The sequence below is a fragment of the Oppia nitens genome, unplaced genomic scaffold (assembly GCF_028296485.1).
Source record: "Oppia nitens isolate AA-2021 unplaced genomic scaffold, nextdenovo-longstitch-racon4-pilon3 scaffold30_pilon_pilon_pilon, whole genome shotgun sequence".
In the NCBI taxonomy this organism is placed as follows: domain Eukaryota; kingdom Metazoa; phylum Arthropoda; class Arachnida; order Sarcoptiformes; family Oppiidae; genus Oppia; species Oppia nitens.
The window spans coordinates 909164-1053342 of NW_026533211.1; the positions used below are offsets into that span (position 1 = coordinate 909164).

The window sequence follows — 144179 nt, forward strand, 5'->3', positions numbered from 1 at the left end:
TATATATATATATATATACACAATATCTACAGTAAACCATACGTTCAATTTATTTTTAAAAAATGACCATGGTCATATAATTGTAGATAATATTAGTTAGTTTTTAGTGGTTAGGGGGCGGGGGTTACTAGTCATCAGTGTATTAAAAAGTGTAGATACAGATAGTGTATGCATTTTTAGGGGGGGGACAGTAGTATTCAGGGTTAGTACAGGTAATCAACAATTGTTAGTTTAAATATATATATCATATCCAATATCTACAGTAAACCATAGGTTTAATTTATAAAAATGATCAAGGTAATATAATTGTAGATAATATTAACATTATTGTAATTGATTGATTGATTTTTTTTATTAATTATAAAAATTAACTAGATAAGTCACAACTATACTATATCGATGATTCTATTTAATCTAGTTAATTTTTTTTATAATTTTTTAATCAAAAAATATATAATCAATTACAATAATGTTGAGTTGTTAATATTATCTACAATTATATGGCCATGGTCATTTTTTTATATTATAAATTGAACGTATGGTTTACTGTAGATATTGGATATATATGGATATAAACTAACAATTGATGATTACCTGTCTCTCTAACCCTGAATACTACTGTCCCCCCCCCTAAAAAATGCATACGCTATCTGTATCTACACTATTTTTTAATACACTGATGACTAGTAACCCACCCCCCCCCTAACCACTAAAAACTAATTGTTTTTTATACTGATCTGATTTAGGTCCAGGGTTTCTTTGACATACCAGTCGACAATCTCCGGGCATCGCCATTCCTCCTGCAGTACATCCAGGAACAGATACCCGACTATCGTAATGCCGTTATCGTTGCCAAAGATCCCGGTTCGGCCAAAAAGGCTACATCCTATGCCGAACGCTTACGGCTGGGTATAGCCGTACTCCATGGCGAACAAAAAGAATCGGAATCGGATCAAGTGGACGGCCGCTATTCGCCGCCACTACTCGAGGAAACATTCAAAACATTTGATATGGGTTTGGATCCGATGCCAGTACTGGCCGCCAAAAACAAGCCGCCGATGACCGTCGTAGGCGATGTTGGCGGCCGTATAGCCATTATGGTCGACGATATGATCGACGATGTCGAGACTTATGTTGCCGCTGCCGATGTCCTCAAGGACCGGGGTGCCTACAAGATCTATGTGTTGGCCACTCACGGCCTGCTGAGTCACGACGCTCCCCGGCTGATCGAGGAGTCGGCTATCAACGAAGTAGTGGTCACCAATACTGTACCGCACGAGATCCAGAAGATGCAGTGCAACAAAATCAAGACAATCGATATATCCGTTTTGTTGGCCGAAGCCATCCGACGTATACATAACAAAGAATCCATGTCCTATCTGTTCCGTAATGTTACACTAGAGGACTAGTAGTTAGGAGTAGTATTGGTAGCACTGGTAGTAGTATTAGTAGTGATTGTAGTGACTGTCCCTCACAGTGTCATAAATTTTGTTTGATTTTTTCAATCAATTTGATTGAATTGATTTTTGTATTTTTCACTACAATTATTATTATTATGTATTACAGAGTGTAGTAATTATTTAAGTATTTTGTTTTTACCGGTAGTTTACCGGTAATTAGTTTTTTAATTACCGCCTAATTATGTAATGTATTATTAATTAGTTTTTTTGTTGTTTAATTTGATTTATTGTGAAATATATTTTTCATATTTTTTAATACAAATTTTTTTTTATTTTCTATGTTCTGCTCTCTCTCTCTCTCTCTCTCTCTCTCTCTCTCTCTCTCTCTCTACTCTAGTATTGTGTAAAATTCGGGTATATTTTTATTATCATAATTACTATTAGTATTAGTTTTAATTATTATTATTATTTTTTTAAAATATTGATAACATATGATTAGTAAATGTGGTATAAATAATAATTCTGTATTGTTTTCTATTATAAAAATATTGGATTTTTTTATATATATATATATTTTATCAATTATTATATGATTTGATTGATTATATATTAATAATAATTTTTTAATAATTTGATTTATACCAAAAAAAAAATAAGTTTATTTATATTATCAATAAAATCTATGTGTTTGATATTGAATACTAATAATAAATTGTTTTTACGGTAATTATAATATTATAGTAGCTTTTAATTACTGATTTATAATCTTTTTTTAAAAAAAATAATAATAGTTTTTAAATTATTTTAAATATTGAGTAGAAATACATATAAAAAATAAATATCTTAATCTAACCTAAATTATCGGTAAATTGGTCATTAAAAAAAAATAAATAATTATTTTTTAATATATATATTATAGATTATAATACTAGAAATATATGATCGCAATCAACTTTGCGGACACTGGCCGGTCGTATTAATTGCCGATTAATCAGATCGATATCCGTAAAGTCCATATCGAGGGAACACTCGAGCGACAGGTGCTTAAGTCGGGGACAGTTGTTGTTATTGTTGTCGTTGGCCAATGATTTTACCGACAGTGGCTGATCGGTGTTAATCATATAAATACCTAACTGTAGTCTCTCTAACAGCGGGAACTGTTGGACACCCGACTCGAGCAGATTCTCAGCTATCGATTGCTGCGAACAATAGACCCGAACGGTTAGCGACCGGATTGCTGGACAATTGTCGGCCAAAGTTTTGAGCATATCATCAGTCAAAATGGTTGTCAAACTATACGATAAATCAATGGCCAGATGTCTTAGTTGGCGAAATTTGCCGATTTTCACGATCAGACTTTGGAGATCTGTTTGACTGTTCAGATATGGCGAATGTATTTCCAATGACTTGATATTATTGAGGCCACGGTTGCCGTCGGTAGTGGTGTTGATGTAGTAGCTATTGACCAATAATGTCATAATCTGGTCGATATCATCGTTGACCAGTTTAATGGCCCGTAAGCGCAACAACTTTTTGGTAACGGCTAACAACCGCGACTTGTAGTCCAAATATTTTTTGCGCCGCCTATCGGCTGATCGGCGCCTAATGTGCCAATAATATTGTGGCCAAACAGTACCCGCTATACCCAACCATTTATCCACAAATTGTTTGTCGATAATCAGTTCCCGTTGTCCGTTGTAAACCAATCGTTGCCATTGACGGCAAACACATTCCAAGCGCATACGGTCCGCGAGTGTCGGCAACTTAGCTAACAATAGACCCGTCAAGTCGTCGCCGAACCGATCGAACGAATCCTTATTTGTCTTCATCGTCGTCGTCGTCGTCATCGGCGGTAATCTACTGGTCATTGATGTCATTATTGTCTGTTTTTTAATTGTCGGTTACACTGTCTGTCTATCTATCGTTTCCGTTAGGCTTTCCGTAAGCTTTTATATATGCAATCAAATTGTTTAGTAATTTTTTTTCAATAGGATATCATATATTATAATATATTCAAAAAACTTACGGTAAATATATTTTTATGTAAATGTAATATAAAAAAGTCAATACAAAACTGTTTGTTTGTTTGTATTTTTTAGTTTTTTTACACAAACTGTAAAATGATATCATATTTTGTTTATTATTGGAGTTTAGGCGACATCTATATTGAATGGGAATATTCCACCTAAAAAATATTTATGGGAAAATTATTTTTAAGGAGGAAAATACAGGTGATATTACCTGTAAATACAATAATAATTATTTTTTAGTAAAACTCGTACGGTGTTAGCGGTAAATTGGTTTTTATAATTAAAAAAAAATTATATGATATATACCGTATATATAGCGCATATATATATCGCATATATATTGTAATGGTTGGATGGGTTGCTTAGGGTGTCCGGCGCTGATCTCGACGTTATCGGAACCAGTGTTGTCGGTCCTAGTGATTAGTAAGCGCCGACACCCATGTAGTTGAGGACATCTACGGCCACGATACGGATCTGGCGTTGAGCGGTGACGGCTATGATTAGCTAAATGTGTTGACGGCCAATGAACTGAGCGGTGCTGTGTTGGCCAATGTATAAAACGGTGCTGTGTTGGCCAATATGTTGAGCTAAAAGTGCGGTGCCAACAGTGCGGTGGTGATGTGGATGTGGACACAGTCCGGTCCAAAATCGTCCGTACAATATAAGTAATTACAATAGATTGACCTTATGCATTAGTTTATGAGCCAGTGTTGGATGTGGAGTCAACGGTGCAGTCAGTCAATGATACGACAGTCAATAAAATGGCATCAATGATACGGCATTCACTGGTATGGCAGTTAATGGCACGGCATCAAAGGTATGACAGTCAATGTGCTGTCATCAATGGTATAGCGGCAAACGGTACGGCAGTCAATGGTATAGCGGCCAACGGTACGACAATGAATGGTACGACAGTTAATGTGTTGACATCAATGGATCGGCAATCAGCGGTGCAGGAACTTATCGGCCAATGATGTTGTCCCAATAATCGCCAGTACTGCAATTAAGGCAAGAGAGCCCAGAAGTGAAATGAAGACAGAGTAGTTGATATTATGGGCCACAGGCCCAATCAATAGACTGTACTTAAGACAAAACTAAAGTTTTATTCAAAACACTTATAAAATAAAATAATACATTATGTGTTATACAGTACAATGTATAACAGTAGCAGATGTACAACCACTCTGTTTGAGAGTCAGATCACTTGTGTCGAGTCTTTCACTCGACTGAGAGTTTTGCAGTTTGAGCGCTGCATAAGCCACAGCCTTCTGCGTGCGCAAACAGCACAACTCTGCACTCACATTAGTTAACAACTTTTTCTAACACTACTACTATAATACTATTGGTTACCCTAAACTCAACCCATTTGTGCTCAACCGCACACTACCACCTAAAGGCAAATACCTATATGTATTTAGTAATAATACCCAAGTAGACATAGAAAATGATTAATTACTTAATGTTAAAATATAGGTAATAAAATAATTATAACACTTGTTTACCCCTGTATGTTTTGCCCAATGATTAAATAGTATTTTGTGAAACGCAAGTGCGTCACTAAAATAACTAACACTATATGTGTATGTAAACTGAACCTATATGTTTGTACTAAAGTATGTATAATGTTATTTATATGGGAATACTAAACCCACATTTTATAATAGTAAATATGCCGTTAATGTTATTTCTATGGGCATATTATTCGCATAGCTTATAATAGAGTTTACATGTGTATAATGTATTTTTATATGTGATAATAAAAATGCATTCATAACTATGTAGACAATTATTCATATATAATATTTTTTGTATGTTATTTATTATGTATTGGGTTAGTATGTAAAATTAAATAAATCATATTTCCGGCGAGCCGATTTTCAATTAAATTTAGTATATTGTTACTGATAATAAAAACTATAAATTTAGACTAATAAATCATTTTCGTCTAAATTGTAAAGCATTCAAAATTATGTCATTCTCTTATTGTAATAGTGCTACATATGTGATACTATAATTTTATAATTAATTTTTATCATATTCCCTGCGAGCCGATTTTTGATTAAATTTTATATGTTGTCATTTATAGTCTAAATTATAATTATAGATCATCAAAACATTTTCGTCTAAATTATAAATGACCTAAAATTAAATTTATATTTTGTATTACTATTGTAGTCAAATAGTTATGTCATATATTTACTTAATAGTTAGTGTGATTGAATGACGTTTTATATGTAAAGTAAATACACAGTAAATTTTATAATTAAATTTAATTAAATTCCCGGCGAGCCGATTTTTAATTAAATTTTATATGTTGTCATTTATAGTCTAAATTATTATTATAAATAATCAAAACATTTTCGTCTAAACTATAAATGACCTAAAATTAAATTTATATTTTGTATTACTATTGTATGGCAAATATATACGTCACATAAACTTAATTGGTATACTAAGTGTTATTATTAAATGACGTTTTATATTTGAAGTATCTAAATAGTAAATTTTATAATTAAATTTAATCATATACCCGGCGAGCCGATTTTTGATTAAATTTTATATGTTGTCATTTATAGTGTCAATTATAATTATAGATTATCAAATCATTTTCGTCTAACTTATAAATGACTTAAAATTCAATTTATAATTATTGTAATTATTAAACTGCAAATAGTTACGTTATGTATATCTGACCGCTATAATATATATATCGCATATATATATCTCATATATATATATATATCTCATATATATATATATATATCTCATATATATATATATATCTCATATATATATATATATATATATATCGGATATATATATATCTCATATATATATCTCATATATATATATATCGCATATATATATATAGATTAAAATTCTAGAAAATCATGATCGGTATCAACAACTTTGCGGGAGAAGGAGAGAGAGAAAGAGAGAAAGAGAGAGAGAGAAAGAGAGAGAGAGAGAGAGAGAGAGAGAGAGAGAGAGAGAGAGAGAGAGAGAGAGAGAGAGAGAGAGAGAGAGAGAGAGAGAAAGAGAGAGAGAGAGAGAGAGAGAGAGAGAGAGAGAGAGAGAGAGAGAGAGAGAGAGAGAGAGAGAGAGAGAGAGAGAGAGAGAGAGAGAGAGAGAGAGAGAGAGAGAGAGAGAGAGAGAGAGAGAGAGAGAGAGAGAGAGAGAGAGAGAGAGAGAGAGAGAGAGAGAGAGAGAGAGAGAGAGAGAGAGAGAGAGAGAGAGAGAGAGAGAAAGAGAGAGAGAGAGAGAGAGAGAGAAAGAGAGAGAAGAGAGAGAAAGAGAGAGAAAGAGAGAGAAAGAGAGAGAGAGAGAGAGAGAGAAAGAGAGAGAGAGAGAGAGAGAGAGAGAGAGAGAGAGAGAGAGAAAGAGAGAGAAAGAGAGAGAAAGAGAGAGAGAGAGAGAAGAGAGAGAAGAGAGAGAGAGAGAGAGAGAGAGAGAGAGAGAGAGAGAGAAAGAGAGAGAAAGAGAGAGAAAGAGAGAGAAAGAGAGAGAGAGAGAGAGAGAAGAGAGAGAGAGAGAGAGAGAGAGAAGAGAGAGAGAGAGAGAAAGAGAGAGAAAGAGAGAGAAGAGAGAGAGAGAGAGAGAGAGAGAGAGAGAGAGAGAGAGAGAGAAAGAGAGAGAAAGAGAGAGAAAGAGAGAGAGAGAGAGAGAGAGAGAGAGAGAGAAGAGAGAGAAGAGAGAGAGAGAGAGAGAGAGAAGAGAGAGAGAGAAGAGAGAGAAAGAGAGAGAAAGAGAGAGAAAGAGAGARAGAGAGAGAGAGAGAAGAGAGAGAAAGAGAGAGAAAGAGAGAGAAAGAGAGAGAAAGAGAGAGAAAGAGAGAGAAAGAGAGTATGGGTTTTATTGTTTAGGGGGGAGGGGGTATAACTACACCAAATATCAATGGCAGGAGATAAAGAAATATATATATTTTTTTTATTAATTTTTAAAAGTTTTTAGTCAATTAATTACATTCAAAAATTGTCATTTTGGTTAGGGCTTTGACAAGTTTGATGCCTTCAAACCAACAAAAAAAAACATCAAACGGTTCATTATATTGTGTTAACAGCTGGCGCTCAACACCTAATCAACAGCGACAGCATTGTATTATATCAACGACTCTACCGTTTCCGCAACAGTAGTAGTCGTTTAGCTTTCATAGCGAAAATTCGCATATTATTGTAACGCATGGATCTGCTACACGTGCATGTGCTAGCATGCGTGTCCAGGCGTAGGTAAGGGGACTTTTCGACTACCTGTCAGTTACTCTAACAACTTGGTCCACCAACTGCCGGATGACCACTGCGCTCGGGTGTGTGCGTAACGCTTATGCGTAGGCTAAACGGGAAGCGAGGGCTGACACCACGTGTCTTATCCTACAGCATTAGTCTACGGCTCCGGTTTCGGCTTTCATATCTTCTGAGGCTTCAGTCTATGGCTTCTGTCGGTGTCTTCACGATCGATGCACTCCTCACATGACTCAGACAGCAATCAATGGTTAAATAGTTTATTAACATAATATGAATAAATATAATACAAAATAGTTAAAAGTTATTAAATGATATAATAATATTAATTGATTAGATGAATGCTTCCGGTGCTGTCCTCATGAGTCAAGGCTTACCGATCGCTGACCTGATTTTAAGGCCTATTAAACAACCGCTCTCTTCAAAGTCTAACACACGACTGACTCTCAATGCAGACTCACTCAAACTTAACGCTTCAATCACATGACTCTTGATGTCAGCACCGGTACTATAATTAACATATAAAACGCTAAATAATTATAAAWCATTAATTGAATTGAAAGCTTAATAATAGTAATAATAATATATTTTCGGGAACGGGTCTACTTGTCGGCCATTTCATTCTTATAATTAATGTGCCCCCAGATGGCCACCGTTTAAACACACACACACACAAACACTACACTATATAAGTGGTCGATCGATCACTTTTTTCTCTCTCTCTCTCTGTCTTTTGCTGCCCCTTGACTTATACTTGAATTTTTCTGACCAGAGAAACAAAATAAAAACAATTTTTTTTAAAAATCTTTTAATTTTTTTTTGTAATTTTTAATTTTTTTAAMAAATAAATTTGTTTACCGAAATTTTTGGTTTGTGTCCACTCATTCCCCATCCCATCCACGGACWCATTRATAAAATCGTTTCATATTTTCATATATAAAAACGTGTACTTATTTTCGTATACATTACCGAACCCGAGTTGTTGGMCTCAATTCAATCTAAACGACSACAATTTCTGGGCCACAAATACATGCATCGTGAGTTCATCATCAGTTTTTCAGACGATTTTATTATGTGGCCATCATTGGTCTTCAAACAATAATCGGGTCCAAAAATGGCATTAAGCGTCTGCATTAAGCGTCGGACAAATTGCATTTTATCGGTAACCATGACCGATTAAGTCGATTTTCATTAAGCTACAATCTTTAGCGCCACCCTATCTATACTAACAAAAACTTATTATTTAAACAATTTAAACAAATTCATTGTTAATAAAAAATATTTTTATCCCACCTTTATATATATAAATTTAAATCCATATTTACTTCCTGAATGAGTATAGATTTTTAGAAGTTTTTTCTAAAACTAAAATTTCTAAAACTATTGTCGACCGTTAGATACCAGTGCTAGCGGTCTCCATATATATTAAAAGAGTCGAATTTATCGCCATCCCGGTCCTCTTCTGGTCAGACATCGTCGGCTTCTTCTCCATCGTTACTTCACTCGTCCTGTCGTTGTCGTCAGAGACCTCTCCCTATCGGGCGGTCGTCCAACCAATTTCCAGTCGTAGTTTCGGTTGCCAACACAATGAATACACTATACTATTCACTCATGAGGCTATATTTATTATAAACACAACTAAAACTCACAATTAAAAATACAACAATAAAGGTTATAGGTAATTTGATGGCAGCGGAACCGAGTTGTTACCGTACATCTAGAAACTGTTCTGCTCTTCTCACTCGCCCACCCTCTCTGGTTATACCCACCAACAGCTGAGTTGTGCGCACCAACTCAACCGTCAGTCCAATAACAGTATGGGTCGGAACTGTATGTCACATACCTTACCAAACATGTCTATAACTAACTAAACAGTGTACTGGTAGATAAACACGGTTACAATATATATATACTGAATATCACTATTATTATTATAACTACTACTACTGTATTATCTATCGTTTAATAAAATACCGTTTAATATTACCGAATAATATAGACGTTTATTTTGCGGTAATTATTGGCCACAATTGGCCGATATTTGGCGCAGTCGGTTAAATAACTTAACAGGCTTTTATAATAGTATAATACTTTCTATATAATGTGCTTTTGTTGAAATTGCTTTGATTTCTCATTCATATGTTGTTGTCGTTGATATCGTAACTGAAGTCTAATCAAGTGGTTCACACGTAACGGTTTTTTGTTTAAAATGGTAGTATATGTAAAATTTTTAATTGATTATTTCGTTGAATTTAATATTATATTATGGTTGTCTAGTTTAATATAATTTTAGATTTAAATAAAAAAAATAAATTATAAATATAAAAGTTACGATTTAGTATTACGCGTTACCTATAAACCAATAGTTAACAAAATAAACGATCGATAAGATATCGACAGGTATGTAGGATATCGTTGGGACTAATTGTAATTGAATAGTAATATATTATATATATATATATATATATAATATATTGCAGTGATCGGGTCTGTTGAGGTCTACTTGCATCGGTAGGATTGCCGTTCAATAGTCCATTTCCGGCCGACATTTTATTTTTATCACAGGCTTTTATAATAGTATAATACTGTCTATTAAAGTGTTTTTGTTGTATTAAATTGCTTTGATTTCTCATTCATATGTTGTTGTCGTTGATATCGTAAGTGAAGTCTAATCAAAAATAAAAATGATTGGTTCACACCTAAGGGTTATTGTTATAAAATGATAGTATAGCGGTTGAGAGAGAGAGAGAGAGAGAGAGAGATAGCGATTACATGAGATGACAATCGATGGACACAAGAATTAATTATAAAAAACAATTTATTCATTAAACGAAAAACAATGTACAGTATTATTGTGAGTAATGAAAATAAAAAAAATATCTCTCTCTCTCTCTCTCTCTCTCTCTCTCTCTCTATGTGATGAGTGAGTGAGTGGGAGGTAATAATTATTTTCCCTAAAGTACCCCWCCCCCTCCGAAGTGGCTTGGTCACGACTAAAAGTAACGAAAATTAGGGGTTAGTATTGATGCGAAAGCGACGTCCAGAACAAGTTGTCAATGGTTTAGATGCTGATGGAGTGATTTGATTGTCGGCATCTGGTGTGTTATGACTTGTCTGCTGTGTAGTAGGCTATTGTAAATTAAATTTATTGATTAATTAACACCACGGGATGGGTCACTCTAATGGGTCGTTCGGCCCGTTTGGTCGATCTTTCTCATATTTATAAAACGTAATGACATTTAGAGAGAGAGAGAGTGAGAGAGAGAAAGAGAGTAAGAGATTGTATGAGAGTTTCACACTATATATCACTTACACACTCTCACTCTTTCTATATCTTTTTCCCTCTCTCTCTCTCTCTCTCTCTCTCTCTATCTCTCTCTATCTCTCTCTATCTCTCTCTCTCTCTCTCTCTCTCTCTCTCTCTCTCTGAAAGTGAGACAGTGAGAGAGTGGGAGAGAGAGAGTGAGAGAATAAAAAATAAAAGAGAGAGTTAAGGCCATCTATCTGTAATTGTAAGGGAATATTCCCCCCAAACAATAGGATAATTAAATTACTATAATAAATAATATCAAAATCAAAAAGTTAATAGAAATTCAAAAATATTTAATTAATAATTAATAACTTTTTTTTTGGTATTTAAATAAAGATTTTTTTCTATACAACTAAAAATTTTTTTTAATTATCATCAAAAAAATGCAATACTGTATACAAATATTATTGTTTATTAGTATTTTATTTTTGTTTTTWAAAAAATTTATTTATAAAAAATTAATTATATTAACATAACTGTATAATTACTACATATGTTTTAATAATATTTATAGTAATAAAAAAATTGTTTTTTAATTAATATTAATACTACTAATTAATTCAATTATACAATAATATTAACGTATATGTTATGATAGTTATTAAAATTATTATTTTATTTTTTTTAAATACTAAAATACTTATAATACAATTATAATACAATGTATAAAAATAATACTTAATCTATGGTGTGCTGGTGACCCTGATCAATTAGTTATTTAGTCTAAAGTTAGCCTTGGTAATGCATAATTTTAATCATTTTATCAATCAATTTATATGCATAATTTATTCACTAACCCCTCCCCCCTGACCCACACCCCTACACAGTATACGGTTTTATTTCAATGTTATATATATATATTATTTTAATAATATTATTATTATTATTAGTATACATGAAATAGATGATTGTAACCAACTTTGCTGATAGTTGCGGGTCTAACTAATTGCCGATTATTAATTAGATGGACATCCGTGAAGTCCGAGCATATCCAGACACTCGAGCGACAGGTGCTTAAGTCGGGGACAGTTGTTGTTGTTGTCGGTGGTGGCCAATGATTTTACCGATAGTGGTTCCGCATCTATTATATACAATGCTAAAGACAGTCGCTCTAACCGCCGAAACTGTTTGATATCGTCGAGTAGTTTAGCGGCCGTCGATCGCTGGGGACAAAAGACCCGTAACCTAAGCGACCCGATATCTGGACAATTGTCGGCCAATATTCTAAGCACAGTCGACATTGTCAGATGGGCTGAACCGTAATATAGATCAATGGCCAGATGTCGGAGTCGACGAAATTCGGCAATTTTACCGATCAGACTGACCAGCAGTGGCTGACTGTTTAGATGCGGATAATTAATTTCCAATGAATAGATAGTACGGCCGCTGTTGCCGTTGCCGTTGTCGGTACTGTAGTTGTTGACCAATATTGACATAATCTGGTCGGCAATTATCTGATCGATATCTGATCGGTTGAATTTAATCGACCGAATCTGACACAACTTGTCCATCAGCGACAACAGTCGCGGTTTACAGTTGTCCGTAAATTTGTTGAGTCGCCGACCGACTGATGTTCGGGTAATAAACGAGTAGTCATTGCCCATCGCTTTGTCCACCAATTGTTTGTCGATAATCAGTTCCCGCTGACCGTTGTAAACCAATCGCGATGCCATTGACGGCAAACACATTCCAAGCGCATACGGTCAGCGAGTGTCGGCAACTTAGCTAACAATAGACCCGTCAAGTCGTCGCCGAACCGATCGAACGAATCCTTAGTCTTCTTCGTCTTCTTCATCGGCGGTAATCTACTGGCCATTATTGTCTATTTTTAATTGTCGGACACAACTGTCTGGTTGTCTGTCTGTCTATCAACTGGTCGTCCGAAATGATGGTATGCTTTATATATCAATATATATGATATCATATGATATATGCCATCAATAAAGTTATCAATGATTTTCAATATATCATATCATATATTAAACTTTTTTAACTTATTTTTCAATACAAAATCAAATACAATACTAACTGTTTGTTTGTTTTTATTTGTAATGTTATTATTATGTAATGATATTTATGTGTGTTTTGAGTGTTGAGGCCATCTATCAGATTGTAAGGGAATATTCCCCACAAAAATAAAAGTTTCATTTTTTGTTTAATTTAATAAATTACTAGTAAATGATATCATAAATCTAATAATAATAATTAATATAATTAAAAAATAATTTTTTAAAAATAACTGTTTTTTAGTTAATTTAATAATAATTATGACTAAAAAATGAAAATATAGTATTAGTTTTAATGATTTATTAAAATTGATTTTTGTTTTGTAAAATATATACTGTATTTAATAAAAACTTTTTATACCGGTATATAACTAACCAATTAGTATATGATTTGATTTACAATTGATTATATATTTTTTTAAAAAAATAAATAATTTTTTAATAGTTTTATAATTTTATAAAATAATATAAGTTTATTATTAATTAATAAATTATATGTTTAATAATAATTATTATAAATTTTAAAACTTTATTATAAAAAACTTATTTGAAAAAAAAATAATTTTAGATATTTATAGACAAATAATAATATTATTATAAAACAAGCCTTGGATTAGCTTTTAGTGACAATTGCCGGTCGTTTTAATTGCCGATTAATTAGGTCGACATCAGTAAAACTTATATTAGGGGTGGAGTCGAGCGACAGGTGCTTAAGTTGGGAACAGTTAGCCAACGATTTAACCGATAGTTGAATATGATTTGTATAAACCATTATATAGACAGCAAACTTGAGACTAACCAACTGAGGGAACAGTTGGACATCATTTAAATTATCGGAAATATTTGATCTGTAAAATGCATGAATACGTAGGCCTAGTGACCTGATATCGGGACACTGTTTGGCCACTTTTGGCAACAAATATGTGTACGGATTGACTTGAATATAGTATGAATCTATTGGACAATCAATGGCCAGATGTCTGAGCCGACCGAATCGGGTAATCTGTTTGAATAGTGACTGCATATTCGGTGATAACCAATCATGACATACGTGTACATCAAACGAGTAGATATTGTGGCCACTGTTGTTGTTGCCGTAGTTGTTGACCAATATTGACATAATTTGGTCAACAATTAGCGGATCGATAGCATCAGTGTTGAATTTAATGGCCCGACAGCGATGGCCACCACACTTGCCGGCCAATGATATCAGTCGTGTAAAGTCATAGTATTTGAATTGTTGCCGTCGTCGCCGMCGCCGATCGGGTGATATTCGGGACATTTTTTCCACCAATTGTTTGTCGATAATCAGTTCCCAGTGGTGGCCACTGTTGTAAACCAATCGTTGCCATTGACGGCAAACACATTCCAAGCGCATACGGTCCGCGAGTGTCGGCAACTGTCCTAACAATAGACCCGTCAAGTCGTCGCCGAACCGATCGAACGAATCCTTATTTGTCTTCATCGTCGTCATCGGCGGTAATCTACTGGTCATTGATGTCATTATTTTCGGACACAACTATCTGGTTGTCTGTCTGGTTGTATATCAGCTGGTCGTCCGAAATGATGGTATGCTTTATATATCAATATATATGAAATCATATGATATATGCCATCAATAAAGTTATCAATGATTTTCAATATATCATATCATATATTAAACTTTTTTAACTTATTTTTCAATACAAAATCAAATACAGTACTAACTGTTTGTTTGTTTTTATTTGTAATGTTATTACTGTATATGTAATGATATTTTAAGTGTGTTTTGAGTGTTGAGGCCATCTATACAATAGTAAAGGGAATATTCCCCACAAAAATAAAAGTTTTATTTTATTTTATTTTTATTTTTTTTTTTGAATTTAATAAATTACTAGTAAATTATAGCCTAAATCCTATAATAATAATAATAAGTTTTTAATATAAACTTTATATATATATAACCAATTAGTATATGATTTACAATTGATTATATATTTAAAAAAAAAATTAGTTTTTAATAGTTTTATAATTTATAAAATAATATAAGTTTATTATTAATTAATAAATTATATGTTTAATAATAATAATAATAATTATAAATTTTTAAAAAAATGTTATAAAAAACTTAATTAAAAATGTTATAAAAAACTTATTTAAAAAAAACAACATAATTCTAGATATTTATAGATAATAAATAATATTACTATAAAACAAGCCATGGATTAGCTTTTAGTGACAATTGCCGGTCGTTTTAATTGCCGATTAATTAGGTCGACATCAGTAAAGTTGATATTAGGTGTAGAGTCGAGCGACAGGTGCTTAAGTTGGGAACAGTTAGCCAACGATTTAACCGATAGTTGCAAATGATTTGTATAAATCGTTATACGTACGGAAAACTTGAGACTAACCAACCGATTGAACAGTTGGACATCATTTAGATTATCGGAAATATTTGATCCGTAAAATGCATGAATACGTAGGGCTAGTGACCTAATATCGGGACACTGTTTGGCCACTTTTGGCAACAAATATGTGTACGGATTGACTTGAATATAGTATGAATCTATTGGACAATCAATGGCCAGATGTCTGAGTCGACCGAATCGGGTAATCTGTCTGAACAGTGACAGTGGTTGCCAATTATGACATACGTGTACATCAAACGAGTAGATATTGTGGCCACTGTTAGTGTTGCCGTAGTTGTCGACCAATATTGACATAATTTGGTCAACAATTATCGGATTGATTGCATCAGTTTTGAATTTAATGGCCCGAAAGCGATGACCGTCACCACCACCACACTTGCCGGCCAACGATATCAGTCGTGTAAAATCATAGTATTTGGTTGGCCGGCGCTGATCGGCTGGTAATCGGGACATTTTGTCCACCAATTGTTTATCGATAACCAGTTCCCGGTGGCCACTGTTGTAAACCAATCGTTGCCATTGACGGCAAACACATTCCAAGCGCATACGGTCGGCGAGTGTCGGCAACTCAGCTAACAATAGACCCGTCAAGTCGTCGCCGAACCGATCGAACGAATCCTTATTCTTCTTCATCGGCGGTAATCTACTGGTCATTATTGTCTGTTTAATTGTCGGACACATCTGTCTGTCTGTCTGTCTGTCTATCAACTGGTCGTCCGAAATGATGGTATGCTTTATATATGATATCATATGATATATGCAATCAATAAAGTTATCAATGATTTTCAAATATATATATCATATTAATATTTATATCAAATGTTATTTTAACTTATTTTTCAATACAAAGTCAAAACTATTTATTTGTTTTTGTTTTTTTTGTTGTATTGCTATTATATAATAGAGTGGTTCACATATTAGGTTCCCACTTGAGGGAAGGGGGAGGGGGTTAGCTTAAGCGAACTTTTGCGAACGAGGGGGGGGGTGGAGGGGTATAGACTTTAAGAACGTTTTAGATACTATTTTATTTCTTGTAGTGGTGGTGTGGGAGGGAGGGGGTAGCGATTAAGGACTTGCGAACATAGGGGAGGGAGATAGGGGGTCTAGATTTCTTAAAAAGTGCGAACGTAATATTGGAACAGTCCCTTGCATAGTCACATATTACGTTCGCACTTGAGAGAGGGGGCAGGGGGTTAGCCAAAGCCAACTTATGCTCGAACAAGGGGGAGGAGAGGGGTATAGACTTTAAGAACGTTCGCGCATTTAGATACTATTTTATTTTTTGTGGTGGTGGTGGGGGAGGGGGGTAGCGGTTAAGTACATGCGAACGTAATTTTTTCAAATGACTACAATTGCAAATATAGGGGAGGGAGGGAGGGGTTTAGATTACTTAAAAAGTGCAAACGTAATATGTGAAGGCAGCCACTATTGCTATTTATGAGTGTTGAGGCCATCTATCCGATTGTATGGGAATATCGCCTCCCAATAGAAACTTTTTTAATAWAAAAAATAAAATAAATAAATTACTAGTAAAATGTTAGCCGAAATCTAATCTAATAATTATAATTAAAATATTTTTTTAAATTAATAATAATTATCACCAATAATCTAAATATAAGTATTAATTTTAATCATTTACTTAAAAATTTATTTATTTTGTGTTTTGTTTTCTAAAAATATATTATAATATTTTTATTACAAAAACTTTTATCTTTTTTTTGATAACCAATTAGTATTTGATTTACAATTGATTATATATTTTTAAAAATAAATAAATAGTTTTTAATAGTTTATAATTTTATAAAATAACAATAAGTTTATTATTAATTAATTAATTATGTGTTTAAGAAATAATAATAATTATAATTTTTTAAAAATGTTTTAATTATCATAACTTTTTTTAAAAAACATTATTTAAAACATTTTAGATATTTATAGAAAATAATATTACTATTTGTAATATTAATATTTGATTTACAATTGATTATATATTTTAAAAATAAAATTAGTTTTTAATAGTTTCTGATTTATAAAATAACAATAAGTTTATTATTAATTAATTATAATTATGAGTTTTAAAATAATAATAATAATTATTAAATTTTTAAAAATGTTTTAATTACCGTAACTTTTTTTTAAATAAAAAAAATAATTTTAGATTTTTTTTATAATAATATTATTTTTTATTATAAATAAGCCATGGATTAGCTTTTAGTGACAATTGCCGGTCGTTTTAATTGCCGATTAATTAGATGGACATCAGTAAAGCTTATATTAGGTGTGGAGTCGAGCGACAGGTGTTTAAGTTGGGAACAGTTAGCCAACGATTTAACCGATAGTTGTCTACAATTTATTATAAATCGTATTATAGACGGAAAACTTGAGACTAACCGACTGATGGAAACAGTTGGACATCATTTAAAATATCGGTAATAACAGAACTATCGTTTAAAAAATGCATGAATACGTAGCGCTAGTGATCTGATATCGGGACACTCTATGGCCAATGGACTCCCGATATTGTCCACAAAAGTCAGCTCAAAAAAGCACTAAAATTAGCGATTGTTAAGTCCCCAGGGGTTGGGGGGGCAGTTTGGTCAACAACGACTGTATACCGACACTATAGTTGACTATACATAGAGTTATATAATCGCTAACCACTGGGGGGGGCACAGTTGGTATTATATGGTTGTCCCCTGAGTTTTCATTTTCATTATTTTAAGTAAACAATACAATCAATTAATCAATCAATAAGTTTTTTATATATGATTTTGTTATACATGCATATCATAAACTATTTTATATAATACAAAATAATAACAAAATTTTTTTAAAAAAAATACATTTATGTTTATATATTGTAATTAATAGTAATATTAAATCAACAAAAAAAAAATAATTAATTAACTTATAATTTAATGACAAAAAAAACCAATTTTTTTGTTGTTGAATATTAAAGCAACGGATAAACTTTGGTAACAATTGCCGATCGTTTCAATTGCCGGTTAATTATGTCGACATCAATAAAGTCCATATTATGCGAACATTCGAGGGACAGGTACTCCAGTCGGGGACAGTTGACCAACGACCGGACCGATACTTTCCATCGGCCAGAAAATATATACAATGCTAAGTGTAGGCGCTCTAAGCGCCGGCCGAAACACTGGACATTTTGTATAATATTTTTGATATGTGATGCAGAAAAACAATAGACAGTTAGCGATAGTGATAGCAAATCGGGATAATTTATGGCCACTTTTGGCAAACAATCGACACATGAATTCACGGAAACATTTGCCAAATTATACGGACAACTAATGGTTAGATTAGTTAATCGTCGAAATCCTAATCTTTTATTATTATTAGGAGTATTAGTATTAAGTAGTTGTTGATGGGGTAGAGGTAGTGGACAATGGACACGATATAAGTGGTCATAATCGGCGGCGGCGGCTGCTGATTGGTTGCCGTTACCATTGTTGAACAATACGTCCATTAATTGGTCGACAGTTTTCTGGTCGATACCGTTGAGGATTAGTCTCAGGGATCGGATTTGCGAACATTTAGCCATTAATACCTTAAGCCATGTAAAGCCGTAGCCGTTATTATTTTGATGACGGCTATGACCACTGGCTATGATTGGTGTTGGTGTCAAACATCGGCAACAATTGCCACAATCGGCAGATAAACTATGGGTCCAATTGTAGGAAAATGTTGACAAACTTCGACACCAATTGTGACAAAATTTCGGTGAATTAGGGCACCAATTGTTTACCGATTTCTGATCGATAATCAGTTCCCGTTGACTTGTGAACACCAATCGATACCATTGACGGCAAACACATTCCCAGCGAAAACGGTCCGCAAGTGTCGGTAACTCAGCTAACAATAGACCCGTCAAGTCGTCGCCGAACCGATCGAACGAGTCCTTCGGGTATGTCTTCGGTGTTGTTGTTGTTGTTGTCATTAGTGTCTGTATTGTCTGAAACACACACAATATCTGGTCATTCAATGAGAAAACAAAAATTATTAAAAAAAATTTTATTAAATGAAAAAATTAATAATTTTTTTAATACTATTATAAAATTCAAATTGTATTATGTATTAGTATAGTATATAAATTAGTATCAATATGTTATGTCATTCAAAATACTAAATATATAACCTTTATATATATATATATATATATATATATTTTTATAATATATATAACACTTATAAATCTATTTTAATAAGTATTATAAGTTATCATGTTAAAAATAATATTAATCTAGCTTATACTAAAGTTTAAGTTTTACAAATATAACTATTTACATATAGATATACTTTAATCATTTAATATAATCATTTTATTATTTTATGCAACTATAAAATGTACAAGTTTAAAATCAAATGTTTTTTTTAAATTATATATTATTTATATAATTATTTTCTTAATATATATTACTATTGTTTTATATAAATTATATAAATATAGAAATATTATTATAATTGTTATATATTTTTTTAAAAAATTATATTATTTAAACACACATTTTAATCATTTCTTTAAATATATATATTTAATATATTAAATATAAATAAAAATAATATCATTGAATAAATTGTTTTATTTTTATGCAAAATGTATTTATGTTTATATATATATATATAAATTAAATTTTTTACATTTATTTATCAATTAATACTGTATATTAGTTAACAATTTAATTGATAAAAAATTTTTTAAATAAAAAAAATTAATTACAAAAATGTAGTTCAAGTTTGAATCCATGGATTAATTTTGGTGACACTGGCCGGCCGTTTTAATTGCCTATTAATTAGGTCGACATCAGTAAACTGAATATTATAGGTAGACTCTAGGGACAGGTGCTTAAGTAGTGGACAGTTGGCCAACGAGTTTACCGATACATTCGGTTCGTACGAATAGAGTAATATATGGCAAACAAAGTCCAGACTCGTTAATCGTCGGAAACACTGGACATCGCCGATAATATTCTGGATATTTGGTCCTAAAAAACATGATATGCTTAACGATAGCCTTTGAATGTTTGGACACTGTTTGGCCATTTTCGGTAATTGGTTGACACACGGATTAACTGCTATGTTTGCGGTACTATACGAACATTTAATGGCCAAATGTGTTAACTGTCGATGAAATCCCGATACTGTTGTTGTTGGTTGTTGTTGTAGTAGTGGTAGACCTACTGGACAATAGGTTAGCCACTGATGGACGACACTGTTGTCATTGTCATTGTTGTTGTTGAACAATACATCCATAATTTGGTCAACAATTACTTGTTGGTCGACATTACTAAACATTAGTTTAAGTGATCGGATTTGATTGGATTTGGTCATCAATACCGATAGCCAACTAAAACAATTGTTAGTATAAACTGGTCTTAAACTATGGGATAATACTGTCGGTGTCGGTGGTTGTGGTGGTTGTTGTGGTGGTAAACGTTGTCTACATTTGTCTATCAATTTCTGGTCGATAATCAGTTCCCGTTGACTGTTAAACACCAATCGTTTCCACTGTCGGGACACACATTCCCAGCGGAATCGGTCCTCGAGTGTCGGCAACTTAGCTAACAATAGACCCGACAAGTCGTCGCCGAACCGATCAAACGAGTCAGTCGGGTATGTCTTCGGTGTTGTTGTCATTATTGTCTGTATTGTCTGAAACACACACAAAATATCTGGTCATTCAATAAATAGATGTTTTTTTAGGCACAAAAAAAATCTTAAAATATTTATTTTATAGATTTATTAGTAGTATTAATACATACAGTATAATTCAATATATAGTATATATTACCTAACATACATAAGTAATGTCGTTTCAAAAGTACAAAAACTAGTTTTATTTTTAAACGGCAAATAGAATGACATTTATTTTAGTGTATTAAAATAACATAAAATTATCAATATTAGGTTGACTAAGTAGTTTTGGATTTTAAAAACTAAATATGTCAGAATTTTGTTTTAAGACCTTAGAATATAACTTATATTCTAAGTAATAATTAGCACTTTTGAAAATTTTAATCAATTTTTAAAAATTTTACTATACAATAGCTTCATGATAAGCATCGTTGCAATTTTTAGCGGGCGATATCAATGATTTTATTGAATAAAAAAGTTTCATTTTCAAATATTGATCTGATATCTCGTAAACAATTGTTTATAATTTATTATTGATAAAGAAAAATAATAATTTAAAACAACATAATTAAAATTTAACTATCTATTTTTAAACTTTTAAATGAAAATAATTTTTTTCAATGCTTTGTGCCATCCAAAAATAACGTTACTTTCTGTATAATAATAACGACATTACTTATGTATGTTAGGTAATATTATAGTATTATATAATATATACTAATAGTATAATAATACTATTTAATTAGTAATAAATATTATATTATAAGTCATTTTATAAGTAACTATTTAAATACTAAACTATTTTAAATTATTTTAAACATTATAAGTAATATTACTGTTTATATATAAATTAATATAATTTAATCATATATTTACAAAAAAAAAAATTAAAACTAATAAACATTTTATCCAAAGTTCAAAATAAAATGTTTTATTTATTTCTAAGCTTTTTTTTTAAAAAAAAATAATAAAAATATTAATTAATAATAACATTAGGTTTAAATTGTGTATTATTTCATATGTATGTGATTTAAATTACATAAAAACATTGAAACAAATATTTTTTTTTTTAAAATAAATAAAATAGTTTAATATTGTTTTTTTATCGTAGTTTGCATTTAAACTAATTGTTATTAATTACTATTATTAATTACTAACTAATTATAATCAAAGATAAATATAATTGAAAACTCATTTACATAATGTAATTTATGATGATAAGTCATCTAGTTAACTTTAACTAAACTATTAATTACCTAGCTAATACTAATGTTTTATACATTGTATATTACTAATGTATTTTTTTATAATTATAAAAAATACACTTTAATCACTGCATAATCATTAAACTATTATAATATTTATTTATTAGTAATGTATTAGTAATTAAAACATTTATTAATATTTCATCCAAAAATCTAAAAGTTTAAAACAAAAAAATAAATTTTTATTTTTCAATATCAATAGTTTTCCACAAAAAAAAACTTTTATAAACTTTATTATTATTATTATCTAATAATTTGTCAAAAAAAAAATTAAAAATTAATACATTTTTGTAATTGTATGCAGTTTTATAACATATAGTTTGTAATTAGTTGAGACATATTTTACTACAATTAATATAAATATTTTATTTATAATAATAATAATAAATCTTAATATTCAATATATCTAATCAATTATTATTATTATTATAGTTTACGAAAAAAAACTTAAAATTACAATATAATAGTAAAAAACTTTTTTTCCTAATTTTGTTGAAGTCATCTAAAAAAAATCAAAATCAATTCAAAACTACTATTAATTAATTAATTAATTTAAAAAAAAACACAAAACAAACAAATCATTTATAATCCTAATATCTGTTGCGGATCTACTTTGGTGACACTGGCCGGTCGTTTCAATTGTCGATTAACTTTGTCGACATCAGCGAAATCCATATCTTCGAGACACTCGAGCGACAAGTGTCGAAGTCCGGGACAGTTGGCCAACGATTGGACCGAAACTTGTTCGTCGCCGGTAGTCGTATAGAGGGCTAACTGTAGGTCAGCTAATCGGGGAAACAGTTGAACATCGCGTACAATATTGACAACATCTGACCGATCGAAACAATGTACGCGAATCGACAGTTGCCGTATATCTGGACACTTGTCGGCCATTTTCGGCAGGACATCGGCGCACGGATTGGACGATATGAACGGTGTAGTCGATCGGCAATCGATGACCAGACGTGTCAGACGTTGAAATTTACTGATCTGATGGATCAGTAGCCGCAGATCGGGCGGCAGTCGTGTCTGACAACACTGTATTTCCAATGAGTTGATTAGCCGACCCCTGTCGGCACTGTTGTTGACCACCAGATCCATAATACGGTCGACAATTGCCGGATCAATACCGTCGCACATGAGTTTTACCGATCGAATGTGGCAGCACTTTGTGGTCAATACGGCCAGTCGTTGAAAGTCGTAGAACTGGCGCCGAAGTCGCGATCGACGCGACCACTTGTCCACCAGTTCCCAGTCGACTACCAGTTCTCGTTGGCCGCTGAATACCGATCGGCGCCACAACCGGGACAGACATTCATAGCGGAAACGATCTTCGAGTGTCAGATAGGATAACAATAGCCGACACAAGTCGTCGCCGAACCGGTCGAACGAGTCATTAGACGGCGTCGACTGCGACGTCGGTGGCGGACATCTACTGGTGATTATTGATGTCTGTATATCGCACTGACTGGTCATCATCGTGTCTCAGATGGTGGTAGTAGTCATCCACACACACAAAAAAAAATGGTAAGCTTTGAAGTTTTGATTTTTAAAATTTTTTTTTTATATGATTTTTTTGTTGTTGGGTTGTATTATACATGTATTATACATATATATTKGACATGTATTATACATATGTATATCAATTAGTTAAACACAGTTAACACACACACACAAACATAAACTGTGATTTTTGTTATAATATTGTATTGAATATAATTATACATTATTGGAAATTTAAAAGTCAATATAACAAACTACTACAACAAAAATAAAAATATCAGTCAATATCAATAATACAGGGTATATAATCTAGGTTTTATATTATATTTATAAAATGTACATTTAACTAATATTTATTAAAGTAGTGGAAATTTTTTTTTAAAAACATTTATTATTTATCAATTTTTATATACATTTTATCAAATATATGTACAATATATAAATATATACATTTAAACTGTGTGTGTATGTATATGCATGTATGCGTATGTATGTAAGTGTGTATGTATGTATGTGTGCATGTATGTGTGCATGTATGTGTATGTGTGTGTGTATGTATGTGTGCATGTATGTGTATGTTTGTGTATGTGTGTGTGTATGTAAGTGTGTATGTATGTATGTGTATGTGTGCATGTATGTGTGCATGTATGTGTATGTTTGTGTATGTGTGTGTGTATGTATGTGTGTATGTATGTGTGCATGTATGTGTATGTGTGTGTGTWTGTGTGTGTGTGTGTGTGTGTGTGTGTATGTGTGTGTATGTGTGTGTATGTATGTGTGTGTATGTGTGTGTATGTGTGTGTATGTGTGTGTATGTGTGTATATGTGTATGTTTGTGTGTGTGTGTATGTATGTGTATGTATGTGTATGTTTGTGCATGTATATGTGTGTGTGTATGTATGTGTGTGTATTATACATTGTGTTGTTTAAGTTATCATATATATATTTATAATAGTTAATAATAATAATTATTAGTGATAACAGTTTATCAACTCCTGATAAAAACATATACAGTATATACACACAAACATATTTAATGTGTACACTAACCTCAATAAAATCAATATATATACACTGTATATAAAACTAGAAACTATAATACAGTATATGTATGATAACAACAAGTATTAGTATAATATATATATATATAAATGTAGTTTTATATGTATTAAAAATAATAATTTCAAAAAAAACAATTGTTATAAAATAAAATACAAAATTTTCAATTTAACTTTCAATATATTATTACTACAGTATTATTATTACACAAAAAATCAAGTCCCACTTTTTTGGTGATCAACTTTTAGGGTTTATTTGCTAATTGTTTGTTCAATTAGGTTTGATGTCCATCAAGTCTATGAAAATAAATGTTATTTGATTTGATTAGATAATCATAAAAATTATTAAACAATATTTTTAAGTTTAGTTAAACAAACCTAAAGTTTATTGTTAATTATTATTATTATTATTATTTCCATTTTAAACATATTTATTATTTTTATATTATATTTTGAATACTACTAATAATAATATGAAATAATTATATTGTTTTTATACAAAACTTTTTTTTATATCTATTTGTTGTTATTTTTTTATTTGTTTGGTTGTATTTATAACTATTTAATTAATTAATTAATTACCAGGATAATATAAAATTAACTCTATTATAAAACTCAATTGTGCTTGATACTACTATTATAGTTTTATAAAATAATAATTAAAAATAATATTAAAAATTCATTTTTTAAATTTTTTTTAATAATTAATTTGTAATATTAATATACTAAATAAAAACAAATATACAGTATATTCAATATATAATATATGTTTCATCATATAATTTATTTCATAATTAATTTATAGTTGTTGTTTCAAAACATTTTTTTAAACAAATATTTCCTAATTTAATAATTTTGTATAAATTTTTTTTAAATATATAATATTTTTCTAATAATTTATAAATTAACACATATCCTGTTATTTAATTTTTTTTAAAGTAAAAAAATTTTAGTAATAATATTTTAGATACAAACTAACATATTTTATATACATTTTATACATTTTTTTAATTATTAATATACATGTAATTTGAAATAAAAAAATATATATTAGAAAACAATTATTATAAATAAATAAAATTATTATTAAATAATATATATTATTTTATTTTTATATAAATTATAATTAAATGTAAATTTTAGTTTGAAAACAATGATTACTGACTGCACATAAAAAATAATAAAAATAAATACAAAACAAATTTTTTAATTGTAAATAATTTTATTTAATATATTTTAAATAACATTTATAAATATAAAAAATAAAATAAATTAACTATAAGATTTAATGTACATGTATTTTAAAGAAAATAGATATATTTTCATAGGTTTATACTGTATATAATTTTTTAAATAAAATCAATAAAATCAATGTCCATATGTTTTTTTTATGTTTGGCGGAAATCTATATATTTTTAAAAAAAATAAATAAGTTATAAAGTATATAAATTTATTACATAACAACAAAACATATTTATAATTAATTGGTAGACATTTTATTGTTAATTTGTAAATAAAAAATTAATAAAATAAAATAATTAGGCATAAAATATTAGACATAAAATTTTTTTTTGGTATATATATACCGGTATATACTGTATCTATAAGTTTAGTTATAAAGTTTTATTAAAAGTTTATAAAAATTAATACATTAAACAGTATATATATAAAAAATCACTAAAAATTATGAAAGATATTAATAATAATAATAGTATAATACAAGTGCACAACATTTGCGACATAAAGTTAAGACACTTTGCCATCAAATATCCGATACCTAAGACTACGACCCGATTGCCATTCAAACGTAATCAGTTGGACCTAACTGTCAGCGACGATGAACTAAACCGGTGGCTATACCGACAGTTTCCGACCAGTAATCTAGCGGACAATGACTACCGGCGACAGGTTCTCAGTGCCGAAATAGCTACCGCTTATTACTATCCGCTGTGCGAGGACAGGGACCGCTACTGTCATATGTTACAGTTTATGGTCTATTTTGTTATTATGGACGACAAAAACGATGAACCGGCCGGTCCGTTAGGTATCGAAAATTGGGATGAATGTTGCCGTGTTTGGTCTCAGGTACCGAAACTAGTGGCCAGTATAGGTGGTAACGGCAGCGATGGCAGTAACGGTGACCAAATCAGTAACAGCAGTAGTAGTATTGGTAGTCAAGTACCGGCGGTAGAGCCCTATGTTAGTCAAATAGAGCCGACATTTACCGATATTTATCGGTCATTCACTAGTCAACAGTGGCGTCGTTTTGTCGACAACTGGTTGGACTACGGGAGCGGTAATGTCGAACAAAATGCTTACAATGGCCGATGGTTTTCATCTGTGGATCAATTACTTAAAGTATGTAATGATTTTTACTCATAAGATATTTATTTTTTATTAAAAATAAATATATAGACTGAAACACACACACACACATACATACATACATACAGAGACAAAAACACATACATACAACCTACACATACCTACACATACATACAAATACATCCAAATACATCCAAATACATACAAATACATACAAATACATACAAATACATACAAACACATACATACACATACTTACACATACTTACACATACATACAAATATATACAAATACATTCAAATACATACAAATACATACAAACACATACATACACATACTTACACATACTTACACATACATACAAATATATACAAATACATTCAAATACATACAAATACATACAAACACATACATACACATACATACACATACATACACATACATACACATACATACACATACATACACATACATACATACATACACATATATACACACACATACACACACATACACACACATACACACACATACACACACATACACACACACACAGACACACACACGCATACATACACACACACACATATACATAGATACATACAGAGGCACACACATACTTACACATACCTACACATACTTACTATACTTAATAAAAAATATATATACTTAATATATTATTATTATTATTATTATTAGAATCGCCGCAAAACTGCTGGTGTAATACCGACGACAATAACCCTGGACTATGCCTACAAGTTTGAGCTACCGGAGCGCGACTGGTTGGACCCGCGTATGCAAACATTGATTCAATTGGCAACCGACCAGATTATATTAGTCAACGATTTGTTTTCGTTTGAAAAAGAGCTAATGGCCAACATTGGACAACTACCTGTTACTACTACTACGGGCACCGGTAGTGATGATGCTGATCGTCAGGTATTGCCGCAAATGGCCAACACTGTGGCCATAACTGCTGTCCAGCGTAACTGTCCTATAGTTGAAGCACAGACAGTCATTATCGATACTATTGAACAATTGGAGTCAGAAATCATAAAACTAGTTATCGATTGGGAAACCGGTGGCCGCCAGTCGTTACCGTTAAGTACCGGTGCCCGTCAGTTCATCAATGGCCTACTTTATATGGCCGGCGGTAACTATATGTTTAGTATTGGTTGCGATCGTTATAATAAATTCAAATAAATAATTTGCTGACATTTTTTTATAATAATTATTATTATTAGTTTAATGTATAAAATTGATATATAATTAAAAAATACACTGGAATTCTATAATTATATAATTAAATATTTAGTTATTTTTTTAAAAAAAATTATAATTTAATTATATAAGTAATAATTCAAATAAATTTGTATTATTAGTACAGTATTAGTATTATAAATATTATTATACAGTATTTCTACACTATTTCTAGTAAAAACAGGTATTAATATTATATATACTGTATATATTATTAAAATATGATAATGGGGCTGCTCACATATTACGTTCGCACTAGACCCCCTCACTTCCCAATGTTAGCAAATGTTCGCATGTAGTCATTTATTCAAAATATTATGTTCGCATGTACATGACCGCTACCCCCCCCTCCTCACCCACCCCACCCCACACTACAAGAAATAAAATATTATCTAAATGCAAACGTTCTTAAAGTCTCTACCCCATCCCCTCCCCCTTATTCACAAAAGTTCGCTTTGGATAACCCCCTCCCTCCCCTCAAGTGCGAACACATGTTTTAAAAATATACATGTACTTTTATAGGGTTAATGAAGTGTAATAATTTCAAAAATATAAACTATTTATTGAAAATAAATCAAAAACCAGTTAAGAATGCTATAAAAGCATTACCAGAAACAAACTTTGATGGCAAAAAATTATATGTTCTAATATAAATATAAACTTGTGCTATCAAATGATTCAGTACAACAAAATAAATTCAACTATAGGAATGTGGGGTATCAATAGATTCCAAATAACAAAATAAATTCAACAATAGTCATGTGGGGTATTTAAAAAATCAGTATGAGAAAATAAATTAACTATAGTCATGTGGGTATCAAATGATTCAGAAAAACAAATTAAATTAAATTATAGTCATGTGTCAAAATATAGATTTATAAAAAATAAACACACACTCACATACATACACACACATATATACACACACATATATACACATACAAACACACACACATACTCACACATACATACACACACACATACATACACACACACATACATACACACACACATACATAAACACATACACACACACATACATACACATACATACACACACACACACATACACATACATATACACACACTTATACATTACAGTAAACTTTTTCTAAAAAAAGTTTGTTTGATTATTATTAAATAGTATTATTTTATTTATACATATATTTTAATTTAATAAAATCTAAGATAAACTTTTAGGAAAACAATCATAACTACTGTACACACAAAAAATAATTAATAAATACAAAACAAAGTTTTGTTTGTAAATAGTTTTATTTTATATTTTATAAATAATTTTTTTTTAATAATAAAAAATATTTTTATATATAATATGAGACAAAAGTGCTTGGCACGGTTTTTTTTGTGTGCCTATAACATTAAAAGTAATAAAATTTTAAATAATACATATCTCAATTCGATATCTCAAAAAATATTTAAAATTGTAATATTGTACTGCAATTGTATTACAATATTGTAATATATGGTCCAAAAAATAAAAGTGCAAAAAATAATTTTGTTATGTTTAGTATTTTTTTTTTTGGTTAAAATATTAAATTAAAAAACATTTCTTCTATGATACAAATTTAGTAACAAATATCATTATTAAAATTTATTATCAAAATTATATAATTAGGTAAAATGTTTTTTATTTAATATTTTTTTAAAAACAAAAATCTAAAAATTCTAATTAAAAAATTGCAAATGGACTATTTAAATTATTCTGTATAAAGAGAACCAATAATAATAATAATAATAGTTGACTAATCTCATTCAAAAAATACCTTGACACTTTTATTTTTTTAGACTATATCTCTGCTAATAATGCTAATAAACATCCCATAGTACCAGAAAATTATATGTATTAAATTTATTTAAACTTTTAATTACTTTTTTTAAACAAAAAAAATAAGTTATTACACAAATAACCTTGTCAAGTATTTTTGTCGTTAATTTTTTTAATATATGAATCAGTGACCATCTGTTTATTAACGGAAATTATAATACAAAAAAAATTACAAAATTTATATAATCTGTATTTATTGCACAACATATTTTATAATTAATTTTTAGATATTTATTATTTTTTTCTGTTTGTAATAATTTTAATAATAACTAGTTTATCCCGCGAAACATGTATAGCAGTGCAATTTTTTTAAATTAATTTTTAAATATTAATCATAAGTAATTTGAATGACTAACTAATTTGTTTTATACAACAAACTACTTACAAATACACATAAATTTGTCTAAACTTTTAAGAAAATTGAGACATTTGTATTGTTGTGTGGCTGTTAGGGATCAGTCGTCTAGCGTGTGTCGGTATGAGACCAAAAACTAAATCGCTAACAACAACGATATCAATTGATCGGTCAAAAACTAATCAACTGATATAGTGATCACTTGAGAGGCACTTTATGTGTCAATCAAAGTGATATACAGATCTGCAGTAGTGGTAACCAGAGTGTAGGCCAGGGGATCGATCCGTAGTACTATTGATAACTTTTATCACTATTGGATGGCCAGTGAAGTGGTAGTCTGAAAGTGTTGATCGATCAGCCAATGATTGCGATGAAGGAATGGTAGATATGGTGATCGATCCGGTGATGTGTACTTAAGATAATAATTGAGACACACTTTCAGATATAATACTTTATTATAATCACAATTTATATGATAGTTAAAATAATGGTTTAAATGGTATGGATAGTGTGACTATCCGAGCACATGGATATGTGTAATGGAGTAATGGTAAGAGTGGCACTGAAGGCTGGTATGTACTGACTGGGCAGTATAGGTAACAGTGACTGACTGTAGTGAGAATCAAGTAGTAAGTGAGAGAGTAGACTATGAATACAGCAGTATTTATACTGTATTTGAGAACCGATAGGTGTATGTGTATAAAGAGTAGCTATTGGTTGGCTGTATATATGTGAGGTCAGTGATCGATCTACTGGTGCCATGAAGACAACCATTGAGCGATCACTTCTAGGAATAGGTAGGTATTGATCGATCAAATCGATCAACAATTCAAAAGAAAAGGATTAAAAGCATATAAATAGGTTTACATATAAAATCAAAATAAGTTAAAATCAAAAAGATTAAAATAATATAATTATATTAAAATTGAATATTGATTTCCTCAACAGTATATATATATATAATAATTTCAATAAAAATTGCATTTGAAAAAAAAAAATTTAGCACATGTAGCTAACCTCCCGGTGCCCTGTGAGTCACACAATATAGCAAAATGTAATTATACAGCTAATACCTACCTGTCACTAAAACCTGCCTGAGCTCAATAAAAATTTATTGATTTCCCATAGAAATAACATTACTTTCAACAAAAATTGAAAATATAACAATATTTTTTTTTGATTTGAATAAAATATGATTGTTGTGTAAAGGTGTCATATAATAAGAACTATTATCTTAATGTGTTATCTTGATAATAATAATTTTTACATTTAACTTTTACTGTACTGTATGTGCATATAAGTGCATATAACTTATATATAGTTTAGTTAAATATTTTATATAGTTAAGTTAAATATTTTATATAGTTTAGTTTAGTTAATTATTTTATATAGTTTAGTTAATTATTTTATATAGTTTAGTTAATAATTTTATATACAATAGTTTAACTATAGTAATATAATTAGGATATTAAAAAAAAAATAGTAAAAAATATATAATAAAAATTATGACAAATAATACTAATAATAATTGCGACAACATTTGCGACAATATTTGCGACATAAAGTTACGCCACTATTCGGTCAGATATCCGATACCTAAGCTGACCATCCGATTGCCGTTCAAACGTAATCCGTTGGACATTACGGTCGGCGGCGATGAACTACACGGATGGCTATACCGACAGTTCCCATCAAGCAATATATCAGTCGATAAATATCTGAAACAAGTTTCGACATCCAAACTGTGTACAGCCTATTACTATCCCCATTGTCTGGATAAGGACAGGTACTATCATATGTTACAGCATATGATCTACTATTTTATAATGGACGACAAAACTGATGAACCATCGGGTCCATTGAACAGCGATAATATAGACGAATGTCGCCGAGTTTGGTCACAAGTGGCCAAACTATTTGCCGACATAACTAACGGCGGCGACAGTGTCGGCGGTGGTGTCGGCGGCGGTGGCGGCAACTGTATGGAGCCATATGTTGAGGTAATAGAGCCGACATTTACGGATATCTATCGGTCATTAAATGGCCAACAGTGGTCACGTTTTGTCAATTCGTGGTTGGACTACGTGAACGGTAATGTTGAACAAAATGAGGTCAAAAATCAACGGTTCGCTTCTGTAGATCAATTGCTAATGGTTTGTAATGTTTAAGTATTAGATTACACATTACACATACACATACACATACACATACACATACACATACACATACACATACACATACACATACACATACACATACACATACACATACACATACACATACACATACACATACACATACAATACACATACACATACACATACACATACACATACACATATACACATACACATACACATACACATACACATACACATACACATACACATACACATACACATACACATACACATACACATACACATACACATACACATACACATACACATACACATACACATACACATACACATACACATACACATACACATACACATACACATACACATACACATACACATACACATACACATACACATACACATACACATACACATACACATACACATACACATACACATACACATACACATACACATACACATACACATACACATACACATACACATACACATACACATACACATACACATACACATACACATACACATACACATACACATACACATACACATACACATACACATACACATACACATACACATACACATACTTACATATACATACACACACACACACACACATTTACTATACTTAATAAAAAAATATATATACTTAATATATACTATTATTATTAGAATCGCCGCAAAACTGCTGGTGTAATACCAACTACACTAACCCTGGACTATGCCAACAAGTTTGAGCTACCGGAGCCCGACTATTTGGACCCGCGTATGCAAACATTGATTCAATTGGCGACCGACAACATTGTATTAGTCAACGATTTGTTTTCGTTTGAAAAAGAGATAATGGCCAACATTGGACAACAAACTCTAACTACGGGCACCGGTAGTTCAATAAGTGATGATGACATTCATACCGAGATATTGCCGCAAATGGCCAACACTGTGGCCATAACTGCTGTTAAACTAAACTGTTCGGTACTGGAGTCGCAGACAAACATTATCGGACGTATCGAACAATTGGAATCAGATATCATAAAACTAGTTATCGATTGGGAAACCGGTGGCCGACAGTCGTTACCGTTAAGTACCGGTGCCCGACAGTTCATCAATGGTATACTTTATATGGTTAGCGGTAACTGTCGGTTCAGTTTAGGCTGCGATCGTTATAATAGTTTTATGAACTAATAATCTTATTATTAAACATTATTATTAATATATAAATATAATTTTATTGTTTTAATGTTTTTTTTAAATTTAATTTAGTTTAATTTAGTTTAATTTAGTTTAATTTAGTTTAATTTAGTTTAATTTAGCTTAAATTAGTTTAAATTAGTTTAATTTAGTTTAATTTAGTTTAATTTAGTTTAATTTAGTTTAAGTAATAATAACTAACTGGATATACACACAGATAAAAATGTGTACATAAATTAAATTTAGTTTTAAATTTTTTTTTATTAATCATAAATGTTTTTCTAAATTAACTGTAAAATTAATATAAATTTATAAAAAATATTAGTTTTTTTTAAATTGAATTTTGTTTTGTTATTATTTGATAATTATATTGAATATTTATAAGAAAAAAACAATTTTATTTATCTATTTATTATTTTGTAAATTTTAAATTACTAATTAATAAATTAATTAATTAAAAATAATATATCGTGTAAAATATTTATGATTTTTATTTATATTACTGGTTAAATACTGTATATTTATTTAAAAAACTTACAAATACTATAATACGGTTTTAAAATTGATATAATAATTTTTATAGATATTTTAATTAAACAAATATTTTTTAAATCAATTTTAAATAATAAAAAAAAACATTGTACAAATTGTACATACATAAATATTTATTATTTATTAGAATATATTTAAATCAACAAAATAAAATTGTTATAATAAATAAAAATATATTTATATAAATTATTATTATTATTATTAAAAAGCATATATAAATTTTTAAAAAATAAATTTTACTATAATATTTAAATTAACAATTATTAATAGTAGATAGTATTATTATAAATATATTAAATTTTTTAAAAAAAATTTATAATTAATTAATATTATTATTTTTAATACAATTATCTGAATTAATCTTAAACAATTATAATTTGGGTATACAATTTAAATTTATAAATATGTTATAATAGATGCCTAGAAATTTTTTAAAAAAAAAATTATACTAATTAATTGAAAATTTATATATTATAAAAATTATATATAAAAATTAATTTTACCCCAAACATTTCCATTTGTTTAGGCAATGAAGTTACCATGGCCCATTGATTTGATTTAAAATCATATAATTCAACCGTATCAGTTATATGACCATCTAATATATTTTAATAATTTAAATATTATAAAAAAAAATAGTTAAATTTTTTTTTTTAATTTCCAGAATCATTTAACTTATATAATATTTATACAGTATAAAAAAATTATTATAATAATTATTGCTTAATAATATATTGACTTAAATTATTATTATTTATTTAAAAAAAAAAATTAAAGTACCTATAGTTCGTCCACCCAATGCATCAAATTTGTCATCAAATGCAATCAATTTAAAACCAGATCTGTCTAATAACATTGATGCTATTTTAAAATAATAATAATAATAATWATTATTATTATTTAAAAAAATATTTTTCTAAATCAATAATAATAATAATAACAACTCAACCAATTGGTGTCCATTGATTTGTTAGCGGATCATATGTTTCGCATGATTTCCAATCACTATTACCCGAACCGCCGCAAACATATATTTTATCCAAATATGATGCTGAACCAAAATATCCTCTATTTATATATATATATATAAATTACAAATAAATATTTAATTAGAATTAACAAGATTGATTTATAATAATTATTCTTGTTAATTACAATTATTTCATAAATTATTATATAAAACATTATTATATAAAATAAGTAGTTTTTTTTATATATAAAATGATTTGATAGTGATTTATAATACAGTTATTTTAAATTATGTTATTATAATAAATAAAATTTGATGACTTAACTTAACTATATAAATGTTTTTTTTTTGTTTATTAAGTTAAATCTATAATAAATTTATTATTATTTATAAAAATCGACATCCTAATTATATATATATATATATATATTAAAAAAAAAAATAATTACTAACCTAGTATATTTCATATTTCCCATTGGTTGCCATTGTTGTTTTACAGTATCATACCTTTCCATTGTATTTGTATATTCAGCCCCATTTTCACCCCCAATAGCATACATATAGCCTTCGTGTGCTACCAGTGCCAGACCACGCCTTTCCATTGACATAGCGGTTACAAAATGCCATTCATCGATAGCTTTAAAATAATATTCACACGATTTGAAAACAACATTTCCTATTTTTAAAATAATAATTTAACAGAAAATTACTATATAATTAAAATAATATTAAGATAATAGTATAGTATATCGAATATACTGTATAAATATAAATAATACATTATATATATAACAATATATTTATATATATAACAATATATTTATATATATAACAATATATTTATATATATAACAATTTATTTATATATATAACAATATATTTATATATATAACAATATATTTATATATATAACAATATATTTATGTATGTAACAATATATTTATATATATAACAATATATTTATATATACAACAATATATATATATATATATATATATATATATATATATCAATAATAATAATAATATTATTATTACCATTTTCTCCACCGCATACATAAATTGTATTATCAAGTACAGTTGCATCATGGTAGCTTTCAAAAAAAACAAAATTTTAAATAAATAATTTAATAAAAATATACTATATAATATATATATATTTAGTTTATAATTACAGGTATATATATATATATAATATTTATACTGTCGTATAATATTCATTGATGCTATAGATTTCCAGTTAGTTGTTTGTGTATCATATGTTTCAACGCTATTCAAAAATTTACCCTTTAATATAAAAAATAATTAAAAATATATTTATAACGAAATTATTATTATATAACAAAATATTTAAAAAAAATAAAATTAAAAAACCAGTAATTTTTGTCATAATTTTTTTTAAATTTAATACATACATTACTGCCGCCGATTGCATACAATTTTCTATTGTATGAAACCAGACTAAAGTCATCCCTCGGTGTGGACATGGATTGTATTGATTGCCAAACATTTTGATGTGTATTATATCTATAACAGTCCGAGTAATAAGTAGATCCATCGACACCACCGCATATATGGATATAACTGTCCGATAAGTCAATTGTCTGCTAATAAATAAATTTTGAAAATATAATAATATAATAATTAGTTTATATATAAAAATTTTTTTTAAATTAGTTAACTAAAAAAATTTATTTTATAGTTTGTTAGTTATAGATTTACATTATTTTGTTTACTATTATTATTATTAATAGGAGTTGTATTTATAAAATTAATACAATTTATAATGTTAATTAAAACAGCAATTAAAAATATTAAGTAATAATTGTTAAACATTTTTGTTTTGTTTTTTTGAATTTATTTTTTTAAACAATTAATCTAAAATCATTAAAATCTATGTTTTAACTATAATAAATTTTTTGCAATTTTTGCAAATTTTTTACAAATTATTTTTAGCTTATTTATATAAAAATATTTAAAAAATTATAATTTCAAAGTTTAAGTGTCAATTAAAGTATACTGATATGATTTATAAAAATTATTAAAATGTTGTTATATAAACATTATTTGATAAAAATTTTTTATTTCATAATAATTTTCATTATAATAATTAATTTTGTTGGTTATTAAATTTTTATTTTATTTTTTAATTTTTGAAAATTAAGATTTTGACTTTATTTACTTTATAGTTTAAGCTAAATAATATTTATTATTTTTGTTTAGAATAATTATTATTAAAAAAAATTAATATTTATCAATTTCAAAACAACTATTGCAATTATAAATGATTATAATTATCTTAATATATTAATAATATAATCTTAATTACTTAAAAATATATATATAGTCTAAGAAAAATTTGTAAAAATATTATTTAACTAACTTTATATTTGATATTTTATTAAATTGATAATATGAAAATTATTAGTATAAAATTAAAAATAAGTACACTATAGATAAATATATAAAATTAAATTAATATTTTTTTTAATAGTACAGTATAACAATGTACTGTACTATTATTACTGTATCAATATAATTAATAATAAATTAATTGATTTATTTTAAAAAATAGATTAATTGTATTTTTACTATCTATTAAAATGCTAGTATCATAAATATTATTTAACAAATTTAGTTTTAATAAATCACATAAAATGTTAATAATAATTATTATTTAATAATAAACTTTTTAAAAAACATATATTTTATTAAAAAATAGATATAATTACTGTCGTATTATATTCATCGATGCAATTGATTTCCATTGATTTGTTTGTTGATCATATGATTCAACACTATTGAAATGTTTACCCTATTTTATTTTATTTAATAAAAAAAATTAATTTTTTACAATTATTATTTTTTTATAAAAAAATAATAGTGTACCGTTAAATTGTGTTTTATTTCCCATTATGGAAAGTTTCAAAGTTTATTGGAAATAATGGCAGTTTTCTCTCATATGAAAAATATAGTTTTATTTTTAAATTGTATAATAATTTTTATGCTTAATTATTACCAGGGGGTGGTAAAAAATGCAAGTTTTTTACCATATAAAAAATATATAGTTTTTTACTTTGTATAATAATTTTTATGCTTAATTATTAGCATGGGTAGTAAAAATGCGAGTTTTTTTAACCATATGTAAATGATTTTTTTGTTTGAATTCCATATGGGAAATAAAACACAATTTTACGATACTATTGAACAATTAGAGTCAGAAATCCTAAAACTGGTTATCAATTGGGAAACCGGTGGCCACCACCACCAGTCGTTACCGTTAAGTCCCGGTGCCCGTCAGTTTATCAATGGTCTACTTTATATGGCCGGCGGTAACTATATGTTTAATATTGGTTGCGATCGTTATAATAAATTTAAGAAATAATTTTAGAAACAATTTTTTTTTATTAATTAATTAATTACAGAAATTAAAGTGTATTAATAAATATAACTATTATATATACAGTATATATATAATTAAATTTTTATTATAAGTTTAATGTATTAAAATTGATATATTATATATAATACACTGGAATTTGTAATTATAAATAATTAAATAATTAATTTTTTATTATAATAGTTAAATAATTATCAAACTAATGTAATTCTATTAATTTTTTTTTTGATAAGATTTTTTGTTTGAAAAATAAAAAATATTTAATTATATATTACTATTAGATTTTTCAAAATTTGTTTTTCAAAAAAAAAAAATATTTAAAAAAAATTAATTAACAACATTTTAATAACAAAAAAAAACATATTGTATGTACATTTTATTTTAATATACATGTAGTTTTATAGATGTATGTATCATAAGTGTAATAATTTCAAAAATTATTAAAAATAAATAAAATTATTATTATAAATAGTATTATTTTATTTATATACATATATTATAATTTAAAATATAATCTATGATAAACTTTTCAGGAAAACTTAATGATAACTAATGTACACACATATAAAAAAATTAATATATAATAAATACAAAACATAATTTTAGTATTTTTGAAATAGTTTTATTTAATAATAAATAAAAAAAAAGTAGATATAATTTCATCGATTTATAAAATGTAAGACAAAAGTGTCTGGCACGGGTTTTTTGTATGGCTATAACTTTAATATAGTAATAAAATAATACATTTTACATGTTAAAGCATTAGTACATTTGGTATATTACGGCTCCGGTAGGAGGATGGGTGCGGGGTCAGGGATGTTTGATATCTCTAAAAAATACTAAAATATTTAATATTGTAATACTTTATATATGGCCCTAAAATAAAAATGCCAAGGTAATTATGTTATGAGATCAATTATTATTATGTTGTTTATAAATATAATTTAAAAAGTCTAGGTGCAATTTTTAATTAAGATCTTGTTTTTTTAAAAAAAAAATATTAATAAAAAACATTTTTTCTATTATATAAATTTAGTAACAATTATTATTAAAATTTTACAAAATTATATATTACAGTATATTACAATAATTAGTGAAAATGTTTTTTATTTAATAATTAAAAAAAACTAAAGATCCTAATTAATAATAGCAAATAATTAAATTATTATTTATAAAAATAACCAATAATAGTAATATTAATCTCATTTAAAAAATATCTTGACACTTTTATTTTTTAGACCATATCTATGCTAATAAAATCCTAACATGATTCCATAGTACTTGAAAAAATTTAGTATTAAATTTATTGAAACTTTTAATTAATTTTTTTTAAAAAAAAAGTTATTACACAAATAACCGTGTCAAGTATTTTTGTTACTAATTTTTTTGTTGTTTAATATTAAAAAATCAGTGACCATCTGTTTATATAACGGAAAAAATAAGTTACAAAATATATATTTATTGCATAACAAACATATTATTAATTAATTTTTGTAGACATTTATTATTTTGTTTGTTTGTTTGTAATAATTTGTAATAATTTGTAATAATTTTTAATAATAATAATTAATTAGTAATTTTGTTACATTAACTTTTTCTACTGTACTTTATATACAGTGTATATAACTTTTATATATAATTTATTAATAGTTAAACAGTTATATATATATATAGTTTAACTATAGTAATATAATTAGGATATTAAAAAATAGTAAAAAATATATTATAAAAATTATGACAAATAATAATAATATAAATATAAATAATATAATACAAGTTTGCGACAACATTTGCGACATTAAGTTACGCCACTATCCGGTCAGATATCCGATACCTAAGCTGACCACCCGATTGCCGTTCAAACGTAATCCGCTGGACATTACTGTCGGCGGCGATGAACTAAACCGTTGGCTATACCGACAGTTCCCGACCAGTCATATATCAGTTAATAAATATATGAAACAAGTTTTTACAGCCAAACTGTGTACAGCCTATTACTATCCTAAATGTCTGGATAGGGACAGGTATTATCATATGTTACAGCATATGATCTACTATTATATAATGGACGACAAAACTGATGAACCGTCCGGTCCATTGAACAACAATAATATGGACGAATGTCGCCGAGTTTGGTCACAAGTGGCCAAACTATTTGCCGATATCAGTAGCGGCGGTGGTGGCGGCGAGGGAGACCGTATGGAGTCATATGTTCGGGAAATACAGCCAACATTTACGGACATTTATCGGTCATTCAATGGCCAACAGTGGTCGCGTTTTGTCGATACCTGGTTGGACTACGTGAACGGTAATATTGAACAAAATGAGGCCAAAAATCAACGGTTCGCTTCTCTGGATCAATTGCTAAAAGTTAGTATTAGATAACACATACACATATACATACACATACATACACATACACATACACATACACATACACATACACATACACATACACATACACATATACATACACATACACATACACATACACATATACATATACATATACATATACATATACATATACATATACATATACATATACATATACATATACATACACATACACATACACATATACATATACATATACATATACATATACATATACATATACATATACATATACATATACATATACATATACATATACATATACATATACATATACATATACATATACATATACATATACATATACATATACATATACATACACATACACATACACATACACATACACATACACATACACATACACATACACATACACATACACATACACATACACATACACATACACATACACATACATATACACATACACATACACATACACATACACATACACATACTGTACTTACTGTACTTAATATATATTATTATAATTATTAGAATCGCCGCAAAACTGCTGGTGTAATACCAACTACACTAACAAAACTGCTGGTGTAATACCAACTACACTAACCCTGGAGTATGCCTACAAGTTTGAACTACCGGAGCCCGACTGGTTGGACCCGCGTATGCAAACATTGATTCAATTGGCAACCGACCAGATTATATTAGTTAACGATTTGTTTTCGTTTGAAAAAGAGATAATGGCCAACATTGGACAACAATCTCTAACTACGGGCACCGGTAGCTCATTCATTCATAATGATTACAATAATGATAGCCATATATTGCCGCAAATGGCCAACACTGTGGCCATAACTGCTGTTAAACACAAGTGTTCAATACTAGAGTCGCAGACAAACATTATTAGACGTATTGAACAATTGGAGTCAGAAATCCTAAAACTAGTTATCGATTGGGAAACCGGTGGCCGACAGTCGTTACCGTTAAGTCCCGGTGCCCGACAGTTCATCAATGGTCTACTTTATATGGTTGGCGGTAACTGTCGGTACAGTTTAGGCTGCGATCGTTATAATAATTTTATGAACTAATAATCTTTAAAAATATAATTTTTTTAAATGTTTTTTTAATTTAATTTAATTTAAAGCAATAATACATACAAATACATAAAATTTATAAAAAAAAAATTAAAAATGTATAAACAAACTTAATTTTTTTTAAAAATAATATTTTTTTAAAATTGAATTTTGTTTTTTACTATTATTTGATAATTATATTAAAAAAAACTATTTTATTTATCAATTTATTTTGTAAATTTTATAAATTACTAATTACTAAACTAATTAATTATAAATAATATATCGTGTAAAATATATATATAAATATATTTATATTACGAGTTAAATTTATTAAAAAAAAAAATAGATTAATTGTATTTTTACTATCTATTAAAATGTTAGTATCATAAATATTATTTAACAAATTTAGTTTTAATAAATCACATAAAATGTTAATAATATTTATTATAAATAACTTTTGTTTTATTAACTATATCAAAAATACTAAATAATTAATTATATTTTATTATATTTATTTCGAAAATAATTTATATATTAAATTTTTTTTTTTTGAATAATCAAGTAAGATAAATGTGTATAATTGAAATAATAGTTTAAATTTTAATACATAAAATTAACTATTAATCAAAATTATAATTATATTACAATTGAAACAGTTTTCAAATTTCAACAATCAATTAATATTTTTATTATAATTCATTAAAAATAATATTTTATCAGATACAAGATTTTTTTTTTATGGTATACAAGTTATATTACTCAAAATTAAAAATATGCAATATTTTTTATGTTACAAATATGTTATAACAGATGCCTAGGATGCAAAATGTAAAATTATATTAATAAAATTATTTTGTTTTGATATAAAAATAAAAACTTTATATACCCCAAACATTTGTAACTTTTTTGGCAATGATTTAGTATATGACCATTGATTTGATTTATAATCATATATTTCAACCGTATCCGTTAGTTGACCATCTACATAAAAAAATATTTTTTTTTTTAAAAAAATTGTTGTATTATATAATTGTGAAAAATAGTTTTTTTTAAAAAAAATCTATAAACGTTTTTACCTAACTAAATTCAACTAATTATTTAATTAGTTTATAATTATAATTTTTAATATCATTTATACTAATTAAAAATTAAATAGATACTCAGTATATAATATATATATATATATATATATATATATATATATGTTAGTTATAATTAATTGTTAATTAAATATTTATTTTAACTTAAAATAATAAAACTTATATATATATACCTATATATGTTATTAATAAAATAATTATTATAATTTAAAATAAAAACCTGTTGTTTGTCCACCCAATGCATACAATTTATCATCAAATGCTATCAATTTAAAATCATTTCTATCCAATTGCATGGATGCTATAAATATTATTTAATAAATAATTAACAAATAATTAATAAAAATAATATTACTGTATAAACTTATCAATTAAATGATTTAAACAATAAAAATAAAATAAAAAACAATATGTTTCTTAAAAATAAACAAACCAATTGGTGTCCATTGATTTGTTAGCGGATCATATGTTTCGCATGATTTCCAATCACTAGTACCCGAACCGCCGCAAACATATATTTTATCCAAAAATGATGCTGAACCAAAATAGCCTCTTTTTATATTTTAACAAATAAAATTTTAACAAAATAAAATTTATTATTGTCAATTATTGACAATATATAAAAAAAAATAATTTTTAAACTAGATTTTATTGTAGTTTAATAATGTTTTTTATTTTGATTACTTATAATTTTTTTTTTGATTATATATTCTATAAATATATTATAGAAAATGTATAGATTATAAATTAAAATTTAATAGACTATTATTTCAATACTATTGTTACATATATCAAAACATATAACTGTATAATTTTTTATTTACTGTAATAAATTAAGCAAGATATATTTATATAAGTTTTTATATAAGATATACAGTCCATGCCAGTTAATAGTTTAAATTTGATAAAATATTATGTAATGAGTTAGCAAAGTACTGTATTTAAAACTTACCTAATATATTAACTAATTGTATACTAAGTTACCTTGCTTAGCGTGAATAGTTAACTGTACATGATATTACTAAAAAATTTAAACTTTTTTTTTTAATTAAAACACTATCTGTATATTAAAAATAAACTAACCTAGTATTAAAAATATTAAAAATCATATTAAATTATTAAAACTATGGTCTAGTTTACTTATTAATAATAGATTATAATTATAAATTTAATTCATAAACTGTTTTCATAATTATATTGAATTTTTTTCTACAGTAAATTGAGTAAATAAAAAAAGTTTTATACATATATATTTTTTTAATAATTTTAATTATATGTATGATTATAATTGAAAAAAATATATATGAAACTAACCTAGTATATTTCATATTAGCCATTGGTTGCCATTGTTGACTAACTGTATCATATCTTTCCATTGTATTTACATATTCACCAAATAAACCATTTTTACCTCCAATAGCATACATATAGCCTTCATGAGCTACCAGTGCCAGACCACGCCTTATCGTAGACATTGCGGTCGCAAAATGCCATTCATCGATAGCCTTATAATAATATTCACACGATTTTAAATCAGTATTACCTTTAAAAAAAAATATATATATATATATATAGAAAATTGTAAATTATATATATATATATATATTAAATATGCTATTTTTAAAAACTAATATAAACAATTATTATAATAATAATAATTTTTTTTAATAAATTAACATCATAGTATTAAATATAAAATTATATAATTACCATTGTCACCACCGCATACATAGATTGTATTATCAAGTACAGCTGCATCATGGTAACTTTTTTTTGCATATATATATATATATATATAAAAAAAATTTTAATAATAAACTTTTTAAAAAACAAATATTTTATTAAAAAAATAGATATAATTACTGTCGTATTATATTCATCGATGCAATTGATTTCCATTGATTTGTTTGTTGATCATATGATTCAACACTATTGAAATGTTTACCCTATTTTATTTTATTTAAAAAAATTAATTTTTTACAATTATTATTTTTTTATAAAAAAATAATAGTGTACCGTTAAATTGTGTTTTATTTCCCATTATGGAAAGTTTCAAAGTTTATTGGAAATAATGGCAGTTTTCTCTCATATAAAAAATATATAGTTTTTTACTTTGTATAATAATTTTTATGCTTAATTATTACCAAGGGGTGGTAAAAAATGCGAGTTTTTTACCATATAAAAAATATAGTTTTTTTTACTTTGTATAATAATTTTTATGCTTAATTATTACCAAGGGGTGGTAAAAATGCGAGTTTTTTACCATATAAAAAATATAGTTTTTTTTACTTTGTATAATAATTTTTATGCTTAATTATTACCAGGGGTGGTAAAAAATGCGAGTTTTTTACCATATAAAAAATATATAGTTTTTTACTTTGTATAATAATTTTTATGCTTAATTATTACCAGGGGGTGGTAAAAAATGCGAGTTTTTTACCATATAAAAAATATATAGTTTTTTACTTTGTATACTAATTTTTTATGCTTAATTATTACCAGGGATGGTAAAAAATGCGAGTTTTTTTCTCATATGAAAATGTTAGTTTACATTTAAAAAAAAATTCCATATGTGAAATAAAACACAATTTTACGGTAAGTAATATTTATAACATACATTATTACTGCCGCCGATTGCATATAATTTTGAATCAATTGAAACCAGACTAAAGTCATCCCTCGGTGTGGACATGGATTGTATTGATTGCCAAACATTTTGATGTGTATTATATCTATAACAGTCCGAGTAATAAGTAGATCCATCGACACCACCGCATATATGGATATAACTGTCCGATAAGTCAATTGATTGCTAATAAATTAATTTTTAAAAACAAATAATATAATAATTAGTTTATATATTAAAAAATTTTTTTTTATTAATTAACTAAAAAAAAATATTTTATAATTTTTGTTTGTTTGTTATAGATTTACATTATTTTGTTTACTATTATTATTATTATTATTATTAATAGGAGTTGTATTTATAAAATTAATACAATTTATAATGTAAATTAATACAGCAATTAAAAATATTAAGTAATAATTGTTAAACATTTTTGTTTTGTTTTTTTGAATTTATTTTTTTTTAAAAAACAACAAATAGTCTAAAATAATTAAAATCTATCTTTTAACAATAAGTATTTTTTAGATAATTTTTTTTAGCTTATTTATATAAAAATATTAAAAAAAAATTATAATTTCAAAGTTTAAGTGTTAATTAAAGTATACTGATATGATTTATAAAAACTATTAATGTTATTATTTGATAACAAATTTTTATTTCATAATAATTTTGAATTATAATAATTAATATTATGTTTGTTGTTACATTTAATTAATTTATTTTTTAATTGTTGATAATTAAATTATTTAACTTTATTTAATTTATAGGTTAAGCTAAATAATATTAATTATTTTTGTTTAAAAAATCATTATTTAAAAAAATAATATATTTATCAATTTCAAAACAACTATTGCAAATATAAATGATTAAAATTATAGATAATTATAATCTTAATTACTTAAAAATATATATATATATAATCTATCTTGGAAAATTTTGTAAAAAATGACAATTATTAGTATAAAATTAAAAATAAGTACACTATAGATAAATATATAAAAATAGATAAATATTTTTTTTTAATAGTACAGTATAACAATGTACTGTACTATTATTATCAATATAATTAATAATAAATTAATTGATTTATTAAAAAAATTATACAGTATATTAATTACAGTATATTTTTACTATTAAAATGTTAGTATCATAAATATTATTTTTTACAAATTTAGTTTAAATAAATCACATAAAATGTTAATAATAATTATAATACTTAATAACTATAATTTTATTAACTATATCAAAAATACTAAATAAATTTAGATTTTATTATATTTGTTTTAAAAATAATTTATATATTAAAAAAATTCAATTATTATTATAAATCTATATAATGTAAATAGTTGTTTTAATTTTTAAAAATAAATAATATTACAATTAGACAGTTTTGAATTTCAACAATCAATTAATATTTTATTATTATTATTATTATTCAATTAAAAAATAATATTTTATTAGATACAAGATTTTTGTTATGTATACAAATTATATATTCATTAAAATATATGCAATATATTTGTTGTTGTTTTTCACAAATATGTAATAACAGATGCCTGGTGAAATAAATTAAGTAATTTTTAACAAAAAATAATTATAATTAGTTATAATAAAAATATATTAATTTTATTATTATTATTATTATTATTTTAAAACAATTACCCCAAACATTTCTAATGGTTTTGGCAATGATGTTGTATATGACCATTGATTTGCTTTATAATCATATATTTCAACCGTATCTGTTTGTTGACCACCTATTATGATATAATATATATATATATATATTGTATAAAATTGTAGAAAATATTTTCAATAACAATGTTATACTAAAATGTTTGTATTATAAAATTAAAAAAAACTATTGATAGTACTTATAGTAATATTAGACTAAAATAATTTCATGACTAACTTTATATATTATATTTAAATAAATAAATATATAAAATAATTAATTATCATATAGTTAAAAAAAAATTTCAATAAAATATTTATTTTGTTGCTAATTTAAAATTTAAATATATTTATAATGATTGATTTAACTTAACTTAAATTAAATTAAATTAAAAAAATAACTAAATAAATATACCCATTGTTAGGCCACCCAATGCATACAATTTATCATCAAATGCAATCAATTTAAAATCACTTCTATCTAATAGCATGGATGCTATTAATATAATTAAATTTTTTTTAAAAAAAAATAACAATTAATATTACTGTATAATTATTAACAATAAAATAATTAAATTTTTCCAAAAAAAATTAAATAATTAAAATATTTTTTAAAAAAAAAAAATAATACCAATTTGTGTCCATTGATTTGTTAGCGGATCATATGTTTCGCATGATTTCCAATCACTAGTACCCCAACCGCCGCAAACATATATTTTATCCAAAAATGATGCTGAACCAAAATAGCCTCTATTTTTTTTAAAAAAACAATAAAATAATTTTATCAAAAAATAAATAAATAAATAAAATAAATTATACCAACAAAAAAAAATTTAAATTATATAAAACTATTAAACTAGAATCTAGTTTACTTTTTTTTAAAAAAATAATAGATTATAATTATAAATTTAATTTGATAAAATGTTTTCATAATTATATGCGAATTTATTTCTACAATAAATTGAGTAAAATAATAGTTTCTACATATATATATATTTTTTGTTAATTTTAATTATATGTATGTATAATTGGTAAATTATAACTAACCTAGTATATTTCATATTACTCATTGGTTGCCATTGTTGTTTAACTGTATCATACCTTTCCATTGTATTTGTATATTCATTCAAATTTTTACCCCCAATAGCATACATATAGCCTTCATGGGCTACCAGTGCCAGACCACGCCTTTCCATTGACATTGCGGTCGCAAAATGCCATTCATCGATAGCCTTATAATAATATTCACACGATTTGAAAACATTATTACCTAAAATTGTTAAACAGTTTAAAAAAAACAATTATTATAATAATTTTAATAGTATTTTAATATATATATATAAAATAATATAATATATAATTTTTAATTAATATAATAGTTATATACTGTGTAATATATACCTATATATATATATATATATATAAAGGTATATGTATATAAAGGTATATATATATAAAGGTATATGTATATAAATGTATATATATAAAGGTATATATATAAAGATATATATATATATATATCAGGGTTGCTAAAGGATGGGGGGTTAGGGTAGAGTATGTATATATATACAATGTAATTACCATTTTCACCACCGCATACATAAATTGTATTGTCAAGTACAGCTGCATCATGGTAACTAGATTATATATTAAATTGTACAAGATACATTTAATCAATAATAATTTTAATTATTATTTTATATATATATATATATTGATATACTGGCGTAATATATTCATCGATGCAATTGGTTTCCATTGATTTGTTTGCGTATCGTACGATTCAACGCTATTCAAATAATTACCCTTAAGTTATATATATATATATTTGAAATAAAAAACAGTTTATTAATGCTTATTGAATATTAATTAATTAATTATTTTTTATGTCACATACATTATAGCCGCCGATTGCAAACAATTTTTTATCGTAAGTAACTAAACTATAGTCATCCCTGGGTAGGGTCAGGGATGGCATGGACTGCCAGGTTGTGTGTGTATTATATCTATAACACTCTGAGTGATAGTTAGATCCATCCCAACCGCCGCATACATGTATATAACTATCGGAAAAGTCAATTGATTGCTATATTATCATAGAAACGAAAAAAAAAATATATTAAAATAATAATTAGTTTATATTATTAAAAAAAAATAATTTTTTTTTTAGTTAACTATAACAAAAATAATTTAAATGATTTTAACAAAAAATAAATAAATAAATAGATTTATACATTATTTTGTTGACTATTATTGTTAATAGGAGTTGTATTTATAAAGTTATTACAATTGATAATGTAAATAACAGCAGTCAAAAATATAAAGTAATAATTATTAAACATTTTGTGTGTTTAGTATTTATTTATTTTTTTTAGAAAAAAACAAACAAATAATCTAAAATTATTATAGTTTTTAATATAATTTTTTTGAACCTTATTTATATAAAAAAAATTTTTAAATTATAATTTCAAAGTTTAAGTATTAATTTAAGTGCTGATATGATTTTGAAAACTATTGATGTTTTTATATCTATGATATATGATATATTTGATTTATAATTATTATTTTATATTATTTATACTGTACTTAATAATTAATTGTAATCAATTTTGTTTGTTTTTTAATACTATAATTTTAATTTTTTTTAGATAATTAATTATTTTTTTGACCATATTTAACGTTCAAAGTTTAATCTAAATTAATTTTAATTTTTTTTATATCATAGAATAATCAATATTATTAAAAAAATAAATAATAATAAAATTTCTCAGAAATAATTATTTATCAGCTTTTAAAACTATTATTGCACTTATAAATGATATAATTATTAGATTATTTTACTAACATTTATATTTATATCTATAAGTTTTTTTTATATTGTATGAAATTGATAATTGTTATCTATATATTATTTTATACTATAAAATTAAAAAATAATAACATTTAGAAAATATATTGATAAATAAAATATGTAATATATATATATATATATATATATATATTAAAATAGTTAAATATAACATTATATACATTTTATTGTTGTAATTAATAAACTCATTTATTTAAAAAATAATATTTATATTAATTATATGTATACTGTCTAAAGTATACAATAATAATAATTATTATTATTATTATCTAGCTAATAGCTAATAATTAAAAATATAATTGTAGCAAAAATTTCAACTGTTTAAAAAATAAATAATTTTTTTTACTTAATATTATGATAATATTATTATAATTACTATTTCATTAATTGACTCATATTTCTAACTTGTGTAAATAGTTTTGTGTTTGGCTGTATATTAATTGTTTGCTCAAATTTAAAATTATAATTTTTAACATTTATTATTAATTTATATAAATTTTGAAAATAATTGACTAATTTATAACAATAATCATTAATATCTTTAAACATAATTAATGAAAATCCAAAATATAGGCCAAACAGTGAGGCTATAAAACAAAAATATTCTTCAAATGTAATTTTTATTGAATATTCATTGATAATAATGGGTTCATTTAATGGTTTAATTAAAATAGTATGGCCACCATAGCTATCTTTATCTATATAATTATTATATAATATTTGATAATAATTATATTCACATTGAAAAATTGGTTTACATTGTTGAATACAATTTGATTTAATATTATCATCATCAATTGTTTTTTTAATAAATTTCAAATTTTTACTACTATTATTATTATAATTATTTGTTAGCCATAATAAATAACCAGGATAACCATTTACATGGTTAATATAATAATTAATTTGGCATTCATGTTGACATTGTTGATTTGTTAATTCAATTGAACATGGCCAATTTGTTTTAATTTGATTATATGTCATACGTTTATATTGTAAAAAACTATAGTCCGACCATTTTATATTCAAATATACGGATGATTTTCTATAATAATCATAGATTTGTTCATGGCCATTGTTTGATTGAGATTGACCATGATGAATTGTTAATAAAAAATAATTATCATCAAATTTACTAATGTTTAATATATCAAATACGTATACATATGGCAAACGTATTAAATGTTTAATATGGTTATTATCGAAATTTGGTTTAAATGTCCAACAAACTGTTAGACAATTAATTGCCAAATTGTTAGACATATTGGTATAACAATCTAAATATCGTCTACGATGACTATTAGTATCCAAAATTAAACAATTAATAGTTTTATTTAATGATTGAATTGAATTGAATTGTTCACTGATTGTTAGATTATTGTTGAATAGGTTATAATCAAAATAATTTAAAGTTTTATTTGTTTCACGAATCAATCTAGCATTTTCATATTTGACTTTCAAATCGGATTTAATTAGATTAGTCTTATCCAAACACAACGTTAATGTCGGTATTTCTAAATTATCCACGAATTTTGTGTTTGTAGTCCTATCGTAACGAAAATATTGTTGCGTAATATTAATTGCTTGATATTGAAAACCAATTATACAAACGATAATTATCAAGATTTTAGTTATGTTGACTGTCATTGTCTTTAATTTATTATTATTATTATTCATTAAAATAATTTTTAAAACTAATTATTTATACTGTACTTAATTTTTTTGTAATTAATACAAAATGTAATTTATTAATAGTTATATTAGTTATCTACAGTATATTATTAATTATTATTATTAAACAATTAATATTACATAATTTAAATTTTAATAACTTATTATTATTATTAGTACTAATTTTTTAAAGAAAATTTTTTAACTAATTATTTATATTTAATTTAAAAAAAATTAAATACAATGTATTTAATTAGTTTGATTTAGTTGATTATTTTACTTAAGTATATTGAATTGAATTTATGATATATTCTAGTATTGTTAATACAGTTAGCACTTAAACATAATGATAAAAACAATTTTTTTGTTTTAATATAATATATTTAATATTACATATGATAATAATTAAAATAACAATTAAACAATGCAAAAAAATTAAATGAATCAAGGATCAATAATGTCAAACGTTTATATGTATTATATATAAATAAAAAAATTGTTCAAAATATTAGTTACTATTATATTATTTTATTATTTCAATAGCATTTTTATTAATTATATATTCAATAGCATAATAATTAACCTAGATATAGATTTATTTATTTTAATATAATAATGATATTATTATATTAAAATATTATATAATTAATATAATAAGTGATTCATTTAATAGTCTCCATAAAAACATAATTTGTTTTTTAATTATAATATCTATTTTGTTTTATTTTTGTTTTGAATATAATTTGAATATCAAATCCATAATCTATTAAAATAGTATTTAAACTACAGATATATTAAATATTATTATATGTTTCCTAATTAACTTACATTAATATTCAGTACATTAATAAATATATTTCAACCGTTATAATCATCAATGATTATAATATGTATCTAAATATGTTTGAAAAAAACAATGATTGGTGTGTTGGCTAAAATAAAATCAGAAAAATATTTGTTTACAAATATTTTTGATATTTTAAAAACAGTTTTTTAATTCAAAATCAAAAATTTAATTATCTCAAATATTAAAAAAATAAATAATCAAAAATGTAATTTTTAATAACAAATAATATAAATATATTATTATAATAATAAAATATTATATTATTTCTTTTTTTAATTATGTTTTATGTAAAAAATAGTTAGAATATAATTTAAAGTAATATAAAATGAGATGAAAATAATTATATATGGATTTATTTTATAAATTATACAAAAATATATACAAATTATTTTATATACAATTTTTACTATTAATATTATTAAATTAAAAAAAACATAAAACATTAATTGCTTAACAATTAATTAATTGATAATTTTTAAATACCATATGTATTTATTTACTTGAAATAATTACCTGAAAAAAATACATTAAAATATATTTACTGTGCATTTAGTGTGTGACGGGCATATATGAGTGTTTACCCGTCAATAGCCCGTAAAGTAGAACTTTACGAAGCAATATGCAATGCGGGTATGTTTGATAGGGAACTGTGACGTAATTTATGAATGGGTTACTATTAGAAGATTATTTAAGTATAACGGTATATTTGGAAGGCTTATTAATCACGTCACAGTGTATATGTATGGCCCATTCGGGGCTCTGGTCACTGGTAACTGCGCTATATATCGGTATTTAGTATCGGAAACCTTGTATCGGAACTCGGGATGACCTACTTTCACTTACTATTCAAATAAATGATACAACTGTATAAATGAGTCTTGAATCCCCTCCTAGACTAGCTATTGCTAGCCTGAGCTTAACTTTATTGATAAATATAATGAGATAGTCAATGATATACATGTATTGTTAATCACAGTATATAAATCATAATAATAATTAATTTAACATATTTACAATATTAATAATAAATTATAATTCTTTTTAAACATATAAACATAATATTAATAAATAGTAAATGAATACAATATTGAAGATAATGTCAAATATAATTAAATATAATATAATTTTAATAAATTTAAATGTGTTTTAATATCGCACATAACAAAATCGACTTTGTTATGTGCTATTGGTAACGGTAGGAGCGTTGTTAATATTTGTCCCGTTATAAGTGTTTTTTAATTTAATTATTATAAAAAATATTATCCATTTTTTATAGCTGTAATTGTTGAATAATTTTTTCAGTCAAAAAAATGCAATTTTATTATTATTATTATTATCAATTATTATATATATATTGTAGAATTAGTATCAATTAATAATAATTATTGTTTAGTTTGCAATTAAAAAGTAAATCTATTTATGCTTATTTGCTATTAATAATTGCATATTTATGCAATTAATATTTAGTTAATTGATTAATAAACAAATAATAAGTGTTTAATATGCAACTTATATTTTGATAACTGTTTAATAAGCATTATTGGCGCCGTTTGGCCGCCAATAAATGCTATGATAATCATAATTAACAAAATAACTAAATGTATAAATACTTAATAAAAGTTTTTAATATTCAATAAATATTTGAGTAATAAAGTATTAATTATTAATTAAATACTGTGATTTAATTTACTAACGGCCCGGAAGCCCGGAACAGGCCTACTGGCCTGAGTACGGCACCGGGCCGTTCTCCACTACTACCCCTAATGAACTCAACAACACTGCAATATATATATAAGTTATATAATAATTGAATTTTATAATATAATATACTAATAACTAAAACAATTAATATTTTAATTAACAACATTAATACATTAGTAAACATTTATATTTAAAAAAAAATTGAATATAAATAACTTTATTTTTTTAAATTGGATGCTTATTATGTATTGTATTATATAGAAATTATTAAAATATAAAATGTTAAAATTAAAATAATTAGTTTTTAATATATTTTCACAATTATTATCATTAATTTTCATTCATCAATCATTCATCATTGTACAGTAGAAAAAAAACAATAAAATAATTAAAATTAAAAATATAATATTTTCTAAATTAGTAATAATCATTAATAATGAATAGCAAAATATACAATAATATAATGTATATAAAAAAAATTATTTGCTGACTATACGGAAATAAGTGTCGTTTAATTTGATATTATACAAAAAATAGCAAAAAAATACATTATTTTTTTAATTATAAATAATTTATAAAAAAAACAATTTTATTTAATTAATATATATATTCATTACTCATTTGAATGTATAACTGTTTAAATGTATTAGACTTTGTAAACTACAATACAATACTATATATATATACAGTAATATATATATATATATATATATATATATATACAGTAAATATATAGTAAATATATATATATATATATACAGTAAATATATATATACAGTATATATATATATACAGTAAATATATATATATATATATATACAGACAATGACCACAACAACAACAACAAACACCCGAACCATTGATTACCCGAAAGACTCGATCGACCGGTTCGGCGACGATTTGTTGGGCCTATTGTTAGCACAGTTGCCGACATTGGCGGACCGTTTCCGCTATGAATGTGTTTGTCGTCAATGGCAACGATTGGTTTACAACAGTCAACGGGAACTGATTATCGACCGGAAACTCATAGACAAACTAAAGTATAATAAATTAATAAAATCGACAAAAATAATAACCGAACCGTTGGTGGTGTCCAATACTAACAACACTAATAACAAAACCAAATACATTAATAAACAGGAAATATATATCAAATACATTAAACGTATCAACAATTGGCTAATGGATAATGTGGTCGAAAATCTGTTACATTTGTTGGCCGCCAACGATAACAACAACAACAACAAAAAGTTGGCCAACATTTCATCGGTTATAGTCATCAATGATTATAATATGGATCCAAATTTGTTTGATAAGCTGATGGATGTGTTGGCTAAGATAAAAGCTGAGAAAAAAGTRTTTGACATAAGTGTCCGTCAAAATAGACAACCGATATTCAAAGTTGTCTATCCAACCGATTCGGTAGACGTATGTGATTGTGTCCAGTGATTGAACCGATTTGATTGAACGTAAATTTCCGATTGAAGTAGTAATAGTAATACTAGTAGTAGTAGTTATAATACAAGTAGTAGTAGTAGTAGTAGTAGTAGTAGTARTAGTAGTAGTAGTAATACTTGTAGTAGTAGTAGTGATACTTGTAGTAGTAGTAGTAATAATAATAATAATACAAGTAGTAGTAGTAGTAGTAGTAGTAGTAGTAGTAATACTTGTAGTAGTAGTAGTAGTAGTAATAATAATAATAATAATAATACTATTAATATTAAATACTACTAATAATAACTACTAGTAGTATTATTATTACTTCTACTACTACTACTAGTAGTAGTAGTAGTAGTAGTGTTGAGAAAAAAATGAGAAATTTCTATGAAAATTAACAATAAATTATACTTTTAATTGAATAAATGAAATAATAATTGTAATAATTTTTTTTATTATATTTAACTAATAATTTTTCTTAATAATAAATATATTAATCTTTGATTATAACTATAGTAATTATTTTTTTTAAAAAAAATATTACCTTTTAGTGTTTAACATAATAACATATTAATATAAACATAAAATATTATTTTATTAAATTAATAAAAGTTACAAATTACTAAACTTATAAAATAAATTATTAATAAAACAAAAAATTAGAAATATTAATAGTTTAGTTTACTTAACATTAAAATATATATGTTATTATTGTTAATTTTAAATATTTTATTTATAAACATATTTTATATTTTTTTAATAATTATGTGTTTTATAAAAATAATTATATACTAAACAACTATAACAAGCATATGAAATAAAGTTTGTAAATTAATCTAAAAAATATATTTTTTAAGATAAATTAAATATTTTAAAAATAATAAATAATAGTTTTATTGATTATTTTGTATTTTATTATTTGAAATTATAAGTATTTATAAAAGATAAATATTTAATTAAAACGACAATTTATTATTATATACTTTTAAAATCAATGAAATTTTTAAATAAACAATATTTATATACATTTATTGATTTAGTTATAATTAGTAATTATTTTTATCAATATAATATTATTGAAAAATATAAAATGCTTAAATAGTAAAATATTATCAAAAAATTTCTATTAAAACTGATTAAAATTATTTTTTTATATATAAGTATTTATGTAATTTAGATTAATTTTATTTAAGTTAACAATATTATTTTAGTTTTTAATAGTAATTATATTATATTATATTATTAGTTATTTATACAAAAATCAATAATGTTTAAAAATAAAATAAATAATATAAAGTTAATAATAATAATAGAATGTTTATTAATAATTGACAAAATTATAATAAAGATAAATTATAAATTAATTTTTATTAAAAAAACAATAATAAATATAATTTATAACTAAAGATAAATATTATTCAATAAAAAATTATCAGTTATATGAAATAATAATAATAATAATTTCATATTATTAATTAAGATCATATAAGCATCTGTTATATAATCAAATTATTACATGAACTTTAAATTTATAATTTTCATTTTACTATAAAACAGACTAACTTTATTGAATTTTATTAGTATTTTTAAAATTATCAATATACATTATTAACTATTTTTTTAAATATAATTATAAAAATAATGTCTAATAAGTATTTTATTTTATTTTTAATTGCAATTATTTTGTCATTTAATAGTATTTACTCACTAAATACAACTGAAACTAATAATAATGATTATAATGTAAATTATAAATAATTATTTTGTAAAAAAAATTATAAATTATTTTTTAAAAAATTTGTTTTAATTAGCAATCATTTGACTTATCGGATAGTTTTATCTATATATGCGGCGGACATAATGGGTCGGCCTATTTGTCTACATGTTTCAAATACAATATACATACAGGTGTTTGGGAAGCCATACAATCCCTGACCACTTCAATGGCTGACCTGAGTTTGATTTCATACGATTCAAAACTATATGCAATCGGCGGCCAAAATAATATTGTAATTATTGCTGAAAAATATACTAAATATAAAATATAAAATTAAAAATATATAAATTAAAATTTATTTTAATATAAATTGCTATTTTTTTAAAAAAATAATAAGATTGGAAATTTAAATACTGTTGAAACATATGATTTACAAACAAATCAATGGAAAACAATAGCACCGATGAATATAATACGACAGTATTTATTAATAAATTTTTATATAAATAAATCTTTATTGTCCAATTTTATTTAAAAAATATTTATTTTAATATTAAAAAAAATAGTTACCATGATGCAACTATAATACAAAATACAATTTATGTATGCGGTGGTGAAAATGGTAATTATAAATACTTTTAAAAAAATTATTACTTTTTAATTACAGTAAAATTTTAATTTTTATATTTTTTAATTTCTGATTTTTATATATATATATATATAAATTTAGGAAATTATTTCAAATCATGTGAATATTATTCACCAAATACTGATAAATGGCATTTTGCTAAACCAATGTCACAGGAAAGGTGTGGTCTGGCACTGGTAGCCTATGAAGGGTTTATCTATGCTATCGGCGGTCAAAATGGTAACGACAGTTACAATTCAATGGAAAGATATTACAATATAATACGCGCGCGTGAATCGACTCGGGTGAGCGGCTCTTGAGTCCGTCCGGGCTGTCCAACCAATCATTAACGTAGAGCAACTCGCGGGACGACCGCCGATGACCAGTTGGTTTTCGGACACCTTTTGGTCCGAAATTGAGCCCTTCAGGGCTCGGGCGCTACCCTACCGCTAGCACGCGTACGGTTGTAGTTGTTGATTAAGTTGACACAATTTAAAGTGAATTAACTATTTATAAGTTTTATTCAAGTGGTTATCTAAAACTAGTCTAATAATACATTAGTGAATATATGTGTAGAGTCTGAGACTCAACTAAAAACTAACACAAAATACTGAGAGAGTCCCAGTACTCTCAGAGTCAGACTCTTATATCTCTGATCTGTGAGTGTCAGTCCCTGAGTTGGGAACAGTAGGCTTTTATATAGGCTGGTAGGGTATACAGTATATACTATATGTGGGCTGTACTTAATAGCCAATAACATGCAACAATATAAGTAAAATATTCATTATACTGTACCCCACCACACCTTAATAAAAGCCCCCCGTTTAACAAAAGATAAAATTATATAAGATTAAATATTAACAATAAATTTCCGCTTTTAATTAATAGGGGAAACCCGAGATCCGGGAGAAAACCTATTGACAACAATAGCTGAAGCGGTCTCAGATTGCAATAATGTATAATTGGTATAAAAACTTCTATTGTCCCAAATTTGGGACACTAACTTAGTTAAATTAAAACCTATTCTAATTTTCGGACAAATTATATATTAATGCAAACACTTGTTTATACAATACAAGTGCTATTGTTGTCCCATAAAAATATATAGTTACATAAAATTTAAAATTAATTATAATATAAAATTATTGTTTAAATAATTATTCGTATTAAAATATTAAAAGGTTTTAAAATAATTAAAATATGTAATATATTATATATAATTTAATTAAATTGTATTTAAGTATACTAAGTATATTTCAGTTTATCGTTAATGTACATAACATTGACATTAAATCCAATAAAATGTTGATCATTGGTTTATCTCTTGAGACGCGTAGTATTGACAGTATAGTTGAATTAACAGATCCAATTGTTGATACCGATGATAACTATTTAAAGTGTCGTCGATTAGGTCAATGTTATCAATACCGGCAGTAGTTACTGTGCTTCTTAAAGTGATATTGTGTTGTTGCAATTGATACTATGATACCACCAATATTGTATTGTAGTACCAAAATATGTCAATGATAATACATTTTGTTGTTGTTATGATTGAGTTAGATGTTTTAAATAAACTTTTTTACAATTAAAATTATTATTACATTTTTGTGATTAAATAATTTTTATAATAATAAAGGATTATAATATTTTATAAAACAATTGTTCAGTAAAAAACAATATTTAATATAAATGTTAAAGTAAAAATATTTTAGAATATATTAAAAAGTATATAATTATTAATATTATAGAATAGATTTGTCTCAATTTAATTTTAGATAACATTATATAATAATATTTAAGACAATTTTCTATACTTTAAATAAATATTTATTATATATAGTTATAAAATAATTATGAATATTTGAGACATTAGTCTTAAATACTGATAGTTATGTCTCGATTTACTGTCTAAAATTTCAGACAAAAGTATATATAAATATTTAAGATAAAAAACATTTTTTAATTAAACTAAATTAGATAAAATTAATTATTATTTTATAACCTTATTTTTAAATTATTCAAATAATTTTCAAACATTAGTTCAAAAATATTAAATTATAATATTTTTTCCTTCGGATTGAAGAAAATGTCCAAAAAATAGTAAAAAATAATTATTTATATTAAATTACATTACATTTATAATTATTGCATCTTTTTCTTATGTATTTGTATGTAGTGTGTACATAATTTAAATATACTTAATAAAGATAAAATAATGGTTATATTAGATATTTAATTTAATTTTTGTTTTTTATATTATTTATTCTTATTTTTTTCAATTTTTTTTACTATTTTTGTTTACACTTAATTTATACACTTTTTGTTTTACTGTAATTAATTTCTTTAATTCAATAAATTTAATTTATTTATTTATACCATTTTTTTATTAATTTTATTTTAAATGTATCCTAATAATTATCAATTCAAAACGAAAAAAAGGATCACTAAATTCAGTGTAAATCATTTTGGCCATTAATGAGGACATAAATTTAATAATCATACTTAATTATTTTGAATCAACTAATTATTTAACCCATTATAAACATTTATTTATTTTATATTTAATTATTCAAAACAAGTCTCAATTTTATTCAAATTTTCTCATTCCTTAAATTAATTTCTTAATTTAAGTCTATTATATTTAACATTTATTTCAAACCTCAAATTATATTTTGAGTCTAATTTAATCTTCAATTATTTCATTCCTTAAATTATTTTCTAATTTAAGTCTAATTTTAAACATTTTATGCGCAACTGTTTATATTTCATATATTATATGTAAGTAATAGGTACCTTATTAATTTACATACTAATCACTAATTGAGACCGACCATTTTTTCAGGCCATTAAAATTTATTTTAAACAAAAACTTAAATATTTACTTCTAGGGCTTAATTTCATACAATAGGTACTTTAATGTAAATCTACAATTATTTAAAATATTTTTATAAATTTATTTCATACTTAATTAATCAATTATCAAATCAAAATTTTAACAAATATCGAACTTTACTTTTTTAAATCTTACAATTTAAAGTTTATATAATTTTACTTAAATACATAATTAATAGGTCATAAAATGTACTTGTTATTAACATTTTATTTATTTTAGTTTCCTGTATATTCAGACAATAATTATTTCATTCTCACTATTTTCAGACACTATATTCAGACACACTATTTTCATACATACTATTTTCAGACACTATTTTCATACAGACTATTTTCAGAGACACTATTATTAGACACATTATTTTCAGACACACTATTTTCATTAACTATAAATTAAGCAGAGATTATTGCTGAAAAAGAAGTTAAGCCGTCAATAAAATTATTATTTTTGTCAATAAATAAAAAGGGAACATAGACAACGGCATATGTAGAGACTAACTCTTACTAATTTACCTGATCTGCTGATGCAGATCCAGGTGACTGAAGAATAGCTCTTGTAGCTGATTTTATCGTAGTGCTTCGTTTGTGATAGCACGAACGGGCAAGATGACCAGGTTTGTGACAAAAATCACAAACAGGTCTACCTTCAACAGTTTGTCTATATTGATATCTGTAACTATCATAATTACGGTATTTATTCATAAACTGTTCAAACATTGAACATAATTTAGAAATATCATTTTGGGACTCAGTGCTATTAATTTGGGACTCATTTTGTTTTTGAAACTTATTTAGAGACTGTTCATTATGCTCAACACTATTTATAAATAGGTAATTATGAGATTGTCTTATCTGAGATAAGAATTCGGACTCTTCTATTGACTTAAGTTTACTTAATAAATCAATACAATCTTTGGGCTCAAATATAACTACTTTTTCTAACATTCCAGATCTCAGCCCTCGCATAATATGTGTCAGTTTTTCTTGTTCATCCATAAGGGGATTAAGTTTCTCACATAATCTAATTATATCATAATAATAGTTACTGACTGACTCATTGAGCTGTTGGTATCTGGTAATTAATTTTAATTGCTGAAATGATCTGTAATTTTTTGGACTAAAAGCGCTTTTAAGACCCTCATAAATGTCATCTAATGACAATTTATTTTCATATGTGGCATCTGTTTTAAGTTTAACAAAATTCCTATCCCCCCCCCCCCCCCCCCCCCCCCCCCCCCCCCCCCCCCCCCCCCCCCCCCCCCCCCCCCCCCCCCCCCCCCCCCCCCCCCCCCCCCCCCCCCCCCCCCCCCCCCCCCCCCCCCCCCCCCCCCCCCCCCCCCCCCCCCCCCCCCCCCCCCCCCCCCCCCCCCCCCCCCCCCCCCCCCCCCCCCCCCCCCCCCCCCCCCCCCCCCCCCCCCCCCCCCCCCCCCCCCCCCCCCCCCCCCCCCCCCCCCCCCCCCCCCCCCCCCCCCCCCCCCCCCCCCCCCCCCCCCCCCCCCCCCCCCCCCCCCCCCCCCCCCCCCCCCCCCCCCCCCCCCCCCCCCCCCCCCCCCCCCCCCCCCCCCCCCCCCCCCCCCCCCCCCCCCCCCCCCCCCCCCCCCCCCCCCCCCCCCCCCCCCCCCCCCCCCCCCCCCCCCCCCCCCCCCCCCCCCCCCCCCCCCCCCCCCCCCCCCCCCCCCCCCCCCCCCCCCCCCCCCCCCCCCCCCCCCCCCCCCCCCCCCCCCCCCCCCCCCCCCCCCCCCCCCCCCCCCCCCCCCCCCCCCCCCCCCCCCCCCCCCCCCCCCCCCCCCCCCCCCCCCCCCCCCCCCCCCCCCCCCCCCCCCCCCCCCCCCCCCCCCCCCCCCCCCCCCCCCCCCCCCCCCCCCCCCCCCCCCCCCCCCCCCCCCCCCCCCCCCCCCCCCCCCCCCCCCCCCCCCCCCCCCCCCCCCCCCCCCCCCCCCCCCCCCCCCCCCCCCCCCCCCCCCCCCCCCCCCCCCCCCCCCCCCCCCCCCCCCCCCCCCCCCCCCCCCCCCCCCCCCCCCCCCCCCCCCCCCCCCCCCCCCCCCCCCCCCCCCCCCCCCCCCCCCCCCCCCCCCCCCCCCCCCCCCCCCCCCCCCCCCCCCCCCCCCCCCCCCCCCCCCCCCCCCCCCCCCCCCCCCCCCCCCCCCCCCCCCCCCCCCCCCCCCCCCCCCCCCCCCCCCCCCCCCACACACACACACACACACACACTCTCAGCCATGCCTTTTAAGTGTACTGGGAGTCTCAACTTTTTCATATTATTGCTCCATTTATTACATTTAGCAATGTAAGTGTAATGATCAATCCAATCATCTATATCACCACTCCCATCAAAATTTTGAGGAGTTACTGAGCCGACTGTGATTATAGACTTAAATTCATGTTTGCCGTTACTTTCAAACATCTGGTTATTGTTAGTAAGGGTATTAGCTGCGTTAGTTACACAATCACATGTAATATTTGAAATAATTTTTGGGTTATTTTGAGTGTTACTTCCATGCAATGAGTTATTTGGGACATTATTAGTGCAATTATTTAGAGCATTAGTTTTGGAATTTGCTTGCAAAATGGGATTAGCAGTTATATTAGTTAAAGTGCAAATGTCATTTGAAATATTTTGGGTATTATTTATTACTTGTTCTAATGATATTACATTAGTATTTGTAAGCATTGGGTCATTAACAAGTGTTAAATTTGTTACATTAGTATAATCTAAGTTATTTTCAGTTTGAGTGTCATTTACAACACTTAGGTCTGTAATAGTTAAGTTACGGGCTTTTGAAGTATTTCGGGATCTGTTTTTACGCTTTTGCATTTTTATTGCTTTTGAAAGAGTTTTGTTGAAATGGGTTTGAAGTACAGTAATATATAGATTTAATTGCTTTTTGTGAATTAAGAAATATTTTATTGCTTTTTTACATGCTTATTTAACTCAACTGTACCATATGTGGGATTAACTATTAGGGACTAAAATTTGTAATACTTATTCAATTGTGATACTATTATAGAAATATTTTTTTTTTAAAAATCTAAATATAGTATTAAATAGAATATAGCATAAAAAAGGTTTAATATAGTTTTGTAATATTCAACTTATAGAGATTAAATTATTATTTGTTTCTAATTTTTAGGCCCAAATTATTCTTTAAAAAAATTGATTTCATTACTTGTAAGGATACTGTTATTTTTTACTTTTAAGACAATAGCATTCATTAATTAAATTAAGTATAGTTAGAGCAAAAATTAATATAAAGGAAATATAACACAAAACATCAATTTAATTAAACAAAATTATCAAAATATTCATTAAAATTTTGGGACATACCTTATTTAGACTTATGAGTTAAGTACTTTTGAAATCGTTACCTTTGCGACCTCCACCATATACAATATAATACGCGCGCGTGAATCGACTCGGGTGAGCGGCTCTTGAGTCCGTCCGGGCTGTCCAACCAATCATTAACGTAGAGCAACTCGCGGGACGACCGCCGATGACCAGTTGGTTTTCGGACACCTTTTGGTCCGAAATTGAGCCCTTCAGGGCTCGGGCGCTACCCTACCGCTAGCACGCGTACGGTTGTAGTTGTTGATTAAGTTGACACAATTTAAAGTGAATTAACTATTTATAAGTTTTATTCAAGTGGTTATCTAAAACTAGTCTAATAATACATTAGTGAATATATGTGTAGAGTCTGAGACTCAACTAAAAACTAACACAAAATACTGAGAGAGTCCCAGTACTCTCAGAGTCAGACTCTTATATCTCTGATCTGTGAGTGTCAGTCCCTGAGTTGGGAACAGTAGGCTTTTATATAGGCTGGTAGGGTATACAGTATATACTATATGTGGGCTGTACTTAATAGCCAATAACATGCAACAATATAAGTAAAATATTCATTATACTGTAATATAATACAAAAACACAACAATGGCAACCAATGGGTAATCTAAGATATTCAAGGTTAGTTAGTTTTATTATATACTAGTATATATATATATATATATATATAATAGCTTGAAAATATTTATAATAAAAATTTTTTAGTTAAATTTTATTTTTAAAAAATTAAAATATAATAGTCCTATAATTATAATGTATAATAATAAACATAAAAATTATATATATATTTAAAAATATTTATATAAACAATTTTTTTTAAATTCTAATTATTATTAATTTATTAAAAAATTATTAATTTGTTTGATCAAGATCATTTTTTGGTTCGGCCATATTTATGGGTAAAATATATGTTTGCGGCGGTTTGGGTAATAGTGATAGAAAATCATGCGAAACATACGATTCAAAAACAAATCAATGGACACAAATTGGTTTTTGTTATTTAAATTTGATATTTATTTATCAATTATTCAAATATTTATTAATTATTTAATTTATTTATCGTAAAAAAATTAATTTATAGCATCCATGCGATTGGATAGAGTTTATTTTAAATTGATTGCATTTGATGACAAATTATATGCATTGGGTGGCATAACAAATAGTATTTTAAATTTTATAATTTTAATTTTAAAAACAATTTTTAACATATATTATTTAATATATAATATTTTAATAATTTATAGATAAACATAAAACATATAATAATAATTTACATAATATTTATATTTTAAATTATAATCAATGCTAAATTAATATTGGAAAATTTCGATTATTATTTGGAAAAGTTTTTTTGATATAAAATTATTTTTTTTAAATTATTTATTTGTTTGACAATAACTATTGATAAATCAATGATATTTTTTTTAAAAAATATATTTATTTACAGATACTTCAACAAAAACGGTTGAAATATATGATTATGAATCAAATCAATGGTATTATACGACATCATTGCCGATAAATGTTTATGTATTTGGGGTAATAATTTTAAAATTTATTATTATAATATTATTATTATTTTAATTTTATTAATTATTTTAATTTTATTAATTATTTTAATTTTATTAATTATTTTAATTTTATTAATTATTTTAATTTTATTAATTATTTTAATTTTATTAATTATTTTAATTTTATTAATTATTTTAATTTTATTAATTATTTTAATTTTATTAATTATTTTAATTTTATTAATTATTTTAATTTTATTTATTTATTTTTTAGGCAACTGTTATAACTAAATCATAAAACTAATATTTTTAATGTACGAACAGTTATATATCTATAATAGTTATAATTGTTTTTTTTAAAAAAAGTTAATAAATTCAACATAAACTAAACCTTTAAATTGAAAAAATAATATATTTATTTCAAAATATTGAATTAATTCAATTTATAATACTGTATAATATACAAATATAATATTTAACAATAAATACAATATATATGATATATATTTACATTAAATAATTTGTACTGTATATTACTACGGCTTATAAAAATACTAAATATATAACTTTTATTTAGTAAAAAAAATTTGTTTAAAAACATATAATCTTAAAAAAATAATTAATTAATTTTTTGTTACTTACTTTAATTTATATAATAATATTATTTTTTTTATTATTAATAAATATATATAATATTCTTTAATTAATAAATTCTAAACTAAATAAAATAAAATTAAAATTTATTATTAATTAACAAAAAATAAATTCTCTCTCTCTCTCTCTCTCTCTCTCTCTCTCTCTCTCTCTCTCTCTCTCTCTCTCTCTCTCTCTCTCTCTGTTTGACTGTGGATTGTCATCCAATAGTAAGAAATACTAACAAAACAATTCAACGATTTTTTTTAAAATACTAGTTTTTTTATTACACTATAATATTACTGATTGTTGTTATAAATTTTATAATAACTAAATAAATAGTTTTATAAACTCTACTAAAAAAATTCAATGTAAATGTATATTTAATAACAAATTGTAATAATTTTTTTGGTATATGAATAAATACAGTTTGAAAAAATTTATTGTATATTTAATAAAATAATTAATTGATTAAATATCAATTAATTATTATATTAATGTTATTATAGAGTATTATTACTATTAATACTTTAGTATAATAATAATAAATGTCATTAAAAACAATGTATTTTTTGAATCAAAATTGTAATTATAGTCATAAAAAATTGTTTATTGAAATAATTAATTTATTTAGCATTTGAATAGTTTTAATCAACAACAAAAATTTAAGGCATTTATTATAGTATTTATCATATTATATGTTATACATTATAAAACTTTCCTATAATTTAATCAAAAAAAAATAATTTTAAATATTTTAATTAATTTTCCTAATAATCGGTTAGTTATATATATATTTTTAATAATACTATTTATAATTTACATATTAATAGGATTTTTATATCAAACTCTAGTATATAAATACAGTAAATGAATAACTAATATAAAGTACATAAAAATTTTGTATAAAAAAATACATTTGAATTGAATTTATTTTTTTCGTGGAGTTTAATAAAAACTTTTTTTTTAATTAAGTTATTATTAATAAAATTTATTACAACAGTCAGTATAATACACTTTAGTAGTGTATACTTGAAAACTAGTATTTAATCAAATAATTAAAAAAAAAATCATTGAATTATTTTTTTATTGTCTTATTTTGTTTGTTTGTTGGTTAGTATTGCTTACCATTTGAAGTGAGTGACAAACAATGACCACAACAACGATGACAACTATGAAAACATTACCACCGATGAGGAAGAAGATGAAGGACTCGTTTGATCGGTTCGGCGACGACTTGTCGGACATATTGTTAGCACAGTTGCCGACACTTGAGGACCGTTTCCGTTGTGAATGTGTTTGCCGTCAATGGCAACGATTGGTCTACAATAGTCATCGGCAGATGATTATCGACCAGAAATTCACCGATAAATTGGCCAAAAATAAAACAATGACAACACAAAGATTAGCGCAAGTGATGGCCAAATGTTCAAACATTTTGGCCATTAATATCATTAGCAATGGTTTCGATCACTGGAAAACTGTTGATCCCGTTATGGATGTGTTGGTCAACCACAACAACATCATCGACGGTAATATCCAATCATTTGAAGTTCATATACGTAAACGTTGGACACATTCAGAGCTGATGACATTCATCGGCCAATTAACCCAATTTCATCGACTCAGACATCTGGCCATCGATTGTCCGGCTATTGTACTGTTCAACAACAGAAGCCGAATATTGCCGATAGTGGCCAACAAGTGTCCCGTAATACGGTCGCTATGGATACGTATTATGTGTTTTGTTGAACAAGATTTCATGGATATTATAGACAGTGTCCGACTGTTCAGTCAGTTAGATAGCCTACACCTGAATGTCTATACAATGCTAACGGATGTGTTTTCATTGAAATCGTTGGCCACTAACTGTCCCCGACTTAAGTATCTGACAATTGAATACTTGACTGATATTGACTTCACTGATGTCGACCTAATTAATAAACAATTAAAACGACCGGCAATTATCACCAAAATTGGTCCAAACTATGAATAGTTTTGTTAACTAATAAACAATTTAATAACGGTTTTGAGACAATTGTCCACAAATTTGGATATGGATTTTAGTTTTTATTTTTTTTTTGTATCACTTTAATTATAAAAATTTTTCTGATTATTATTAAGTTAAAAATTTTAGTTTAAAATGTTATTATAGTGTATAATTGAACCGGTTTTTAATTATTATTATTATAAGTATTAAAAGTATTAATAATTTTGACAATTAATTAGTAAATTACTAACTGGGTAATTAAAAATTGTAATTTAAAAAACAATTAATGTAATACAAATAGATTTTATATTTTTAATTATATATATATTTTCATAAGATTAAATAAATTGTTGTTTTATATGATTAATAATTTTTTTTTGTTAATAATATACTTTATTAATTAAATAATTAAAGTATCGATAATAACTTTATTAATCTAATAGTTATCCTGGATACTTTAAACATTCCCAATAGCAATAGTTTAATATTATTTAAATCGATTATCTATTAATAAAATAACTTTAAAAACAAAATTAACATTAAATATTTATATATAAAAACTATAACTAAAATTAGTTATCGATTAATCACTTTTATTATTTAACATTTGTAATAAAAATATTTATTAATTAAAGCTGTTAACTATTATTATTATTATTATTATTTGTGCAATTAAATAAAGTACTTACTGTATTATATTAGTAAATAAATGTTTTACTATCATAAATGTGTTATTAAAACAAAATTTTTACTAAAAATTTTTTACATTATTTTATTATCTTTTTTTATATATATAAATATATAATAATTTTGTATATATTTTCTTTTTATATTTAGGAAACTGTTTTTATAAATAGTGAAAAAATAGTGAAAACTAAATAGTTATAACTAATAATAATAATTGTTATATTTAAGTTGTATCTTATATTATTTAAAAACATTTTTTTAAATAAAAACTGTTTTTCATTTATTCAATTATAAAATATTAAAAAATAAAAAAATAGATAATTAATATTTCTACAATTTTTTAAATAGAAAAATGTTTTTATAAATAGAAAAAAATTAGTGAAAACTCAATAGTTATAACTAATAATAATTTGTTATATTAAATGGTATCTAATATTATTTAAAAAACAATTTAAAAAAACGTATTTTATATATTCTATAAATAATTATTAAAAATTTAAAAAAAATAAAAAAAATATCTATTAATTAACTAGACTTTCAATACGTTCACAGGCTTTATGAATACTATCCGATTGAAGCATACGTTTCGATGCAATCGCTAATCTATCCAATAATTTCTTATCATTTAATAGTTTATCAATTGATTGGACTAATTGTTGGTCAGTAAACAAATACAGATCCAATCGTAGGCCATACCCGGTCTCCTGTAGTCTCTGTGCATTATCGAACTGATCGGCTGCTAATGGCATACAAATCATTGGTTTACCAAAACTAAACGTTTCGGTAACCGAATTGTTTCCGCCGTGTGTTATAACCAAATCGACTAACGGCAGGACATTTGTTTGCGGGACACTGGCCTCACCCCACATATTATCGGCCAATTCATACTCATTGGCCATAAGTCCTTTCGAAACGATATATTTATGCCGGGTTTTGGCCAGTATATCGACAAATCGTTTCATTAGTTGGACATCGACTGAACCCATTGAACCCATCGATAGATATATTAATTTTGATTTTGATTTATCCCGGTTTTCCAATTTGTCGGGTATTTTAAACTCTTTGGGATCAGTCCTGAGAAAGGCATCGATACGGCAAAAATTCTCGGGTATTGGTCTAATGTCTGTATAGTCCAGTTCCTCTGGATAGCCATAAATGTTCAGATACGGTGATCGGGGTATAATTTGATCCGAATTATTCACTGGTAGTCCTAATTCCCGGAGCCATTGATTGTATTTTTCCAATCCTTGTCCACCAAACAGTTGTTTACCCAATTGTCTCATTTCAGTCCAACTGTTTTTATCGCTATCGGCTGGAAATCCTATCAATATATTTATATATACATATATAACAGTATATTAAATGTAAAAAATAATTAAAACATATATTTTATTATTATTATTTATATTATTATTTATATTATTATTATTTATATTATTATTTATATTATTATTATTATTATTATTATTATTTTTATTATTATTTTTATTATTATTATTATTATTATTATTATTATTATTTTTTTTTTATTATTATAATTATTATTATAATTATTATTAATTTTATCATTTTTTTATTATTTTTATTATTATTTTTATTATTATTTTTATTATTATTTCTATTATTATTCTATTATTATTTCTATTATTATTTCTATTATTATTTCTATTATTATTATTAACAACTAAATAATAATTACCGGAAGCAAATGGTGGTGTCCTATCGTCGTCGATAGCAAACAGCGGATTACCGCTGAAAACACTGACCCACGGCTTACCCGAATGTACGAGTGCTGGTCGTCCCAGAAATTCATCCAAAATAATCAAATCAGGATCCACTTCCCGGACAACTTTGGCATACATTTTGTCCGATTTTCGGGCTTTTTCTAGTATAGTATCCAAAACTGGTATATTTAACATCATTTTCATTTTGTCCACTGACGACAATCCCGTCATTAGTCCCGATTTCAGTATCATTTGTGCCCCTTCTTCGCCCGGTTTTTTGTTTTCGCCGGTTTGTTGCGGGAATTGTTGTCCAGATTGTTGTCCGGATTGTTGTTGTGTCTGTTTATCGCCAATATCATCGATAATCACTTCATCGAAACCATACTGAGCTAACTGTCCCCTGAATGCCCGGTCGACGATAAATGTTAGCCGATGGCCACGTTTTTGTAGTACTTGAGCCAAACCGATACAAGCGTTTACATGACCCACGCCCTCCATAACCGACACTAAGATATTTAACTTTTTATTAGACATTATTTGTTTGTTTGTTGTTTTGTTGGTTAATAATTTAAAAACTTTTTTTTAATTTTAATATGAAATTAATGTGTTTTTCAATTCAAATGCACTTAAAACATATATTTAATAATAATTATTATATTTTTATCAACTTTTACACGACTTTTATAACAAAAAAAAATATTTATTAATCAAAATTTACGTCAAAAATAACTTTTATCATAAGTTATTTATATATTGAATATAAATAAATATTTTTTCACAAATATATATATAGTATTTACAATACGATTATAAATACTGTATTAAATAAAAAGTAATAGTTTTTATAAACAAATTTATATTTAAAAAAAAAGTTTTTTACTAAAAAAATAATGTCCTAATTATTATCACTTTTTTTTGTTTGAGATTAAATAAAAATTTTAAAAAAGAGACATTGGGGACAAAATTGTGATTAATTTTATCATTATTATTATCATTTTACACATATAGTTATATATACTGTATAATATCATTAGTGCATTAGGGACAAATTTTAGTTATCATATATATATATATATATATATACTGTATATATATTTTTATATACACAATAATAACTATATAAAGTAACAAAAATTTCAAGGACTAAAACTATGCAATTAGAAATCAAATATTTATTTATTATTATTTTTTTTGTATAGTTTAGTATATAATAAATTAGTAATAGCAAAATAATACAATATTATTAGATAATTTAATTTGCATGGTGCATTGTAACTAATTGTATCTTAATGTACTTAATTAAATATATTATTATTATTATTTTTAAAAAAATAGACACTTTATATAGCAAAACATTATTAAACATTTAAAATTTTTTAATTATTTTTCATATGATTTAAATTGATATACATTTTAATCATACATAAAATATTTTTTTTTAATTATCTTTATATTAATAATATTAATAATGATTTTTTTCTTTAAAAAAATAATGTATAATAAATAAATAGTAAATATTATTAATTTAAGTTATTAATTTATTTATTGTTATTTTTAATTGAAATGTTTAAAGTATTCAGGATCAATATTAATAAAATTGTAATATATAAACAATTATTTTAAATATTATAAATTTTACGTGAATACTATTTACTATTATCTACTTAAATATCATTAAGATTTAAAATAAATTGTTTGTAATATTAATTTAAAATTATTATAGTTATATTATAAATATCTATTATATAAAGTTAGTATAAAAACAATTTCTACTATAAAATACAAACTTAAATAAATAACTAAAAAAAAGTTTTTTGTTACTAAAATAAAAATTCTATAAAAACTAAAAAACTTATTTTCATGAAACTATTATTATAATAGTAAAAAATAGCATTGCAATAATATCTAAAAACTTATTTAATATTTTTTGATAATTTATAAAAAATTAATATTTTGTTTAAATTGAAATTAATTGATGTTATTTTTTAAACAATACTATTAGCCGTAATAATACTGTATTATTTGTAAATATTAGTTTATATAGCAATTTAGACAAATAATTTTTAAAGTAAAAACATATTATTAATTAACAACTTAACAAATATTATGGCACTAAAATATCTATTGAATTGTATTTTTTTTTATTTTTATTTATAAAGTGATATTTGTTGACTGAAATAGGAAAACAATTTTTTTTGTAATTATTTTTACAAAAATATTACTGTTTAAAAAACTATTATGACTATTATTGTAATATTATATACTAGCAATAAATTAATAATATAAAACACGACTATTATTTTACTAATAAAATATTATTTAACTAAAAAAAATTAATGATATTTTATTATAGCCAATAGCCAAATCAACACCAATAGCCAAATTAACACCGATTGCCAAATCAACACCGATAGCCAAATCACCACCAATACTCAAATCAACACTGACAGTCAAGTCAGCACGAATAGCCAAATCAACACCAATAGCCAAATTAACACCGATTGCCAAATCAACACCGATAGCCAAATCACCACCAATACTCAAATCAACACTGACAGTCAAGTCAGCACGAATAGCCAAATTAACACCGATTGCCAAATCAACACCGATAGTCAAATCAACACCGATAGCCAAATCAACACTGACAGTCAAGTCAGCACGAATAGCCAAATCAACACCAATAGCCAAATTAACACCGATTGCCAAATCAACACCGATAGTCAAATCAACACCAATACTCAAATCAACACTGACAGTCAAGTCAGCACGAATAGCCAAATCAACACCAATAGCCAAATTAACACCGATTGCCAAATCAACACCGATAGCCAAATCACCACCAATACTCAAATCAACACTGACAGTCAAGTCAGCACGAATAGCCAAATTAACACCGATTGCCAAATCAACACCGATAGTCAAATCAACACCGATAGCCAAATCAACACTGACAGTCAAGTCAGCACGAATAGCCAAATCAACACCAATAGCCAAATTAACACCGATTGCCAAATCAACACCGATAGTCAAATCAACACCAATACTCAAATCAACACTGACAGTCAAGTCAGCACGAATAGCCAAATCAACACCAATAGCCAAATTAACAGCGATTGCCAAATCAACACCGATAGCCAAATCACCACCAATACTCAAATCAACACTGAGAGTCAAGTCAGCACGAATAGCCAAATCAAGACCAATAGCCAAATTAACACCGATTGCCAAATCAACACCGATAGTCAAATCAACACCGATAGCCAAATCAACACTGACAGTCAAGTCAGCACGAATAGCCAAATCAAGACCAATAGCCAAATTAACACCGATTGCCAAATCAACACCGATAGTCAAATCAACACCGATAGCCAAATCAACACTGACAGTCAAGTCAGCACGAATAGCCAAATCAACACCAATAGCCAAATTAACACCGATTGCCAAATCAACACCGATAGCCAAATCACCACCAATACTCAAATCAACACTGACAGTCAAGTCAGCACGAATAGCCAAATCAACACCAATAGCCAAATTAACACCGATTGCCAAATCAACACCGATAGCCAAATCACCACCAATACTCAAATCAACACTGACAGTCAAGTCAGCACGAATAGCCAAATCAACACCAATAGCCAAATTAACACCGATTGCCAAATCAACACCGATAGCCAAATCACCACCAATACTCAAATCAACACTGACAGTCAAGTCAGCACGAATAGCCAAATCAAGACCAATAGCCAAATTAACACCGATTGCCAAATCAACACCGATAGTCAAATCAACACCGATAGCCAAATCAACACTGACAGTCAAGTCAGCACGAATAGCCAAATCAAGACCAATAGCCAAATTAACACCGATTGCCAAATCAACACCGATAGTCAAATCAACACCGATAGCCAAATCAACACTGACAGTCAAGTCAGCACGAATAGCCAAATCAACACCAATAGCCAAATTAACACCGATTGCCAAATCAACACCGATAGTCAAATCAACACCGATAGCCAAATCAACACTGACAGTCAAGTCAGCACGAATAGCCAAATCAACACCAATAGCCAAATTAACACCGATTGCCAAATCAACACCGATAGCCAAATCACCACCAATACTCAAATCAACACTGACAGTCAAGTCAGCACGAATAGCCAAATCAACACCAATAGCCAAATTAACACCGATTGCCAAATCAACACCGATAGCCAAATCAACACCGATAGCCAAATCAAGACCAATAGCCAAATTAACACCGATTGCCAAATCAACACCGATAGTCAAATCAACACCAATAGCCAAATTAACACCGATTGCCAAATCAACACCGATAACCAAATCAACACCGATAGCCAAATCAAGACCAATAGCCAAATTAACACCGATTGCCAAATCAACACCGATAGTCAAATCAAGACCAATAGCCAAATTAACACCGATTGCCAAATCAACACCGATAACCAAATCAACACCAATAGCCAAATTAACACCGATAGCCAAATCAAAACCAATAGCCAATCACATCAATAGCCAAATCAACACCAATATTCAAATCAACCCGGTTAGCCAAATCAAACTTGCCAATCATATCAGCCAAAAAATATATATTAAGCTCAATATGGCCATAAGCAACCGTAAGCAGCCGTAAGCAGCCATAGGCAGCATTTTACTTATTGCCCAAAAAATTTATTCAATTTAATATAAGTTTATTTTAATATATTAATTGTATATTACTTTGAAATTTTTAGTATAGAAAGAGGAGTGATTTAATAAACATTTCTTAATATAAATCACTATGTCTAAGAAAATATGAATTATTCAAAATTTTTAACATTTTTAAAATATTTTATCTGTATAACGGGATGTTTGTATCAAATGTATCGCTTAGGATCTGTCTATTATCGGTCAGAAACAGCTACTAACATTAACTATGAGTTTAACGATAGGAGAATATTGCCGGCGCTAACCGTTTGTTGGGATAAATTGAAATTATTGGCTAATGATTCTGGATTTCATAAACTAAACGATAAGTCGAATATTTCGGAGCAATTGAATCAACTTAGTTATAGAGATCAATTGGATTCGCTAATTAACGTAACTAATTTGATTAACTGTCATCATTATGTTTATTCAAATCAAGATATTGATATGAATCACTGCTCAAATATGTCGTCATATAAGTTGTCAATGGATTCGACTAAAGTTTGTCTTACAATGTTTGCTCAATGGAAAAACGAATCGGATGATCGATATACAAGTATTAATCTACAAGAAAATCTTATTGGTTTTGATAAAGATTTGTTGATTATGAATGTTAATACGTTGAACAACACAGAATTGGATATTCATTTACACAATCGTAGACAAGTGCCGTACGATTTGTCCACATTAACTAAACAGTTAGCATTTTACGCACATAATTACACGTACACTATTCAGATATTTCATAAGGTTATTACCTACGATTTGGCAATCCAAAATGACGGTCGATGTCAATGGCAAACGTATAATGAATGTCATAGAGAATGTATTATACGTAAAATGACGACCAGAGATAACAGATATCCGGAATCATTTTTATTTCCATACGATCTATTCAATTCTACTTTGAAAATGGATTCTGGTTTTCTAGTTGACGATTTAGTCTATTGTCGAAATATTTGCCCGAAAATGAATCTCTGTTTTCAAAATACTATCCAAACTATCAGCACAAAAGATTTTATAAATTCAGGACAAAATTCAATAATAAAATTACAGTATACCGACAGTCCAGACATCGTTTACACTATATCTTATCGGATGACATTCGAAGAATTTATTTGCTTATTTGTCGGACTATTGAGCACTTGGTTTGGATTCTCTGTTTTAATTTTTCCAAATTTAATGAAACAATTTGGTGAGATATTAATGAAATATTTTAAATTAATTTACAATGCACTTAATACACGTAAAACCAAACCAGAACCAAAAATCAATGTCAAAGTTATTAATACGCAAAATACATTTCTTCCTAACCAAACCAACGTCTAAAGTTAAGTATAGACCTAAATTTTTTTTAAAGAGAAAAATTAATAATAGTGCTAAAACTATTAATACTGTTATTTGAACTTTTTTAGATAGCTATTATAATTACTAGTTACAGTAAATAAAAATTAATTAAATCATATTTTTAAACTTATAACATGCAATCTTAAACACTAATTAAAAAAACTAATTATTAATAGTTTCAATATTTTTATATTACAACATGTTATTATATTAATATATATCAGCAGCCATTAAACATTAATTTTATTTTTTTTTGTAAAATAATTGTAAATTGTAATTGAAAATTAACAAACAATGGTTATAACTAAATTAAATAAACTAGTTTTATTATCAATTATTATTATTGTAATAATCATAGAGATTAATGCAAAGGATCCAGATAAAAAACGTAATTATATGATAAATATAATTATTATTTTAATTATTAACTATAATATTAATTATTACTTTTTTTTAAAAAAAAATTTAATCTTAGCATGTCCAAAAGGACAAAATTTAAATGATAAATGTGAACTACCTATAGGTTGTTGTGTTGGTAAATGTAAGGCAAAGTTTACTAAAACTTCAAGCAATCAAACTAAATCTCATGGATTAATATGTCAACTTGTTGAAAAAATTAAAAAAAATTAAAAAAAATCATTAATTTAATCAATTTTTTTTTAAATATACAGTACATGTATTAATTTATTTAACTTTTATAATAATTAATATATTTTTATTATTTAGTTTTTTAAAATTTCAGTACAATATAATATAATTTTTTTAAAATTATGTTTCAAATTTTTTTAAATTTTTCAATTGTAAAAATAAAATAAAATAAGTTATACTTTGCGTTGTATTATTAATAATTGTTGTTTACAAAGCCTAATAAAATATTGAATAAATTTATTTAAAATTATAAATATAATGTATTTTTTATAATATCAATTAAACGACACTTATTTCCGTATAGTCAGCAAATAATTATATATCAATATATATATAAAGTTAAATATATTTATATTATTATATATTTTGCTTTTCATTATTAATGATTATTAATTAAGAAAATATTATTTTAAAAAATTTAAAAACTTTTTTAGTTTTAATTATTTTATTATTTTCTACTGTACAATGATAAGGCAATTAATGATAATTATAGTGATATATATATATATACTATAAACTATTTATTTAATATTTTATTTAATATTTTAATAAACTTTATACAATACAAAACATAATAAGCATCTAAATTAATGAAAAAAATTATTTATAATAAATTAAAAAATTTTTAAAAAAAATATAAATGTTTACTAATGTATTAATGTTGTTAATTAAACAGTATATTTTTTTAGTTATGAGTTTAAAATTTAAGTTTATTAAAAAAATTATATAATAATAATATATTTAGTATAAAATAATAATATATTATAGATATATATCAATACAGTATTTATTATTATTATTATTATTTCAATACTATTTGTAAATTTTATTACAAAATAAAAAAAAAATCATTACCAGTAGTACAGTCTGTTACATAATATTCAGTACAATAATAATACAGTAATTATTTTATATATACATTATATATATACCTTTATATTTATATAATATATTTATCTATTAATTTGCTAACTAATAAATTAAAACTAAAACAAGTCTACTATTTTAAACTAAAATATTATTTTATGTCAGATAATACTATTTATTTACAAATGTTTTTTTTTTGTCTTTTAATAATAAAAACAATTGAATTATTATCTAAATAAATAAATATGACAATTAATTTATTATTAATTTAGTTTTATTAGCTAATTAACTAATTAAGTATTATTATTATTATTATTATATTTGAAATAGATTTATTGATAACTAATACAGTTATATGAATTAAATTTATTAATATATTTGAAATTATAAATAAACATAAAATTAATATAAATATTTAAAATTTAAGTGTTTTTTACAAATTATTAAATAAGACAATCAATTAGTATTTAATGATATTTTCATAATGATGATATATCACTATTATATTAAAATTTATTTATATATAAATAGTATTTATTAAATATATTTATTACAGTAACAATATATTAATATAAGTTAATTAGGAAACATATAATACTATTTAATATACCTGTACTTTAAATAGTATTTAATAGATTATGAACTTGACATTCAAAATATATTAATATATTTAAATATATATATATAAATAAAACAAAAATAATATTAATATAAAATATAATTATCATTTTATTTTTTTATAACTATTAACTGATTTAATATACTTGTAGTTTACAAAACAGATATTAATGATAAAAAATAATATATTTTTAAGGAGACTATTAAATGATTCACTTATTAAATATATAATAATAGTATATTATATTTAAACTAAATTTATATCTAGGTTAATTATTATGCTATCGAATATATAATTAATAAAATGTTTATATTGTTTGTATATATTTATTTGTATATATATATATATAAATTTATATAAATAAAATTATATATAATAAATCTATTAATTAGATAATCAATAAATAAAAACTACAATAAGTCTAGTATTTTAAACTAAAAGATTGTTTTTAATGTATAATCAAATAATACAATTGATTTACAAATGTTTGTTTTTTTGTGTTATAATTATAAAATCAATTATTATTTAAATAACTAAATATGACAATTAGTTTATTAATTTAGTTTCATTAGCTAATTAATTATTATTATTATTATATTTGAAATAGATTTATTGATAACAATAGTAAAGTTATATGAATTAAATATTTCTTGTTAATAAATTTAGTAATATATTTCAAACTATAAGTAAAAAAAATTAATATAAATATAATAATGAAATAAAAATGTTTTTTTTGGTGCAGATTTTACTTACTAACAAACAAAAAATATAGTTATAAATAATATAATATTTTATATTTATATTACAATCTTAAGCATTAAAAGCAAATAAATATTTTATAATATTATTTAATTTATTATTATTTTGAACTATTGTTAAAGTTATCGTTAACTTATTGCCAATAAACTGTGTCAATCACTATTTTGTAAATAATTTCATTGTAATAATGATATCATTGTATTTTTTTATTAGAAGTTAAGTATTTGAAGCACTTTAACATTACTTTTTTATTATTATTATTATAATAAACACTTATATACTTATGATATGATTAGTTTACTAAAACTCCTGAACAGAGTTGGTATCTGAATTCTATATGTCTGTCTGTCTGTCTGTCTGTCTGTCTGTCTGTCTGTCTGTCTGTCTGTCTGTTTGTTTGTTAATTGTATGGTCTGGCCATTGATGAACAATGGTAGCCATATAGACGGCCATTGGCTCAAGGTAATTTTTTATAAATATATTTATATACTTTATTAGGCTTCCGTACAAAATATATATATATAATAGGATGTTATACTCAGTTATACGCTGTCATTGGCGACAATTCATGTATGGCCGTTGTAATAATAATTAGGCATGGTTCACATATTACGTTCGCACTTGTGCGGTGGGGGATGTTAGCCAAAGCGAACTTCTACGAATGAGGGGGTGGGTAGACTACATAGGAGAGGGAAGGATCTAGATTTTTTAAAAAGTGCGAACGTAGTATGTGAACAGCCCCTGGCGTAGTTCACATATAACGTTCGCTCTTGAGGGAAAAGGAGGAGGGTCAAATTAAAAAAATTGAGATTTTAAAAAATATTAATATATTTATTATTAAATATTTAAATATTTTCATATCTCATTTTAGATTTTTATCCATTTTTTATACACTTAAGTAAAACTAATATTACTAAAAATTAATTAATAACATAAAGATGTTTTTTGCAATTAAATTAATTAAATAGTTTTTTTTAATAATTAATTTAGCAAAAAAAAAGTAGCATAAGCACTGTATAACGTTGTGTAAAATAATCAAATTAATAGCTAACTATTGAATAAAATTAATATAGTTTCAAAAAACTTGTTATAATAATAATACTACTACAAAAATGATTGGACATCAACAATCAACTAATGAGCATGGTGGTTTTGTTAGTATGATGAACATTGTCATAGTACTAACTGTATTAATAATACAAATTACAATCGATTTTAATGATCCTAGATTTAGTCGATCTGGTGCAGGTAATTAATAAATATAATATATATATATATATATATATATATATATAGTATTATTATTACTGTATATTTAATTGTAATTATAATAGTGTTTATATATATAGATTATTTATGGAATAAATTTATAGATACCATAAATGATAAAATAAATTAACATTTTTGAATTAAATTTTAACATAATTAAAAAATATATTATTATTATTCTATATTATTATTTATATATATATTTTTTAAAATTTTTGTTTCTATTGTCTGTTTGTTAATAATTAGGTTGTGAACCTAATTGTGACTAATCGGGCGAAAAAAAATGCAATTTATTTAATTGGGAAAAAGTAAAAGCAAAAAAAAGCAGCAGTAAATAAACTAATTTATTAAAAATTAAAAATTATTTATTAAAAAAAACTAATGGAAAATAAATAGTTTTTTTATCTAGTTATTAATTTCTAAAAATTAAATTTAAATAACTTATCCTAAAAATTATTATTTGTAAATTAAAAAAAAATATTTTATTAATAAAATTGCTTTTTTAAACAAATATTTCATGATGTTGTTTAATTTAATTATATAAATAAATGTTTTTTAATATCTAATTTTAACATAATGAGCTAATACTAGGCGGCCATTTATTGAAAAAAATACTAATATATAAATTTTTTTTAATTATTTCATATCCATTTTTATAACATTTTTTTAATAATTTAATTTTGCAAAAAAATAACATAAAGTAGTTAGGAGTAAAAAATAACATTTAAAAAAATTATTTAATGGTTTATTAGTTAGAAAATTTAGTTTTAATAAAAATATTAATATATTTATTATTTAATTATTTTCATATCTCATTTTATAGATTTTCATCCATTTTTATCCAATTAAATAAAACTAATATTATTAAAAAATTAATTAAAAAAATACAGATTTTTTTACAATTAAATTAATTAAATGGAGTTTTTTAAAATTTAATTTAGCAAAAAAATAGCATAAATACTATATAAATTTTTGTAAAATAAATTAATTGATAGTTAACTATTGAACTAATATAATAAAATTAATATAGTTTCAAAAAACTTATTGTTATAATAATAATAATACTACTACAAAAATGATTGGACAACAATCAACTAATGAGCATGGTGGTTTTGTTAGTATGATGACCATTGTCATTGTACTAACTGTATTAATAATACAAGTTGCAGATTGGGTTAATCCTAATTTTAGTGGTGCAGGTAATTAATAAATACAATATATATAAATATATAGTATTATTATTATTGTAAATTTAACTCTAATTATAATAGTTTATATATTTATAAGATAATGATTAAATAAATTATTTTTAAATTAAATTTAAAATTGTTGAAAAAACTATTAAAATATATAATAATTTTAAATTTATTGTTTATGTTAATAATTAGGATGTGAACATGATTGCTAATTGACTTATCTGGGAAAAAGTAAATGAAAAAAACCAACACTAAAAAAATCTTAACTCAAAATTATTAAAAAAAAAGTAAACTAATGGCAAATGAAACAAATAATTTTTTGTTATCTAATAATTAATTTTCTAAATTTCTAAAAATTAAATTTAAATAACTTATTTTAAAAATTATTATTTATAAAATAATGACATTTTATTAATAAAATTGGTTTAAAAAAAATTATTTTGTTGTTTAATTCAATTATAAAAATAAATGATTTTTATATCTAAATTTTAACTTGATGTGATAATACATTTATACTTTATACTAAATATATTCTACTGTATATATTAATGATATACTGTCAATAATCTATTAATATACTGTATAATACCCTACATGACTAAAGTTGATTTTATTTTGTAGTATTTAATCATGGGATAGACTACTTACTATTACTAAAGTTAAAAGTTTATTTTTTCAAACATTGATCTGATTTTATAAAGTTACAATTTAATATTTAATTTGTATATGGATTTAGTATGGAAATGCTTTCTAGCATTCTCAACTGGTTGTTAGCAATTAATAGCAAATTAATTTGATAAATATTGTTTTTTTTTTTTGATTGATATTGTTACTAGTATATATATATACAGTATAATTAAAAAAAACGATTTTAATTATCTTTGTTTTTTCCTTAAAAATAATAATGTTTAAAAAAAATTAACCCTGATAATATGTTCTATTCCTTAAATAACAAATTTTTTTACAATTAAAAAAATAATTACTAATATACTATATATCAATAATAGTGTTCATAATTATAGTATAAACAATATATTTTTTAACAAAGCTGTTTAAAATTAATTAATTTAAACTAATAGTATATTTCATGTATTTTTTAGTTAAAAGTGTTATAATTTAATTATTATCAAAAAAATAACTGTTAAAAATATTATATATATTGCTTATACATTGATTATATTATTGCATTTAGACATTACAATAGGTAATTATTGTATTGTTGTATTTAATCTAATATTTAAGTACAATAAGGTTATAATAAGTTTTTTTTTGAAATAATTTGCACTTAAACTTATGATATGATATTTTGTTTATTAATAATTTTTTCATATATATATATATATATAATAGCAATAACAATATATTTGTTGTACACTAGTTGTTGAACATAAATATTATTTTACTATAATAATAATTTATTTTTTAAAAAAATGTCTAATAAATTTAATTTATTGATTTTAATTATATCCATTAACTTATTTAATTGTTTTTATTTGCTAAATACATTAGCAATTAATATTAATAATGATTATAATAATGTAATGTATATTAATTTATATAAATTTTTTATTTATAAATTATTAATTTATATTTAATTTTTTTTGTTAGCAAACAATTGATGACTTATCGGGCGATAGTTTTATCTATATATGCGGCGGATATGATGGGACAACACGTTTGACTGTATGTTATAAATATGATAAGCAAACAAATGTTTGGCAACCAATACAATCCATGTCCACTAAACGCCAAGTGTTTAGTTTGATTTCAATTGATTCAAAATTGTATGCAATCGGCGGTTGGGATGTATGTATCAGCAAAAAAAATATAATTAAAAATATATAATTTTATTAAAAATATTAATAACTATTATTAAAATTATTAATAACTAGTATTAATTAATTATCAACAAAAAATAACTGTTAAAAATATTATAAATATATATATATTTTGCTTATACATTGATTATATTATTGCATTTAGACATTACAATAGGTAATCATTGTATTGTTGTATTTAATCTGATATTTAAGTACAATAAGGTTATAATAAGTTTTTTTTGAAATAATTTGCACTTAAACTTATGATATGATATTTTTTTATTAATAATTTTTTTCATATATATATATATAATAGCAATAATAATATATTTGTTGTACACTATATGTACAGTATAAAAATATTAATAACTATTATTGTATTTTTTTAATATATATATCAAAAAATAGGGTAATTATTTGAATAGTGTTGAAACATACGATACGCAAACAAATCAATGGAAACCAATAGCATCGATGAATCAATTACGCGGGTATTTGTTTAAAATTGATTAATTATTTTGAAATAAATTATATTTTTAAAATAAATTATTATAAATTATTTAATTTTTATTGTTTTTGAAATTTTTTTTTAAAAAGTTACAATGATGCAACTGTAATAGATAATACAATTTATATATGTGGTGGTCGAAATAGTAAGTTTATATATATTTTTTAATAATAAAATATTTTTAACTGTTTTTATTTTTTATTTAATTTACTAATTAATAAATTTCATATAACCTTATTATTAGTATTTGGAAATAAAAAAATATATATATATTTAACTTACTATATGTTACTATCAAATAATCTATTAATCAATTAATAATTTTTTTATATATATTAATTATTAGACAATATTTCCAAATCATGTGAATATTATTTACCAAATACTGATGAATGGTCTTTTACGACACCAATGATTGAGGAAAGGTATGGTCTGGCACTGGTATCACACGATGGGCTTATGTATGCTATCGGCGGTAAAAGTGGTAATGAAATTGTAGATACAATGGAAAGATTGGATACAACTACACAACAATGGCAACCAATGAAACATATGAGATATCCAAGGTTTGTTTTATTTAGTATTATATATATAATTATTGCTTAAAAATTATTTATTGTACTAGTAGTTTAAGTTGAAAAATTATTAAATTTAAGTTGATTAGAAATTTATTAAATCTAAGTTGAATAAAAAATAATTAAATCTAATTTGAATAAAAAATTAATAAATATAAGTTGAATAGAAATTAATTAAATCTAATTTAAATAATAATTTTATAATTAAACTTTTATTTGAAAAAAATTATTCAGTATATTGTTTTGTATTTTTTAATAATTAATAACTAATAATATTTATTACTATGTTGATTATAATTAATGTAATATATAGAAAATTTTTTAGCTTAATATATAATTTATATTTATTTATTTTTTTAAATCAATAAAATTATAGATATTTATTTGGTTCAGCATCATTTATGGGTAAAATATATGTTTGCGGGGGTGTAGGTTATAATGATTGGAAATCATGCGAAACATATGATCCCAAAACAAATAAATGGACAGTAATTGGTTGGTTGTTGTTAATTATTAAAATAATTTTTATTATTTTTTTTTTCTTGGATTAATATCTATTATTTATATACTAATTATTTATTTATTTATTTATTTATTTGAATCAATAGCACCAATGCTTTCAACTAGATATCAATTTAAATTGATTGCATTCAATGATAAATTATATGCATTGGGTGGCTATACAAATGGTATAATTTTAATTTATTTACTTTTATTTTAGCTAAAACTAAAATTGCTATAAAATTGTATTGTATTTTTAGTAACTTTTTAAGTATAATACTAAATAATTTAAAATTTAATAATAAGTTAAATATATATATTATAATGCATAACAATTGAGTATATTTTATTTATTATATAATATAATTTTTAATACATTTAATAATACCAAAAAAAACTATAAAATATATTATTATTTATTTTTTATGTTTATATGATTTATATCTAATCTATAATTTTTTGTATTATTATTTATTATATAGTTATTGACGGTGTAATAGATACGGTTGAAACATATGATTATAAATTAAATCAATGGTCGTATACAACATCATTGCCATTAAAAATGGCTGGATTTGGGGTAAAATTATTTTTTAATAATTTAAAAAAATATTAATTACAGTAATTTTTTATTTTTAGGCAACTGTTATATAAAAATTATTAAATTAAACAAAATTTTTTATAACTATTCATAGTTTGATAAAAATTAAATAAAAATAATAAATTATTTGTTTTTGTGTTTTGTTTTTATAAATAATATTTATAAATCACTTATAGTTATTAATTAGTTTAAATAGTTAATAAATTAGATTAGATTCAAATAATTATAATATTATAATAACAACTATTGTAATATCAATTAAATTTTTTTTGTTTTCATTTTGTTTGTTTTCAATTTGAATAATTAAAATAAATTATATTAATAAATATATATTTTTCAAGTAGAAAATAGCTATTTTAACTAGTGATACATTTTAATTAAATTTTTTTTTTAATTTATAATAATAATCATAAAAATAATAATTAAAGCGATCCGTAAGTATCAGCAAATGTATGCAAACAATAGGCCGATAACAAGTCGTCGCCGAACCGATGGATCGATGAAATATTTCGGTATTTTTTTAATTGTTGATTATTGTTGTTGTTGTTGTTCTCTTCAAAAATGTTTGTAAAACTATTAAATAAAATATTTTAGAAAAATAATTTTAAAAATATATTTAGTAATATTTTTGAAAAATAAATTAAATAAATATATTAAGTAATATTTTTTTTTAAAAAAAATACATACTTATTAAATTATTTTGATAATGATCTAGGTGCTCTTGGTAGTCTTGTGGTACGGGTAAAAAATTTTGCATTATCACGTTTTTCATTAATTACGAATATAGGTCCAATTAGTTTAATTGATAATTTTATAATATTACTTTTAAATTTATTTGTATATACTATATTTTGATGTTTATTTATATATTTAACATATAAATTTATTATACTATTGGCGCATAGTAAAAATGAGGCACCTAAATATAAACTAATTAAACTAGCTAGTTGGCAAAAAAAGTCCTCAAATGTATACTTATATAATGACACAAATATTGTTTCCGGTTCATTAGTATAATATAAATATAAATTAGTATTATTTGATTGAGATTTTTCATGAAAATTTGTAACAGAATAATGATAATCTATATAATCTATAATTTTTGAGCATTTATGGTCACAATAAAATTCAATAGTTTTATAATAGAAAATATTTGAAAATTTATTTACATCATAGCCGTCACTTGTAGTTAAATTGTTCCACAATATAAATGGTGGATAATTATTAAATTGTTGATAATATTTTTCAACAAAACATTTATTATAACATGATTGTTTTGTTGAATGTGATCCAAAATCATTTATAACGGTTTTACGTTTAATAACTAAATGATTTTCATTATATTTGTTTATTTCAAGATAAAATATTTTGACACTATGTTTACGTAGATATTTGTCTTTAGGATTAAAAAAATATAGAGATAATAAATTGCCTAGATTATCTTTATTAATTGAAATATTAATGCTTAAAAAATATAGTGGGAAATTATTTTTTTGAACATAATTATTAATATTTTCCCATTGAGTCATAAATATGGCACAAAAATCATTATAATCTATTGTATATTTAATTGAACTAATATTTTGACATTTTTTTATAAATGTTACCATTTTTATCATATAAACTACAATCTATTGAATTTTTATAGTTAATAAACGAATTCATTTGTTGTTCAAATGTTAAATTATTAAATTTTTTATAATTGAATTTATCGGATTTATTAGTAAAATATTTAAATTGTTGATCACTTTTAATAAGATAATGTTTAGGTAAACATAAAACAATTGATGGTAAAACAATTTTTGTTGTTATTTCATATTTAACTATTGAATTAAGTGTGTATGAAAAATAGGAAATACTTAACTTTAAACTTTGATAAATTAAACTAAAAAATAATATACTATAAAATATTAAATGTAAACAATTTAATTTCATTGTTATTATTTAAAAAAAATAATAATTTAAAATTGTTTTTTTTAATTTAAAATATATTGACTATTCTCATTAAAATAATAAAAAACATTTTTTATTTATTATATTATCTAATAGTATTTAGTAGTAGTTAAATATTTATTAATTTTATATTTCAAAACATTTTTTATGATAATAAACTATTTCATCTCTATCTAGTCTATCACCATGCTCAATACATTGTACATGACTTGGACAGCATCTGGTCTCTATACCATGACCTATACTTTTGCAATAATGTAGACCAGATTTACATTTATTATTATGACCATGGACAACTATAGATATTGTAAAAAATATATATAAAAAATTTTTTTTAATAAATAATAAAATAATCACAATTATTAGTAATTATAGTTTTTTTTTGTTAAAATACTATCTAATTATAGACACTGTATATATATATTGTGGTGTGTTGCCGTCTTTTCTGTCCCGCTTTAAGTCCCGAGACCTTAGTCGACACACACAACCCGAGATCTGTCCGACCGTAGATCTCGCCGAAGACCGTCCGATAATAGCCTTCGCTGAGGACCAACTTCGATTAGTCCTCAACAATATCACAGTCGACACAATGAAGTAATCCGTAATAATGGTACACACAGTATAATAGTTAAATGAATTGTTTATTTGATAATAATAAAATATAAGTATACAATAGTAAAATAAAGTTCATAACAATATACAATACATAACTGCACTGCCCGGAACTGCTGACCAATGCTTTGCAAGTCGATGCAAAGCAAAGGCAGTCCAGTCCAGGCAGAGCCTAAGCTCACTGTTAAGAGTTAACTGTTCGAAGCTCTAACTCTATAGCCCATTGTATTGAGCAGACTAGTCGAAGTCTCAGCTCAACACTTGAGTGACTTTACAATGAGAACTACATCAGTATTTATATGCTTTTGAATCAATAGGTCTTATTGTTTGCAGACGACACCAATGAGTGTCGTGTGCACACAAGCCTTACTATACAATATATAAGTTCCCCTCACTTAGACATTACTAAATAAATTCCCATTAATAACAAAGATATTATATTTACTAATTAATGTTCCCACTAATATTCCCTAATATTTCCGTTTAGTATTTAACCCTAATTATAATAGACTACTATTTTTAGACGGGATAATTCCCGGGTTTACTCTGGTAATTATCCCTTAATTTTATAACCTTAACTTTTAAATCCCGGAACTCCTGGTTTGTCCCGTTGGGACTAAAAACAGGAATCCCGTATACAACTCTATTGTATGTGGTGTCGGTACTCATCGATAGATGGCAGTACCGGCGCCACAATACATCTACATCTTTACATGACAATATTAATTATACAATAATAATAATAATAATAATAATAATAATAATAATAATAATAATAATAATAATAATAATAATAATAATAATAATAATAATAATAATAATAATAATAATAATAATAATAATAATAATAATAATAAATAATATTTATAATTTAGTATTACAATGTATTAATAATAATAATCAGTATTAATAATAATAATAATAATAATAATAATAATAATAATAATAATAATAATAATAATAATAATAATAATAATAATAATAATAATAATAATAATTTAAATTTAGTAACAATGTATTATAGTATTCAGTATTATGCAGTATATGACACACTACTTATTATTTGAAAACAAAAGTATTATTAATATACTAATAACAACAGTATTATATGTGGCAACTCTACTTAGTATTACTACAACAATATTAATTATATTCAGTATTAAAACAATAGTATTAAAACAATAGTATTAATATACAATTTGTATTATTTAGTTATTATTTATAATGTATATAAAATATATTTTTTAAAATGTATTTTAAAGCCGTTAAAAAGCCTATACAGTATTAATAACATTTAAGTGCAAATACTTTATCAGTATTTTAATAAGTTTTAATTATTTGCATATTTAGCAAAAATATATCAGTAAATAGTATTACTGATATAAGGCAATATCATAATTATATTTAATAAAAATCGTATTGTTTTTTATCTAAAAATATAATTTTATTTTTTAATATAAAATAATATTTTCCTATTTTATCTAAAAGTTAAGCAAGGATTTAGATTTTTTTTTTAATTAGAGTAGGGGTCTACAAAAGGTTACAACTATATACTAAATTAATTCAATTAAATAAACATATATTTTATATTATTATATAAATTTCTAATTAAAAAAAATATATTAGAAATTAATATTTATATTAATAAAAATAAGCTTACTAATTAGAGTTGTCAATAGTAGTACAGCAAACATTAACATCAATTTAAGCATTTTTTTTATTTTTTATAATAGTATATAACTATAATATGTTATATTATAAAATAATCTTTTAATTTTAATAATAATAGCTTTTACACTTGCTTTATATACATAAGTTTAGCTTAATAATTTTCTAATAATAGATAACTATGGGCTATTTATTAGTTTATTGTACTTAATTAGGTAATTAATATATTTTTTAATAAATTATCTATTATTAAGGTTATTTAACTTAATAATTTATTATCAAATTTTATTATTAGTATATATATGCATATAATTAATGTATTAAATGTCAATAGAAAAATTTGCTTATGTAATTATAATAAAAAAAATATTAATAAATTAAATTAGTATCAATGTACAAATAATAGATTTTATGTTTTTTATATCTAAATTATTAATTACTTATTTTTTGAAACATTAACATTTAATAAAAATTATATATTAGTTTTATTTTACTTTATTTATAGATATTATTTAATAATTTTAATGTTTTATAGTAAAAGTTTAATAATTTAAAATTAATATATATTTTAGTAATATTTTTTTTAAAAAATCTATATCACATTTTAGAAATTAATAATTAAAAACTAAAATAATTATAATAAATAATTTATAAAATAAATATCAATATATTTTGCTTATGTAAGCTAAATAAAAATATTTAACTAATATTTATTAGTTTTTATATTTTATATATGTATTTTATTATGTAAAATATTTTTTATTTGTTTGAGGTTAATGTTACTATTAATTATAAAAGTTTATATTAATATTGAAACAAAAAATTTATTATATATTTTACAAGATATTTAATTATTTGTATTGATTAATATACAGTATATTAAATTATTTGTAGATATGTTTATTATTCAATTTTTTTAATTAATATATTATTTAACTTAACTATTATTATTAACTATTAAAATAATTTTTATTTTTAGATTAATATCTATTATTTATAATTTATATACTAATTATTTATTTATTTGTATCAATAGCACCAATGATTTCAACTAGATATCAATTTAAATTGATTGCATTCAATAATAAATTATATGCATTGGGTGGCTATACAAATGGTATAATTTTATTTAATTAATTTTATTTAGCTAAAACTAAAATTGCTATAAAATTGTATTGTATTTTTAGTAACTTTTTAAGTATAATTTTAAATAATTTAAAATTTAATAATAAGTTATACAGTTCACGACAAAAATTTTGATTCAATTGTTAATTTTAATTTTATCGGTAATTCAAGAAAAATTTTATAAAATGATAATTAAATATAAGAAAAAAACTAATAACTAATAATAATAATTTAAAAAATAATATAAATAAAAATTAGATAATCTAATTAAATCTAAATGTCAATATTGTTATAAAATTAATAGTGACAAAAGTATTGATCCGGTAAAGTAAATCGGTAAATAGTGATCAATACTTGGTCGGCCCGCCGCTAGATAAAAGCACAGCTTTCATCCGGGTTGTCATTGATTCGATAAGACTCTGAAGAAGCGGTAATGGGATCTCATTCCAGGCACAAAGTACCGCTTCTTCCAGAAGTCTTACCGAATCAAATTGACGGCCTTCGCGGTAAACCCGACGGGCTAACCATCCCCAAAGGTTTTCAATTGGATTAAGGTCTGGACTTCTTGATGGCCACGGAAGAACATTGACCTCATTATCATCAAACCATTGTTTTGTTGATCCCGATCGGTGGACAGATGCGTTATCTTGCTGAAAGATCCATGGTTCTTCGGCAAGTGATGCTGCAATCGGGATCAAATGGTTGGCTAGGGTTTCTTGATAGGCGATTGAATTGATTCGACCTCTTTGGATAATAAGGTCGGTCTTACCATTAAAACCAAATGCCGCCCAAACCATCACTGACCCACCACCGAATTGGCGCTTCGAAAATATTGGCATATCTTTTGATAAATCATGCCAGTAATATCGAAGACCGTCGGGTCCGTCCAAATTAAATTTCTTTTCGTCAGAAAAGAGGACCCGACGCCAATCGGTAGTCCAGGTCACGTGATCCAACGCAAACCGCTTGCGCTCAGCTTTGTGGCTCTTAGTAAGCGGCGGTTTACTGGCCATCTTTTGCCAATTTAGCAATGGATCGGCCTTCAGTACCCGTTGGACAGTCCGCACGTGACAATCCAACTTCAAGTGATCCACTATACGCGGTGCCGTAAATTTTCTTGCCCGAACTAGCGATGTTATCCGCCGCCGCTTGTATTCGGTAAGCGCTCGCGGCCGCCCAGAACGCGGGGATGTTCCGTAGTGTTCTGGATCCCGAAGATATCGGTTTACAGTTGATGTCGAGCGTCCAATTTCTTCGGCAATTTGACGTCCTGACCAATTAGGGTTTACTTGCCGAAGGATCCTTAACTGTGCTTTTTCTTCGACGGTCAGCTCTGACTTGCGGCCCATTTCACAAAATAAATATTTAATAAACACGTGTTTGAAGTATTAATTATAAAATTGAATTATAAAATGGCGAAAAATATAATTTTGTTTATTTATTAATGAATATACTTACCGATTCAAAACTTTAGTCGCTTATCAAAATATAGGGATTAAAACTTTTATCGTTATATTAGCTTATTTTAATATTAATATTTTTTATTATTTATTATTTATATATTAATTAATCTATTTTATTATTTATAAAGTTTTGAACATTTTTTTTCATATCTTTACCGAAAAATCGGCAAATTAAGGTCGAATCAAAATTTTTGTCGTGAACTGTATATATACAGTATATTATAAGGACTAACAATAGGTATATATTTTAATTATTAAACAATATAATTTTTAACACATTTAATAACAACAAAAATAATATAGAATCTATTATTATTTATTTTTTATGTTTATATGTTTTATATCTAATCTATAATTTTTTTATTATTATTTATTATATACTAGTCCTCGCAAATATTAATGACGTATTTATAACAAAATTTTGATTTCATTTTACGAAAAAGTTAATTTTATTTAATCAATTATATAATCGCCATTCAATTCTATGACTTCTCTCCATTTGTCCGGCAAATCACCAATTCCTTTGGCTAACCACTCTTTTGGTTTTGAGGCGAAAAACTCTTCGACTGCCATTTTGACCTCTTCCCGATTTTCAAATTTTTTGCCATCAAGAAAGTGTTGCATTGATCTAAACAAATAGTAATCCGAGGGAGCAATATCTGGTGAATATGGTGGGTGATCAATGATATCCCATCCAAACTCCTTCAGCAAATCTTTGGTCACTTTTGCGGTGTGTGATGGGGCGTTGTCCTGGTGGAACTTTACACCCCAATGTCCAACCATAGATTTGCGTTTCTCTTTGAGTTTTTCCCGAAGTCTTGTCAATTGTTGACAATAAACATCCGCTGATATAGTGGCACCAATCTCTAACAATTCCCAGTGAATAATTCCGTCTTTATCCCACCAAACTGATAACATCACTTTTTGTTGCCGAAAATCTGGTCTTGGTGTCCCAACCGGTCGTTGTCCACTGCTTCTCCATTCAGATCTTTTATTAGCATTGACATAGTATATCAATTTTTCATCTCCGGTTACCATCCAACTAATAAATCCATCAGAATTCTGACGAGAAAGCAATTCTGTACATGTCTTCACGCGATTAGCTTTTTGTTGTGGAGTGAGATTATGTGGTACCCATTTTGATGTCACATATCTTTTGCCAATTGCGATCAAATGATTTCTTATAGTTGAGGCACTAACGTCCAACATTTCTGCCATCTCTTTACATGAAAACTTTGGATTTTGCTCAACTAATTCTTTCAATTCTTCGTCGTTTACTTTTGTCGGTTTTCCTGACCTTTCTTTGTCTTCCACATCCACCCCTTCTTCTGACCATCTTTTCCACCACTTCTGACAAGTCCTCACACTTACGGCTTCAGGATATACCTCATTAATTTTTTCGGCGGCCATCGTTGCGTTTGTTCTACGACGATATTCATATTCCATGGCATATCTTACTCTGAGGTCGTGTGATGTCAATCCGTGTAACTGATCCATATTAAGATATATCACAAAACTTGAATAACACAAATAATGACTAGTAATGTATGTATCAAAATGTCAACAAAACGATTTGTAAATAACACTTGGGGTCATTCAAAAACATAGTTACTTTTTTATTATTTATAAAGCGACTGTAATATTTGCGCCCATCGGTAGTTATTGATGGTATAATAGATTCGGTTGAAACATATGATTATAAATTAAATCAATGGTCGTATACGACATCATTGCCAATAAAAATGGCTGGATTTGGGGTAAAAAATTTATTAATAATTTAAAAAAAATTAATTGCACTATTTTTTTAATTTCTAGGCAGCTGTTATATAAAAATTATGAAATAAACAAAATGTATTTATAGTTGAATATTATTAAATTATTTTATTTAATAAAACTGGTAGTACAAAATTTATTTATAATTAAATATGTTTTGTAAATGTTTTAGTTATTTTCAAATAAATTTAATAAATATTTTTAAAATGTAAATAATTGTTTATTGATTTAATGTTTTTTATTCATTTAAAATACATTATTCTCAATTAATATTATCTATATATATATTAAAAAAAAAACTATTAAAATATTTATGTTGTTATTTTATATTATGTAATATTATTAAATATTAACAATTTTTAACAATTAATTAATTAATTACAGTACATTTTTTCTTAAACTCCCAAACTTGATCTGCTAAAATTTTTTGACCATCATGAAAACATCGGACATTATCTGGGCAACAACTTGCTTGAATATCATCATCCTCAATTTCTTTACAATAATGCTGATTAGATTTACATTTCTTGTGATTACCATGTACAACTATTCAAAAAAAAAAATAAATTACAAATAAATCTTTAATTACTTATTATTTAATTTTTAAAAAATTTTTTTAATAATAATAATTATTATTAATAATTGTAATAAAAATAATAATAAAAAATATCATTTTTTAATTGTTATTTACAATATAAAAAAACTTATATAAAAATAAATAATTTTTTTAAATAATATACTATTTTACCAGCTATCAATAAAATCATAATAACATTAAATAATAGATATTTTAAATATCTTATTTGCTTCTTGGTTAAAAAATATACTATTTAAATTACTAAATTTATAAATATATTAATTAGAATAAACTTACTAATTAGAGTTGTCAATAATAAAAAAACAAATAACATAATCTTGATCATTATTATTTATAAATGTAAATTAAATATTTTATTTTAATATAATTATAATTGTAAAAATAATATCTAAAACCAGCTTTATATACTATTACGTTTAATAAAAAAAATTCCTATATAATAATAGGTTATTTATTAGTATATTGTAATTTATTAGATAAATAATATATTTTTCTAAATCAATTTTTTATTATTAAACTTATTTAACTTAACAATGATTTAGTAGTTATTTATTATTTATCATAAAATTTTTTTATTTAGTAAATGTAATGAAATATTATTTATTAAATAATTTATTTATTAAATGTCAATAGAAAAATTTGCTTATATAATCATAAAAAAAAATATTTATAAAAAAATTAGTATCAATGTACAAATAATAGATTTTATGCTTTATAAATATTAAGTACATATTTGTTGAAACATTTACATTTAATATAAATTATAAATAAGTTTGATTTTATCATATATATATATATATATTTAATAATTTTAAACTAAAGATTATTATTGGATTATAAAATTTAAGTTTTATAATTTAAAATTAAGGTATTTTTTAGTAATATTTTTTTAATAAATCATCATTTAGAAATTATATAGTAAATTAATAAATATAATAATTGTAATAAATAATTTATGTAATAAAATGTCAAAAAAATATTTAGTTTATGTAATCTAAATAAAACCAGTTAAGAATGCTAGAAAGCATTTTCAGAAAAAAAAACTTGAATAACATTGAAAACTATTAGTTTTATAATTATAGCGGCTATATAATAACATAAAAATTTAAAAACTGGTCAAATATACATAATATAAATATTGTAATGTATGGTATCAAATGATTAAGTATGACAAAATAAAAAACTATAATCATGTGGGGTATCAAATGATGTAGTATAACAAAATAATAATCTATAATTATACATTTGCCGCTTATACTTATTCTTTTTGTTCCCGTAGATATCAAAATTTAATGCATATTTTTTATCCTTGTTTTTGATTCTTTCTTCAAATCTATATTTAAAAAAAATTCTTAAAATTTTTTATACTTTTGCCGCCATTTTTAAAAAAAATTATACTGATATATTATATTATATTTTTGATACTCTTTACAATTCTAAACGTTAAAATTTTTACCTAATTTTTTTTACTTTGGCCGCCATTTTCTTTATGTTCCCGAAGAGATATCAAAATTATAATGTATATTTTTTATTCTTGTTTTTGATGCTATATTCAAATCTATACTTAAAAAAAATTTTCTTAATTTTTTTTTTAATTTGGCCGCCATTTTGTCTATGTTCCCGAAGAGATATCAAAATCTTAATTAAACTTTTCAATACATTATTAGTAGTCCTCTAACCGAATCTGAAGTCAGAATTTCAAAATTCGCAAAATGAAATGCTACACACAGATAGACAGACTCAAAAAGCCATTATAGATTTCAGAATTTTTTCTTTTATCAATAATGTATTTCTAATATATATATTCTTTTATTTAATCATAATTTATTTTTGCATCATCTTTATTATTACGTTAACTTTATTATTTTGTAAACTTCAACATTATTTAATAACAGTATTTATAAGTTTGATTTATAGTAAGACAGCACTTTTAAGTAATATTATTTATTAAAATATTAAAAAAATTTCTGTTTGACCTAACCTAACCTAACCATACATTACCATACATTACCATACATTACCATACAATACCATTTTTTTACTTTAGCCGCCATTTTCTCTGTTCCCGAAGAGATATCAAAATTTTAATGCAACTTTTCAATACATTATTAGTAGTCCTCTAACCGAATCTGAAGTCAGAATTTCAAAATTCGCAAAATGAAATGCTACACACAGACAGACAGACTCAAAAAGCCATTATAGATTTCAGAAAACAAAACTTTTCAAGTTTTTTTTTGAATATTAAACTAATATAAAATAGTTTTTTTTATATAAATCCTAATAATGTACTAAATAAGTGCATTTTACTATTTTATAATATTTATTAAATGTCAATAGAAAAATTTGCATATGTAATCTAAATAAAAATTTATATATATATATATATAATAAATTAGTATCAATGTATAAATAATTAGTTAAATATTTGTTTAAATATTAACATTTAGTATAAATTATATTTTTTATATAAATTATATATTATTACATATAAATTAATAAGTTTTATATTGCTATATATATTATTTAATAATTTTAATCTAAAGATTTTATTGATTTATTTTTAAAATTAAAATAATTTTTCTAATATTTTTATTACTAAACCATATATACAAAAATAAAATGTTTTTCTTATGTTATCTAAATAAAAATTTATAGCAAATATAAGATATATTTTATTATAAATTAAACGTAAAAATGTAATAAATAAGAGCATTTTAATATTAGCAAAAACAAAATAATATTTATAAAATTTGTATCTATGTACTTTAATTATTTTTATTGATATATATTTATTTTTAACTAAATATTGATTTTTAATTATAAGTTACTAAATAAAAAATTATTTATAAAAATAACATTTATTATTAAATGTAATTATAATTAAAAAAACAATTAAAAACATATTAATCATATTGTTTTATTTTGTAAATAATTAATAAGCATAATTAAGTGTTAAATTTTATGAAAACATAAATACTAATATTATTTAATTAGTAAATTGATTTAAGTTTTGTTAACATTGGTTATTGTAAATTAAAAAAATAAAATTAATTTATACAATTTTGTAATAATATTTTTAAAATATGTTATAAAATAAATATTTAGAGTAGCTTATTTATATTAATTATTTTTACTAGTTAATTAATTAGATTAAAAAAAATAATTATAATATTCGTAACAGCTATTGTGATATAAATTATTTTGTTTTGTTTTTTGTTTGTAAATATTTAAATCAATTAAATAATACATAGTGATATGAAAATATTTTAAGTAAATAATATTTTTAAAAAAAATATTTACAATAATAATACTAATGTTAATAATTAAAACGGTCAGCAAGTATTGGCAAATGTATGGTAACAATAGGCCAATAACAAGTCGTCGCCGATATTTTTTATCGATAAAATCATTCGGTATTTTTTTGTAGATTATTGATGTAGTTGTTGTTGTTGTCGTCAAATTGTTTGCAAAACTATTAATAAAAATGTTTTTTGAAAAATAATTTTAATAAAATAAATATATATATTTAATAATATTTTTTAAAAAATACATACTTATTAAATTATTTTGATAATGATCTAGGTGCTCTTGGTAGTCTTGTGGTACTGGTAAAAAATTTTCCATTATCACGTTTTTCATTAATTACGAATATAGGTCCAATTAGTTTAATAGATAATTTTTTAATATTACGTTTATATTTATTTGAATATATTATATTTTGTTGTTTATTTACATATTTAACATATAAATTTATTAGACTATTGGCGCATAGTAAAAATGAGGTACCTAAATATAAACTAATTAAACTAGATTGCTGACAAAAATAGTCCTCAAACGTATGCTTAAATGATGACTCAAATATTGTTTCCGGCTCTCTATTGTAATACAAATATAAATTTGTTTCATTTGATTGTAGATTTAGATTAAAATCAGTCACTGAATAATGATAATCAATATAATCGATAATTTTTTCACATTTCGTATCGCAATCTAATTGAATAGTTTTATCGATAATTTTTGAAAAATTTTTCACATTACCAGTGATACTAAAATTATGCCATAGAACAAATGGAGGGTAATTTTTATATTTTTTATAATATTTTTCTACAAAACATTTATTATAGCATGATTGTTTTGTAAAATTAGATCCATATGTATTTATTATTGTTTTACGTTTTATAACTAAATTATGAGCATTAAAGCTATCAATATCAATATAATTTATTTTATCGATAGACTGAGCGATAATTTTATCATGGCGATCAAAAATATAATAATATAAATATTTAACTTGTTGTTTTTTAACTTTAGTTAAATTTATTTCTAAAAAATATATTGGATAATTATTTTTGACAATATAATTATTATCATTAATATTATTTTGCCATTGAGTTATAAATATGGCACAAAAATCAGTATCATCTATTGCATATTTTATTGAACTAATATTGTCACATTTTTTCAAAATATAACCTTTATTATTATATAAATTACAATCAATTAAATTTCTATAATTAATAAATGATGTCATTTGCTTATCAAAATTTAAATCATTGAATTTATCTAAATTAAAATTATTAACTGATTTATTTAAAAAATATTTAAATTTTTCATCACTTTTAATTAGATAATATTTGGGTAGACAAATCACTAATGACGGTAAATCTATCAATGTCGTAAAGTGATATTTAACTATTGTATTGATTGGATAAGTAAAATACGAACTACCTAATTTATAACTTTGATAAATTAAACTTGAAATTAATAGACTATAGGAGATCAAATGCAAACAATTTAGTTTCATTATTATTATTAAAAATTATATATTAATAGTTGATAATATAAATATTTATGTGTAATATGAATGTTAAATTTAAAATTCAATAATTTTACAATTCAATAATATATTAATTAATTAATTTCGGTACATTTATTAAAAAAGTCGGAAAGTTCATCTACAAATAATTTTTGACCTTCCTCAAAACATTCCCAATAACTTGGACAACAACTTGATTTAATTCCTCGACTTTCTAATCCTTTACAATATTTTTGATTTGATTTACATTTACTGCTACCATGAACAACTATGCATTTTTAATAATAAATAATATAAAAATTAATTAATATAATATTGACAAAAATAAAATCAGATATATAATAGATTATCATATAATAGATAATATATAATTATATAATAGATAAATCAAATTAATATTATATAATTTATATATATATATATATTAATACTGTATATACTAATATATGTCATAGTTATGCAAGATTTTATATTTATTTTGGGTGGAGGGGGGGGGTTTAGAGGAGTTTACAACTTTATATAAAATAAATTCTATTTAATAAACATATTTATTATATTATTATATATAATATATTATTATATAAATTTATAACTAAATATATTCAAAATACATATATTAGTAAATAATAGAAATAATATAATATATATATATATTATTTGTAAATATCTATATATTAATATAATTAAGCTTACTAATTAGTGTTGTCAATAGTAGTACAGCAAACATTAACATCATTTTAGCCATTTTTTATTATTTATAATAGTATATAACTATAATATGTTATATTATAAAATAATATTTTAATTGAAATTATAATAGCTTATACACTTGCTTTATATATGTTTAACTTAATAATTTTTTAGTAATAAATAATTATGGCTTATTTATTAGTTTATTGTACTTAATATTAGGTAATTAATATAATTTTTCTATAAATTATCTATTATTAAGGTTATTTAACTTAATAATTTATTAACAATTCATTATTATTAAAAAAATTTTATTAGTAAATATATATATATATATAATTAATGTATTAAATGTTAATAGAAAAATTTGCCTATGTAATCATATAACTAAAAAATATTTATAAAATAATTTAGTATAAATGTACAAATAATAGATTTCATGTTTTTTAAACTAAATTATTAATTACATATTTTTTTAGAAAGAGTAACATTTAATATAAATTATATATTAGTTTTATTTTACTTTATATTTAGATATTATAATTTTAATGTTTTTTAGAAAAAGTTTTATAATTTAAAATTAAGATATATTTTAGTAATATTTAAAAAAAATTATATTGTAACTAAGTTATTGTTAACTGCAAAACATTTAAAAAATTAATTTATCATATATTTTAATGATTACAGTATAAATAATATAATATTATTTTTTATAAATAATTAATCATTAAATTTATTAGAAAAAACAATATTTATTATTTACTAAATTATTGTATATTTAATAATATGTTTTTATACAAATTGTTTAATCTATATAAATATTAACCTAATCAATATGTTTATCAAAATAAAATTTTACTTTGATAAAACTTTTTTTTATTAAAAAAAATACTATATTGTTTGATTGACATTGAAAAACATAATTAAATACATAATTTAATACATAATTAAATAATTTATGTAATAAAATGTCAATAAAATATTTTGCTTATCTAAGCTAAATAAAAATATTTAACTAATATAAACTATTTTCATTATATATACAGTATATCCTAATAATGTACTAAATAAGTGCATTTTAATATATAAAAAATATTGTCTAATTGTTTGAGTTTAATGTTACTATTAATTATAAAAGTTTATATTAATGTTGAAACAAAAAAAATATTATATATTTGACGAGATATTCAATTATTATGTATTGATTAACTATATTAACTTATTTGTAGATATTATTGATTTTTTTTAAATTAATGAATTATCAAATATAATTAATTGTAAACATAACATATATTGTTAAAAATTATTTCATATGTTAATGATTATAAAGTATATTATTTTATTTTTTTTTAAAAATAATTAACAATTATAATTAAGCAATAAAATTATTATAAAAAAATAATATTAATTAATTACTAAATTAATATATATTTAATACTATGTTTTAATAACATATTTATTATACATATAGTTTAAACTAAATAAATATTAACCTAATCAATGTGTTTATTAATATAAAATGTTATTTTTATATAACATTTATTTTATTTAAAAAATACTGTACTCTTTAGTTGACATTGAAAAACACAATTAAATACATAATTAAATAATATTAAAATTATAATAATAAAACATTATTTATTATAATAAAAAATATTATAAAATTCAAATAAATTAATAATCTAGTTAATTTTTTTACTTGCATTTTTTCAGTTTAATATATTGCTTACTTTTTTTGGATAATTATTTTATTATTAAATTATAATAGTAAGATTAAGAATATATACTAATATAATATATTAATATACAGTACTAACCGTATATATAGTCAAATAAAATATATTAATAATGATATTAATAGTTATTAAACTTTATATTAATGTCAAATATATTATTATTGTTATTATTATTTGTTTATATATACTATTGTAGTAGTTATATAAAAACTAGTCCATAAAAAATACAATTTATCGGCAAACAGTCTAATACTATTAAATATAAACAAAATGTATTTATAATTTTATTTTTTGAAATGTTTTAAAAACTTTTAACCAGTTAGTTTATTATTATTATTATTTAGGAAAAAATATACACTTGATTTAGTTATACTGTTATTAACAACTATTATTATTTCAACTAATATTTTTATATATAAACAATAAAAAAAAGTTTTTATTTTTTTTGTTGCAAACAATTGTTTAAATAGTTTTTCATAGATATACTAAAAAAAATGTAATCTTATTATTGATTTTATAATTATATCATTCAATGTTTTACAAATAAATTATATATATATGTTATATATTGTTAATTATAATAAAGAAAAAACAATTAAAAATGTTTACTAGTTTTTTCCTAATAATCAACAAGCATAATTATTTTTTTTTAAAAAAAAGTTTAGCAAAAACAAGATAACATCAATAATATTATTTTGTATCAATGTACTTTAATTATTTTTTATTGATTTTTTTATATGTTTATTTGTAGCTAAATATAGATCATTTAATTACAATAAATTATTAAATAAAAAAACCTATTTATAAATATAACAATTATTGTTAAATGTAATAATGAAATATAAAACAATTAAAAACATATTGTTTTATTTTGTAAATAATTAACAAGCATAATTAAGTATTGAATTTTATAAAAACAAAGATAATAATATTAGTTATTTACTAAATTATTATTTTTGTTACGGTTTTAATACTTATATTTTAAACTTTAAAAAAATATTAACCGAATCAATGTATTTATAAAAATTATTATTTTTTTATTTAAAATATATAAGTTATCGTAAAACAGTATATAATACTATTCAATATAAACAAAATGTATTTATAATTTTTTGAAAAATCAAAAAAAAACAACCAGCTAGTATATTATGATTTTTTAAAAATATACACTTAATTTAGATATGTACTGTTATTAACAAATATTATTTCAATGTTTAACTAAATAAAGTTATATATATATATACACTGTATATTATTATGTATATATATTTATATGTTACACATTGCTAATTATAATAAAGAAAAAACAATTAAAAATGTTTACTAGTTTTTCCCTAATAATAAACAAGCATAATTATCTTTTTTTAAAAAAAAGTTTAGCAAAAACAAGATAACATCAATAATATTAATTTTTATCAATGTACTTTAATTAATTTATATTGATTTTTATTATATATATTTATTTGTCGCTAAATATTGATCTTTTAATTACAATAAGTTATTAAATAAAAAAAAATTATTTATAAATATAACATTTATTGTCAATGTCAACTGTAATAATGAAAAAAACAAGTAAAAACATATTAATAATATTGCTTTATTTTGTAAATAATTAACAAGCATATTTAAGTATTAAATTTTATGAAAACAAAAATACTAATCATAATTATTTACTATATTACTATTTTTTGTTTAGTTTTAATCAATATTTATTATACTAAATAATATATAAAATATAATAAAATAATCAATGGTTTATATATTTGAGACAATAAAATATTATTTAGATATAACAAAATATTTTTAAAAAATTAATAAATTAGTTGAATAAAATTGAAAAATATATTAAAATTTTACAAATAAATACTACTAATAATAATATAAATAAAAGGATTGAAAACTAAAAATATTAATATTTAATTAATTAATTATCACATTGAATATAATGTAAATTTTATACCTGTATAATAAATAATAAAAAATATACAATATATATTTTTTTATCATTAATTATAAATACACTATATTATTTAATATGATAAATACCATTGGTTATAAATTGGTCTAGTTTATTTTGGTAATTAGTTAATAATTATTAGATTAGAAAAAAAATAAATATAAAAATTATTAAATTATTAAATATTATTATCCATCAGTACTTCAAATAATACTTCAAACTTTCTATTTATTAGATAATTATTTAATAAATAAAAATAAAGTAAAAAAATATTGTTAATAAATATGAAATAAATACTGATTTTACATTAAATTAAAAAAATTACTACAAAACAAAAAAATGTTTATTAAATATAAGTGTAATTATTATTATTATTAATTATAATATTTTTTATATTAATTAAATTTTATTGATTTGTTTTAATATTTTTTTGTTGTTAATTAGCAAACTTTTGGATTAACCGATAGTTTTATCTATATATGCGGCGGTTATAATGTGTCCACTGAGCTATCGGTATGTTATGAATATAATACCCGAACCAATGTCTGGCAAACCATACAATCCCTGTCCACTGGACGGGCAGTGTTTAGTATGATATCATTCAATCAAAAATTGTATGCAATTGGCGGCTATAATAATGTAATAATTAATGATAAAAATGTTTTTATAAATTAATATTTTTTAAAAATAATTTTATATATTTTTATTAAAAATCTGAATTTTTAGCAAAAATATTTAAATACTGTTGAAACCTATGATATAAAAACAAATCAATGGAAATCTATAGCATCGATGAATATATTGCGCCGGTATTTATATATTTAATTATTTTTAAAATATAATAATTAAATATTATTATAATTTTATGATTATTTTATTGAATAAATATTTTTTTATAATAATAATTAATTTTATATATAAAGTGAGCATGATGCAACTTTAACACAAAATACAATATATGTATGCGGTGGATTTAATGGTAATTATAAATAATAATATTTTATATTATATTGTATTTATTAAAAAAATTAAAAATCATAGTTTATTTTAATATTTAAAAAAAATTATATATTTAATTAAAAAAATTAAACTTTGTTAATCTACTGTGAAAAAAATTGTTGATATACTATATATATTAGATATTTATATTACTGATAAATTACAACAAAATAACTTTTTATTATTTACATTTTCAAATGTAGTTACTTATTAAATATAACTATAACTATAATTATTATTATTAATTTAAATTTATATATTTAATTTAAAAAATAAATATTTAATCTATTGTTAAAAATTGTTGATATACTATATACTGTATATATATATTAGATAATTATATTAAATCGTGTGAATATTATTTGCCGACTACTGATAAATAGCATTTAACGACATCAATGGCTACCGATAGGCGTGGTCTGGCACTGGTAGCCGATAATGTATATCTGTATGCTATCGGTGGCTATCGGGAGGAGGTCTTAAATACAATGGAAAGATTGGATATACTAACCAAACAATGGAAACCAATGGCAAATATGAACTATACTAGGTTAGTTTAGTTTTTTTATTTAAAAAAATATGTATATATATATTTAATCATTTAATTTACAGTATAGTAAAAAATACCTAGTTAAAAAAATTTATATAAAATAAATTAAACTAATTAAAAATTTAAATAATTGATTAACTAATAATAAATTAAAATAATTGATTAGCTGATTAAAATTTTTTATATAATTAGATTAAGTAATTATATATTTTTATTCTAAGTTCTACTTTAATAATAATAATTATTATTATTATAAATAAAAATATAGATATTAATAATTGATAATTAATTTATTAGAAATATTTTTGTTTTTTTTTGAAAATATAAAGATATTTATTTGGTTCAGCAGTTTTCATGAATAAAATCTATGTTTGCGGCGGTTTGGGTTTGGATGGCAATGGAAATACATGTGAATCATATGATCCGAAAACAAATCAATGGACACCTATTGGTTGGCTATTATTATAATAATAAAAAACATAAATTATTTTTTAATTAATTTATTATTAAAAAAATATTTAGCATCAATGCTATTGGATAGAAGCGATTTTAAATTGATTGCATTAAATAACAAATTGTATGCAATGGGTGGCCAAACAAGTGGTAAATATTTTTTTTAAATAAATAAATAAACTAAAAAAAATAAATAAAAATATATATTTGTAGTTAAAACTTATCCAAACTTTATATAATAGTAAAACTATATTATTGTTAATTTAATCAATGAAAAAAATACATTAGTTTATTGTTTGTTTGTTTTTTGTATTTAATAAAAAAAAATAGTTTTTTTGGTGTTATTATTAGATAATAATAATGTTTTTTTTAAATATTTTTTTCATAGACGGTGTAACAAATACTGTTGAAATATATGATTATAAATCAAATCAATGGTCGTATACAACATCAATGCCAATAAAAGATAGGGATTTTGGGGTAAAAATATAATTTTTAAAAAAAAAATATTAAAAATTAATATTTTTTATAAACTTAAGTTATTAAATATTTTTTTTTATTTACAGGCAACTGTTGTTATATAACATAATCTAAATATAAAATATTATTATTAAATAATTAATAATATTAACATATTATAAATAAATAAATGTCAAAATTTTTATAATTAATTGTATTTAACTAATAAAAACATTTTGTAATTATTATATTATACAGTATTAAATATAATTATTGTTATTATTTAAAACTGTAACTTAAAATCAGATAAATAACTTTTTTTTAATAAAAAACAATATAAAAATATTTTTAGTAATACAGGTATTTAGGTTATCAGTACTTAACAAAAAAATACTTGACTTTATTTTATTTGTTGATATTATATTTATTGTTGTTTTTTAATATATAAAAATCATATATATAATAATAGTATAAAAAATATAATCTAGTTCAAATTAAATATATACACAGTTTAGTTTGATAAACAAAATATTAAATTATTTTTTATTTAAAAATGTTTAACAATAACTATTACTATTTAATATTTTTAAATGCTATTGTTATTATCAATTCAATTAATTATGTTTGCACATTAAATGCAACTAAAATTATTATTAATGATAATAATAATAATAATAACAATAGTAGTGACAATTATAATGTATTGAAAAATATTTTTTTCAATTTTTATATAAATTAATTATTATTATTATTATTATTTTCAATTAGCAAACAATTGATAGTTTTATCTATCTGTGCGGTGGTTGGGATGGCCGCACATATTTGTCTCAATGTTATAAATCAAATAATATCAAACAAACAAAAAATGTTTGGCAATCAATACAATCAATGTCTAGTAAACGGTATTTATTTAGTTGTGTTTCATACGATTCCTTATTGTATGCAATCGGTGGCAAAAATGTATGTATTTTTAAAAAAAAATTGTTTAAAACTTTAAATTAAAAATTTTATATTTTACATATAAAAGGATACATATTTGAATACTGTTGAAACATATGATCCAAAAACAAATATATGGAAATCTATTGAATCAATGAATATTGAACGCAAGTATTGATATAATTATAACTATTATTGTTGTTGTTATATAGTTATCATAAATATTTTATTTATGGGTTACCTATAATATAATTTATAAAGTGAGCATGATGCAACTGTTATTGAAAATACATTATACGTATGCGGTGGTTCAAATGGTAAGTGTATAATATAAATTATTGTGATTATACACACAAACACACACATATATACAAACACATACAAACACACACACACACACATACATAGACATACACACACATACAAACACACACACACACACATACATAGACATACACACACATACAAACTCACACACACACATACACACATACAAACACACACATACAAACACACACACACACACATAAAAAGGATCAGGATTTATAGTGCACGTCACATATTATGTATGGTACACTTTTTGGAGACCCTGTTCCCTTTTTTGTATTATTACCCATAGCATGCGTATAGCACTCATAAGCATAGTTAGAGGAGTACCTACAAACAGTAAGACATCTTGGTAAGGGGACGATTCTTTGTACCCAAACTAGCTGTTACTTAATATTTGAAATGGCAATAAACAACAGTGGCTCACCAGGGAATCGATCCCCGGACGTCGTGCCTCTGTGTTGTTTCTCAGGCAACACGTGCAAACAGCCGACGACTTAGCTCATTGCGCCATTGAGCCACGGACCACACACATACATACACATAGACATACACACACATACACATCAACAACATTTTTTTAAACATTATGTTATTTTAAGTTTGAAGAAATAAAAAATTCATAATTTTTTTCTAATTTTTTTCAGAAATTTATATTTTAAATTCATGTGAATATTATTCACAAAATACTAATAAGTGGTCAATGGCTACACCAATGAATTCAAAAAGACGTGGTCTGGCACTGGTAGCACACAATGGCTATATGTATGCTATTGGAGGTAATAATGGTATCGAAGTTTTCAATACAATGGAAAGATTGGATACAACTACTAAACAATGGCAACCAATGGCTAATATGAGTTATACTAGGTCAGTTATATATACATATATATATATATACTGTAATTATGCTGTCTATATATAACCCAGTCCAATTTGATATTATTTAATTAAACATTTAGCTAAAATTCAATTATTAAAATAAATACAATATAATTAGCATGCTAAATGTTAATTTGTTAATAGCTAAATTTTAGCTAAATGTTTACTTAAAATAATATTATTTAACAAAAATTAAAAATAGTTACTAAATACACAATTATCAATTAATCAAAAACAAGTTTATAGATAATAAATATTTATTATTATATTAATTATTAAATATATTTTTTTTAAATATATATATATATAGAGGTTATTTTGGTTCAGCAATATTTATGGATAAAATATATGTTTGCGGCGGTTATAATAGTAGTAATGAAAAAACATGCGAAACATATGATCCGCTGACAAATCAATGGACACAAATTGGTTGGTTATTATTGATTTTTAATAATATATATTTTTTATTACTTAATTAATTAATATTTTTATTTATATTATATAATTATTTATAGCATCAATGCTATCAGATAGAGATAATTTTCAATTGATTACATTTAATCAACAATTATATGCAATGGGAGGTGTATTTGGTAAACCAGAAACTGTTGAAATATATGATTATAAATCAAATCAATGGTCGTATAGCCAATCGTTGCCAATACATGCTTACGATTTTGGGGTAAAATATATTATTATTATTATTATTTTATTTTTTAAAAAATACATTTGAATTAATTATTATTATTTATATTTTTTATTTAGGCAACTGTTATTTAGACAAACTTATGGAAAATTGTAAATCAATATTAATTAAAATAAATTAAATAATATATATATATATGTATATTGATTTTATTATTATTATTGAAATTTTTTATATGAATTATTATTATATTTACTTCAAATTAAAATAAATTGTAATTATTATATTTTATTGATATAATAACTAATAATATATCTGATCTTAATAAAAAATGATTTTATTAATATCTTATCAGTGTTTAAATTAATATATTGTTAAAATATTTATATACAAAAACAAATTATATAAAAATAAACTTTTTTAATATTAAGTTGTATTAAAATATAAATGTATGAAAATGTATATTTATTATTGTAATAATACCAGTAAAAATATATTAATAAAAAATTATTTTTTAAAAATAATAATTTAATACAAATATTTTCTAGTAACTACTTTTTAATTTTATTTGAAATATTTTTAAAAATTGTATTTATTTTAAATTATTTTATAATTTGTTGTTGTTGTTGTTGTTGTTAAATAGCAAACTAACCAATTATCAGATGATAAAATACACAAAAAATATTACAAAATAATGTTAACATTAAATCATATCTATTGAATATACAGTATAATAGAAATAAATTATTTTTTTCACAAAAAAATATAATTAATTACTTATAATTTATATAATTTAAAATTGGATGCTTTTAATACTATTACTAATAACAAACAGTTATTTAGTTTATTATTAGTTTATAATCTTTATTTTGTGACTATATTTTTAGTACATAACATATATTACATAACCAAATAAAATGTATTTTAAAAAAATCAGTTAATATTTAGTTCAATTATTATATCTATAATATCTATAACATTGTTATGATATATAAATAATTACAACTAATAATAATTAAATTACTAGAAAAAATTGAAACAATAACTTTAACAAAAAAAATTATTATCATTATTATTATATATCTAAACTTTATATTATTAGTACAATACTTGAAAGTGTGTTATAAACTTGAAAATTATATCAATATTTAAAAAATATTATTGTATATAAACTCTAATATAATTAAATCAAAAATAAATTAGTTGTCATAAAATTATATGTATAAAAAAATCTATATATTTTTTAAAAAAATTATTTATTATAATAATAATAAAAATTAATTATAGCACAAAATGCTTAATAAATATTACATTTTAATATCAATTACACAAATTTTTATATTAAATTCTATTAAATCATTAAATACAAGTATAATTAACAATAATAGTGATTATAATGTAAGTTATATATAGAAAAATGTTGTTTAAGTTTAATATTTATCCAAAAAAAAAATTTAATATAAATTAATAATTATTTTTTTAATTAGCAAACAATTGACTTAAATTTTATCTATTTGTGCGGTGGATATGACGGGACATTTTTATCTGAATGTTATAAATATAATACGCAAACAAATATTTGGCAACCAATACAATCCATGTCCACTAAACGTATGTATTTTAGTTTGATTTCATACGATGATTCAAAATTGTATGCAATCGGAGGTATTAGTTATGTAAGTATTTAGTGTTAAACTTATATATTTTTTTAATTAATTTATTTTATTAAATTTTAAAAAATAAAAATTATGTGTTATATTTTAGCCTAGATTTTTGAATAGCGTTGAAACATACAATACGCAAACAAATCAATGGACATCAATAGCATCGTTGAATAGAATACGCGGGTATTTAATAAATATAATTTAAAATCTATTTATTTATTTATTTCAATGTATTAATATTTTATTTTTAATATTTAAAAAAAGTTACCATGATGCAACTGTATTAGAAAATACAATATATGTATGTGGCGGTGAACAAGGTATTTTAATATATTTTTAAAAATTAATTTTGTTTATTAAATTAATTTAATCATAGCTCAATCATTAAACTATTTTTTTATATTTATATCAACAAAAATAATAATAATATAACACATAGTTTTGATATATCATATGAAAAATTACATATTAAAATAATTTTTATATTTTTATACATTTTTTAAAGAAAATGTGAAAATAGTAGACAATAGGATAGTTATGTTACAGACTAGTTAGTTATAGACTATTATTAATATTATTATTTTGTGTGTGTGTGTTTTTATACAATACTATTACAATAAATTTTAATCTATGGATAATTATATTTTAAAAAATATATTTTGAAATATTTAGCAAATATATACAAATCATGTGAATATTATTCACAAAAAACTGATAAATGGTATGAAACGACACCAATGGCTACTGGACGGAGTCGTCTGGCACTGGTATCACTACATGGGTTTATATATGCTATCGGAGGTACTGATGGTAAAGTTGGTTACAATACAATGGAAAGATTGGATACAACTACAGAACAATGGCAACCAATGGCTTATATGAATTATACTAGGTTAGTTATTTTTAAAAAAATTTATAATGTAAATATAATTATACATATTTATTTATACGAAACAAAAAAAATTAATTAAATTTGTAAAATTTTAATTAAAATAGTTTTATTACTATGTGATTATTTGATTGAAATTATAAATTTTATTTTTTTTATTAATAATGAATTATAATATAATACTAGATTAGTTTTATTATTTACAGTATAAATATAAGTATACATATTTATTATACAAAACTTATTAATACTATTATACTAATTAATTTTCTAAAATTTTAATTAAAATAGTTTTTTTACTAAATGATTATTAGATTGAAATTATAGATTCAATTTTGTTAAATAGTTAACTAAATATTAATAATAAATTAAATAATTACATTTAGTTTTTTTTAACTCTAATTTTTATTTTTCTTTTAAAAATATTTTAAGATTTGCTTTTGGTTCGGCAATATTAATGGACAAAATATATGTTTGCGGCGGTTATAGTAATAGTAGTAGTCATCAGAAATCATGCGAAACATATGATCCGAAAACAAATCAATGGACACCAATTGGTTTGTAATTATTAATAATATTAATTAACTATAATTTAATTATTAGTAAATAATTATATATATATATATACTGTATTATTTTCAATAATATTTTGTTAAATAGCATCCATGCAATTAGATAGAAATGATTTTCAATTGATTGCATTTAATGACAAACTATATGCACTAGGTGGTTTTTCAAATGGTAATATATACTATTATACAAAATTTAAAACTAATTAATTTTCTAAAATTTTAATTTAGAGTTTTTTACTAAATGATTATTAGATTGAAATTATAGATTCAATTTTGTTAAATAGTTAACTAAATATTAGTAATAAATTAAATAATTACATAATGGTTAAGTAATTAGTATATATAAATTACATATTTATTGCAAATTATTTATTATTATATTTCTAGTTATTTATTATAAATTTATTATTATTTATTATATTATTCATTATTATTTAATTTTAATTTTACAAACACTTTAGAATAATATATGTTAACATTTATTATTATAAAAATATGATAAAAATAGTACATTATTATTAATTTATTGTATATATTTAAAATATTTATTTAATATATTTCAATTATTTTTTTTTATAAATTTAGTTACTTATAATTAGTAATTTTATTGTTAATTAATTAAAAAAAACTTATAATATTTTTAATAGTCGGCAAAACAGATACGGTTGAAATATATGATTATAAATTAAATCATTGGTCGTATACAACATCATTGCCAAAACAAGTTGATGTTTTTGGGGTAAAATATTTTTTTTATTAATTTATTTTTTAATTTTTTATATACAATTGATATATTTTTTATTTTATTTCTAGGCAACTGTTTTATTGATATAATAAAAAATATGAAAATACTAAACATTATTATTATTTAGATTATCTAAGTATTTGTAAGAGTGTCTAAAATACAAAAACTAATTAAAAAAGTATAAATATTAGATTATATATATAATATTTTTATAAATAAAAATTATTTACTTTTATCAATAACTTTAACTGTATAGAGATAACTATTTTTATTTTAATAAATTAAGTTGTTAGCCCGTTGAGTGAATGGCCAACAATTAACGACAATTAGTTAAAAATTGAATAATTGTTTATTAATGATTAACGTAAAAATGTCGTATATTATTGAATAACTGAAAGCAACTGATTAATACAATGAAAAGCATAAGTATATATTAGATATAAAAAGCGGTTAAATATGGATTATTTATGAGTAGCCATCTGTCGGCTGTCATTCCCCCGCTGACAAAGACCAGGGCGGTGGCCAACGAGATTTTCGGTGAACGATGGGTGACTGTTTACGACGACGAACTGGTACAGTTTGTGTATTATCTGTCAATGTGTCTATGAGTCCATTTGTTGGTTGGCGTACCAATTGGTTGGTAATTGGTTTGTTTGTTGTCGGTTTTCGGGGACCAACCGTATACAACGTAAACGATCATTTGATGCCCCTTTCGTTTGGTTTTGATTGTTGTTGTTTACTGTTTTTGTATCGACTTTCGGTTGTTTTATTATTATTAGTCATGCCATTGTCGGTACTGACGCTGTGATTATCATTATTACAGTCAGTATAAGCGACAACTGTTTTGTTAAACGACAACTTGTTTGTGTTCAACTTGTTTTGGCGAAAATGTTTTTGTTTATCAATTGTCTTGAACGTAACTGAAGACTGTTTGGCAGTGCTTTGTATTTCAGACAATTGTTTAACCGATTGTGACGGTGACTCCAAATGAGTGACGACTGATGAGTATTCGATTGTTGAGTCTTCGGCGTCTGGTTTGACATTATTTTTCGTTTTAATAATGTGATGTGAATTGTTCGGTGCCTCGACTAGTATGCAATACGAACTGTTATCGAGTGCTATGTTATCATCAGTGGTGAGTGTGACCTCGCGTGCGTTGTCGGAGTGACCGAAGCGCTTCGTCTTTGCGGCTTCCAAACCTAAGGCGACCTCAAGCCAATCTTGCGGTGTCTTTGGTCGGACGGCGCCTAAGTGATGACGATAGATTTCGGGCATACCGTTTGTTAGCACAGCGATGGCGTTTTCGTCTGCGAGACCAGCTCTTTGTGTAAGCCGTCTCATATCGTTGTAATACGAAGTAACTGATTCGTGGCGTTGAAGTGATCGTTGAATTGCTTCGATCAACGGGTTAGTGGTTTGTCGACCAAACCGACTGATCATTAACTCACGGCAGCGTTGCCAAGTGAGTGTGTGTCCCATTGGACCGATTTCTCTAGCGACCCATGAGAGTGCATCACCTGAGAGATGTCGAGCTAAGACGACCATCTTTTGTTTATCTTCAGTGATGTCTGCGGTGAGGAAAGAGAAAATGTCGAGCCATTCTTCGACAGTGACTGAAGAGTCAGGACCGGAATATTTGTCACACAAAAGACCGGTGAAATGAGTGATTGTTTGAGTTGCAGGTGTGGGAGATGTATCACCAAAATCATAGTGTATCATATTCGATGCCTGTTGTGGGAGAGTACGACTTCCGTTTCCGGCTCCAACACGTGTGCTTCTGTTTTGCGGTAAGACTGGATTTTCGGCTGTGCGCAACCGATAAAACTGCTCGACAGTTTTTGTTTCTGAATCGCTTGAGTCTTGACTCGCATTCGGCTGACCAGCGTTAGTCACCGATTGATTGGTACGTCTGTTGGGAGTGTTACGGTCTCGTCCTCGAATACGGCTTCTGGTATTGTATGTGTACGGCATGTCGTATGAGTACACTTAAAAATTGACTTCAATGATATCCTGAACCGACTGCGCCAAAATTATTAGCCCGTTGAGTGAATGGCCAACAATTAACGACAATTAGTTAAATATTGAATAATTGTTTATTAATGATTAACGTAAAAATGTCGTATATTATTGAATAACTGAAAGCAAGTGATTAATACAATGAAAAGCATAAGTATATATTAGATATAAAAAGCGGTTAAATATGGATTATTTATGAGTAGCCATCTGTCGGCTGTCAAAGTTTTGTTCAATACACTTGAAGTTAATTATAACTTACTAAAAATGTACAAGTTAATTATTAAAAATATTTATATTTAAATAAACACTGTAGATTATTTAGAAAAAATTGTAAAACAAATTTTATAAATAAAACGATTAAATTTAATCTATTTAAAAATTTTTAATTTAAAACCTAAATTAATATATTGTTAATATTTAGTTAAAAGTAGTTTTTTTTATTAATTATAAACTACAATAATAATTTTTTTAAACTTCAAATAAGTATTAATAAATATATATAATTCTTAAGTATTTTTTTTATCAGAATTGATTATCAATTAAGTATTATTATTATAATTATTATTAATAAAAACATTTAGTTTTTATTTTTTTAAAATTATTTTTAAATGAAGTAAAATAAAATATAATTAATATAGTAGATTTGTGTTTTGTAGATGCACTAAAAATTTTAATTAAAATTATAAGATAAAGTTTAAAAATTTGTTATTTAACTATAGTATTTAGACAAATTTAAAATTTTAGTATTTTTTGAATATTGTAAACCTTGTAATGTATTGTAAAAAATGCATATAATAAATAATTAATTATTAATTAATTAATTATATAAACTTAATAAGTGCAAACTAATTAAATTAAAGTTAACAATTATAATAAACACTCAACTAATTAATGATTATTTAATTGATAAATATATTATTATATTTTTATTAACAAATTAAATAACTTAAGATTAGAAAAATTTTATTGATATCTTTGTAAATACTTAAACATTTTTTCAATTATATATTATAAAATGTAGTGTTTTTTATTATAAAACAATAAATATTATATGTATAACTCTGCAAAAAAAATAATAAACAAAAATTGTAATTATAACTTAAAACTTAAATTTATATAATTCTCAATTTTAATTTTATACACAACAAAATAAATCATCTATAATTAAAACTTTAATATTAATAATTAATTTATTTAAAAAAAACAATATTTTTAATCATTATTATAAGAACTTTAATTAATACTTGATCTTTGTTTTATAAACTTGAAAAAAAAATTATATCAATTTTTTTACTGATTATAGTATTTTTAATATTAAATAAAGTTTATATAATAAGACAAAGTTTTAATAAACAATTAATTTTTTTCAAATATATGTAAGAAATATAAATACATATTAATTGTTTTTTGAAAATAAATTATTAACAAACAAAACAAAAATGTTTAATAAATATTATATTATAGTATTTATTGCTATTATTTATTTACTATTAAATTGTTTTGATTCAACAAGTACAATTGCAATCAATAATAATAATAGTGATTATAATGTAAATAATATTTTTTTTAATAAATAAAAACTACTAAATAATTTTATTTTTTTATGTTGTTGTAATTGTCAGCAAACAATTGACTTATCGGATAGTTTTATCTATATATGCGGCGGATATGATGGATCAGCCTATTTGTCTCAGTGTTATAAATATAACAAACAAACAGGTATTTGGGAAACCATACAATCCATGTCCACTACAAGAGCTTTATTTAGTTTGATTTCATTGGATTCAAAATTGTATGCAATCGGCGGCTATAATGTATGAAAATATTGAATTTAAAATATTAATAATTTCATTAGTATTGTTTAAAAAAATGTTTTATATTTAAATTATTTTAATATCTAAACAAATAAATATTTTTTTATTAGGACAAACATCAATATTTGAATAGTGTTGAAACATATGATATACAAACAAATCAATGGAAATCTATAGCATCGATGAATATAAAGCGCCGGTATTGATAAAAAAACTATTTATTTAAAAAGATATTTATAAATCATAAATATTTGTTAGTTTTAGTTAATATATTGAATTTTTTAAAAGAGAGCATGGTGCAAGTGTAATACAAAATACTATATATGTATGCGGTGGTTACCATAGTAAGTATATATATTTTTTTAAAAAATTATTGTTTTATTAATAACTATAGCACAAAGATAAAAATTTTATTTGTCTTATTAATAATAACTATTTAATTAAAAAACAAAAATAAATGTTAATATTAGAAACACTAATAATAAAAAATAATAATTATAATATTAAAAATTGAAATTATATTCTGCTTGGTTAAATTTCTTTAATTATGTCATTATTTTTGAAATATTATTCATTATTTCTATTAAATTATTTATATTTAGACAAAGTTATCAAATCATGTGAATCTTATTCACCAAATACTAATGAGTGGTCTTTTGTAACACCAATGAGTCAGGAAAGGTATGCTCTGGCACTGGTAGCACACAATGGGTTTATATATGCTATCGGAGGGTATAATAGTGGGGGATTAAATACAATGGAAAGATATGATACAAAAACACAACAATGGAAACCAATGGCTAATATGAAATATGCTAGGTAGTTATTTCTTTATTATTATATAATTTTGAAATAAATTGATAAAAAATTTAATATCGCTAGACTAATAATTAATTTCTTTAATCAATTTCAGTAATTTTTTTTAAATATTTGCATTTTTATTTTTTAAAAATAAAAGATATTCATTTGGTTCAGCATCATTTATGGATAAAATATATGTTTGCGGCGGTTGGGGTAATAGTGATTGGAAATCATGCGAAACATATGATTCAAAAACAAATCAATGGACACCAATTGGTTGATAATTTTAATTATGGAAATTATTTTATTTGTATTAATTTTTATAATTAATTTTATCAGCATCAATGCAATTAGATACAGCTGAATTTAATTTGATTGTATTTAATGACAAATTATATGCATTGGGTGGCTATTTAAAGGGTACATACTGTATATGACTATCTATAGTACTTAAATTTTAATTATATATATATATATATAAAATTTTATTGTTTTTATAACATTAAATAATATCAAATTTTATTTGATAATGTTAAAATATTGGATTTTTTGGTTAAATTAATAATATTTCATTTATAAGTAATCATATAAATTATAATTTTTTAAATATATTAATTTCATTATTTTTATAGATAATAGACGAACAGAAATGGTTGAAATATATGATCATAAATCAAATGAATGGTATTATACGACATCATTGCCAATAAAAGTATCAGCATTTGGAGTAAATATATTTATTTTATTTTATTTGTTTTAATATTAATTATTATATTTTATTTCCTAGGTAGCTGTCCTATAACAAAAATATGTAGTAAAACTATGATGAAAAATGTAATTTTTATTTGCATTACAATTAATATTTTTTTTTAAAGAATACTTATTCATTGTTATTCAAAATTTTTTGTATTAAAGTTTTAGATATTTGTTTTTTATTAACTACGTTTTAATATGCGAAGTATTTATATATATTTATATTATACAATTATATTTAATTATAAATTAATAGTTAATACTTATTTAAGATATAGTAATGTAATGTAAAATCTATGTGAAAATATAATAAACAATTTGTTTTAAATTGCACTATAATTAATTAATAGAAAATATAAGCTACTTAACTAAATCATTAGTTAAGTACAAAATATAATAAATTAAAAATATTGAAAAATTGATTATTTAGACAATTAATTTAAGTTTACAATAATAAGAAACACTCCACAAATATGATTATTTAATTGATAGATATAATATTATAATTTATCAATAAAAATATTACTTAAGATTAATAATTATATTGATATCTTTGTAAACACTTAATTAATTAAAAATTATATTATTAAAATAACAAAAATAAAAGTAAGTGTTAAAATTAATAAATTTTTATATACAAAAACAGATTATATAAAAATTTACTTTTTTATATTAAATTGTATTAAAATATGAATATATAAAAATTATTGTATTATTTAAAATATTATATTATTGTAATAATAAAAATATATTAATTGATAATTATTTATTAAAAAAATAATTTTATACCAAATTACTATTACTAATTGTTTACTAATTACTAATAGTTATTATTTTTAATTGAATTTTTATTTGAAATATTTTTAAAAAATTGAATTTATTTAAAAATATTATTTTTTTGTTAATTAGCAAACTAATAAATTATCAGATAATAAAATAATCACAAAAATATTACAAAATAATATTAACATTAAATCCTATCTAATGAATAAACAGTATAATAGAAATAAATAATTTTTTGTAGTAAAAAATAAATAATTAATTACTTGAATAAATTTATGTATTTGAAAATTTTATGCTTTTAATCACAAGTAATGTTTTTTACTATTACTAATTACTAACAACAATAACTACTACTACTACAAATAACAAATAGTTATTTATTTTATTATCTTTTTTTTTTGGTGACTATACAATATTAACTTATTTTTTTCAATACATTAAATTGATTATGTAATATATGTAATGTACTAAAGTGACTATATTTAGTACATAACATATATTACATAATCAATTAAATGTATTGAAAAAAAATAAGTTAATATTTAGTTCAATTATTATATCTACTATATCTATATAACATTGTTATGATAATTAAAAAATAATAATTAAGATAGAAAAAATTAAACAATAATTAAACAAAAAAATATTATCATTATTATTATATACTGTATCTAAACTTTATATTATTATTGGTAGACTACTTGAAAGTGTGATATATAAACTTGAAAATTATATCAATATTTAATAAATAAATAAATTATTGTTATAAACTCTAATATAAATACATAAAAAAAATAAATTAGTTGACATAAAATTATATGTATAGAAAAAAATTCAATAATAACTTAATAATAATCGTGTTTTTTATTTCCCATATGGAATTCAAATTTTTTTTTTTAAGTATTATATAAAGTTTATATAACAAAACTAAAATTTTTTAACAATTAATTAATTTTATTTTTCAAATATATCTAAAAAATTATTTTATATTGTTTTGTTTTTTTTTGAAAATTAATTATTAACAAACAAAACAAAAATGTTTAATAAATATTATATTATAATATTTATTGCTAAAATTTATTTACTATTAAATTGTTTTGATTCAACAATTACACTTGCAATCAATAATAATAATAATAATAATAATAGTGATTATAATGTAAGTATTTATTTATTTATTTTTTAAAAAAACCCCTAATAAATATTATTTTTAATTATTAATCTAATTATTAGCAATCAATTGACTTATCCGATGATAGTTTTATCTATATATGCGGTGGAAGTGATGGTTCAACCTATTTGTCTCAATGTTATAAATATAACAAACAAACCGGTATTTGGGAAACCATACAATACATGTCCACTGAAAGGATTTCATTTACTTTGATTTCAATGGATTCAAAAATGTATGCAATCGGCGGCTATAATGTATGCAAATAATAATGTTTTTAAAAAATTATTTCAATAATTTATTTTCATTATAAATATTGTTACACACATGCAAAAAAAATGTTTTTATATTAACAAATTAATTAATTATTTATTAGGATAATGATTTAAATAGTGTTGAAACATATGATACACAAACAAATCAATGGAAATCAATTCAATCAATGAATATAATACGACGGTATTGATTAAAAAAAAATACTAGTTATTTAAAAAGTTTTTTTTTAGAAAAATTAATTAATAGTTTTTATTTTTATTTAATATATTATTATTTATTTTTTTTTAAAAAAAAGTCAGCATGGTGCAAGTGTAATACAAAATTCAATATATGTATGCGGTGGTTACAATAGTAAGTATATATATATATTTAAAAAAAAAAATTTGTCTGATTAATAACTAAAATTTAATTTGTCTTATTAATAATAGCTATTTAATTTTTTTTTTAAAAAAACAAACAAAACAAATGTTTCAAAATTAGTAACACTAATGATAAAAAAAAATTATAATAATATTAAAAATTGAAATTATATTCTGCTTGGTCAAATTTTTTTTCTTTGTCATTATTTTTGAAAAAATTATTTATATTTAGACAAATATATCAAATCATGTGAATCTTATTCACCAAATACTGATGAGTGGTCTTTTGTAACACCAATGACTACGGATAGGCGTGGTCTGGCACTGGTAGCCAACAATGGGTTTATATATGCTATCGGAGGCTATAATGGATTTGAATATTTAAATACAATGGAAAGATTGGATACAACTAAACAACAATGGCAACCAATGGCTAATATGAAATACACTAGGTAGTTAATATTATTATTATTATTATTATTATTATTATTATTATTATTATTATTATTATTATTATTATTATTATTATTATTATTATTATTATTATTATTATTATTATTATTATTATTATTATTATTATTATTATTATTATTATTATTATTATTATTATTATTATTATTATTATTATTATTATTATTATTATTATTATTATTATTATTATTATTATTATTATTATTATTATTATTATTATTATTATTATTATTATTATTATTATTATTATTATTATTATTATTATTATTATTATTATTATTATTATTATTATTATTATTATTATTATTATTATTATTATTATTATTATTATTATTATTATTATTATTATTATTATTATTATTATTATTATTATTATTATTATTATTATTATTATTATTATTATTATTATTATTATTATTATTATTATTATTATTATTATTATTATTATTATTATTATTATTATTATTATTATTATTATTATTATTATTATTATTATTATTATTATTATTATTATTATTATTATTATTATTATTATTATTATTATTATTATTATTTATTATTATTATTATTATTATTATTATTATTATTATTTATTATTATTATTATTATTATTATTATTATTATTATCTTTGTATATCACGGTTGTTCCGGTGTGATCACAGTTGTGTCGGCCACTTTTGGTGGCAGAGACACGACTGGTTAGACTCAACTCAAGTCTAGTACTTTTCTGACTGTTCTACAACTCTGAAGTATCACTGCTTTTTGCATTTCATAGATCTTAGTTTTTCTGATTTCCAGTGATTCCAAACTTAGGGCCAGATTTTTCGGTATTACGGCCATTGATGACAGGATTATAGGTATGATTTCAACTTTCTTAATGCGCCACATTTTATTGATCTCATAGGCCAAGTCTGTATATTTTCGGCGTTTCTCACTATGCGTGTCCTGTAGTTTGTGTGTTAGTGGGACCGCTATGTCTATTATGTACGCCTTATCTTGATGTTTGTCTACTAGTACTATATCTGGGCGGTTGTGGGCCACAGTCTTATCTGTTCTTATTTCTTTATCCCAGTAGAGCTTGGCTCTGTTGCTTTCCATTACACTTTGTGGCTCGTATCTATAGTATGGTAATGGTTCTTTGGTTAGTCCGAATCTTATTGCCAATTCCTGATGTATGATTTTGGCTACTTGGTTGTGACGGCTTAGGTACTCGGTGTTTGTGAGTACTTTACACCCATTTAGTATATGTTCTATTGTTTCGGACTCCATATGACACATCCTGCACTTGTCTGTTGGTATATTTAGCTTTTGGATGTATTTCTGATGGTTTCGTGTCGGAATCACTCGATCTTGTATTGCCATCATGAACCCCTCTGTCTCTCCATGAAGACCGGCGTACTTCAACCATTTTGTAGACATTTCTTCGTCTACGTGTGTTTGGTTGAGTTCTGCTCTGTATCTACCGTGGAGTTCTTTTGAGGCCCACGTGTTAATCCTCTCTTTTTCATTTTGTATTTCTATTTGATGTTCATTATTGCTGAGATTTAGAGGTGTGTAGTTGTTATCAAGTGTTGCTGTTATTTTGTGGAGCTCTGAGACATTGCATTTTTGTTGATGGTATTTTCTCAGCAATTCTCGCTGTTTGGCTTCAAGGCTTACAATGTTTAGTAACCCTCTACCCCCATGCTTTCTACTAACACACAGTCGTGCTACAGAACTTCTAGGGTGGTGTAGTCCAAACATTGTAAGTTGTCGCCTTATATGTCTTTCAATGGTCTCAAGTTCTGTTTTACTCCATTTTATTATTCCGAACGAGTATGTCAGTACAGGTATAGCCCAAGTGTTTATGGCTTTGAATTTGTTGTTTGAGTTTAGTTGAGATTTTAGTATTTTTATTATTCTTTGGTTTAATGTTTTCTTTATTTCTTCTTTAACTTCTGTCATTTTAGATTTATGCATTTGCTTAATTCCTAAATACTTATATATATCTCCATTTTCTAGTGCCTTTATATATCCGTTATCAGTTTCGTATTGATTTCTTTCAGAATAGACTCCTCTTTTCAGTTTCATTATAGCACATTTATCTAATCCGAATTCCATATTTATATCATTGGAGAAAGTTTCTGTTGTTTTTAGCATTGCATTTAAATCAGATTCTTTTTCGGAGTATAGTTTTAAGTCGTCCATATATAGTAGATGTGTTAGATTATATTTTGTATCACTTGATTTTAGATTTACGCCTTTTAGCTTTTTAAGTAGTGATGACAGTGGGTTTATAGCTAAGCAGAACCACAGAGGACTGAGTGAATCTCCTTGAAATATTCCTCTATTTATTTTGATTTCTGTACTTATTTTTGTTCCATTATTTGTATTGACACACAATTTAGTATTCCATTTTTTCATCATATTTTCTAATGTGTTTATCAGTGTGTTGTCAATTTTATATAGTTTTAACACTCTTAATAACCATTTATGAGGGACTGAATCGAATGCTTTCTTATAGTCTATGTATGCCATTTCAAGATTTCTATGTTTTTGACGAGCTCTTATTGTTATGATATTGTCTATTGTTAATTGCTCTTTACAACCCATTGAGTGTTTTATACAGCCTTTTTGTTCTTCAGCTATTATGTTGTTGTTACTTAAATGATTATATATTTTTGTTGATATTATGGATGTTAGGATTTTATACATTGTTGTTAGGCAAGTGATTGGTCTATATTTGCTGGGATCTGATGTATTTTCTGTTTTTGGGAGTAGATATGTTATTCCGGAAGTGAGGAAGTCATCGGTTTGTCCTGTTTGTATTATTTTATTCATTGCTATTGCCATTGGTTGATGAACTGTTGTAAAGTGTTTATACCAGAAGTTTTGTATTTTGTCTTGTCCTGGGCTTTTCCAATTGTGGGATTTATTGAGGGCTTCGGTTAAGTCATCTTTAATTATATTTACTGAAGTCATATGTGGTATTTCTTTATTTTCATCTTCAATATCATTTATCCAATTAGATTCTTTATATTCCTTTGGGTTACTCCAGATTTCTTTCCAGTAGTTTTCTATTTCATCTATTTGTGGTGTATTGTTATTATTGCTTGAATTTATTTTATTTTGATTTCTATAGAACATTTTTTCGTTATTATAGAACATTGTATTTTGTTTTCGTCTTTCGCTTTGTATTTTATATCTTCTAATTCTTTGTGATAGTGCTTGAACTGTTTGTTTTAATGTGTCGTTGTAATTTCGGATTATGGATTCAAATTCAGGTTTTCCAGGTTTTGTCTGTAATGATCTGTATATATCTTTTAATGATTGGTTAAGTCTTTTTGATTTGATTCCATTTAACACTTGCGTTATTCTTCCAATTATTTTTCTTTTCCCTTCTATCCGTGTCTCTATTCGCTTTTGCCATTTAGGTATTACATTTTCTTGATTTGGTTTTGTTGTAGACATGTGTTCTATTTTGTAGCCTAAGAGTCTCGATACTGCTACTGCTGCACAATACGTTATTGTATTAATTGCGCTCAACGACATATTTTCTTCGATGTAATTTTAAGTATATCATTTATCGTTATTATAGTAGATCTTGTTTTAATGCCACTTCTTATTTTTGGTAATTTAGGTCTGAATTCTATTTCAAAGTCTTTATATTGTTCTAAAGATGTTTTTAGTTCATTTTCTGCTGTTATTCTTTTTATTTCATCATTTGTATTGTTTATGTTATCTGTTGTTGTAGGTGTCTCTTCTATTTCTGGCACTACTTCTAGTGTGGTATTTAATTCAGTTGTTTCATTTAATGATAGTTCATGTGCCACTTGTTGTTTGATTTCTTGTAATTCAATCGGGGATATTTTATTATTCTTTGCTAAGAATCGCCGTTGGTCTGCAATTCTTTGTTCCGTTACATTTAGTTCTGGATATTTTTGTTTGAATGCTAAGTATATTTGGTTTCTGTAATCAGTCATATTTGTTTCGAGTCGAGTTGATCTGTAGTATTCGCGCATTATCAAGGTATTCATCTCATGTGTCCATCTCATGCGCTTTTGCGATTTGTCAACCAAATTGGTCAGTTGTTGCTGAGAACCAGCTTGAACTGAAACATTTTGGAGGTTAGTCTGATTTTGTTGACTAGTCTGCGGTCGCATTACATCACAGCTTTGCCCGCATAGCACATCACTGCGTGGGATATGATGCATACTTAACGAACAGCAGTCAATGCCTACCTGCTGAACGCGGGATTTATTTGAGAGGGTACCTCCCGAACACCCCCCGTTATTCCTACGACTACGTGTAATCATATTTATATATTTTGTGGCCTTTTTACGGGGTCCCGGTCCCTAGAGAAAGCTCAACACTAATATGTGTCTATTGCCACCCATTTCTCACCACTAACATGTGTTTGTTGAAATAGGATTTTTATTTTTATTTTTTTGAAACAAAAGTGGCCATTGCGTGTGAGGACGAGTAACTACTCGAAGGGTGAAGGGACATCCTTGCGGACGTCCCTTCGGGGTGGGGGCACCTTTTTACAGGCACCCCCGGGTGGGAGCACCCTTGCGGGTACCCCCAGGTGGGCACCGATACCGAAGTACCGATACCCGGGTCGGGCAGAAACTCGTCCTCACTTAGCACCCCGCTTTCCCCATACTACTTAAGTTGGCCGTCCTAAACAGCGTTGGTTGGGCAGGGACGGGAAGCACAGTTAAAACAATTTTTTTTTCTCAGAAAAATTGCTTTCCACATCAGGGCTCGAACTCACGATCTTACTCTCCATTACTCTACTAGCCCTACACACTAACCACTACACCACTGTGCCTCCTCTTATTATTATTATTATTATTATTATTATTATTATTATTATTATTATTATTATTATTATTATTATTATTATTAAGTTTTAAAATAAATTAATCAAAAAATTATTTAATATTACTAGATTAATAAATAATTAGTAATAATTTTAGATTATTAAAAAAATTATTAATTAATTAAATAACTTTTATCTAATTTCACTAATTTCTTTAATACTTTTTAATTTAAATCTTATAAAAAAACAAAACAAAAGATTTAATTTTGGCTCAGCATTATTTATGGATAAAATATATGTTTGCGGCGGTTATGATATAAGTGATGGGAAATCATGCGAATCATATGACCCGAAAACAAATCAATGGACACCAATTGGTTTATTATAATTTTAATTATCGAAATAATTTTATTTGTATGATTTTTTTTTTATAATAAATTTTATTTATTAGCATCAATGCTTATAGAAAGATTTGAATTTAGTTTGATTGAATTTAATGACAAATTATATGCATTGGGTGGCTATACCAAAGGTATATTTTAGACCAGTAATTTTAACTTTAAGTAGTATCATGATAATTTTGTTGTTGTTGATAAATGTTATTGATACCATGATAAAACTAATCACACATATAGACTAGTACAAATTAAATAAACTATGGCTTAGATAAAATATTTATTTAATTTGTATTCGTTTAAATGTTATAACATTATTGATGTTCAAAAATTTATAATAAATAAAATAATTATTTATAGATAACATAATAATTTTTATTTAGTTTAAATGTTTTTAAACATACACTACAATAAATAATAACTACCGGTAAATATTTTATCTAAGTCATAGTTTAGTTATTATTTATTGTAATGTATTTTTAAAAACATTTAAATTAAATAAAAATTATTATGTTATCTATAAATAATTATTTTATTTATTATAAATTTTTGAACATCAATAATGTTATAACATTTAAACGTATACAAATTAAATAAATTATTTATCTAAGCCATAGTTTATTTAATTTGTACTAGTCTATATGTGTGATTAGTTTTATCATGGTACTTTTCATAAATTATAATAATAGCTAAAAAAATTCCTATTTATAAAGTTAATCACTGTTTTAGACTATCTATAGAATTTAAATTAAATTCGTATGATAATGCTAAAATATTACAAAATTTTTTTAATTAAATTAAAATTATATTTATTACATTTAATTATTTTTAGATTTTAAACAAACAGATACGGTTGAAATATATGATCATAAATCAAATCAATGGTATTTTACGACATCATTGCCAAAAAAACTACAAGATTTTGGAGTAAATATCTTTGTTTAATATTTTTTGTTTTAATATTATTTATTGTATTTTATTTTTTAGGCAACTGTTATAAAAAAAATATGAAAACCATCATAAAAATTTTTATTTGCAGTACAATTAATATTTTTTAAAACAATACTTATTCATTGTTATTTAAAATTTTAAAGTTTTTAAATATTTGTTTTTTATTAATTATATGTAGAATTTATACATTTTTAACTTATATTACATTTTTATAAATTACTAGTTAATATTTATTTAAGACATTATAATTTAATGTAAAACCTATGGGAAAACATAAATTATATAATAAACAGTTAGTTATTAATTGCATTTTAATTAATTAATAGAAATATAAGTTACTTATATAAGTATAAAATATAATTAATTTAAAATATTGAAAAATAATTGATTATTTAGACAATTAATTTAAGTTAACAATAATAAGAAACACTTAACTTAAATATGATTATTTAATTGATAAATATATTATTATAATTAATCAACAAAAATATCAACTTAGGATTAATATTTAATTATATTGATATCTTTGTAGACACTTATTTAATTAAAAATTATATTATAGATGACATATATATATATATATAGTTTTATTAATATCAATAGTTTATATATAACTTAACAAAAATCTAATTAATAAATTTTTTTCACTATACTTAGACTTTTAATTATAACTTTAAACTTAAAAATATCATTTCTCTGTTTTAATTTATCAACTAATTTATAAGTAAACAAAATATAATCTAGCAATATTTATAATCATTATTATTAAGTACTTAAATTTAATACTTGATCTTTGTTATATAAACTTGAAAAAAAAATGATATCAATATTTTTTTTTACTGATTGTTTACTGATTTTTAGTATCAAACTTATAACAATTAATTAATTTTTTTTTCTAATATATGTTACAGAAATTATTATACGTTAATTGTTTTTTTTTTGAAAATAAATTATTAACAAACAAACAAAAAAATGTTTAATAAATATAATTTTATATTATTTATTGCATATATTTATTTACTATTTAATTGTTATGATTCAACAAGTATAATTGCAATCAATAATAATAATAGTGATTATAATGTAAACTATATTTTTACTTAAAAAAATGTTAAATATTTATTTTCTAAAAAAACCTAATGAATAATTTTATTTTTTTGATGTTATTGTAATTATTAGCAAACAATTGATGACTTATCGGATAGTTTTATCTATATATGCGGTGGATATGATGGGTCATCACAATTGTCTCAGTGTTATAAATATAACAAACAAACAGCTATTTGGGAAACCATACAATACATGTCTACTCCGAGAAATATATTTAGTTTGATTTCATACGATTCAAAATTATATGCAATCGGAGGCTTAAATGTATGCAAAAAAAATTGTGTATTTAAAATTGTTTTCATTTTAGTATTGTTACCCAAAAAAATACTCGTTTTATATTTGATTATTTTAAAATCTAAACAAATTAAATATTATTTTATTATTATTAGGACAAATATGAATATTTGAATAGTGTTGAAAAATATGATACGCAAACAAATCAATGGAAATCAATAGTATCAATGAATATATTACGCGGGTATTGATTAAAAAAACTAGATATTTAAAACAGTTTTTTCAATCATGAATATTTTTTAATTTTTATTTAATTTATTGATTTTTTTTTTGAAAAAAAAGTCAGCATGCTACAAGTGTAATACAAAATACAATTTATGTTTGCGGCGGTCAAAATGGTAAGTATATATATATTTAAAAATATTTTATAAGTTTGATAAATAACTATAACACAAAAATAATAATTAAATTTGTGTTTTATTAATAATAGATATTTAATTTAAAAAAAAACATAACAAATTTTATTTAAATTAATTAAAATCAACACTAATAATAAATAATGATAATATTATTATTAACAATTGAACTTATATTATGCTTGGTCAAATTTTTATGTGTACATTATATCATTATTTTTATTAAATTATTTATATTTAGATAAATATATCAAATCTTGTGAATCTTATTCACTAAATACTGATGAGTGGTATTTTATAACACCAATGACTACGGAAAGGTATGGTCTGGCACTGGTAGCACACAATGGGTTTTTTTATGCTATCGGAGGCTCTAATGGTAAAGAAATATTCAATACAATGGAAAGATATGATACAACTACACAACAATGGCAACCAATGGCTAATATGAAATCTACTAGGTTATTTAATTTTATATTATTTCTATTATATTAGTTTTCAAATAAATTAATAAAAATTACTAGACTAATACTTATTTAAAAATTATTTATAAATTTATAATAAATATAAATATCTTTTTAACAATTTCAGTAATTTCTTAAATATTTTAAGTTTATATTTTTTATTAAAAAAAATAAAAGATCAAATTTTGGTTCAGCATCATTTATGGATAAAATATATGTTTGCGGCGGTTATGTTAATAGCGATACAAAATCATGTGAAACATATGATCCGAAATTAAATCAATGGACACCAATTGGTTGATAATTTTAATTATTGAAATTATTTTATTTGTATTAATTTTTATAATTAATTTTATTAGCATCAATGCAATTAGATAGAGTTCATTTTAATTTGATTGCATTTAATAACAAATTATATGCATTGGGTGGCCTAACAAAAGGTATATTTTATTATAATCTATAGAATTTAAATTTTAACAAAAAAAATATTTTATATCTATATAATTCTATAATTTTTTTAAAAATAAAAATTAATATTAAATTTCGTATGATAAGTACAAAATATTCCAGATTTTTTTAGTAAAATTAATTTATATTTTATTTATAAGTAAGCATTATAGAATTTATTTTACATATAACTTAATTTTTTTTGTAATTATTAAAGATATTAACAAAATAATTAGATATATAAACCATTGATTGAAAACTATTAATTAATTGCAAAAGTTTTAGTCACATATAACAACATATTTTTAAAAGGTAGTCATATATTATCAAATATTAGCACATATTTTGCATTTAATGTAAAATAATAGTTAAATACTTTTTTCTTATGTATTTTTGTATGTATTATTTGTTTAAATTTTTTTAAAAAAATAGTATTTTATATGAATGCAACATAATTTGTTAATTTTTGTAGACATAATATAAACATAATATTTATAATATATTTTTCTACTATTTTCTAGTCTCTGCTAAAAGACAATAGAAATAAAAACATTATTTGCATCTATTTAAATTAAGTTAAATTTAATTAATATGTTTATTTATAAGTATAAATAACAAAAAAAAATTTTAAAATGTATTGTTTTATCATTAATTGTAAATATAAAATTAATTGATTGATTTTTTAAAATATAATCATATACTTTAGACTTTTCAAAAACAAAATATTATTACATATTTTCATGTTTTTTTTAAAACAAATATTTCATTGAATAAAACCTGAATTTTAGTCACATATATCATATAAATTATTTTTTTAGATATTGGACAACCAAATACGGTTGAAATATATGATCATAAATCAAATGAATGGTTTTATACGACATTATTGCCAAAAAAATTATCAGGATTTGGAGTATATATATATATATATATTGTTGTTAATAATATTAATTATAATATTTTATTATTTTTTAGGCAACTGTTATAACAAAAATATGAAAATTTTATGAAAAAAAAACATTTAATTTTTATTTGTATTAAAGAATACTTATTCATTGTTTTAAAGTTTTTACATATTTTGTTTACAATGTGTAATATTTATACTTTTTTTTAAAAAAAATTTATAATACATTTTTTTTATAAATTAATAGTTAATATTTATTTGAGACATTGTAATGTAATGTAAAACCTATGGAAAAATATAATAAACAATTAGTCTTAAATTGCACTTTAATTAATAAATAGAAATAAAATTTACTTAACTAAATAAATTAGTACACAATTAATTAAAAATATTGAAAAATAATTGATTATTTAGATCAATTAATTTTTTGTTAAAAATAATAAGAAACACTCTACAAATATGATTATTTTATAGATAAATATATTAGTATTATTTATAAACAAAAATATTAACTTAAGATTAATTTTTTAATTATATTGATATCTTTGTAAACACTTAATTAAAAATTATATGTTATTAAAATATCTAATATAAAAGTAGTAATTTTTTTTATATTTTTATTATGACAAATATATATCTAGTTATATTAATATCAATAGTATATATATAACTTTAATAAACAATTTTATTTCAGTACACTAAAAATTATAATTATAACTTAAGTTTATCATTTTAATTTTAATTAATCAACTAATGTACCGTATATACAAAACTATATACTCTAACAATATTTTTAATCATTATTATTAAGTACTTAAATTAATACTTGATCTTTGTTTTATAAACTTGAAAAAAATGATATCAATATTTTTTGTTTTTTTAATGATTATATGATTTTTAGTATTAAATTAAGTTTATATAATAAGACAAACTATTAACAATTAATTAATTAATTTTTCAATTATATCTAAGAAATTATTAAACATTAATTTTTGTTTTTGAAAATAAATTATTATTAACAAACATTAAAATGTTTAATAAATATTATTTTATAGTATTTATTATTAATATTTACTTACTATTAAATTGTTTTGATTCAACAAGTACAATTGCAATCAATAATGTAAATAATATATTTTTAAAAAATGTTAAATATTTTTTTTTAAAAAAAAGACTAATAAATAATTTTATTTTTAAATATTAAATGTAATTATTAGCAAACAATTACTGATGACTTATTAGATAATAGTTTTATCTATATATGCGGTGGTTTGGATGGCACAACCTATTTGTCTCAATGTTATAAATATAACAAACAGACAGGTATTTGGGAAACCATACAATCCCTGACCACTAAACGGGACTTTTTTAGTCTGATTTCATACGATTCAAAATTGTATGCAATCGGCGGCTATAATGTATGTAAAACAACAATCATATATATAAATTAAATTAAATTAAAATAATTATTATGTCATTAATAAACATAAATAATTAATAATTTTTTCAAAAATAAATTTAAGGGTAAAACTTTAAATAGCATCGAAACATACGATACACTAACAAATAAATGGCAATCAATAGCACCGATGAATATAATACGATAGTATATAATATAAATTAATACAATTATTAATTATTATTTTTTTTATTAAAAAAATAATGTTAGAAAAAATTATTGATTATATTAAAAATTATATTATTTGTTATATTTAAATATAAAGTGGTCATGATGCAACTGTAATTCAAAATACAATATATGTATGCGGCGGTCAAAATGGTAAATAAAATATAATATTATTAATTAATTAATTTAAAAAAATAATGTTTAATAACTAAATACTAACTAAAAACTCATTTTAATATATTAATTGAGTTATAAAAACAAATAACACATTGAATTTTTTTTATTGTCTATAGAAAAAACTAATTAAAATATTTTAAAATAAACAATTATTTGCAGAAAAAAATTTATTAAATATTTTTTGAATACTTTAAATAATTGAAATTTTTAATTTTTTTTAAAAATAATTTCAATATTCAGGCAATGTATTCAAATCATGTGAATATTATTCGCTAACTACTAATGAATGGCATTTTGCTCAACCAATGGATACGGATAGACGTAATCTGGAACTGGTAGCTAACGATGGCTTTATATATGCTATCGGCGGTCATAATGGTAAAGAATATTTGAATACAATGGAAAGGTATGATATAAAAACACAACAATGGCAGCCAATGGGAAATATGAGATATGCTAGGTTAGTTATTTATTTAAAAAAAAAATAAAATAAATAAAACAATAATTATTGTATGAAAAAATATGCCAAATTAAATTTTTAATAAATATATATATAGTAGATACTGACAGGAAAAGCTTACTAGCTTAATTTTTAAATTATAATTTTAAGTTATTGATTTGCAAAAAATAAAAAAAATAAACATTAATCAGTAATAGTTTATATGTACATGATGATATTTTTTTATAAATTTTTATAATGTTTAATAAAGTACGTTGTCAATTAATTTAAAAATTAAGCTAGTAAGCTTTTCCTGCCAGTATCTAATATATAGTTAAAAATATTTATAATATTGTAACTAGATGAATTTTTTTTAATTAATAATTATTTTTTGTATAATGTAAGAGCCTATTTTGGATCAGCATTATTTATGGGCAAATTATATGTTTGCGGCGGTTTGGGTAATAATGATCAAAAATCATGCGAATCATATGATCCGAAAGCAAATCAATGGACACCAATTGGTTTGATATGATTTATTATTATTTTTTTTTTAAATAAAAAATTATTTTTCAAAATAATTTATACATTTTTGTTTGTTTGTTTGTTTAGCATCAATGCTATTAGATAGACGTTATTTTAAGTTAATTGCATTTAATCAGAAATTATATGCATTGGGTGGTCAAGGAAAAGGTATATATATTTTTTATATATCAAAAAATAAATAAATAAATTTATTTAGATTTCTATTAAAAATCATAATAATTTATATATATATATAACTTGAAATATAATTTTTAAATTAAATATGTAAAATTATTATTTTTATAAATAGTAAATCATAATTTTAGACTAGTTAGACAGTTTTATAGTTAAATTAAATAATAAATAATATAAACATTTAAAATTATTTTTAAATAAATATTTTAATAGATGGTAAACCAACTGAAACGGTTGAAGTATATGATTATAAATCAAATCAATGGTATTATACGACATCATTGCCGAAAAAAGTTTACAATTTTGGGGTAAAATATTTTTTGCAATTTATTAAAATATTTAAAAAAAAAATTAATTTATTATATTTTTTATTTTTATTTAGGCAACTGTTTAACAAAGTTATAATACAAAAGTATAAATAAAACATTACCTAAAATTATTTTGAAAAATTAATAGTTTAGAATAAAATAATGTAAATTATTTTTTAAACCGATTAATAAAAATTTAATTAACAACTTATTATTTAGACAGCATTATCCACTAATAGTAATAAACAAGTTATTATTACTTATTATTAAAAAAAATAAAATTATAAATTCTCTAATCTTAACTACCATTTAAGTCTAATATTTATTTGTAATTAAATATTTTTTTAAAAATATTCACTAAAATAGTAATTAACTGAAAAATTGTATAGTTTTATTTTTATTAATACAACTAATAAAATTATTTAATTATTTAATAAAAAGTTTATTAAAGTAATTTTAAATATTTATTGTTATTATATTCAATATAAACTGTATAATCTAAGGTACAATTAATAATTTTAAAATAAAATAATTTAATTCAAATTTGGTTTATTTTTAGTATTATATACAATAAAAACTATTAGAATATTTTTTATAACATATTTTAGTTTTAGATTTAATTTAAAATATTTCCAATTTAATTAGTTGATTAAATATATGTATATATATATATATTTTTTTATATATTTATTAAAAAATTTTATAATATTAAAAATAAAAATCTATTTTTAAAAAGCATTATTACAACATACATATAATTTTAAAATAGATTTTACACAAACAAACATCAATATAACACATTAAGATAATAGTTATGTCTGTTTGTATGACCCTTTACCTCAACAACCATATTTTAATTCAAATCTAAAAATCTATTATTATATTTTAAATTTTTATTCAAAGCAATGTTATTTCTATTGGTTATTTTTAATGTTTATTGAGGTCAGGTAGGTATTAGGCTTAAGAAGGCAGGTGTTATATAATAATATGGTAAATTTATGTAAAATTTTCACAAATGCAAAAATTAACTAAACTTTAAATATTTTCAAAATTATATTATCTCAATTATTGTGCAAATTAAAAGATTAATTTATATAATTATTAGTCAATAAAAACTTATCGCGTTATTTACTAAATATTTAATAAACGCGTAAATTATAAATTTAAATATCACTTTGTTTTTATTTTGATTACAAATATGTTTTAAATTGCTATTTTCATCATTTTGTCTTATCATTGAGCAATCAATTGGACATTTGGATTTATTTTATAAAAGAAGTATATTTAAATTATTTAATTTTGATAAACTTTTCCTATTATAACATAATAGTTAAAAATATGAGGAATTTTTTGAATAAACAAGTGTTTACATGATTGAACCAATTGTTGATCAGTTGGATTAGTCATTGACTGATATTTCACTTATAAACATCAGTCAATCTCCTATAGAATAAAATGAATAAAATAAAAGTTTTGCTTACATGTTGTTTTTGTATTGATTTTGTGTATTAATAAACTTTGTTGTTTACATAATGTACTGATATCTATTAAACAAATACTTGAGTTGTTTGTTACGGAGCTGTGAGACGTTCTCTTCCACGCGGTTACAGATTAGATTAAATTGGATAACCAAACTGTAGATTATGTTGCCATGCGTCCAGACATGTCGTTATATCAACGTGGCTTCCGTCTGGTCTGTCGAGCACAAGTACACTGTATCGGTAAAGTTTTTCAAACACCAACAGTAAAGAATACGGTTTATATAATTAGCAAGATATGTATACGACATTATAAATATTACATACAAAATATTAATTTTTAATTGTGCCAACTTATTTTATAGAGGTTTTTCTGAATAGTATAAATATGATAAAGTGATAAAGTGATTTTTATAATCTATCAGAATTTACTATTGTAGTTGACTATTGTATATGCATAACGATAGGTCGCAATATAATGTATTTCGATGATAATTCTTATTCTTAGATTGGATTGGAAACAAATTTGGCAGTCATTCTAATTTATTATATATATTTTTTAATTAGTAAGATAATACACTAATATAGTCATGTTGCGCGGGACAAACTAGTTTTTATAATGATAATATTATGCGTAACTATTAAAAAAAATTAAGTAATAATCTACATATGTTTTTTGTGTTGATTAAAATTAGTTTTTTTTAGTAAATCAATAAAATGGATTTAAAGATTTAAAGTGAATGTTAATACAGAGCCCTAATATTATAATCAATACTGTACTATACAATACAATACTAACATTTTTTACTCTCTCTCTCTCTCTATCACAGATATTTTCTACTAAAAATATTGTTTTTGTTGCTATTGTTGTAAATGTATTTATAATGCAGTTTATATTTAATTGCAATATTATTACTAAAATAATGTCTATATAAAAGTATGAATATATAGTATAATACACAACTCAATATAAATCTCTTTTACATTTACTTTTCTATCTATATATATCTCTCTCTCTACTTAATAAAAGTAAAATATTTTTTTATCAATTTTAACAAATTTAACAATCTACAGATGTTTTATTTTCTTAAATTGAAAATAGATTTATTTCTAAATTTAATAAATTTATTAATTAATACTAGTCATAAGTCATATAGTATATGTTGTATTTCTAAATTTTAAAACACTTTCTTATTTGATTTATAACTATAAACTTATGACTATTACTTTCATTATAACAAACAAATTCAATAACAATAATGATTGTTCAAACAAAACAATTAAATGATCATGTTGGATTTGGTGGTAAACTATTGTTGATGAGATTTGTTGTTATTTTATTCATAATACAATTTACTGTCAATTGCAATGATGACGGTAATTATAATAATAAGCTACTTAATATATAAATAATTAACCGATTACTTATATTTTACTAGATTATATGATATACACTATATAAATACAATTAAAAATAAATAATTATCATATCGAATATCTTATTATATACTATATTAATATAATATCTTAGTTTAAATTAACAAATTATTTTATATTTAAATGATTAACCGATAATTGTATAGTATACTTTATACTTTTTATATTACTATTTTTCTGTTTTACTAAGTCTCTCTCTTTAAGTTACATTAAGTTTCTTTGTTAGTCTGTAACATAACTTATCTGTTTTTCAATTAATATATTTGTTTACTTTTTTTTCTATAGAACAATGTATAGAATTTTTGGAACAATGTGAAGATGAGAGTAGCAAATGTTGCGATGATGAAATCATATGCGAATTACATCAGTGTCAATGTATGGGAGGTGATAGATTTTATTGAAAAATGCTTTTATTAATTATATATTTATAAATATATAGAAATAGATTATTTTTAGAAATATTTTTTGATTCATTTTTAGTAATTATATTGAGTAACAATAAAAAAATTATGTAATATCTTATAGATGTTTTATTTTTGTAGTTTTTCTAGTGGTCTTTCTATTAGACGTCGTCAGTGGCGTCAGTCGTTTAATCAAATACAACTAATTTTAAAAAAATTTAACAAAAAATTTACATAATATTCAAATTAGATTTTTTTAATTATATTATTTTATTTAGTTAATATTTATTATTTTATTACAAATACAAAATAACAATAATGATTAGTCAATAATAATTAATTAAACATGGTGGTTTTGGTGTCTACTTGATTTGTTTTGAATTTTTAAGTATAAATTTTAACATTATAATAGGAAATAAATCTTTTTAAAAAATTTTTTTTTGCATAAATTATACAAAACTTGAAATAAATATATAAAAATAAATTATTTCATAATCAATTTATTTTTTATCAATTATGTAATGTAATTATAATAAAAATTTATTAATAACTTTATGTCTTCATCTATTATTCACACACTTATTTAAAGTGATATTGTTTTTTAAATTAAATTTTCAAATATATTTATATATTTAATAATTACTTCATAAACAACAACTCTATTTTTATCCATTATATTGTGTAACTATGGAAAAAATAATTAATAATAATAAAATACAGATGTTTTATTTTTTTAAATTAAAAATAGATTTAATTCTAAGTTAATGAATTTATTAACTAAAATAAAATATAGTATTTTTTGTATTTCAAAATTTTAAAACACTTTCTTATTTGATTTATGACTGTAAATCTATATATTTCTTACATTATAGTAAACAATAATGATTTTTCAAAGAAAACAATTAAAAGATCATGATGGATTTGGATGTAAAGTATTGTTGATGAGATTTGTTGTCATTTTATTGATAATACAATTTACTGTCAATTGCAATGATGACGGTAATTATAACTATAATAATAAGCTACTTTATATATAAATAATTAACCGATAACTTATATTTTACTAAATTATATATATATATAACTATAAACTATTTAAATACAATTAAAACTATATAATTATTATATCTTATTATAATATATACTATATTAATATAATATTTTAATCTTTATATACAAATTATTTTATATATAAATGATTAAACGATAATTGTTTAGTATACTTTATACTTTTTATATTACTATTTCTCTGTCTTACTAAGTCTCTCATTGTAAGTCACTTTAAGTTTTGTTTGTTTGTATTATCCATAGCTGATCTGATTTTCAATTAATAAGTATTTGTTTACTTTTTTTTCCTATAGAACAATGTATAGAATTTTTGGAACGATGTGAAGATGAGAGTAGCAAATGTTGTGGTGATGAAATCATATGCGAATTACATCAGTGTCAATGTATGGGAAGTGATAGAGAATGTACAGAAAACGAATTGGAAAAGAAAAGACAAAAAGGATGAAAAATATAGTGAACAACGAAAAAAAGAAACTGAAGAGATGTATGAAAGAATTAGATTAACGGCAGAAGAATATGAGAGAAAAAATAGTAAAAAAATAAAGAATAATAAATATATTTTTTTATGAATATTCTATTTGTTGTTTTGTTTTAAATAAAACATTTTTATTTTTAAGTAATAAATATTAGTACTATTTATAAGTAATTTATAAAACAATTTAATTTGTAAATACATTTATTTAAAAATATATATATATATTTTTCATAAATTAATCAATGCTTGATATATAATTATAGTTATAATATCTAATAAAAATTAAACTTTACAAAAATAAAATCAATTAAAAAAAATGTTTTTATTAAATATAAATTTATAAGTATATAGAAATAGATTATTTTTAGAAATATTTTTAGATTTATTTTTAGCAATTATATTGTTAAATATAAAAAAAATTAAGTATTAACTTACAGATGTTTTATTTTAATACAGTTGTAGTTTTTCTAGTGGTCTTTCTATTTGACGGCGTCAGTCGCTTAGTCAGATACAACCAAATCGCGAAATTTAACAAAAAATTACTTAATATCTAAATTATTATTTATTTAATTATATTAATTTATTGAGTTAATATTTTTTACTTTATTACAAATACAAAATAACAATAATGATAAGTCAATAATAATTAAATAAGCATGGTGGTTTTGGTGTCTACCTGATTTGTTTTGAATTTTTAAGTAAAAATTTTAACATTATTATAGAAAATAAATTATTTCATAATTAATTTATTTTATATCAATTATTTTATGTAATTATAATAAAAATTTATTTATTTAATAATTACTTCATGAACAACAACTCTGTTTTTATCCATCATATTATGTAACTATTTAGAAATTATTAATAACAGCTTACAGATGTTTTATATTCATAAATTGAAAATAGATTTATTTCTAAATTTAATAAATTTATTAATTAATATTAGTCATAAGTCATATAGTATTTGTTGTATTTCGAAATTTTAAAACATTTTCATATTTGATTTATAACTATAAACTTATAACAAACTATTTCTTTTCTTATAACAAACAGATTCAATAATGATTGTTCAAACAAAACAATTAAATTATCATGGTGGATTTGGTGGTAAACTACTGTTGATGAGATTTGTTGTGATTTTATTGATAATACAATTAACTGTCAATTGCAATGATAATGGTAATTATAAATATAATAATAACACAAATTATAAATGATTAACCGATTAACTTATATTTTACTAGATAATATAATACTAACTCTAATTAAACTATATAAATACAATTAAAACTATTATATCTAATATCTTATTATATACTATATTAATATAATATCTTAGTTTTAATAACAAATTATTTTATATATAAATGATTAACCGATAATTAATATTTAATTGTACAGTATAGTTTAAATAATATATATTACTATTTCTCTGTCTTACTAAGTCTCTCACTTTAAGTCACTTTAATTAATTTTAAGTTTCTTTGTTAGTCTTATTTATATCTATTTGTTTTTCAATTAATAAGTATTTGTTTACATTTATAGATCAATGCATAGAATTTCATGAACGATGCGAAGATGGTATAAGCAAATGTTGTGGTAAACGTGTTCAATGCGAATCGCATTTGTGTCTATGTAGTAGTGGAGATTCAGATTGTGAATTTACCGAAAGTGAAAAGAAATATGGTGAACAGCATAAAGTAGATGATATTAAATGAGGAAATTACAAAACCGAAAGAAAAATATGATAGAAAAAGTAAAAAATAAATAAAGAATAATATAGATATATATATATATATATTTATGAATATTCTATTTTTAGTTTTTGTTTAAATAAAATATAAATTTTAAGTAATAAATTGTACTATTTATAAGAAATTTAAAAACAATTTAATTGGAAATACATTTATTTAAAAATAAATATATTTTTTATATATTAAAACAATGATGGATATATTATTCTAGCTATAATATCTAATAACAATTAAAATTTAATTAAATATATTTTTTTTAAATATATAGAAATATTTTTAGATTTATTTTTAGCAATTATATTGAGTAACCATAAAAAATATGTAATAACTTACAGATGTTTTATTTTAATACAATTGTTGTATTTCTAGTGGTCTTTCTCTTTGACATCGTCAGTGGCGTTCATTATTCAGTTATTCAGATACAACCAAATGGCGAAATTTAACAAAAAATTTACTTGATATCCAAATTAGATTTTTTTTATTATATTAATTTATTGAGTTAATATTTTTTGCTTTATTACAAATAAAAAGTAACAATAATGATAAGTCAATAATAATTAAATAAGTATGGTGGTTTTTGTGTCTACCTGATTTGTTTTGAATTTTTAAATATAAATTTTATTATTATAAATGGAAATAAATCTTTTAAATATTTTTTTTGCTCTCTCTCACTCTCACTCTCTCTCTCTCTCTCTCTCTCTCACTCTCTCTCACTTTCTTACAGATACTTTCTACAAAAAATATTGTTGTTGTTGCTATTGCTGTAATTGTAATATAAATTAACAAAAATAGTTTAATTATTATATCTTAAAATCGGGAGATACACGATGACAACCTAACAGCCCTGTCTAGCCAGTCCGTTATCATCTATCCAGCACTAATAACACACACACACACTATCTCTCATTATTTATCTCTCTCTCTCTTTACGGTTAAATAATTGACATAAAAATTGCTCATTTATTCGGACAAACCTACTCTTTCTCTCTATCTCTCTCTATCTCTCTCTTTCTCTATGAATATATATTTACTAAATATTATTGATTTGAATATTTTAATTTGATTTTTTTTAATTTATATATGTATTATGTTTCTAATCCCTATACAATACTAAATTTATACTATACTAACACATTTAATTTTATTTTATAAAGAAAATACGTGGGTAAGGGTTAGGAGTTCAATGTTCAAATAGATTTATAATAGGCGGTAGATTTGCAAACAGTAAAGGTATTTGATAATTTTATTTATGGACAACAATATGGTTAATACGATTGAGACTAGGTAAGATTTAAAGTGAATGTTAATACAGATACCTAATATTATAATCAATACTGTACTATACAATATAATACTAAATTTTTTTCAGCCACTAACTAATTCACTATTACACATCTCTCTCTCTCTCACTATCTATCTCTCTCTTTTTCTCTATCACTCTCTCACAAACACTTTCTACTAAAAATATTGTTGTTGTTGCTATTGTTGTAATTGTATTTATAATACAGTTTATCTTTGATTGCAATATTATTACTATAATAATCACTATATAAAAGTATAAATATATAGTATAATACACAACTCAATATCACTCTGTCTCTCTCTCACATTTACTTTACTATCTGTCTGTCTATTCCTCACAGATTCTCTTTCTCTCTCTCTCTCTCTCTCTACTTATTAATTTTAATAAAATATTTTTTTTTAAATTAAGTTTTAAAAATTAATTAATATATTTACTCTACAATCCATTATATCCATTATATTTTTTATCCATTATATTGAGTAACTAT

General features: G+C 23.6%; 13 protein-coding genes across 13 annotated transcripts in view; 9 read left to right on the forward strand and 4 right to left on the reverse strand.

The window, feature by feature from the left end:
- Nucleotides 1–1857, forward strand: part of LOC128956472 (phosphoribosyl pyrophosphate synthase-associated protein 2-like) — a 2648-nt gene extending 791 nt beyond the window's left edge. The window contains exon 2 of the mRNA XM_054302191.1: nt 747–1857. Coding sequence (XP_054158166.1) covers nt 747–1409 — 663 coding nt within the window. The 3' untranslated portion in view covers nt 1410–1857. The remainder of the gene's footprint in view (nt 1–746) is intronic.
- A 463-nt stretch (nt 1858–2320) lies between these two features.
- LOC128956504 (uncharacterized) lies at nt 2321–3483 on the reverse strand. Its single transcript, XM_054302222.1, has 2 exons — nt 3427–3483; nt 2321–3346 (listed from the first exon to the last, which is right to left on the reverse strand). The coding sequence occupies exon 2, from the start codon at nt 3275–3277 to the stop codon at nt 2321–2323; it is 957 nt and encodes a 318-aa protein (XP_054158197.1). The 5' UTR covers nt 3278–3346; nt 3427–3483.
- A 23100-nt stretch (nt 3484–26583) lies between these two features.
- Nucleotides 26584–28428, forward strand: LOC128956525 (uncharacterized). The gene is made up of 2 exons (XM_054302243.1): nt 26584–27234; nt 27902–28428. The coding sequence occupies exons 1-2, from the start codon at nt 26854–26856 to the stop codon at nt 28403–28405; spliced, it is 885 nt and encodes a 294-aa protein (XP_054158218.1). The 5' UTR covers nt 26584–26853; the 3' UTR covers nt 28406–28428.
- A 3797-nt stretch (nt 28429–32225) lies between these two features.
- Nucleotides 32226–33995, forward strand: LOC128956505 (uncharacterized). The gene is made up of 2 exons (XM_054302223.1): nt 32226–32816; nt 33483–33995. The coding sequence occupies exons 1-2, from the start codon at nt 32460–32462 to the stop codon at nt 33993–33995; spliced, it is 870 nt and encodes a 289-aa protein (XP_054158198.1). The 5' UTR covers nt 32226–32459.
- Nucleotides 33996–43112: 9117 nt separating this feature from the next.
- LOC128956521 (kelch-like protein 5) lies at nt 43113–46264 on the reverse strand. The gene is made up of 8 exons (XM_054302238.1): nt 46077–46264; nt 45323–45405; nt 45170–45225; nt 44774–45002; nt 43893–44011; nt 43680–43760; nt 43246–43340; nt 43113–43173 (listed from the first exon to the last, which is right to left on the reverse strand). Exons 1-8 carry the CDS (start codon nt 46149–46151, stop codon nt 43150–43152), a joined length of 762 nt encoding a protein of 253 aa, XP_054158213.1. The 5' UTR covers nt 46152–46264; the 3' UTR covers nt 43113–43149.
- A 1279-nt stretch (nt 46265–47543) lies between these two features.
- On the reverse strand, nt 47544–50122 carry LOC128956520 (kelch-like protein 1). Its single transcript, XM_054302237.1, has 9 exons — nt 49994–50122; nt 49657–49845; nt 49483–49565; nt 49341–49396; nt 48807–49029; nt 48391–48509; nt 48175–48255; nt 47748–47842; nt 47544–47641 (listed from the first exon to the last, which is right to left on the reverse strand). The coding sequence occupies exons 1-9, from the start codon at nt 50099–50101 to the stop codon at nt 47618–47620; spliced, it is 978 nt and encodes a 325-aa protein (XP_054158212.1). The 5' UTR covers nt 50102–50122; the 3' UTR covers nt 47544–47617.
- A 7873-nt stretch (nt 50123–57995) lies between these two features.
- Nucleotides 57996–66696, forward strand: LOC128956538 (kelch-like protein diablo). The gene is made up of 10 exons (XM_054302258.1): nt 57996–58027; nt 58096–58293; nt 58399–58481; nt 58568–58623; nt 58732–58897; nt 65426–65479; nt 65729–65847; nt 65940–66020; nt 66306–66397; nt 66644–66696. Exons 2-10 carry the CDS (start codon nt 58228–58230, stop codon nt 66665–66667), a joined length of 741 nt encoding a protein of 246 aa, XP_054158233.1. The 5' UTR covers nt 57996–58027; nt 58096–58227; the 3' UTR covers nt 66668–66696.
- Nucleotides 66697–70200: 3504 nt separating this feature from the next.
- On the reverse strand, nt 70201–71961 carry LOC128956506 (NDP-glycosyltransferase YjiC-like). The gene is made up of 2 exons (XM_054302224.1): nt 71379–71961; nt 70201–71000 (listed from the first exon to the last, which is right to left on the reverse strand). Exons 1-2 carry the CDS (start codon nt 71935–71937, stop codon nt 70201–70203), a joined length of 1359 nt encoding a protein of 452 aa, XP_054158199.1. The 5' UTR covers nt 71938–71961.
- A 1005-nt stretch (nt 71962–72966) lies between these two features.
- Nucleotides 72967–75939, forward strand: LOC128956507 (uncharacterized). The gene is made up of 5 exons (XM_054302225.1): nt 72967–72975; nt 73757–74901; nt 74970–75112; nt 75186–75549; nt 75618–75939. The coding sequence occupies exons 1-5, from the start codon at nt 72967–72969 to the stop codon at nt 75937–75939; spliced, it is 1983 nt and encodes a 660-aa protein (XP_054158200.1).
- An 8340-nt stretch (nt 75940–84279) lies between these two features.
- On the forward strand, nt 84280–89371 carry LOC128956508 (kelch-like protein 17). The gene is made up of 9 exons (XM_054302226.1): nt 84280–84353; nt 84424–84621; nt 85044–85126; nt 85233–85288; nt 85490–85709; nt 86095–86213; nt 86327–86407; nt 86702–86799; nt 89234–89371. Exons 2-9 carry the CDS (start codon nt 84550–84552, stop codon nt 89369–89371), a joined length of 867 nt encoding a protein of 288 aa, XP_054158201.1. The 5' UTR covers nt 84280–84353; nt 84424–84549.
- A 20282-nt stretch (nt 89372–109653) lies between these two features.
- Nucleotides 109654–110600, forward strand: LOC128956510 (kelch-like protein diablo). Its single transcript, XM_054302227.1, has 4 exons — nt 109654–109808; nt 110131–110249; nt 110336–110502; nt 110586–110600. The coding sequence occupies exons 1-4, from the start codon at nt 109654–109656 to the stop codon at nt 110598–110600; spliced, it is 456 nt and encodes a 151-aa protein (XP_054158202.1).
- A 7389-nt stretch (nt 110601–117989) lies between these two features.
- Nucleotides 117990–119769, forward strand: LOC128956523 (kelch-like protein 17). The gene is made up of 8 exons (XM_054302241.1): nt 117990–118166; nt 118277–118365; nt 118455–118510; nt 118769–118985; nt 119125–119243; nt 119307–119387; nt 119600–119694; nt 119755–119769. The coding sequence occupies exons 1-8, from the start codon at nt 118095–118097 to the stop codon at nt 119767–119769; spliced, it is 744 nt and encodes a 247-aa protein (XP_054158216.1). The 5' UTR covers nt 117990–118094.
- A 2000-nt stretch (nt 119770–121769) lies between these two features.
- Nucleotides 121770–135994, forward strand: LOC128956511 (uncharacterized). The gene is made up of 23 exons (XM_054302228.1): nt 121770–121931; nt 122051–122133; nt 122246–122301; nt 122542–122761; nt 127843–127961; nt 128036–128116; nt 128812–128906; nt 130110–130304; nt 130430–130518; nt 130617–130672; nt 130932–131151; nt 131332–131450; nt 131514–131594; nt 132420–132514; nt 133590–133628; nt 133723–133923; nt 134029–134111; nt 134230–134285; nt 134550–134769; nt 135154–135272; nt 135361–135441; nt 135682–135776; nt 135851–135994. Exons 1-23 carry the CDS (start codon nt 121860–121862, stop codon nt 135860–135862), a joined length of 2487 nt encoding a protein of 828 aa, XP_054158203.1. The 5' UTR covers nt 121770–121859; the 3' UTR covers nt 135863–135994.
- Nucleotides 135995–144179: the final 8185 nt, after the last annotated feature.

What these genes read in the sequence shown, in the direction of transcription:
- LOC128956508 (XM_054302226.1), top strand. Translation starts at nt 84,550, where the DNA reads ATGTCCACTAAACGCCAAGTGTTTAGTTTGATTTCAATTGATTCAAAA. An exon ending in TCGATGAATCAATTACGCGG is followed by an intron (nt 85,127 to 85,232) that starts GTATTTGTTTAA and finishes TTTTTTAAAAAG; the next exon opens with TTACAATGATGCAACTGTAA. An exon ending in ATTGGGTGGCTATACAAATG is followed by an intron (nt 86,408 to 86,701) that starts GTATAATTTTAA and finishes TTTATTATATAG; the next exon opens with TTATTGACGGTGTAATAGAT.
- LOC128956523 (XM_054302241.1), top strand. Translation starts at nt 118,095, where the DNA reads ATGTCCACTACAAGAGCTTTATTTAGTTTGATTTCATTGGATTCAAAA. An exon ending in TCGATGAATATAAAGCGCCG is followed by an intron (nt 118,366 to 118,454) that starts GTATTGATAAAA and finishes ATTTTTTAAAAG; the next exon opens with AGAGCATGGTGCAAGTGTAA. An exon ending in TGTATGCGGTGGTTACCATA is followed by an intron (nt 118,511 to 118,768) that starts GTAAGTATATAT and finishes ATTTATATTTAG; the next exon opens with ACAAAGTTATCAAATCATGT.
- LOC128956504 (XM_054302222.1), bottom strand. Translation starts at nt 3,277, where the DNA reads ATGACATCAATGACCAGTAGATTACCGCCGATGACGACGACGACGACG.
- LOC128956505 (XM_054302223.1), top strand. Translation starts at nt 32,460, where the DNA reads ATGTTACAGCATATGATCTACTATTTTATAATGGACGACAAAACTGAT. An exon ending in CTGTAGATCAATTGCTAATG is followed by an intron (nt 32,817 to 33,482) that starts GTTTGTAATGTT and finishes TATTATTATTAG; the next exon opens with AATCGCCGCAAAACTGCTGG.
- LOC128956506 (XM_054302224.1), bottom strand. Translation starts at nt 71,937, where the DNA reads ATGTCTAATAAAAAGTTAAATATCTTAGTGTCGGTTATGGAGGGCGTG. An exon ending in GACACCACCATTTGCTTCCG is followed by an intron (nt 71,001 to 71,378) that starts GTAATTATTATT and finishes ATATATTGATAG; the next exon opens with GATTTCCAGCCGATAGCGAT.
- LOC128956507 (XM_054302225.1), top strand. An exon ending in TACTCAAATCAACACTGACA is followed by an intron (nt 75,113 to 75,185) that starts GTCAAGTCAGCA and finishes CAACACCGATAG; the next exon opens with TCAAATCAACACCGATAGCC. An exon ending in AAATCAACACTGACAGTCAA is followed by an intron (nt 75,550 to 75,617) that starts GTCAGCACGAAT and finishes CAACACCGATAG; the next exon opens with CCAAATCAACACCGATAGCC.
- LOC128956511 (XM_054302228.1), top strand. Translation starts at nt 121,860, where the DNA reads ATGTCCACTGAAAGGATTTCATTTACTTTGATTTCAATGGATTCAAAA. An exon ending in TCAATGAATATAATACGACG is followed by an intron (nt 122,134 to 122,245) that starts GTATTGATTAAA and finishes TTTAAAAAAAAG; the next exon opens with TCAGCATGGTGCAAGTGTAA. An exon ending in GTACAATTGCAATCAATAAT is followed by an intron (nt 133,629 to 133,722) that starts GTAAATAATATA and finishes TGTAATTATTAG; the next exon opens with CAAACAATTACTGATGACTT.
- LOC128956510 (XM_054302227.1), top strand. Translation starts at nt 109,654, where the DNA reads ATGAATTCAAAAAGACGTGGTCTGGCACTGGTAGCACACAATGGCTAT. An exon ending in GCTAATATGAGTTATACTAG is followed by an intron (nt 109,809 to 110,130) that starts GTCAGTTATATA and finishes ATATATATATAG; the next exon opens with AGGTTATTTTGGTTCAGCAA. An exon ending in AAATCAATGGACACAAATTG is followed by an intron (nt 110,250 to 110,335) that starts GTTGGTTATTAT and finishes AATTATTTATAG; the next exon opens with CATCAATGCTATCAGATAGA.
- LOC128956520 (XM_054302237.1), bottom strand. Translation starts at nt 50,101, where the DNA reads ATGTTTAATAATTATTACTTTATATTTTTGACTGCTGTTATTTACATT. An exon ending in TTGCAATCGGCGGCTATAAT is followed by an intron (nt 49,566 to 49,656) that starts GTATGTGACATA and finishes ATATAACTTAAG; the next exon opens with GGTAATTATTTGAATAGCGT. An exon ending in AGTAATATGAAATATACTAG is followed by an intron (nt 48,510 to 48,806) that starts GTTAGTTATAAT and finishes TAAAAAAAATAG; the next exon opens with AGGCTATTTTGGTTCAGCAT.
- LOC128956521 (XM_054302238.1), bottom strand. Translation starts at nt 46,151, where the DNA reads ATGTCCACACCGAGGGATGACTTTAGTCTGGTTTCAATTGATTCAAAA. An exon ending in AAATCAATGGACACCAATTG is followed by an intron (nt 43,761 to 43,892) that starts GTTTGTTTATTT and finishes TAATATTTATAG; the next exon opens with CATCCATGCAATTGGATAGA. An exon ending in ATTGGGTGGACAAACAACAG is followed by an intron (nt 43,341 to 43,679) that starts GTTTTTATTTTA and finishes TTTTTTATGTAG; the next exon opens with ATGGTCAACTAACGGATACG.
- LOC128956538 (XM_054302258.1), top strand. Translation starts at nt 58,228, where the DNA reads ATGGCTGACCTGAGTTTGATTTCATACGATTCAAAACTATATGCAATC. An exon ending in AAATCAATGGACACAAATTG is followed by an intron (nt 65,848 to 65,939) that starts GTTTTTGTTATT and finishes ATTAATTTATAG; the next exon opens with CATCCATGCGATTGGATAGA. An exon ending in TAAATGTTTATGTATTTGGG is followed by an intron (nt 66,398 to 66,643) that starts GTAATAATTTTA and finishes TTTATTTTTTAG; the next exon opens with GCAACTGTTATAACTAAATC.
- LOC128956525 (XM_054302243.1), top strand. Translation starts at nt 26,854, where the DNA reads ATGTTACAGTTTATGGTCTATTTTGTTATTATGGACGACAAAAACGAT. An exon ending in CTGTGGATCAATTACTTAAA is followed by an intron (nt 27,235 to 27,901) that starts GTATGTAATGAT and finishes TATTATTATTAG; the next exon opens with AATCGCCGCAAAACTGCTGG.